This window comes from Rhinopithecus roxellana, chromosome 2 (assembly GCF_007565055.1).
Source record: "Rhinopithecus roxellana isolate Shanxi Qingling chromosome 2, ASM756505v1, whole genome shotgun sequence".
In the NCBI taxonomy this organism is placed as follows: domain Eukaryota; kingdom Metazoa; phylum Chordata; class Mammalia; order Primates; family Cercopithecidae; genus Rhinopithecus; species Rhinopithecus roxellana.
This window is the reverse complement of record NC_044550.1, coordinates 150,279,998-150,424,176: the sequence shown is the minus strand read 5'-3', so window position 1 is coordinate 150,424,176 and position 144,179 is coordinate 150,279,998. Positions and strand designations below refer to the sequence as shown.

General features: G+C 39.5%; 1 protein-coding gene across 2 annotated transcripts; it reads left to right on the top strand.

Moving 5' to 3' along the window:
- The first annotated feature begins 45,138 nt into the window (after positions 1-45,138).
- On the top strand, positions 45,139-127,047 carry CEP135 (centrosomal protein 135). Of its 2 annotated transcripts, none has more exons than XM_010355235.2 (26): positions 45,139-45,371; positions 48,436-48,594; positions 49,441-49,631; positions 50,551-50,718; positions 53,541-53,682; positions 56,044-56,128; positions 59,757-59,885; positions 61,120-61,335; positions 64,533-64,598; positions 66,745-66,883; positions 70,310-70,533; positions 74,554-74,706; positions 75,635-75,787; positions 79,666-79,743; positions 86,632-86,783; positions 94,017-94,132; positions 94,206-94,360; positions 102,660-102,715; positions 103,741-103,909; positions 105,354-105,464; positions 105,754-105,939; positions 111,546-111,755; positions 113,244-113,446; positions 114,611-114,715; positions 118,291-118,404; positions 125,011-127,047. In XM_010355235.2, exons 2-25 carry the CDS (start codon positions 48,482-48,484, stop codon positions 118,391-118,393), a joined length of 3,423 nt encoding a protein of 1,140 aa, XP_010353537.1. In that variant the 5' UTR covers positions 45,139-45,371; positions 48,436-48,481; the 3' UTR covers positions 118,394-118,404; positions 125,011-127,047. The 2 variants fall into 2 exon arrangements, with proteins under 2 accessions (XP_010353537.1, XP_030778104.1); XM_030922244.1 differs by having other exon boundaries at positions 45,181-45,350.
- Positions 127,048-144,179: the final 17,132 nt, after the last annotated feature.

Below are 144,179 nucleotides of genomic sequence, written 5' to 3'. Positions count from 1 at the left end.
GAGATCCTCCCACCTCAGCCTCCCAAAGTGCTGGGATGACAGGCAAAAGCTACAGAACCCAGCCTACTGACAGGCATAAGCTACAGCACCTAGCCTAAATATTAAGCTTAAAAAGACAAAAAGTGAGCTGGGTGCCATGGCTCACGCCTGTAAGCCCAACACTTTGGGAGGCTGAGGCAGGTAGATCGCTTTGAGCTCAGGAGTTTAAGACCAACCCGAACAACATGGCAAAACCCTGTATCTACAAAAAATACAAAAATTATGGCTCACACCTGTAGTCACAACTACTCAGGAGGCTGAGGTGAGAGGATCACTTGAGCTTGGGAGGTGGAGGTTGCAGTGAGCCGAGATGGCACCACTGCACTCCAGCCTGGGCGACAGAGCAGGACCCTGTCTCAGGAAAAAAAAAAAAGACAAAAAGTGAATAGGTCATTGTTAATTCCTGGAAAGATGAAACGGTAACTCCTATTTCTTTATACTGCCTTCAGTGTCTAAAGCACAGCCATATTCTCCAACATCAGTTCCAGTTGTGTGGAGGCTCTGCTCACTTTGTTCCCTGCTTGAGCCCAGTACGTTGCTTCAAGAGCTCAGTAACTAGATGTTGACGACATACTCACGCTAGGGTCTGAGTGAATGAGTTGTTACCAGGAAGTTGGTCCACAAAGTAAAGAAAATTGTGCTCTGCCTCTAATTCTTACTTCATACAGCATTCAATACAGGATCCTGCACACACTGTAGTATCAATTCAACCTATGCCTGTGGATTGAATTAAGTTCATGAAGGGAACTAAGAGAACGTTATCTCCTATATAATTTAGATATGCTCTTTTTGGGAAGAGAATTTTCTAGATCTACCTCTGTAAGGCCCTCTGCTAGACACTGTGGGCTGTGGGGACTGCCTGCTCTTCCTTGCTAATAGAACGCTGTTTTTTTTTCACTCTTGCTCTGTCACCCAGGCTGGAGTGCAGTGGCGCTATCTCGGCTCACTGCAACCTCTGCCTTCTGGAGAACTCTGCTTTTTATAAGGTAGGAACATGCCCAGACTAAGGTGAAGAATCAAAATTGGCACAAAGCATTGGATTCCAATTTGCTGCATATTAAAATCACTGGGGAAATGTTAAAAACTACTGATATCTGCAACCCACTTCAGCCAAATAAGAATCTCTGGCTGAGAGCAGTGGCTCGCCCTGTAATCCCAACACTTTAGGAGGCTAAGGCGGGAAGATATTTGAGCCCAAGAGTTCAAGACCAGCCTAGGCAACATACTGGAAACTTGTCTCTACAAAAAATAAAAAAGGATTAGCCGGGTGTGGTGGTGCACACCTGTAATCCCAGCTACTCAAGAGGCTGAGGTGGAGGACCGCTTGAGCCCAGGACATGGAGGCTGCAGTGAGCTGTGATCACGCCACTGCACTCCAGCCTGGGTGACAGAGTGAGACCCTATCTCAATCCATACATACATATATACATACATACTACCTCAGGATTTTCCTAAGCATAGTAATCATACTTTAAAATCTTGTTATTCAAAAATTACACTTTAGAATCTCCACATACAACTCAAAGTATGAGACCTATAACTGAATAGTGATTTGGTTTTTTGGTTTTTTTTTTTCCCTAGAGGCATTCTATGAAATGCAAAAGAATATTCAACAGTAGCCTGGCTCTAGCCATTTGCAATTAAAATGAGAAGGTGAAATGTGGTATTAGACACTACTGTAGATTAGAACAGCATTTTGTTTCATTAATGGTTTTATAAGCCTGATTTTACTACTCATGAGTAGTAATGAGTTGTTTCTGTGTTGAATGAACCAGCCCATTAGTTTTAAAGTGATGTGCCATTCGTGCTTTAGGGCTAATAGAGAACAGAAGCTATGTCCTTGTTTGGGAAGAAAAGATGAACTAAAAACCTTACTGGATGAATGTACAAATCCTCTGGTGAGCATTTTGAAATGCGAGGTATTAGTTTGGTTTCTTGTGCCCAACATGAGGGGAAAGGTAGGAGGTTTTATACTGAGGGATCAAAGAAAAATGTAGACCGCTGAACGATATGTGTGCATTCACAGCAAATATGTAAAAATAGTGTGTATATAAATAGTAGAGTGTGGTCGCTGTCATTTAAAATTTTACAACACCGGGCTAAAATTTCTTTAAGCGTTATCTAGATGTTGCTTTTAAGCATTAGGGGGTCCTTTGTAAGTTTCACTGAGTAATGGATTATATAGGATAAGTAAATTCTTGCCCAAACTTTTACACTTATTTACTGGGTAACATTAGGCAAGTTATTTAACATCTTTTGGTCTTGAGAAGCACAATCACGATACCTTTGTGTCTCGTACATGACACATCATTATAGGTGCAGAAAAGTTTGAGGGTTATTTGGGAGAGATTTTATGTTGTTTCATTCGAATTTAGCACACCTGGCATTTGCCATATTTTAAGAGAGACATTTAGCCCTTGGATAGTTTGTGTGGGCCAACAGTTCTTTTTAGTTTATCCCCCAGGCTTTGCCAAATGGCAACCAAACCAATATCTATTGCTCTTCAACATCTTCAAGGTCAGCATCGACCAGTCAATATTATAGCACGTAGGCCAGGAGAACTTTCTAAAAGGATTTTAAAGTGCTAGAAGAATACATTTAATCCAAAATACCACATGCTTTCCTAAGAAAGCTTGGAAGCCTATAATTTAATATGAATAAAACTAATCTTAAAATAGTATTAAAATGTACTTATAATAACTTTCCTTGAAATTTATAAACCAAGTTTTCTTTAAATTAATGATAGCTATAAATGTACTACATCTACCCTGTGCTCATACAAATTCATGTCCATATTTATTTATTCAGGAGGAGTAATCTGCTGTAAGATTGATCAAACCATGAAATGTATCACAGTGAACAGGACTCCAAGTAGAAGAGAGGAGGCGGCTCTGACTTTTATTGATGAAGCCTGAATGATGTGCCTCACCCTAGGGCACCTATTCTAAGCATACTGATTTTTCTGCTGCTTCTCAGAATTCCTTGTCTTTTAAATAATTTCTTGATGTCTAGTCTTTGTACGTATACACATAGTTTATTTTTCTGTCTGAAAAATTATATTGATTTTCAAAAGAAAGTAAAAGATCTATCAATTTATTCTATAAATAAGTCAAACTGTCTCTCATTCTATATCACAGTAGAATCATGCTGGATCCAAGGATTGGGCATATGACTAAACTAACTGGACCAGGCGGACACTCTGCTTCTCTGCTAGGAATCGGGATCTTGAGCAGTGTGACACTGGGTGGAATGAAGGTAGTTGGAGTTAAATCCTTCCTGTGGTCATACCAAAAGAGATTGCCCATAAGTTTATTCTATAAAGACCCCCAAGAGTTCTCCTGGTTTCTATCCCACCTCAAGGTCAGGTGGTTCTGTTTTCCTTTATTCTGTGAATTACCCAAAGTTCTTCCATGCTAGGGTGCACGAGTGGTAGGAAGCACTTAAGTTAGCTGAAGCCAATTTCTGTAGCTTGCAACCAAAGATCTCCAACTGATACAAGCATAAAGCATGTATGTACACAAAATAAATAAACTATGTAAGACAATACAGTAAATCACAGATGCCAAACAAACGGCACAGATAGCAGGTATTGCAATAGCTCAAAGGAGCTAGGTATATCTATGGTCTGATAAAGTCAAGGAAGATTTTATAAAGGAAAAGGGTTATGTGTCTTTGAGTTACTGTTGCCCATCCACTGGGCAGCATCTATGAAAGATCAATAGCAGTATAGCATCAAGTTAAGAGCTCAGCTGGCCGGGCGCGGTGGCTCAAGCCTGTAATCCCAGCACTTTGGGAGGCCGAGATGGGCGGATCACGAGGTCAGGAGATCGAGACCACCCTGGCTAATACGGTGAAACCCCGTCTCTACTAAAGAATACAAAAAAAAAAAAGAGCTCAGCTAAGTCAGAGAGAACTTGGGCTTAAATCCTGGCTCTTTCTGGCTATATAATTTTATTCAGGTAAGTTAACCGTTAACCTCTTTGTGCCTCTGTCTCTTTATTTGTAAAACATAAGGATTGATACTCATATGATAGGTTCACTGTAAGCATTACATCAGAAGATGCTTGTAAATGCTTAGCACATACTAATATGTACTCAATTTTAAAAAGAAATGAGCCAGGCACTGTGGCTCATGCCTGTAATCCCAGCACTTTGGGAAGCCAAGGCAGGAGGATTACTTGAGCCCAGGAGTTTGAGATCAGCCTAGGCAACATAGCGAGACCCCTGTCTCTACAAAAAAATTTAAAAATTAGCTGGGCATTGTGGTGCATGCCTGTAGCCCCAGCTACTTGGGAGGCTGAGGTGGGAGGATCACTTGAGCCCAAGAGGCTGAAGCTGCAGTAAGCCATGTCTGTGCCACTGCACTCCAGCCGGGGCAACACAGCAAGACCCTGTCTCAAAAATAAATAAGTAAATAATTTAAATTTTAAAAATGAAAATAAATGAATCAATGGTGTGTTTCTTGGCAATGATTGGGAACTCAAGCTCAAATATCCAGGGTGAATGGATGAAATTGTACAACATCCTTGGTCCAAGAAAAGGACAACACTAGAAAGGAATCCATTTCTCTTGCTGCATCCTATCCAACCCCCAACCCACCCCTACACCGTCACACACGCATACATTTTCTGAGGATAGAGGGAATCTCATCAAGGTCTTTGTGAAGCTTCAATTATTCACAAAGTCTTTAACAGTGTGCCAAAGTTATTTCATTAGCCTTGTAATAACCCATTTGGTAAGCCTTCTTAGCACTTTTACACACAGAGGGTACGATGTCTTCACCCAGGCCACAGTATCACCTGACGATTAAGAAATGGATTTTTATTAGTTTGCTGCCTTTCTGAATAAAGCCTTTGTTCCTTTTATATTTAGCCAAACATGACTAAGAAGGCAACTATTTTAACAACTCTTTTTGTTTTTGTTTTTTGGAGACAGAGTTTTGCTCTTATTGCCCAGGCTGGACTGCAATGGCGTGACCTTGGCTCACTGCAACCGCCGCCTCCTGGGTTCAAGCAATTCTCCTGCTTCAGCCTCCGGAGTAGCTGGGATTACAGTTGCCCGCCACCAAGCCCAGCTAATTTTTTTTATTTTTAGTAGAGACAGGGTTTCACCATGTTGGTCATCTGGTCTCGAACTCCTGACCTCAAGTGATCCGCCCCTGCCTCAGCCTCCCAAAATGCTGGGATTACAGGCATGAGCCACCATGCCCAGCCGATTTCTTTTCATAAGGAAGCCTTTCAGGATTTTTCAAACAAGATCTACTTTAGCTTTCCTAGAGAGAAAAAATTATCCTCTAAAGTTTAAGATTCTGAGAGAGATGTAGGCCCATAAGTATAATCAATTTAAAGGTGATATTCTAGAAGTATGCATAATAAGTTGGAGGAATGGATTCTAGCTGGGAGATTTTAGGGAGCCTTGATACTTTTTTTTCTGCTACTCCATATAATCCATTCTTCTCGTAGCAGCCAAAATGGTATTTTAAAATATTAACAGATCATACAAATTTCCTTGTTTATACCCTTTTGTTCCAGTTATTATAGCTATGTAACAAATTACCCCAAACTGCAATGGGGGGAAACAGCCATTTTGTTTTGCTTGTGGATTCTGTGGACGAGGATTCAGGCCCAGCAGAGATGGCTTTGTCTTTGCTCCATGATGTCTGAAAGCTCAGTTGATGCAACTCAGGTTGGGACTGAAATCATCTGAACACTCCTCTTGCAGGACTGGCTGTTGGCTGGAAGCTTCAGGCCCCTCCAGATGGTTTCTCTATGAAGACTTTGTGCATTCTTACAGCATGGTGGCTAGGTTCCAAGGGAAGGTGTTAGAGGAGAGAGAAACACACACACACACTCATACACACACATACGCACACAGAGATTATGACCTACCTGCAAAAGTCACATCGCCTCACTTCTGCCATATTTGATTGGTCAGAGACGTGATATACCACTTGCCTACCCTCGAATTCAGGGAACATAGACTCTACCTCTCAATGGAGAGTGTCAGTCACTTTGTAAAAAGAGCATGTGGATGGGATATACACTGCGGCAGCTAGCTTTGGAAAATTCCACCTACCACACCTTTCAATAGTTTCCTAGAACAATGAGGCCTGGCTCAGAGTAGGTGTGCAGCACATATTTGCTCAGGGAGGAACTGAGTGAACAAGAAGGGATGGTGTTTATTCTGAGCCTTAAAAGACAAGCTACTGAGTTGTTTTTTCTTTTTTTTTTTTTGACAGGGTCTCCCTCTGTTGCCAAAGCTGAGTACAGTGGCACGATCTTGGCTTACTGCAGCTTCAACCTCCAGGGCTTAAGTGATCCTCCTGCCTCAGTCTCCTGAGCAGCTGCGACTACAGATGCACACCACCATGCTTGGCTTTTTTTTTTTTTTTTTTCTAGAGATGGGCTGGTCTCAAACTTCTGGGCTCAAGTGATCGTCTCATTTCGGCTTCCCAAAGTATTGGGATTACAGGCATGAGCTACTGCACCCAGCTGAGATTTTTTAAAAACAGCTTTGCTGAGCTATATAATTCACATATCACACAACTTAAATACAAAATGTAACCTTTACAATCAATGGCTTTTAATGTGTTTGCAGAGTTGTGCAACCATCACTACTAATTCTAGAACATATTTTATCACCCCAGAAAGAAACCCCATATCCACTAGCAGTCACCCTCCATTTCCCTCCAACCCCTAGCAACCACAAACCTACTTTCTTTGTAAATAGATTCACCTATTTTAGATATTTTGTATGAACAACTGGAATCATACAATAGGTAGTCTTTTCTGATTGACTTATTTCACTTAACATTATATTTTCAAGGTTCATCCATGTTGTGGCATGTATCAAGAGCTTCACTCCATTTTATTGCCAAGTAATATTTCATTTTGTGGACATATATTTTATTCATCCCACCAGTTGATAGAAATTTGGATTGTTTTTGCCTTTTAGCTATTGTGAATTATGCTGCTGTAAACATTTGAGTACATTTTTGTGTGGAAGCACTCTTATATTTCTCCTGAGTATATATCTGGGAGAAGAATTGGTGGGTCATATGGTAAGTCTATGTTTAACTTTTTGTGGAACTGTCAAACTGTTTTCCAAAGTGGCTATACTATTTTACATTCCCAGCAGCCATGTGTGAGAGTTTCGATTTCTCCACATCCTTGCCAATACTTGTTATTACCTGTCTTTTGGATTATAGCCATTTTAGTAGGTGTGAAGTAGCTTTTTATTATGATTTATCCATATGGACGATTTATCCATTTCTGATGAACAATGATGATGAGTATCTTTTGATGTGCTTTTTGGCCATTTATATATCTTCTTTAGAGAAATGTGTATTTAAATCATTTGCCCATTTTAAAATTGGATTATTTCTTTATTATCAAGTTGTCAGCATTCTTCTTCAGCATATCCTGAATTTCAGTCCCTCTTCAGATATATAATTTGCAGAAAATTTTTCCTATTCTGCAGAAAAGGTTTTCACTTTTTTGATGTTATTGTTTGTAGCATAAAATATTTTAGTTTTGATGGAGCCCAATTCATCTATTTTTTTCTTTTGTCAGCTTATGCTCTTGGTATTTTATCTAAGAAAACACTGTCTAACAAGCAAGTGTTTTTATAGTTAAGGAAAATTTGGGTGTGGGGGAGAAATAACAAGGGAGAAAGAGCCATGTAAGTTAAGTCATGGGAGAATGAAAGCACCTGGCAAGACGTTTTCAAAATTCAACATATTTGGAGGCAGAGGGGTAGAGAGGAGAGAGTCTACAGTGCCCAGAGCATGAAGGATTTGTATACAGCAGAGGGGTAGAGATTTGAGAGTCATTACCATAGCGACAGTAGCGGAATTCACAGAAGTCTATTGGATTGCTCAGTGTATTATACTCAGAAGAGAAGAGCTCTGAAGCTGGAACTCTGAGGAGTGCCAAAATTTAGAGAGGATAAGGAGCTCACAATGGAGGTTGACCAAGAGTGGCCAAAGATATAAGAGGTAGTCGGGAGAGATTGTGTTACAGGGACCAAGAGAAGAACATGTTCCAGAAAGAAAGGTGTGATCCACAGTGTCTAATAGTGGTTAAATAAGACAAGGATGGAAATAATCCACTAAAATTGGCATTTGGTTGGTCATTGCTGACCTTGGTCAAGACATATCAGTGCTTCAGTAGCAGAGAGAAACCCTGATTGTGGTAGAATTAAGTGCAAAGGTGCATAGGAAGCTTTAGGTATTAAGGAACCGCTCTTCCCAGAAGCTTGATCGTGAAGAAAAGAACAGTTTTGCCAGCACTTTGGGAGGCTGAGGTGGGCGGCTCATGAGGTCAGGAGATGGAGACCATCCTGGCCAACATGGTGAACCCCGTGGCTACTAAAAATACAAAAATTAGCTGGGCGTGGTGACACGTGCCTGTAATCCGAGCTACTCAGGAGGCTGAGGCAGGAGAATCACTAGAACCAGGGAGTCAGAGGTTGCAGTGAGCCAAGATCACACCACTTCTCTCCAGCCTGGTGACATAGTGAGACTCTGTCTCAAAAAAACAAACAAATGAACAAACAAACAAAAAACAAAGAGAAGAACAGTAGTAACCCAGATTGGTACCCAGAGTCAAAGCCAGGATTTTATTTAAATGACCTTGAGCACATGTATCTGTCAGAGTTCAGTGAAGAAAATCAAAAGCATTCTAGGTATTTGAAGAAGAATTTATGCTGCGCAAGGTGGCTCACACCTGTAATCCCAACACTTTGGGAGGCTGATGCAGGCAGATTGCTTAAGCACAGGAGTTTGAGACCAGCCTGGGCAACATGGCAAAACTCCATTTCTACTAAAACTACAAAAAAAAAAAAAAATGACAGGCGTGGTGGTGCCCGTCTGTAATACCAGCTACTCAGGAGGCTGAGATGGGAGGATTGCTTGAGCCCAGGAGGTCAGGGTTGCAGTGAGCTGTGATCATGCTGCTCCACTCCAGCCTGGCTGACAGAGAAAGACTCTGTCTCAATAATAACAATAATAAATAATAATAATAAATTCATGAAATTATGTGCTTACAAAATCAGTGAAAGTGCTAGAGGGCCAGAAGTCAAAGGGCCATCACTGAACTTTTGGCTTCAAGATGACATCACTACTGCTGCAATCCACGGCTTCCACCTCTGCTACCACTGTAGCTGCCACACCATAGCCTCCCTGCTCCACCTCCAAGATAGCGAAGGGGAAAACAACAACAGTTGGTTTAGATTTTTTGAGCTGGTTTAGATGACCGTGGATGTGGAAGCAGGAAGTGAAGATTTGCTCCTTCCCATATGTAGCAACCCAAACATATACTGGTTAGAAACAGAGCCTTGTTTCCAAATGGATAGTCATTTGTGATTATCCCAGAGCACCGTGTACCAAGCACTGCAGTCAGAATGTATTGTCTGGTTTAATTTTCACAACAAGCACACTAAGGGAGGTCAGCTGCCCAAGTAAGCAGTTTTCCAAGTCACATGGCTAACAAGTAATGCAGCCACAATTCCAGCCCTGGCTTCTCTGACTTCAGCTGTGCTTCCCTGGCCCTGTCACCAAGCAAAGACATTTGCTACCTGCCCGCTTGGGACACAGCAGAGAAGAAGGGCTTTTATCTTCAACCAACCCTCCAAGAAACTGGTTTAGAATACTCCAAAACGACCTTGGAAAGAGCCCTGCTCACCAACCCTGGAAACTAGACATAAACTGGATCCTGTTTCTTAAGTCTATGCCAACAATCGGTTCACTGGATTGGCCTGTCTCATCATCATTTTAATCAGCTTGTCAATCAGTTATGTCTTCTTTAATTTAAAAAAGAATCATATTACTACTCTTTAAGACACTGACAAATCCAATTGATCAATCACTACTGCATTCCATGTTACGCTATCACATTAGAGAGCAGAGCTGTATTGGCTATGCTTTATGACACATCAAAAATAAAATAAGACATGAAAGCTTTAAACATTCCTGCTATGGTAGCAGTCACACGAAAACAGGAAACTCATGATAAAATGCCTTGTCATCATCTATCTTCATTCTATTACTCAGTGTAAGGTCACTTATATATGAAGCATTTTTATAGGAAGCAATTAAAAGAAACCTGTAAATAAAGCCTCATAGACCAGGCACAGTGGCTCACACCTGTAATCCCAGCACTTTAGGAGGCTGAGAAGGGAGGATTGCTTCAGCCCAGGAGTCCAAGATCAGCCTGGGCAGCATAATAAGACCTCATTTCTACCAAAAAAAAAAAAATTGTTTAATTAGCCGGGCTTGGCGGCAGGCACCTATGGTCCCAGCTACTCAAGAAGCTGAGGTGGGAGGAACACTTGAGCTGGAGAAATCAAGGCTGCAATGAGCTGTGATTGTGCCACTGCACGCCAGCCTGAGTGACAGAGCAAGACCCTATCCCCAAAAATAAATAAATTAATTAATTAAAAATAAACCCTCACAATTTAATATCAGTTCTATTTAAACAATTTTAATCAGATATAATCCTATCAAGAAAGCTAAAAAAATAACTAGGCATCCCAGCAAGTTTATATAACAGCATATTTTTTAAAAGATACTTAATTTACTCTGTATTACTTGATAATTGTGTCCAGTAACTATTCAATAATTTATTCATTCATCAAATATTTATTGATGGCTTATGGAACTACCTTTTTAGGTTACTTACTTCAAAAACTCATAGTGTAATGGAGGAGACGGATGACTGAAAAAATTCAACCAAAATATTTAGTTTTCATCTTTAAGGAAAAGAGTAAAATGGGGGCCAGAACAGGGAAAATGTTCAAAGTTAAGTGAGGGGCCAAGCATGGTGGCTCACACCTGTAATCCTAGCACTTTGGGAGGCTGAGGTAGGCTGATCACTTGAGGTCAGGAGTTCAAGACCAGCCCGGCCAACATGGCGAAACCCTATCTCTACTAACAATGCAAAAATTAGTGAGGTGTGGTGGTGCATGCCTGTAATCCCAGCTACTCGGGAGGCTGAGGCATGAGAATCGCTTGAGCCTAGGAGGCAGAGGTTGTAGCGAGTTGTGATCCCACCATTGCACTTCAGCCTGGACAACAGAGCGAGACTCTATCTCAAAAAATAAAAAGCACAAAGTTAAGCAAGGACTTTTACTTTGCAATCGCGACACTTGTATATTGTTTGAATTTCTCTCCTAGCATATATGAGTTGATAATTTTGAAATATGGTAAAATGTAAATATTAATGAGGTTGATATCTCAGAAATTATTAATATGATTTTTCTCTTTTGCTTTTGCTGGAACATATTTTTCTTAGTGGGCTCAAGACACTAACCAGCCTCAGAAGGAGATTAACTAATTTGTTATACAATAACAACATTTGTCACTTACTGTGTCCCTGTCACTCTTTTAAGCAATTTACATGCAATGCAAAGAGACAGAATTAATATTCAATTTCTGACCTTCAAAATAAAATTGTGCAACCAAACGGTAGCCTTAAAAACCAGGCTACTATAATATTTTTTTCTTTTTTCTTTTTTTTTAGACAGCGTCTCACTCTGTCACCCAGGCTGGAGTGAAATGGCAGAATAATGGCTCACTGAAACCTCAACCTCCTGAGCTCAATGGATCCTCAGCCTCCTGACTAGTGGGAACTACAGGTATGTGCCACCATCCCCAGCTAATTTTTTTTTTTTTTTTTTTTTGAGGAGGGGTAGATATGAGGTCTCACTAAGTTGCCCAGGTTTGTCTTGAACTTCTGGGCTCAAGTGATCCTTCCACCTTGACCTCCCAAAGTGCTGGAATTACAGGGGTGAGCCACCGCACCTGGCCTCAAGCTATTGTATTAGGAGAGGACTTTTCAAATTATTTTATTAACCTTCATCCCCTATCTATTAGAAACCAAGTGTATTAATCAAGGTTCTCCAGAGAAATGGAACCAACAGGATACACACACACACACACACACACACACATCTCTCATATGTATACTTACATTAATATATTTCCCACATATATTGTACACACTATAGATACATATGAGAATTGGCTTATGTAATTATGGAGGCCCAGAAGTCCCACCATCTGCCATCTGCAAGCTAGAAAACCAGGAAAGCTGGTGGTATGATTCAGTCTGAGTCTGAAGGCCCCAGAACTGGGCACTTCAATGCGAAGAGCAGAAGAAGATGAATGTCCCAGCTCAAGAAGAGAGAGGATTTGCCCTTCCTTAACCTTTTCATTCTATTCAAGCCCTCAATGGATTGGGTGATGACACCCACATTAGTGAGGGTAGATCTTGTCTACCTATTCAAATGTTACTCTCTTCCAGAAACACCCTCACAGACATACCCGGAAATAATATTTTGCCAGCTATCCGGGCATTCTCAGCCCAGTCAAGTCAACACATAAAATTAACCATCGCACTGAGCCTGGAGACTTAGCTCAGAGCATTGTCTCATACTGCAGAGAAGACACCCTCCTGTTATAGGGAGAGCAGCAGGGCCATGGGTTTAACTCCTCTAAGTAGAAGGGTGATGGGTTACAGAGGAAGAGAAGGAAGGAAGTCTTTCCTCTTCTGTCCCAGAATTGGGGGAAGGAAAAGGAGAGACAGACAGAGCCAGGGACAGAGACAAAGAAGCAACGCAGTCAGATGTGTGTCCTGACAATGCAAGAGGTGACTAGGGGAAACACCAAGGACAAAAGGGCATCGTTCTCCCCAGCTCCCCATCTGAGACACTGAGAAGAGACTTTACTGCAGGCTACCTCATCTCAACTCTAGTGGGGCCAGCATGGCCAAGTAGGGGGAGGTTATGAGGTTTAATTTTAGAGTCTCCTAAAGTTTCCACAGGGGGCTCTGTGACCCAGAAGTCTATGAGAATCTGGCTGGGATCCATAGTGCAGGTGAGGCGGGTGAAGGACTACCAGGTGGGCCAGGACTAAATGGGAGTCACAGTCAGAAGTCAGAGGTGTCCTGCAGGGAGGACCCAGGGGAAGCCGAGGGAGTCAGAGAGGATCATCAGAGAGAGCTGATAAGGAATCGCTCCAGCCCCAGACATCAGCTACATTGCCAGCCATGCTGAGAGCTACCAGGGGGATAAGAGTCAACAAGGTGGAGGACACTGTTCCCAAGACCTCCGAGTCAGGCAACCCCATTCCTCCCCACATACAAAATATCTAGTCAACATCTTGGGGCTGAAAAGGTGAGAAATCTGACAGCTGAACTTTTCTTTTCCTGCACAGACTAACTTCACTTAAGGGACTTCTAAGTGAGTAGATCAGATTAAGTTTAAACAAGTAGGGATTTAAAAGTTAATTGTTTTTACTCCTCACCAGCAGGTGGGATTCAAGGAAGAAGGCTGGACTCATTAACAAAGGGACTATACAATGTCTCCATACTCCTGAGATGCGATGTGAATTGAATTCACAATCCTGCTAAATAAATTTAAAAATCAATGACAATACAGATTGTTAAATGCTATGAAAAGAAGCAAAGGGTGCTATGGGACCTCTAGGCTGCAAAAGTAATTGCTGTATTGGATCGGACCCATGGAGCACCCAGCCTGGGATCTGGTCTTCCCAGTGAAACCTCTGCACATTTGCTGAGGGTTGGAGCAAGGGAACGTGGTTGATCCCATTTTGTCAAGTGGAAAATTAAGAGCATTCCTTGAAGTATGACCAGATTCTCTAAAAATCCCATTCTCTATTTGGCATCCATTGATTTATCCAACTCTTCTTGAATATTTTAATACATCTGTACTACCTCTTGGGTGCTTCAGGCATCTGTAGAGAATATTTCTGAAAGTTCTGTTTGTTAGCATCTAATTTTGGAGTGTTAGAAAGAGAGGTGAAACAGGCCCTGTCTGTGTATCAGAATATTCCTCTTCTGATGCATTTTTCCCTTAAAAAGAAAAATAAATATACTCTATTTATGTGCAAGGTTTAGATAGCATGTTACCGGAAAGGGGTCCCAATCCAGACCCAAGAAAGAGTTCTTGGATCTCATGCAAGAAAGAATTTGAGGCAAATCCATAGAGTAAAGCAAAAGCAAGTTTATTAAGAAAGTAAAGGAATAAAGAATGGCTACTCTATAGGCAGAGCCATGCCATGGGCTGCTCAGCTGCTTGTACTTATTGTTAGTTCCTTCTTGATCATATGGTAAACAAGGGGTGGATTATTCATTAGTTTTCCAGGAAAAGGGTAGGCAATTCCTGGAACCAAGGGTTCCTCCCCTTTTCAGACCATATGGGATGACTTCCTAACATTGCCATGGCATTTGTAAACTGTCATGATGCTGGTGAGAATGTCTTTTAGCATGCTAATGTATTCTAATTAGCGTATGATGAGCAGTAAAGATCATCAGAGGTCATTCTCATTGCTATCTTGGTTTTGGTGGGATTCAGCCGGCTTCTTTACTGCAAACTATTGTATCAGCAGGGTCTTTGTGACTTGTATCTTGTGCCAACCTCCCATCTCACCCTGTGACGTAGAATACCCAGCCTCCTGGGAATGCAGCCCAGTAGGTCTCAGCCTTATTTTACTCAATCCCTGTTCAAGATGGGGTTGCTCTGCTTCAAACGCCTTTGACAAGTATTGTTTCACTCAGAATGGCTCAAAACATAAATTTTATATCCTCACATCCAATTCTTCCCCTTGCTCCTGGTTAATAACTCAGGCAAAATCCATGACTTTTCTGGTCTCTCTGTTGTAAAGCAAGTCCTTTATCAGTAATTAAAATATCTAATTCCATTTTATAACCAAATCTTTAAACACAGCTTATAATCAATATTCTCATCCTTCTCCAGATCGGGACTGCTGCCAGCAGAGAAGAAAAGGGAGGTGATCACGTTCTTTACTCTCATCATGTCCACTTCCATTCTTCCCCTCTCTGAATTACTGATGGAGGGAAAGAGAGAAGGAGAGCTCTCACTTGACCAGTATTGCTATGATCCAACCTCTGCCATCTGGCCCTACCAGGTGTTTAAACCTGACTCTGTCTTTTTTGCTGTGGGTTCTTTGGGGATCCCCCTCCCTTGAGAGAGAGAGAGAGGAGAGAGAGAGCCAGAAAAGAAGTGGGCAAGTCACTCTGGACCTAGGAAATAGACCAGTATCAAGCCCAAGTCAACAAGTGAGTATTTTCATGTTTCCGCACAGTTAGGACTTTCTGAGCAAGTTTTTCTGGAGTCCAGATTAAAGAACAAGGCTTAGAAGTTAAATTATGACTATGACTGAATAGTTAATGAGATAACTCTAGAGAGATTTGTCTCCCCAGAGGTCTGTGTTTACACTTCAGAGGAGCAGGGTGGGAGGGGGTAAAACCTGCAACCAAGAAAACATCCCAAGAGTTGTAAACCAGGAGAAACTTCTCTTATCTTCCCACGAGACACTTATTTGCATTCCAAAAGGTAAGAAGCCCAGACCTTTCCCTTTTCTTCTCCAGGAAAATTGGTGTACACTAGAAAGCAAAAGTTTCTCTCCCTTTCTCAGAAGGGGAAAAGAGAAAGCTGACCCTCTCATATATAAGCTCTCAGATTCATAATTTTGAGGGAGGCTTTCTCTCCTGCAGTATAGAACCTAGTACATATAAGATGACATCTGGCTTTCATCATATCACTCTAGGGGTTGGGGCAAGGGAACTGATAGTTTTTGACATGAATTGTAATAACTTTGATCCAGAAACTTTATATTTGCATTCAGGATAACATAAGTAAATACAGGTATTAAAAACCTATCAGCCATTGAAAGAGGACTGTGCATGGTTCTGTCAGAGGTGTGTGAACCAGAGCAACTCCATCTTAAATAGGAACTGGGTAAAATGAGGCTGAAACCTACTGGCCTGCATTCCCAGATGGTTCAGGCATGTAAGTCACAGGATGAGATAGGAGGTCAGCAGAAGATACAGGTCATAAAGACCTTGCTGATAAAACAGGTTGCAGTAAAGAAGCGAGCCAAAAATCACCAAAACCAAGATGACCACAAGAGTGACCTCTGGTCGTCCTCACTGCTATACTCCCACTAGTGTCATGACAGTTTACAAATGCCACAGCAACATCAGGAAGTTACCCTACATGATTTAAAAAGGGGAGGCATGAATAATCCACCCCTTGTTTAGCATATAATCTAGAAATAACCAGAAAAATGGGCAACCTGCAGCCCTTGGGCCTGCTCTGCCTATGGAGTAGCCATTCTTTTATTCCTCTACTTTCTTAATAAACTTGACTTCACTTTACTCTATGGACTCACCCTGAATTCTTTCTTGCATGAGACCCAAGAACCCTCTCTTGGGGTTTTGATCAGGACCCCTTTCCAGTAACAGTTCTTCACCAGAACATATGTGATTCTTATGCTAAAAAGTTAATGTAATACTGAAACTGCCCTTACAATGACTATGACAGCAAGAGAAATTTAGCATGGCTGACTCTGTCTTGCTTCTAGACGCATGGGCTAGCTGTACTCACTCACTCCTGGGCATAGGCGAGGCTAACCATGCGATGAATTTAGTTTACAGCTTAACTATGAAACAAGGATGATAATAGTCCCCTCTAAAACTGATTCCCTCCTTGTTGGGGGGCTGAAACTGCCTTTATAAGACTAATGAAAGGCCACAAGATTAGGATTTTGTGAAGAGGCCTACATTCTGCTAAAATATAGACATAGTTTCTATAATCCCTTACTGTTCAGGAGTCATGTGGCCAGAGGTCAGAAGATTTGTCACTTCCCCATTTGCTCCTATAGATAACATCACTATTATAGAACCTAAGATTGGTCTTTTGAGATATTTCTCAGACTTTTGCATTCTGCAAACCAAATGACCCCACTCAGACCCATGAATTATTACTCAGCTGGTCTTGTGGCCCCCACTCAGAGGCAGAATCAGCACATGAGGACTGTTTCCACACCCCTATGACTTTGTCCCCAACCAATCAGCAGCACCAATTCCCTAGGCCCTTGCCCGTGAAATTTTCCATAAAAATCCTAGCCTCTGAGTTCTCTCAGAGAGAGACTGATTTGAGTGATAACTGCAGTCCTTCACTCAGCTGCCTTGCATTATGTGAACTCTTTCTTTACTGCAACACCCTGGTCTCAGTGAATTGGTTTTGCCTGTGCAGTGAACAGGACAAACCCATTGGGCGATTACAGTAATAGACTGATATACACTGAGTGTGCTGTGCAGGCATATTAAAAGAAATAAGTATATCTCAATACTCCACCATAATCTAACACAATCATTTCTGAGAATACATTTTAATAAGAAAACTGAGAAACTAGAGTGTTTCTGCTCCAGAGGAGTTAGCCAGATAAGGGATGGGCTTGGAGACCATGTCAAGTGAGCAAAAATGGAAGGATCTGGGTTTATTCTGAAGAATTATCACATGCATAAGAGAAAAAATTCATTTTCTTTTGATTGCTTGGAACAAATTGCTCATACTTATGGAGAGACAGATTTTGGCTTCATATAGAGAAGAATTTTTCCAACAAAGATGTTCAGCAATGCAATGAGCTGCTTTAACAAGTAGAGAGCTCTCTTTTGTCATTGGATGTGTTTAGGTGGCAGCTGGGATGGCCATCTGTTGGAGAGGTTGCAGAGGAGGTCTGTGTTCTATGTTGGAGGTTGGTCTAATTGAACTTTTAGGACTCTGGCAACTCTATGTCTCCACAACGTTTAATTGATCTTTGAACATTTTCATTTTTGGTCATTGTCCTATGGAGCTCCCTTTCTTGGCAGTCTGCTATATTCTCAGAGTTGTTTTAACTTCCAGAGTTCAAGTCAAGGCTCTATGATTTACTTTGTGATTTTTGGTAAATTACTTAATCCCATCTGTAACCTCATGAAACCAATACTTCCTACTTTTAGGCTTATTATGGAGATTAAATGAAATAGTACTTGTAAAACATGAATTGTGTAAAGCAGCACTCACTAGAACCCAGTAATACACAATGGCTATGATTAGTTTATTAGTCTCTTAGCTTCTTGTCTGTCTCCATCCTTCTTTCAATTGGCTACCTACTCACCCTTCACATCTCACTTAGTTTTCATTTATATGCCTCTTATTTCCAGTGAGTTTGAGTCTCTTCCTGTGGTAAAGAACCATTTGGCAAATTATATTTTCATACTTGTGCCTACTGTTAAATTATTTTTCTAATTTGTTCTACTATTTGTTAGTCATTTTACTGTCAATTTGTAGGATCTCTTTCTATATTAGGTTTATGATATTAGTTGTAAATATTTTCTGGTTTATTCTTTGTCTTTTGATCATAGACCTTTTGACGTGAAGAAGATTTGTTGTTCTAATTTTATTATTGATTTTATTTTTTTACATAGGGTCACACTCTATTGCCCAGGCTGAAGCGCAGTGGCACAATTCTGGCTCACTGTAGCCTCAACCTCCCCAGCGTCAGGTGATCCTCCCACCTCAGCCTCCCAAGAAGCTGCACACAGCTATTAGATCGGTGCAAAAGTAACTGCGATTTTTGCCATTAAAATAGCAAAACAGCAATTACTTTTGCACCAACCTAATTGATTTTTGTATTTAATGTAGGGATGGAATCTCTCTATGTTGCCCAGGCTTGTCTCGGGGCTCAAGCAATCTACCTGTCTCGGCCTCCCAAAATGCTGATATTACATGCCTCTGACACCATGCCCAGTCTGTTGTTTTTAATATAGCAGTGTTTATCAAGTCTTTCATTCATACAGAGGCTGTGAATCTCTGTCTCTATTTCTTACTGACACCAAAAAGTGATTAAAAGGTATAATTCCTTGTGCTATCATTATGAAATGAAAATGTCTGATGTCATTGTAGACACACAAACTGCTACATCATCAAGATGCTTCAGCACTCTGCTCTTAAAAGGGACGCTTTCTTGATACAATTTTCCAGTGTCTCTGCTACTAAAGAATAGCTTCTCATAACATCTGATCATTTACACAGCTTGAGTTTCTTTTGTAGCCAAGGTACTACAGAGGCTCCACTACAAGGCTCCAGACAGGCTGGAACTATTGTAACCATTATGTTTACCTGACAAGTAATCAAGTTGCCAGTCAAATCATACACCTGTGGAATAGGGAAATTGAGTCCCTGCTGCTTAAATAAAAGACCCTGAATTAGCTGGCAGTAACAGTGACATTTTAGATCCATCTCTGGCCTAGTCACTACAGGGAAGCAACTGTGTTATACTGGAGAGAATACTGGGCTTGGTGTCAGAAGGCTTGATTCATTCACTTCAGTGCAGCATGATTCAATTCAATTCACATTTCCTGATCTCCTATTAAGAACAAGATAGTCTGCTTGGGTTATGGGTACAAAGAAGCTGTTTCACCCCTTAAAGAGCTCACAGTCTAATGGGAGAAGCAGGATCATCAGTGACTACAGTAAACAACATCCAAATACACAGACTCTGTCTTAAAAATACAAAGAAGAAACCTAAAAAAAAGGAACTTCAATTTCTCTCTGTTAAGTTTCTCTTACATATTATGTGTACACACCCAACTATATCCCAGACATTGCTGTTATATTCCTTTCAGCCCCTTATATCACAAACCAAACTTACTATTGGTCCCCTGTTCCTATCCAGTCCCTCTGCCACACCAAGATGGCTTCCTGATTATGCCATCTCAGGGTCTTCAGTCTCTGAAATGCAAAACCTTGATGTTTATCTGGATTCCTTCCCCTCCACTCACAGAGACCCTTCCCTCACTAAGCCCTGTCCATTCTTCCTTCATAATATTTCACACATTTCCTTCAGACCTTTATCATGTTATTAAAACAATCTTCTGAATCTTGTCCCTATAGATCACATTGTTTTCTGCACCAGTCACCATTCACCATTCCATCCTTCTACTACCCAGATCTATTTCCCGCAAACTAATTTCATCATGTGATTTTCCAGCTTTAAAAGGTCAATAATTCTCCATTACATATTGGATAAAATTCAAGCTCTGAAATCTAATATTTGGTGGGTCCTTTAGTCATCTGACTTCACTTTTTATTTACAGTCTTGTCATTATCTATGCCATTCTTCTTGTCCCTGGCCCCATCAGATGGCTGTATTTATTATTGAGAAAAACATTCTTCCCCGTCAATTTTCCCATCCTGTTATCTCCTCTCCTCCCTTTCTTCCACCCCACATATCTTGCTTCTTCTTTATGCATCCAAGTTCTAGTCATTTCAAGGTCCAACTCCAAGTCTTATCTACTCCATAAAACTGAGAAGTAGCTCAGTTTTATGCTGAGGTCTTCATATCAGACCTTTCTCTGAAGGTCTTCAGAGCGTTTTTTCTTTTCTGAATTCCTAAGATATTTATTCTGTGGCCTTAACTGGTACTTAAACACATATGTGTCAGATTGCCAGGGCGGCTTAACCAACAGAAATGTATTGTTTCACAATACATTTGTTTCACAATACATTTCTGGAGGCTTGAGGTTGGAAATCAATGTGTTATCAGGGTTGATTCTTTCTGAGGGCTGTGAGGGAGAATCTGTTCCATGCCTTTCTCCTGGCTTCTGGTGGTTTGCTGGCAATGTTGGCATTCCTAGTAGATGACATTCTCCCTGTGTTTGCATGATCTTCTCTCTATCTCTTCACATGGTGTTCTTTTTGTAAGGATACCAGTCATATTGGATTAGGAGCCCACTCTACTCCAGTATGACCTCATCTTAACAAATAAATCTGCAATGACCTTATTTCCAAATGAGGTGATATTCTGAGGTATTTAGAGATAGAACTTTAACCTATTAATTTTGGAGCAGACACAAGTCAATCCATCACAATATATAATGGAGTTCTATCACATAAGCATTTACTTACACAAGTTCAACAAAATGCTCCCAGCTGAGAAACATAAAAATGAGAAGACAGGAAAAACATAATTTGAATAATTTGGGAAGCTTTGTCTTCTTTTTTTTTTTTTTTTTTTTTTTTTTTTGTCAGTGTCTCACTCTGTTGCCCAGGTTGAAGGGCAGTGGCGCAATCTCAGTTCACTGTAGCTTTCACCTTTTGGGTTCCAACGATCCTCCCACCTCAGCTTCCCTTCCCAGGTAGCTGGGTTTACAGGCATGCACCACCATGCCCAGCTAATTATTTTGTATTTTTAGTAGAGATGGGGTTTCACCATGTTAGCCAGGCTGGTCTCGAACTCCTGACCTCAAGTGATCTGCCTGCCTCGGCTTCCCAAAGTACTGGGATTACAGGTATGAGCCACTGAACCAAGCCCTTTGCCTACTTTTTAACTTTATGCCCACCAGTGAAATTGTGGCAGAAGATGTTATTCTGCTATTTAATCAGTTGCAATTTCTTTGTGCCTCTTGGAAGTGGGCATCTAGTCACTCAGAATGTGACTTGTGTATAAAAATATGTATTTGATAATATGTGATATTTGTCTTACTGGCCAGTCTTGTAATTTCACTTCGAATAAGACAATATTTCATATTTTGCCACAGTACTCTATTTCATTGTACGGCGATAGCAAAGTAATGCTTTTACACCTCATTGAATTCTTTCCCTTTTACTTGGACAGCCTGTCCATCCTTTCTCCAATCCTAGCCACAAACTAAACAGATAAACAAAGATGGGAAATTCTTAGCTTTTTTTTTTTTTTTTTTTTGAGACGGAGTCTCGCTCTGTCGCCCGGGCTGGAGTGCAGTGGCCGGATCTCAGCTCACTGCAAGCTCCGCCTCCCAGGTTTACGCCATTCTCCTGCCTCAGCCTCCAGAGTAGCTTGGGACTACAGGCACCCGCCACCTCGCCCGGCTAGTTTTTTAGTATTTTTTAGTAGAGATGGGGTTTCACCGTGTTAGCCAGGATGGTCTTGATCTCCTGACCTCGTGATCCACCTGTCTCGGCCTCCCAAAGTGCTGGGATTACTTAGCTTTTAAGTGAAATGAAAAAGCAAGAGAGGAAGGAGGGAAAAATGAAGAACAGGAAGGAAGGAAGGAAGGAAGGAAGGAAGGAAGGAAGGAAGGAAGGAAGGAGGGAGGGAGGGAGGGAGGGAGGGAGGGAGGGAGGGAGGGAGGGAGGGAAAGGAGAGAAGAAGAGAGGTGGAGAAAGAAGGGAAGGAGAGAAGAAAACAAAAGATGAAAAACCTTTATGCAAGTGTAAGGGTTTTGTCTTCCTGCTCCCCCTGACTAAATAAGAATATCAACACCTAGGCGAGTGTGCTGAGTTGAACAATGGTCCCCCAAGAGACATGTCCATGTCCTAATCTCTGGAACCTACAAATGTTACTTTACCTGGAAAAAGGATCTCTGCAGATACAATTAAGGGTCTTGTTACAAGGATAATCCAGATGATCTGGATTATCCCTGTGGGCCCTAAATCCACTGACGAGTGCCCTTATCAGAGACATATAGAGGAGATTTGGCATACAGACAAGAAGGCAACATGGAGACTGATTTGCTTTCCAGGAAACTGATTTGCTTTCCAGGAAACTGATTTGCTTTCCAGGCACACCAGGGCGAGTATTAAAGGACCAGCGCGTAGGCAAGGCTAGGAGCAAAACTACAAATTTATTTTTTGGTCAGCCAGCTTTGTGGGGGAGGGGTGAGGTACATCGGTCTCTGGCAGGGGAGGCCAAGGGAGTCGCCGGTGGAGCTCTCAGTCCGGCGAGGTTCCTAATGCAGTCCCGAAAGGAGTGGGGGCTGAGGAAGTTGGCACAGCGCGCCTGCCGGGAGTGGCTTTTATGTCCTGGGCCTGGGAGTGAGAGGGCAGTGGGCGGGACATAGGCTGGTCAGGTACCAGGCGGTAGGCATGGCTAGGCGGGTTCCGGTTTTTCTCCCTCGGAGGTCGGGTTGCGCCTGCGCAGTGGACCTGTGTCTTTCCCAGCCCGGGAAAGTTGATGGTGAAGAACCCGGAACTGCGCCATCTTGCCTCCGTTCGTCCAAACAGAGACAAAGGCACAGATCAGAGTGATGGGGTCACATGCCAAGCAAGCTGAGGATTGCTAATAGCCGCCAGAAGCTGGAAGAGGCAAGGAAGTCTCCTCCCCCAGAGCCCGGAGAGGGAGTGCAGCCCTGATGACACCTCGATTATGGAATCTGGCCTCCAGAACTGTGACAAGATGCGTTTCTGTTGCATTAAGATGCCTAGTTTGTGATTTTTTTTTCTTTTTTCTGAGACAAGTCTTACGCTGTCACTCAGGGTGGGGTGCAGTGGCTTGATCACAGCTCACTGCAGCCTCAACCTCCTGAGCTCAAGCTTTCCTCCTGCCTAAGCCTCCTGAGTAGCTGGGACTACAGGCATGTGCCACCATACCTGGCTAATTCTTTTTTACTTTGTAGAGACAGGTTCCTATTTTATTGCCCAGGCTGGTCTCGAACTCTTGGGCTTAAGCAGTACTCCCACCTCAGCCTCCCAAACTGCTGGGATTCCAGGCGTGAACCATTGTGCTTAACCATTGTGCTCGGCCCACTTGTGATCATTGTTAACAGCAGCTTGAGGAAACTAATACAAGGAGGAAAAGTAGGGAAGGGACCAGATACACTGATGGAATCAGTGTAAGTCAGGATGGGCCATGCACTGATGGAATCAGCTCTGGCCCAGGAAATTCCTGCCTTTCACACCCCACACCCTGAACAAGCAAATGCCAAGGAGCTGCTGGAAGACAGGTTAGTCTGGGGAGACAAGTTAGCCTGTGCATTTCTATCACAGTGTCTAGGGGCGTTGTCATCTGTCTTTCTTATTGCTCCCTAGAGAAGACCACAATGATAGCGGCCAGAAGAGAGCTTGTTGATGTCCGGCATGAATAATGCCTGTCTGTGCCCAGAGAGTTTGCTCAGCCTGCTGTGGATCCTTCCTGCTGGGGGCACCTGCAGAAGTCATGAAGGTGGGGAAGGAAAGCATCCTCCCCTGCCTAAGGTGAAACTACATGGAACCAGCTCATGATTCTCTACAGCAAAAGACGGTGGGAAACACTCCACTGAAGACAATCCTGCTGCTTTTAGCCCCACTTCATTTCCACTTCCAGAGTTACCTGGTGTTGCCTAGGCCTTTTGAGGTTTCTACAGAGTAGTGAGGTTGCTCCTGAGCTTTTCCCTCTGCTGGATGAGATTCAAAATTTTCAGAGCTAAGTCAATGTCCAGCTGTCCTTCTGCTATTCAATCCTCACATTGTATTGACATTGTCTCCTCTACCACCCTAATGGTTTTTAAAAAGCACCTTAAAAATTCCTTTATTGGCTGGGTGTGGTGTCTCATGCCTGTAACCCCAGCACTTTCGGAGGCTGAGGCAGGAGAATCAGTGGAGCCCAGGAGTTGGAGACTAGCTTGGGCAACATAGTGAAACCCCATCTCTACAAAAAATACAAAAATGAGCCAGGCATGGTGGCACATGCCTGTGGTCCCAGCTACTTGGGAGGCTGAGGTAGGGGAGTCACTTGAGCCCAGGAGCAGGCAGGTTGCAAAGATTGTGCCACTGCACTGCAGACTGAGCGACAGAGCAAGACTCTGTCAAATAAATAAATAAGCCCTTTATTGTAATTTTAGGGAAGCGAAAGAGGGAGAGAGCTGCAATAACTGTGTATGTTTAACCTGCTTTCCTTAGTTAGATGGTGCAAACTTTTTATCTGAATATTTGTGCCTTGATTCAGTTCTGGATAATTCTTAGCTGTTATCTCTTCAAGCCTGACTTCTCAGCTATATCTGCTTTTCTGTTGCTACAAAAAAAAAAATAAAATAAAAATAAATCACCCCAACCTTAGCAGTTTAGAACAACTCACAGGTATTATCTCATAGTTCTGCAGGTCAGAACTCTCTAGGTGGGTTCCGCTCCCTAAATCAAAGTGCCTGGGCTCTTATCTAGAGATAAGAGAATCTGGGGTAGGGTCCACTCATTCATATTGGTGTAAGGAATTCCATTTCCTACAGCTGTAGGGCTAAGGTTCAGTTAACAGTTGTGAACAGGCTCTCTCTCAGCCCTACTAGGATGCTTGCATTCCTCTCAGCCTGCCCCTTCCATTTTTGAGCCAGTAAGTCAGCTTGTTATGTCCTTTTTTTTCCCCATGAAATCCTTCTTATACTTCACTGCTTTTTATTTTTTCTTTCTTTTTTTTGAAGACGGAGTCTTGCTCTGTCGCCCAGGCTGGAGTGCAGTGGCATGATCTCAGCTCACAGCAGCCTCCACCTCCTGGGCTCAAGTGATCCTCTGGCCTCAGCCTCCCGAGTAGCTGGGATTACAGGTGTGTGACACCACGCCCCGGTAATTTTCTTATTTTTAGTAGAGACAGAGTTTTGCCATATTGGCCAGGCTGGTCTCCAACTCCTGGCTTCAAGTGATCCACCCGCCTCAGCCTCCCAAAAGTGCTGAGATTACAGGCTTGAGCCACCACGCCCGGCCCACGTCACTGTTTTTAAGGCCTCGTGTGAGTATATTGGGCCCACATGTAGAATTGAAGACAATGTCCCCTATTTTAAGGCCTTTAATCGTAATTACATCTGCCAACTCCCTCCTGCCGTGTAGTACAGTAGTCCCAGGTTCCACAGATGAGAGTGTAGACACCGTTAGGAGGCCATTCAGCCTATGATAGCTGCTATCCCTCTAGGGCCTTCTTGGAGTCTCTCAAGTTATTATTTATATTTCTTAATTACTTTTTCATATGGTTGATTGTTTTGTCTGCACAGGGGTCCAGGTAAATATGTCTAATTCTTTTAACTGTGTGTTTTCTACAGTTTATGCCATTTAATAAATATTTTAAAATTTTGATGACTATATTTTTAATTTCAAAGTTTTCTGATTAGTTCTCATTCATACTCACCTGTTCTTTTTGAAAGTTTTTATTTTCATGGGTACATGGTAGGTGTATGTATTTGTGGAGTACATGAGATTTTGATACAGGCATAGAATATGTAATAATCACATCTGGTAAATGAGGCATGCATCTCCTCAAGCATTTATCCTTTATGTTACAAACAATCTAATTATACCCTTTCACTTTTAAAAAATGTACAGTTAAATTATTTTTGACTATAGTCACCACGTTATGCTAGCAAATACTAGATCTTATTCATTCTAATTATTTTTTTAGTATCCATTAACCATCCTCACTTCACCCCCCACAACACACTATTTGTTTCAGCTTCTGGTAACCATCTTTCTACTCTCTGTCTCCATGAGTTCAGTGGTTTTAAGTTTTAGCTCCCACAAATAAGTGAGAACATACAAAGTTTGTCTTTCTCTGTCTGACTTAACACAGTGACCTCCAGTTCCATCCATGTTGTTGCAAATGACAGACTCTCATTCTTTTTTATGGCTGAATAGTATTCCATTGTGTATATGTACCACATTTTCTTTATCCATTCATCTGCTGATGAACATTTAGGTTACTTTCAAATCTTGGCTACTATGAATAGTGCTGCAATAAGCATAGGAGTGCAGATATCTCTTTGATACACCGATTTCCTTTTTTTAGGAATATACCTGACAGTGGGGTTGCTAGATCATATGGTCGCTCTATTTTTAGTTTTTGGAGGCATCTCCAAACTTTTCTCCATAGTGGTTGTACTGATTTAACATTCCCGACAATTGTGTACAAGGGTCCCTTTTGTCCATATCCTCTCCAGCATTTATTATTGTCTCATTTTTGGATATAAACCATTTTAATTGGAGTGAAATGATATCTCATTGTAGCTTTGATTTGCATTTCTCTGATGATCAATGATGTTGAGCACCTTTTCATATACCTGTCTGCTATTCATATGTCATCTTTGGAGAAGTGTCTATTCAGATCTTTTGCTCATTTTTTAAATTGGATTTTTTTTAAATTGGATTATTATATTTTTTCCTTTAGAGTTGTTTGAGCTCCTTATAGTTTCTGTTATTAATCCCTTAATAGAATAGAAATAGAAATAGAAATAGAAATCCCTTAAACTACAGATGGTAGTTTGCAAATATTTTCTCCCATTCTGCAGGTTGCCTCTTTGTCAATTGTTTCTTTTGCTATGCAGAAGTTTTTTAACTTGATGTGAACCTATTTTACATTTTTGCTTTGGTTGCCTGTGTTTTTGGAGTATTACTCAAGAAATCTTTGCCTAGTTCAATGTCCTGGAGAGTTTCCCCAATGTTTTCTTACAGTAGTTTCATAGTTTGAGGAGTTAGATATGTCTTTAATCCATTTTGATTTGATTTTTGTGTATGAGGAGAGATAGTGGTCTAGTTTCATTCTGCATATGGATATCCAGTTTTCCCAGCACCATTTACTGAAGAGACTGTCGTTTCCCCAATGCATGTTATGGGCACCTTTGTCAAAAATGAGTTCACTCTGGATGTATAGATTTGTTTCTGCATTCTCTATTCTGTTCCATTGGTCTATTTTTATGCCAGGTCTATGCCATTTTGGTTACTATACCTCTGTAGTATTATCTGAAATAAAGTGGTTCCTCCAGTTTTGTTCTTTTTGCTCAGGATAGCTTTGGCTACTCTGGGTCTTTTGTGGTTCCATATCAATTTTAGGATTTTTTAAAATTTCTGTGCAGAATGTTGTTGATATTTTGACAGGTATTGCATTGAATCTGTAGATTACTTTAAGTATTATTGACATTTTAACAATATTTATTCTTCCAATTCATGAACATGGAATATCTTTCCATTTTTGTGTGTCCTCTTCAATGTCTTTCATAATTGTTTCATAGTTTTAATTGTAGAGATCTTTCACTTCTTTGGTTAAGGTAATTCCTAGGTATCTAATTTTATTTGTAGCTGTTGTAAGTGGGATAACTTTTAAAATTCTTTTTTAGATTGTTCACTGTTGGCATATGGAAATGCTACTGGTTTTCATAAGTTGATTTTTATTGCACAACTTTACTGAATTTATCAGTTCTAATAATGTTTTGGTGGAGTCTTTAGGTTTTTCCAAATATAAGATCATATTATCTGCAAACAAGGATAATTTGACCTCTTCATTTCCAATTTGAATGCTCTTTATTTTGTTCTCTTCTCTGAAATTCTCTAACGAAGACTTCCAGCACTATGTTGAACAACAGTGGTGAAAGTTGGCATCCCTGTTATGTTCTAGATCTTACAGGAAAGGCTTTCGGTTTTCTCTCTTTTAGTATGATACAAGCTGTGGCTTTTATTACATAGAGGTAGTTCCTTCTATACCCAGTTTTTTGCAATTCTTTTTTGAGAAAGGGTCTTATTTCATTGCCCAGGCTGGAATGCAGTGGCGTGATCTCCTCACTGAAGCCTCAACCTCCCAAGCTGAAGCAATCCTCCAACCTCAGCTTCCTAAGTAGCTGGGACTACAGGTGTGTACCACCACGCCTGGCTAATTTTGTATTTTTTTGTAGAGACGGGATTTCACCTTGTTGTCCAGGCTGGTCTCCAACTCTTGGGCCCAAGCAATCTGCCCATCTCAGCCTCCCAAAATGCTGGGATTACAGGTGTGAGCTACTGTGCCTGGCCCTTTGAGGGTTATCATGAAAGGATATTGAATTTTATCAAATGCTTTTTCAGCATCAGTTGAAATAATCATATGGTTTTTGTCCTTCATTCTGTTAATGTGATGTATCACATTGATTTGCATATGTTGAACCATCCTTGCATCCCTGGGGTAAATGCCATTTTGTCATAATCATCTTTTAAAAGTATTGTTGAATTTGGTTTGCTAATAAGTCAATTAAACCTCTTTTCTTTATAAATTACCCAGTCTCAGGTATTTCTTTATAGCAATGTGAGAACTGCCTAAAACATCCAGGGACCCTGACCTCAGGCCTTTAAGTTCAGCAGTGACCCTGACTCTGGTCTTCCATGTCACTTGGAGCAAAGCTCACTAATGACTTTTGTCCTACTCACCTTTTTGCATTTCTTTTTTGGGTTTTATTTTTACATTTTCTAATTGGTATGTGTTTGGGGCAAAGGGAAGCTAAAGAGTAATCTTGACTGGATGGCTGTTGCACAGCCATTTTGCTATGATATTAATCTATTTATGACTACCTCTTTTCCTTATTTATTTATTTATTATACTTTAAGTTCTAGGGTACATGTGCACAATGTGCAGATTTGTTACATACATATACATGTGCCACGTTGGTGTGTTGCACCCATTAACTCGTCATTTACATTAGGCATATCTCCTAATGCTATCCTTCCCCCCTCCCCCTCCCCATAATAGGCCCTGGTGTGTGATGTTCCCCTTCCTGTGTCCAACTGATCTCATTGTTCAATTCCCACCTATGAGTGAGAACATGCGGTGTTTTGTTTTCTGTTCTTGTGATAGTTTGCTGAGAATGATGGTTTCCAGCTGCATCCATGTCCCTACAAAGGACCCGAACTCATCCTTTTTTATGGCTGCATAGTATTCCATGGTGTATATGTGCCACATTTTCTTAATCCAGTCTGTCACTGATGGACATTTGGGTTGATTCCAAGTCTTTGCCATTGTGAATAGCGTCGCAACAAACATACGTGTGCATGTCTTTATAGCAGCATGATTTATAATCCTTTGGGTATATCTCCAGTAATGGGATGGCTGGGTCAAATGGTATTTCTAGTTCTAGATCCTTGAGGAATCGCCACGCTGTTTTCCACAATGGTTGAACTAGTTTACAGTCCCACCAACAGTGTAAAAGTGTTCCTATTTCTCCACATCCTCTCCAGCACCTGTTGTTTCCTGACTTTTTAATGATTGCCGTTCTAACTGGTATGAGATGGTATCTCATTGTGGTTTTGATTTGCATTTCTCTGATGGTGAGTGATGATGAGCATTTTTTCATGTGTCTGTTGGCTGTATAAATGTCTTCTTTTGAGAAATGTCTGTTCATATCCTTTCCCCACTTTTTGATGGGTTTTTTTTTTTTCTTGTAAATTTGTTTGAGTTCTTTGTAGGTTCTGGATATTAGCCCTTTGTCAGATGAATAGATTGCAAAAATTTTCTCCCATTCTGTAGGTTGCCTGTTCACTCTGATGGTAGTTTCTTTTGCTGTGCAGAAGCTCTTTAGTTTAATTAGATCCCATTTGTCAATTTTGGCTTTTGTTGCCATTGCTTTTGGTGTTTTAGACATGAAGTCCTTGCCCATGCCTATGCCCTGAATGGTATTACCTAGGTTTTCTTCTAGGGTTTTTATGGTTTTAGGTCTAACATTTAAGTCTCTAATCCATCTTGAATTAATTTTCGTATAAGGAGTAAGAAAAGGATCCAGTTTCAGCTTTCTGCTTATGGCTAGCCAATTTTTCCAGCACCATTTATTAAATAGGGAATCCTTTCCCCATTTCTTGTTTCTCTCAGGTTTGTCAAAGATCAGATGGCTGTAGATGTGTGGTATTATTTCTGAGGGCTCTGTTCTGTTCCATTGGTCTATATCTCTGTTTTGGTACCAGTACCATGCTGTTTTGGTTACTGTGGCCTTGTAGCATAGTTTGAATGATGCCTCCAGCTTTGTTCTTTTGGCTTAGGATTGTCTTTGCAAGGCTACCTCTTTTTAAAAAAGATATCTGTTGTTCACAAAAAGGTGTTAAATTGTACATGTGCAAGATGTACAAAAGTCATCTATCGAACTCAACTCATTGCCTCCTAGAAATTCCATAGAACAACTCATTAAGGCATGAGAAAAATAGGGGAGGCATAAAAAGTGGAAACATTAATATATGCATGGGTACAACCAATAGAGCAGTTACATGATATACAAAGAGTAAGCACATTTTTAGAGTGAAAGCGTTACCAGATTGGAAGTTGGAGTTCCAGATTCTTCGTGTTGCAAACAAAGAATTGGAGGAGACACACAAATAATGACACCACAAGATTTATTCAGCAAAAAATGTTCCAGAGAGAGGAACAGGCTGATCTGCGAGTGGTATCAGCCCTGGGTTAACACAGCCTTTGTTCTTTTATACCCCCTTACTACTCTTGCTTAACTTTTAGGGAGGAGGTTGCCTATAATTGACATATCAGTTTTCTTGTTTTTCTCTCTCAGTGTGCCTGTGTGTGTGCTTGCCATTCCATAATTTTAAGCATATGTATGGTATGCATTCCATATGTATGGGCTTTAAGTAACTTATTATAATAAAAGGTTATCCTGAGGACACATTTTGCCCCTAATGCGCATGCTCTTCTTTCAGTGACTTTCCTGTTTCAGTTTATACCAGATTTGTTTACTGCAGAAAGCACTGGTTCATTGCTTCAGCTTCCTTATCAGATGGTGCCTTATGCTTGTTTTGCTGAGAATGGACTGCTGGTTGATTTTCTGACTTCCTTCCCTATTCTCCTGTCTCAGTTCCCTCTGAGAGATGTGATCCCCATAAATCTCTATAGCTTGCTGAGGATTGAAGTTCTTTCTTCTATAGCTGCTTCCGGCTGAGTGGGACTGTTGACCCTACCTAACGGGGGACCACAGAACTCTCACCCTGCTCTATCCAGGGGGAAATTATGAAGTATAGACTTATTTCTTGTATGATGATGTCTGGGGCTTCAGGCAATACAGCCATTTGTAGCTTGATAGATTCTAAACAGGAAGAAATAAATCTGGTTAGCAAATTTACAGTGTAAGGGCCAAAAATGAACAACAGAAGAATTACAGTTAAGGGTCCTATAAAAGGGGCTATCCAACTTTTTGCAGTTATTTAAACAGAATTTAGGGTGTTTTGTGCAGGTCTTAAATTGGTTACATTAATTGCCTTAGTCAGATGTCCCAGTATCTTCCCTGAGGAGTTAATATAGAAACAACATTCTTCTTTTCGAAAAACGCATAATCCCTTCCGATTAGCTGCGAGGAGATCTAGCCCCCTCCTGTTTTGTAAGACAATGTCTGCCAGGGAATCTATATGTCGTTGTTCTTGGATAGCTGCTGTAATTTCTGCCAAAGCCTGTGTTTGTTGTGAAGACAACTGAAGAGAAATGGGCCCAAGTGTGGTTCCTAAAAGTCCTGTTATTGCAGTTGCTAAAGGATGTAATACCACTGGAGCTGCCCTTTTTACAAATGCATGGCTGTGTCTTATATGTACTAGCATTTGCATAAAACAGTCTTGGAAGTAAAGCAGCGATGCTGCAAGTCCCTTTCCATTGACTCGGAAGACTCATGTACCCTGAATTTCCACATACGAAATAGAACCCTTGCCCAGGGTCCAAAGATACTTCATATCCCCATGATGCTAGTTCCAAAGGTGTGTCTGAGCCACTAGAGGAAGTTCCAGTGAGTTGTTCCCATAAAAGTGTTCCAGCCACAGCAAGTTGTTCATTAAGCCTAGAGTGGAAAGATAAGCTGGGGTGGAATTTTACGAATGATCTTTGGATCCCCCAAGCCAAAGCTTGAGCTAGAGGCAAAGATGAATTGTTGATTAACACTGTGGTCCAACCAGTGGAAATACTGGAAGTATTGGTATTACTTGTATATTGAGGTCACCTTGGATCAGGATACTTAAGGAGGAGGAATTGATTTTGTTTTCCTAGTTTGCAATATGAATTGATTTTTGTTTCTGAGGAATTGTAATGTTTCTCTTGATTTGTCCAACTGAGGACAACCTCATATAAACAATTGTTTAGGGATCCCAGAAAGGTCCCATTCGTTTGGTGGGAAGTGAAACAAATTGGGAATCGGCTCTCTGAGGTCAGGTTGTGAAAAACCCTTACAGGATTTGGGGCATTTGTAAAATTTAAATTTGGGTTGTTTCTTATGATCTGAGATAAGACTGTTAGGAATAAGCTTTCCACAGCTGGACTGGGATATGTAGCTTCTGACTGGGTAGCAACAGTGACTCTTGCATTGACCTTGACTATATCTTCTAATGGTAATGGTAAAACTTCAGCTGATAGTGAGCCTGAGGTACAAATGTAACAGGAAGTTAAGTTAGTGCGACTAACCGTTGCATCTGTTTAAACACTTGGTATTGAGGTTGGACCCCCAATATTGGTGAAAATAGGATTATGGACATAAAAAATGGTTCCCTTGTGGGGGAAGCAAGCAGTTAAATGACAAATATACATAAATAACTAGAATTACTTATCCCACAGTAACTATGCAACACAGACACCAGCAAAGTCAGTAGGAATTTACTTATCTTTTGGATGCCCTTTAAACAGGTACTTTGGATCCTCCACAGGTTCACAGGGTAGCGATTGATGGGAGCTTCACGTTCCAGGTCTGGAGCTTTAGGTATTGCAGGTTTGAAAGCCTGGAAAGATGTATCCAACTATTTAATCCTAACACATTAATTGCAGAGGGTGTGGTTATTATAACTGAAAAAGATCCCTTTCATTGGGTTGTAGCTGTTGAGTGGGTGACCCCTCTTTAAGTATTCTATCTCTTGACCTAATCTTGGGTTGCTGGTTAGTTCCTGGTATGGGAAGCCTTTCAGTCTAGAACCTCTGTAATGCTTGTTGAAATTATCCCAGATTAATTAGGTATTTTATTTTATTTTATTTTATTTTATTTTATTTTATTTTATTTTATTTTTATTATACTTTAAGTTCTAGGGTACATGTGCATAACGTGCAGGTTTGTTACATATGTATATTTGTGCCATGTTGGTGTGCTGCACCCATCAACTCGTCAGCACCCATCAATTCATCATTTATATCATGTATAACTCCCCAATGCAATCCCTCCCTCCTCCCCCCTCCCCATGATAGGCCCCAGTGTGTGATGTTCCCCTTCCCGAATCCAAGTGATCTCATTGTTCAGTTCCCACCTATGAGTGAGAACATGCGGTGTTTGGTTTTCTCTTCTTGTGATAGTTTGCTAAGAATGATGGTTTCCAGCTGCATCCATGTCCCTACAAAGGACGCAAACTCATCCTTTTTTATGGCTGCATAGTATTCCATGGTGTATATGTGCCACATTTTCTTAATCCAGTCTGTCACAGATGGACATTTGGGTTGATTCCAAGTCTTTGCTATTGTGAATAGTGCTGCAATAAACATACGTGTGCATGTGTCTTTGTAGTAGAATAATTTATAATCCTTTGGGTATATACCCAGTATTGGGATGGCTGGGTCATATGGTACATCTAGTTCTAGATCCTTGAGGAATTGCCATACTGTTTTCCATAATGGTTGAACTAGTTTACATTCCCACCAACAGTGTAAAAGTGTTCCTCTTTCTCCACATCCTCTCCAACAACTGTTGTTTCCTGATTTTTTAATGATTGCCATTCTAACTGGTGTGAGATGGTATCTCATTGTGGTTTTGATTTGCATTTCTCTGATGGCAAGTGATGATGAGCATTTTTTCATGTGTCTGTTGGCTGTATGAATGTCTTCTTCTGAGAAATGTCTGTTCATATCCTTTCCCCACTTTTTGATGGGGTTGTTTTTTTCTTGTATATTTGTTTGAGTTCTTTGTAGATTCTGGATATTAGCCCTTTGTCAGATGAGTAGATTGCAAAAATTTTCTCCCATTCTGTAGGTTGCCTGTTCACTCTGATGGTAGTTTCTTTTGCTGTGCAGAAGCTCTTTAGTTTAATTAGATCCCATTTGTCAATTTTGGCTTTTGCTGCCATTGCTTTTGGTGTTTTAGACATGAAGTCCTTGCCCATGCCTATGTCCTGAATGGTACTACCTAGATTTTCTTCTAGGGTTTTTATGGTATTAGGTCTATCATTTAAGTCTCTAATCCATCTTGAATTAATCTTCGTATAAGGAGTAAGGAAAGGATCCAGTTTCAGCTTTCTACTTATGGCTAGCCAATTTTCCCAGCACCATTTATTAAATAGGGAATCCTTTCCCCATTTCTTGTTTCTCTCAGGTTTGTCAAAGATCAGATGGCTGTAGATGTGTGGTATTATTTCTGAGGACTCTGTTCTGTTCCATTGGTCTATAGCTCTGTTTTGGTACCAGTACCATGCTATTTTGGTTACTGTAGCCTTGTAGTATAGTTTGAAGTCAGGTAGCGTGACGCCTCCAGCTTTGTCCTTTTGACTTAGGATTGTCTTGGCAATGCGGGCTCTTTTTTGGTTCCATATGAACTTTAAAGCAGTTTTTTCCAATTCTGTGAAGAAACTCATTGGTAGCTTGATGGGGATGGCATTGAATCTATAAATAACCTTGGGCAGTATGGCTATTTTCACGATATTGATTCTTCCTATCCATGAGCATGGTATGTTCTTCCATTTGTTTGTGTCCTCTTTGATTTCACTGAGCAGTGGTTTGTAGTTCTCCTTGAAGAGGTCCTTTACATCCCTTGTAAGTTGGATTCCTAGGTATTTTATTCTCTTTGAAGCAATTGTGAATGGAAGTTCATTCCTGATTTGGCTCTCTGCTTGTCTGTTACTGGTGTATAAGAATGCTTGTGATTTTTGCACATTAATTTTGTATCCTGAGACTTTGCTGAAGTTGCTTATCAGCTTAAGGAGCTTTTGGGCTGAGACGATGGGGTTTTCTAAATATACAATCATGTCATCTGCAAACAGGGACAATTTGACTTCTTCTTTTCCTAACTGAATACCCTTGATTTCTTTCTCTTGCCTGATTGCCCTAGCCAGAACTTCCAACACTATGTTGAATAGGAGTGGTGAGAGAGGGCATCCCTGTCTTGTGCCAGTTTTCAAAGGGAATTTTTCCAGTTTTTGCCCATTCAGAATGATATTAGCTGTGGGTTTGTCATAAATAGCTCTTATTATTTTGAGGTACGTTCCATCAATACCGAATTTATTGAGCGCTTTTAGCATGAAGGGCTGTTGAATTTTGTCAAAAGCCTTTTCTGCATCTATTGAGATAATCATGTGGTTCTTGACTTTGGTTCTGTTTATATGCTGGATTATGTTTATTGATTTGCGAATGTTGAACCAGCCTTGCATCCCAGGGACGAAGCCCACTTGATCATGGTGGATAAGCTTTTTGATGTGCTGCTGAATCCGGTTTGCCAGTATTTTATTGAGGATTTTTGCATCGATGTTCATCAGGGATATTGGTCTAAAATTCTCTTTTTTTGTTGTGTCTCTGCCAGGCTTTGGTATCAGGATGATGTTGGCCTCATCAAATGAGTTAGGGAGGATTCCCTCTTTTTCTATTGATTGGAATAGTTTCAGAAGGAATGGTACCAGCTCCTCCTTGTACCTCTGGTAGAATTCAGCTGTGAATCCATCTGGTCCTGGACTTTTTTTAGTTGGTAGGCTATTAATTGTTGCCTCAATTTCAGAGCCTGCTATTGGTCTATTCAGGGATTCAACTTCTTCCTGGTTTAGTCTTGGGAGAGTGTAAGTGTCCAGGAAATTATCCATTTCTTCTAGATTTTCTAGTTGATTTGCGTAGAGGTGTTTATAGTATTCTCTGATGGTAGTTTGTATTTCTGTGGGGTCGGTGGTGATATCCCCTTTATCATTTTTTATTGCATCTATTTGATTCCTCTCTCTTTTCTTCTTTATTAGTCTTGCTAGTGGTCTGTCAATTTTGTTGATGTTTTCAAAAAACCAACTCCCGGATTCATTGATTTTTTGGAGGGTTTTTTGTGTCTCTATCTCCTTCAGTTCTGCTCCGATCTTAGTTATTTCTTGCCTTCTGCTAGCTTTTGAATGTGTTTGCTCTTGCCTCTCCAGTTCTTTTAATTGTGATGTTAGAGTGTCCATTTTAGATCTTTCCAGCTTTCTCTTGTGGGCATTTAGTGCTATAAATTTCCCTCTACACACTGCTTTAAATGTGTCCCAGAGATTCTGGTATGTTGTATCTTTGTTCTCATTGGTTTCAAAGAACATCTTTATTTCTGCCTTCATTTCATTATGTACCCAGTAGTCATTCAGGAGCAGGTTATTCAGTTTCCATGTAGTTGAGCGGTTTTGATTGAGTTTCTTAGTCCTGAGTTCTAGTTTGATTGCACTGTGGTCTGAGAGACAGTTTGTTATAATTTCTGTTCTTTTACATTTGCTGAGGAGTGCTTTACTTCCAATTATGTGGTCAATTTTGGAATAAGTGCGATGTGGTGCTGAGAAGAATGTATATTCTGTTGATTTGGGGTGGAGAGTTCTATAGATGTCTATTAGGTCCGCTTGGTGCAGAGATAAGTTCAATTCCTGGATATCCTTGTTAACTTTCTGTCTCGTTGATCTGTCTAATGTTGACAGTGGAGTGTTGAAGTCTCCCATTATTATTGTATGGGAGTCTAAGTCTCTTTGTAAGTCTCTAAGGACTTGCTTTATGAATCTGGGTGCTCCTGTATTGGGTGCATATATATTTAGGATAGTTAGCTCTTCCTGTTGAATTGATCCCTTTACCATTATGTAATGGCCTTCTTTGTCTCTTTTGATCTTTGATGGTTTAAAGTCTGTTTTATCAGAGACTAGGATTGCAACCCCTGCTTTTTTTTGTTCTCCATTTGCTTGGTAGATCTTCCTCCATCCCTTTATTTTGAGCCTATGTATGTCTCTGCATGTGAGATGGGTCTCCTGAATACATCAGACTGATGGGTCTTGACTCTTTATCCAGTTTGCCAGCCTGTGTCTTTTAATTGGACCATTTAGTCCATTTACATTTAAGGTTAATATTGTTATGTGTGAACTTGATCCTGCCATTATGATATTAACTGGTTATTTTGCTTGTTAGTTGATGCAGTTTCTTCCTAGACTCGATGGTCTTTACATTTTGGCATGTTTTTGCAATGGCTGGTACCGGTTGTTCCTTTCCATGTTTAGGGCTTCCTTCAGGGTCTCTTGTAAGGCAGGCCTGGTGGTGACAAAATCTCTAAGCATTTGCTTATCTGTAAAGGATTTTATTTCTCCTTCACTTATAAAACTTAGTTTGGCTGGATATGAAATTCTGGGTTTAAAAATCTTTTCTTTAAGAACGTTGAATATTGGCCCCCACTCTCTTCTGGCTTGGAGAGTTTCTGCTGAGAGATCTGCTGTTAGTCTGATGGGCTTCCCTTTGTGGGTAACCCGACCTTTCTCTCTGGCTGCCCTTAAGATTTTTTCCTTCATTTCAACTTTGGTGAATCTGGCAATTATGTGTCTTGGAGTTGCTCTTCTCGAGGAGTATCTTTGTGGCGTTCTCTGTATTTCCTGAATTTGAATGTTGGCCTGCCCTACTAGGTTGGGGAAGTTCTCCTGGATGATATCCTGAAGAGTATTTTCCAACTTGGTTCCATTTTCCCCCTCACTTTCAGGCACCCCAATCAGACGTAGATTTGGTCTTTTTACATAATCCCATACTTCTTACAGGCTTTGTTCATTTCTTTTTCTTCTTTTTTCTTTTGGTTTCTCTTCTCGCATCATTTCATTCATTTGATCCTCAATCGCTGATACTCTTTCTTCCAGTTGATCGAGTCAGTTACTGAAGCTTGTGCATTTGTCACGTATTTCTCGTGTCATGGTTTTCATCTCTGTCATTTCGTTTATGACCTTCTCTGCATTAATTAGTCTAGCTGTCAATTCTTCCACTCTTTTTTCAAGATTTTTAGTTTCTTTGCGCTGGGTACGTAATTCCTCCTTTAGCTCTGAGAAGTTTGATGGACTGAAGCCTTCTTCTCTCATCTCGTCAAAGTCATTCTCTGACCAGCTTCGATCCATTGCTGGCGATGGGCTGCGCTCCTTTGCAGGGGGAGATGCGCTCTTATTTTTTGAATTTCCAGCTTTTCTGCCCTGCTTTTTCCCCATCTTTGTGGTTTTATCTGTCTCTGTTCTTTGATGATGGTGACGTACTGATGGGGTTTTGGTATAGGTGTCCTTCCTGTTTGATAGTTTTCCTTCTGACAGTCAGGACCCTCAGCTATAGGTCTGTTGGAGATTGCTTGAGGTCCACTCCAGACCCTGTTTGCCTGGGTATCAGCAGCAGAGGTTGCAGAAGATAGAATATTGCTGAACAGCGAGTGTACCTGTCTGATTCTTACTTTGGAAGCTTCCTCTCAGGGGTGTACTCCACCCTGTGAGGTGTGGGGTGTCAGACTGCCCCTAGTGGGGGATGTCTCCCAGTTAGGCTACTCAGGGGTCAGTGACCCACTTGAGCAGGCAGTCTGTCCGTTCTCAGATCTCAACCTCCGTGTTGGGAGATCCACTGCTCTCTTCAAAGCTGTCAGACAGAGTCGTTCGCGTCTGCTCTAATTAGGTATTTTATTAGCCCAGCTCTTTCTGGATTAGTTATTAGATCATTACTTAAGAAGGGTCTCCCATACAGCATTTCCTATTGGCTCATCTTTACTTTTGCCCTTGGGGAGTTACGGAATCTCAAAAGGGGTATGGGTAGTAAACCGACCAAAGTTTCTGACGTTTCCTGGCATAGCTTAGCTAGTGCCCATTTTAAAGTTTGATGGGCACTATCAAACTCCAGGAAACCTCCAGGAAAGTAGAAACCTCCAAGAAAACTTTCTACTTTCTTAGAGGATTGAGGTCTCCATGCTGAACACAAATAGTATTTAATTCTGAACACCTTAGCCACCCCTTGAGTTATTTGGGAGGCAAAGGATGGGCCGTTATCACTCTGGAGGCTTCGGAATAACTCAAACTGTGGAATTATTTATTGTAAGAGGACTTTTACAATTTCATGAGCCTTTTCTGTTCTAGTAGGGTAAGCTTCAACCTAGCCTGTAAAGGTATCTATCAGTATTAGCAAAACACTTGTATCATCTGCAAGCAGGTTCATGGGTAAAGTCCAGATGCCAGTCTTCCCCAGGGTAAGTTCCCCTTCTTTGGACTGGTTCCATTAGCAGAGGCATTTTGTTTCCTGGGTTGTTAAATGCACACAGTAAGCAGGCTTGACAGACCTGCTTAACTACTGAGGCTAAGTTAGACCCAATAAAGACCCTGTTTGCCATGGCCAGCGTGGCATCTCTCCCCATCTGGAAAGAGTTGTGCAGGGTTTCTAATAACCTTCCACTGGGCTGTTTGAGGGATATGTATTTTTGATCCCATATACCACCAAGGTCCTTGTTTCTGTCCTCCTTGCTCCCTTATAACCCGTTCCTCCTGTGATGTGTATTCAGGTTATACTGGGGAATCACAGAAGGGAAGCAGTGTTAAGATTTTTTGAGATTGCACCTTGAGGTCCGCTGCTTTTGCTTGCCTGTCCACCTTTTGTTCCCCTGTACTATAGGAGCTAAGGCCTTTTGATACCCTCTACAAGGGATTATAGCCATGGCTTCTGGCAAATGTATTGCCTCCAACAACTGGAGAATTCCAGGCCCATGCTCTATGGTTGAGTGGCTCCTAGTTAGTAGTCCTTTTTCTGTCCAAATCGCACCATGAGCCTTAACCACAAGAAATGCATATTTGGAGTCTGTATAGATATTCTGCTTTTTTCCTTTCCCCAATATCCAGACTCAGATAAGAGCAATTATTTCAGCTTTTTGTGCTGACATGCCCTGGGGACAGCAGTTGGACTTCAGTGATGGTGTTGTCATTTACTATTGTATATCCAGCCTGGCATTTCCCATTTGACACAAAACTGCTGCCATCTGTGAACCAGTCATCCTCTGAGTCTGGGAGTGGCCAATCTTTTAAATCAGGTCGGCTTAAGTATGTATGTGTGATGACCTGCTCACATGAATGACCAATTATTGGGCCTGTGGGCAGCAATGGAGCTGGATTCAGAGCATTACAGGTTTTAAGAATTACCTCTGGATTGTCTAGGAGTATAGCCTGGTACTTGGTTAACCTTTTCCTCATTATCCAACTATACCCTTTTATTTCCAAGACTGACTTCACCTGATGTGATGTTAAAACTTCCAGTGATTTTAGTGTCTTCTTCCACTAAAATAGCAGTAACTGTTATTGCTTACAGGCAGCTTGGCCACCCAAAGGTCACATGTCCAATTTCTTGGAAAAATAGGCAGTTGGTCTGGTTCTGAACCCAATTTTTGGGTTAGCACACCCATAGCTGTGCCCTTCTTTTCTGCCCTTCTTTTCTGCTACATACAAGGAAAAGAGCTTAGTGAGGTTTGGGATGCCAAGAATGGGGGCTTGACCAAAGGCCTGTTTTAACTTGACAAAGGCTTTCCTCACTTCTGAAGTCCATCCATTCTACTAACTCATTTTATGGCCCCCTTGTTGCTTCATAAAGGGGTTTTGCTATGAGCCCAAAAACTGATATCCATATCCTGCAGAATCCCACCATTCCTAAAAAGGAACAGAGCTGTTGTTTGGTATAAGGGGGTCCAGACTGCATATGACTTATAGCTGTTCTGGGGATATCTGCTGGGCCCAAGGGTTTAGCATATAACCCATATATTGGACTTGTTGGAGGGTGATTTCAACTTTTTTCTTTGACATTTTGTATCCCCTGTCTGCCAGGAAATTCAAGACTTTTACAGTATTTTAGTCAGATGCTTCCTGGGTTCGTCTACACACAAGAAGGTCATCTATATATTGAAGTATGCTTCCATTTTCCAATAATAAATCTCTTAGATCCCTTTACAGGATTTGAGCAAAGAAATGGGTGCTATCCCAAAAGCCCTGAGGGAGCACTGTCCAAGTGTATTGTTTTTCTTTGGTATCTGGATTTTGCCATTCAAAGGCAAAAAGATGTTGAGACTCTGGGGCCAGAGGAATGGAAAAGAAAGCATCTTTCAGTTTTAGGACCAAGAACCATTTTGCATCCTGTGGCACCTAAGCCAAGACAGTGTATGGATCTGCCACCAATGGATGGATAGGGATAACAGCTTCATTGATTATTCTGAGATCCTGTACTAGCTGATATTCCCCTGAAGTTTTTAAGATGCATAAAATGGGAGTATTACAAGGTGAATTTGCAAGGCTTTAAAAGTTCATGAGTTAGCAATTCCCGAATTATGGGCCTCCAGCTTGATTGGATATGACTTTTGATTGGGAAAATAGCTGGAGTCTTTTGAAGCTGTATTTTGACTGGCTTTGCCATTTTGGTGTTCCCTGGTTTCCCAGTATACCAAGCTAGTAGGTTGATCTGTTTGTTAATGGGCTCTAGGACACTGTTTATTTCCCCAACTGTCATCAATCCTGCTGGGCAGTGTTTATATTGTAGTAATTCACCTATTTGAACCATGGTATCTGCCCCCAACAAGAGGTCTGGGCAGCTTGATATTACTAGAAACTCCTATTGGAAAATTTGCTTCTCAAATTGACAAGTTAAAGGAGGAGCAAAGCATCTCATTTTTGGCTTCCCCTCTATTCCCATAACATTCATGGACTGGGAGGAAAGTTTTCCTGCATAAGCAGTAAGGACAGAGTAATTTGCCTCTGGGGGCTTTGAAAATGGTAGGCTTTTAGTATAGGGCCATGAAGGCTTGAACATATGGTATTTCTGACCATTTGCCTTGTCTCTTACAAAATAGATCTAATTGGAGGATGGTGTCATAATTGAGACTCCATTGGCCATTGCTCTTGACTCCCTAGCTGAAATTGAGGCCAAAAGGTGTTACAATAAAATATTAGGCATTTCTTTCACAGGTTTTCAGGGTCAAACTGATTGCAATGATTGAAGATGCAGCCAAGAGGGGAGTCAGACAGGACTGAGGGAGTGTTTCCCATGACTACTCTGTGGAAAAGAAGAAGGGAGTCTCATAGGTTCATGAGTTTACATCTAGAGTCTCCCTTAAGGGTGTCCCCTACTGAAGGATCTGGACTGTAATTTTGGTCCATTGGAGCATCCCCCAAATGGTCCTATCCTCTGAGTTCCAAATGTTTCTAGCCATAGTGGGCACCAGTGCCATTTGAAGAAGGATCCTGCCATAATTGGTCACCTATGATAAGTTTCCCTTTAGTTCCTGGGTGTAACCTTTGGCTTCTAGTATACCAGTAGCGGGCCAAAAGTGTTTCTTCCCAAATGGTTTCCTTAACTATTTAGTAGTAACTCTACACTGAAGGGCAAGGAATTGCAGACTGCCTAGTTTAAATTTGTTATTAGAGACTGGCCTCTCAATAAGGTAGTAGAGTGCCCTCTAGCTATATGAGATAAACCAGGCACAGCAATTTCCCCATGGATCCACTGCACAAGTTATGCAATGATCCAAGAGTCTCCACCAGGAGTTTTCTTTTAGCACCAGATGTACTAAATTAAAACAATCTAGATCTGATCCCTCACAGAAGAAGCAGGGTACTCTCATTATCCAGGTGGTTGGCCCTCATCTTCGGGCTGATGCTAACCCTTGGGCTCCCCACAGACAGTTACCTATTGCCCTGGCCCTTTGGGTTTGGGGGATATCTCTAATTGGTCTAACATGATATCCCAACACAAAGGAAGAAAAAAAATTAAAACAGACAGCAAGGCCGGGCATGGTGGCTGGCTGGGCATGGTAGCTCACACCTGTAAATACCAGCACTTTGGGAGGCCAAGGTGGGCAGATCACCTGAGGCCAGGAGTTCGAGACTAGCCTGGCCAACATGGTGAAACCCTGTCTCTACTAAAAATACAAAAATTAGCCAGGCGTGGTGGCGGGTGCCTGTAATCCCAGCTACTCAGGAGGCTAAGGCAGGAGAATTGCTTGATCCCAGGAGGCAAAGTTTGCAGTGAGCCGAGATCACACCACTGCACTCCAGCCTGGGCGACAGAGTGAGACTCCATCTCAAAAACAAACAAAAAAAACAAAAAAAAAAAAACAAGCAGCAAATAATGTAATAATTATAGCCGCACAAACATGCATCTCACTGTTGCAGGGATTGATCTTGTACCCGGTGGGACTTATCTGTTCCATTCCCCAATCAGGTTATCCTGTCACGTTGAGGCAGGAATTTAAAGAAAGAAATAAGTTTTGTACTGCATTTACTCATTCTAAGAATAGTAACAAGCAAGGCTATAGGAAAGTCATGGTGACCTAGTCTAAGAAGCCAGGAATGAGCTCCAAACACCCCCGAGCAATGGTTAAGAAAAACAAATTCCTTTACTGTTTCTCTTTCTTTAGACCATTAATTATGACTATTTTTGCCTGTGTTTAGCAAGATTTGTAGGTTCCTGTTTTTCTTTTGATACAGCTGCAAGGCCACAAGCTAAGCAAAGCCACAAGTTATGCGAAGTCAGCAGTTATGCTATAGATTACGAAACCTGTCACTGTATGATTTACTGCCTTGGTTCTGCTTCTGTAGTTTAGCCTATATAAGTCAAGCTCTGTCTTTGTTCAGGGCTCAGCTTTTTGGATGCAAATCCACTGAGCCGGTGCACACCTTAATATTAAGTCTTCCTGCTCTACCCATTGGTCTCTCTGATCCTCTGCTTTCCCACAACAATGGGAGTCTTCAAGTGGCCGGTGCCTTTTTGGCTCTTAACTGCCCAATCCGTGCCAGCAAAAGGCAGCTTTAAACCAAAGTGAAAGAGCTGAAGCAAAAAAGAAAGAAAATAAAAAGTCCCAGTTCTTTTGGGCTTACCTCCTGGCTGGCTCACCAAAATATGTTACCATATATTCCAGGTTCTTGGTGTTGTGAACAAAGAATTGGATGAGACTCACAAATAACCACTCCACAAAATTTATTAAGCAAAGAATGTTCCAGAGAGAGGAACGGGCTGATTTTCAAGTGGTGTCAGCCCTGGATTAAAATAGCCTTTGTTCTTTTATGCCCACTTTCTACTCTTCCTTAACTCTAGGGAGGGGATTTCCTATAATTGTCATATCCGTTTTCTTGTTTTTCTCTCTTAGTGCGCCTGCGTGAGTTTGCCATGCTTTTAAGTGTATGTACGATATGCATTCCATATGTATGAGCTGGTCAGTCTTCTGACTTCCTTCCCTATTCTGCTGCCTCAGAAGGCCTATTTGGGAGAAAAGTAAACAGTAAAGAATGAAACTCCCTCTGATCGTCTGGGAAATTTTCAGGGGAGAAATGGAATTCTAGGATTTTACTATGTGTTTTCCATCTATGAGTGGACTATAACAGTTTATTTCAATTTAATTCCACTCACAAATGTTTTGCTGAGTAAAATAGTCTCTGACTCAAGGAATTCACAGTTGGGGGCGGCAGGGAGAGGCAGGTCAACAAATGATTGTATTTTGATGGATGAATTCCATGGATCTACACAGAGCCTCAGGGAGATACTATTGTGGAACAATTAATTGCATTGGGTGGTTGTCAGGAAAAGTTGCAGAGACAACCTGGTATCTGCGTTTGGGGATTACGTGGTGAGCAGGTGTTGACCTTGCAAGTGAAAACTACTCCGCTGCAGGGTCTGGTACTGGGGCGGCGTTTTCGCCGCATACGCAGTAGGAGATCCACACCTCCTGCCGACAGGAGGAAGAGGATGCCAGCTCAGGCACTAGCTGAGGTTTGGCATTTGACGGCCGCGGGCGCCGACCTCCAGGGGGCGCCGTGGCCTCGCGCTGTCCGGGCCGTTGCATTTCCGGGCACTGGAGCGCCGCCATCGTCGCCAAGCGCGTCCCCGCCGCGAGCCGCGAGCCGCGCACCGTCCGCCGCTCCCGTCACCAGGGTAACCGCGGCGCCTCCTCAGTGCCGGCCCCGATCGTCCCTCCGCGCCATTTTCAAACTGCCCTAGCACCGGAGCCCGTGCCTGGGCGGAAGGAGCTAGTGGGGGAAATCGAGGCCCGAAGGCAATGCGGCTGAAGCTGCCGGTGAGTCCGGCCGTGGGAGCGAGGGGACCAGCTGCGGCGGTGGTGGCGCCGCCTTCGCCTTCTGGGCGGTACCCGGGGGCCGGGCTCGGGCGCTGCCGGGAGGCCGCGCGGCCGCGGGAGGAAGTGAGGCCGGGCCGGGTCGGACCGGGTGGGGAGGGGCGCGGGGACTCTTCCCACCCACCCCGCCCCCACACGTCCTTCGTGTCAACACCCGACGGTAAAGTTGCAAACCGGAGATTGGCGGGAGGGGAGCTTGGGCCAGCTTGTCACGGAGCGTCAGTGTAGGCCGTGCAGACAGGCTTGTTGTTGACCAGTGGTCCGATTTAAACATTAAAATGCCGTCTCAGTGTCACAATCATCCATGCTCTTTGTAACAAAAATGTCCCAAAGCGTAGGACGACAGCCTTTAATTAACCTTCACCCAGCTCCTTTGAAGCCTCTCCACTGCTTTCCCGCCTTTACTACTTTGAGTTCAATACGAAAGGACTCCGAGATAACCACAGCTAACGGGTTTCTTTGTTGTTTGCGGTTTTGTTTTGTTTTTTTAACCCCGTGCACATGTACATACAACATTAAATGTACTGGTTTTCAGACGCCAAACCCCAGATACTTCTACACATATATGTATGGGTGACTCCCAAACCGAACCTTTTATGTTGCTTTGCTAGAAACTTAGAGTATAGCCACCATATTTGGATGGCAAATACGGGGGAAGGCAACAGTTCATGGTGGGGACGGCCTAACATGTTTCTGTCTGGGAGGATTTTAATCTGTCCTGTGTATTGAGGCCCTGCCCATGATTTATTGATTCCTATTCATTCTCATTCCCTCCCCTCCAAAGCGGGATGTGAGGAGGTATTATCTCCGGGTAACTGGAGTTGGTAGCAAAGAGGGGAAATGTTTTGAGTGGTGCACCCCTTTAAGTTTACACCCTGCTAGCAATACACCTGGATTTGTCAGGTGTATTTCTGATGTTTGCAGGAATTTCGCTAAAAACCCTGCATCACTTAGGTGTCTCTTGTGGAAGGAACCTAGGAAATCCATTAGGAAGCGATTCAAGAAAAGTTAACAAGAGCAAAGAGAAAGATATACAGAAAGGAGTCACCAAGGAGAGTGACTGATTTAGAAATGATTTGGTAAGTTGAGGAAGCATGGTACAGAAACCAGAGTGCTGGACCGGGACTCAGGAGACCTGGTCTCTGATGACTGCCCACCTACTTTGTGGCCCCGTGGTTTTGGAAGAGTTACTTTCTTGAGGCAGCCTTTCCTCATGTTTAAGTGGGGATGTTATCGTTGGTCTTTCTCCCTCACAGGGTAGTTGTGAGGATCGGCTTTTACATGTATGCTCGTGCATGTAATGCGTTTTTAATATATTGTGAAGAACAACAGATGTAAAACAAAATTTTTATTTGGCTTAGAAATATGAGTACCATGACTGCAGTTAGTTAGCAAAGGTTAGAAAAGAGCAAAGTTTCTAAAGAAATGATCTTTGGGCCGAGCGTATTGGCTCACACCAGTAAACCTAGCACTTTGGGAGGTAGAGGTGGGAGAATACCTTGAGCTCAGGAGTTGGAGACCAGCCTGGGCAACATAGCAAGACCCTCTCTCTAAAAAAGGTAAAAATAAAAATTGAAAAAAAGAAATGATCTTTGGATAACTGCATTTTAGGGCAGATTGATAGGAATATATTTATAAATATTTAAAAAGACAAAGATAAGAACTTGAACAGAGGTACTTATGTGTGTCTTTTTTTTTAATTGAAGTGAAATCTACATGGTGAAATGCATAGAGCTTAAGTGTACTATTTGAAAAGTACATTGTCTAAATGTATACACTTGTGTAACCACTATCCCAATCAATGTAATATTTTCATTACCCTAAAAAGTTGTCTCTTAACTAACAGGCAATCTGCAGCTGCCTCACCTCCCCAGACATCTGTTTTAATTTCTGACCCCATAGTTTAATTTTACTTGTTCATCAACTTAATATAAATGGAGTCGTACAGTATATGTCTGGTTTCTTTTGCTCAAATAATGTTTTTGAGATTCATCCATGCTGTTGATGTATATCAGTAGTTTCTTTTATCCCTTAATATTGCATTGTATAAATATATCATAGTTTATGCCTTCTGCTGTTGATGGGGTTTAGGTTGTTTCCAATTTGGGGCTACTATGAGTAAAGCTCCTGTGAACGTTCTTGTAGAGTCTTTTTGTGGATATTTTTTATTTCTATAAATACCTGGGAATAGAATCACAGGGTTATAGTCTAGAAGTATGTTTAACTTTATAAAAAACTGCCAGACTTTTTCCAAAGTGATTTTACACTCCTGTCAGCAGTGTGTGAAGATTCTAGTTGCTCCAGATCTTTGTCGACATTTGCTATTGTCGGTCCTTGTAATTTTAGTCATTCTAGTTTGGGATAAATTGTACCTTGTTGTTTTAATTTGTATTTCCATATTGACTACTGTTGAGCACCATTTCACATCGTTATTCCCATTCAGACACCTGTGCGAGGTGTCTGTTTGAGTCTTTAGCGCAACTAAATTTTAGTTTTAGCCCAAATCAATGTTCTTATTGGGATGTTTGTCTTACTATTGTGCTGTAAGCGTTCCTTTTATATTCCCTATACAAATCCTTTGTCAGATATTGTGAATATTTTCTCCCACTCTTTGGTTTGCCTTCTCTGTTTTCTTGAGTATTTTGATGAGGAGACATTTTAAATTTTGATGAAGTCCAGTTTATCAAATTTATCTTTTATGTTTAGTGCTTTTAAAAGAGACCTCTCTAAGAAGTCTCTACCTACTTCAGGCTTGGGAAAAATCTTTGTTTTCTCTTAGAAGCTTTAGTATTTTAACTTTTACATTTAGTTGTATGAAGAAGTATTTATTTTAATGCAGCAACAGGAATATCATAAGCATTGGCTTTAAATCTGAATTTTCCAGAAGGCTACCTACCTGAAGAAAAACAAAAAATAATTGCTTCATATTAAAATAATTTTTTCTTCTTATTGTGAAACAACGATCATAGCTATAAGAAGATAACGATGTTTCATTCTTTTCTCTCAGGACTTTAATTTTTGGAAGTGAATAAAACTTGTTTTGGAAGTACAAGATGACTACAGCTGTAGAAAGAAAGTATATTAATATTAGGAAAAGACTGGATCAGCTGGGATACCGCCAGACTCTGACAGTAGAGTGTTTACCTTTGGTAGAAAAACTTTTCAGGTAAAGACAAAAATACAGTTTTAAACCTGTATGATCCCTAATCCATTTAACTCATTTCTGATTGAACTTCATGCTTCGGTAAAGAAAAGGGTAGCTTTTCGGAAGGTCTTTCAGTCATGAAGCTCATCTGTTTTTTCCCTGCCATCAATCCAGGCCTTACACATTGCAGAACTGTAAAGGTCACCGCTCATGCTGTACTGTTCAAAGTCAACATTTCTGAGGGTTTTCTCTGTGAACAGAATTACTGTTTTTTGGGTATCTGATATAATTGAGAGACACTTCTCCCTTAAGTTCCTTTTTTTTTTTTCCCCTGAAGTTCTTTGTCTGCTTCACTGGTCTTCAAATACAGTCGTGGATAGTTTCATGACAGTGACACGTTCTGAGAAACATGTCATTCATTAGGTGATTTTGTCGTTGTACCGACATCATAGGGTGTGCTTACACGAATCTAGATGGTATAGCCTACCACAAACCTAGGCTATATGATCTATATCCTATGTCTCTTAGGCTACAAACCTGGACAGCATGTTACTATACTGAATACTATAGAGGCAATTGTAACACAGTGGTGCCTATTTGTATATCTGAACATATGTAAACATAGAAAAGGTATTGTATTGTGCTACAGTGTTACAATGAACAGGATCTCATGAGGCAATAGGAATTTTTCAGCTCCCCCCATTATAAATCTTACAGAACTACTTTCCTTCCTATATGTGGTCTGTCATTGACCAAAATGTCATTATGTGGTACATGACTGTATTTTAAGCCTCTTTAGAAATATGTTTTTAGTTATTAGAAAGTTAATGAAATATTTCCTGGTATTTAAATTTTCTGTTCTTTTAGCGACTTAGTTCATACAACAGAGAGCCTTCGGCAATCAAAATTATCTGCTGTGAAAGCTGAAAAAGAAAGTGCCAATTTTGATTTTGTTTTGGAACCCTATAAACTTGAAAATGCAAGATTGAGTAGAGAAAATAATGAATTATACCTAGAGTTAATGAAACTGAGAGAACATTCGGACCAACACGTTAAAGGTAAGTGAAAATTTGATAATTTTTAAAATGCAATGTCTTTGTCCTTTTTGTTTTAGAAGGAAAGGCTAATGTCTAATTTTAAAACTATCGATTAGAAAATATAGTAGTCCTACAGCTGGATGGTGTGTGCCTATACTCCCAGCTACTCGGGAGTCTAAGGTGGGAGGATTGTTTGAGTCCAGAAGTTTGAGACCAGCCTAGGCAACATAGTGAGAACTTGTTTCAAAAAAAGAAAAGAAAATATGGTAGTCCTTCTGCTAATAGCCCCTGAAATATACTATAGGGTATGTTGAAGAGTTCCTGAGAAGGAAAATAAATGTGCATTATATAGCTATGGTAATCACTATATGTGGATTACATTTTTAGAATTAAAATTTTAGAATTAAAATTGCCATAGGGAATATTAAATGCTGGATTTGAAGAAATGTTCTTGAAACAACTTTTGTTTTTCCCTTACTGAAAATAAAAGTAGTAAATAAAGTGAAAGCCATGTATCATGCTGACTGTTTTATAGTCAGTCTTTGAGCTGTCAAGTAGAATAGGATGATTTCAAAGGTACTAGGGAAAAGATAATTATATGGTTATCTTAGTATGAATTATTCTTATATTAAGTAGAAAACTTTAATCCATGGTATGAATTGGTAATCCTTTAGCTTCAGACCCAATTTACTGGATCAAAAGCTATGATGTACATTAGGCTCATACAATAGCTGCAAAATGAAGATTCCCTTTTGTGCTTAGTGAGTTATTTGCAGTTTTGTTAATAATAGTAGAAGAAGGAATACGTTTCTACTAAAGCATGCGTAAGAAGCAGGTGGAGACTTTTAAATTGATACGACTTTTTGTATTTTGTGAAATGGAAAACCTTCATTGGATTTCTTGATCTTTAAAATAGTCTTTGAATCTTTTTCATTTTAAGAGTTGAAAACTTCATTGAAGAAGTGTGCACGTGAAACAGATGATCTGAAATTTCTAAATAACCAATATGTTCATAAACTCAAACTGTTGGAGAAAGAGAGCAAAGCTAAGAATGAAAGAATTCAACAACTTCAAGAAAAGAATTTGCATGCTGTAGTACAAACTCCAGGTAAATCGATTCCTTCTCAAGACAAATTGTACACATTTAATCTTTTAACAATGTTAACGTCATAACTAAAATAGGACTTTGGATTGTATTTTCATGCTTAGACTTTAGTGTTTGAAAATATATATTGAATAGACCATAAACTTCTTATTTATTTCTAATCTGGGTAGTAATTTATATGTGTGCTTAGAAATGTATGTAGTGTTAGTTACTCAGATACAAGTAGTCTAACTTTAATGCCCAGAGCTTTCTCTAATCAATATTTTAAATTCTTTTTTCTATTATTATTATCATTATTATTTTAGTTGTAAAAGTAATTCATACTCATTAAAGAATTTGGAAATTATGTACTTTCTTAGTTTATTTTACTATTTTTAGCATTATGCTCAGTAGTTATAGAGCAAGAAAAAGAAATGATGGGTCCAGGTGTGGTGGCTCACACCTGTAATCCCAACACTTTGGGAGGCTGAAGTGGGCAGATCATTTGAGCCCAGTTTGAGACCAGTGTGGGAAACCCCATCTCTACCAAAAATACAAAAATTAGCTGGGCATGGTGGCGCAAGCCTATAGTTCCAGCTACTTGGGAGGCTGAGGTGGGAGGATTGCTTGAGCCTGGGAGGCAGAGGTTGCAGTGAGATGAGAGTGTACCACTGCACTCCAGCTTGGGTGATAGAGTGAGACCCTGTCTCAAAAAAATGAAACGATGGGCCACATCCAGAGTTGGTGATTGTTCAGCAGGTATGGGTTGGTGGAAGAATCTACAATATTAGTGACAAAATCATTAAGATAGCTGAACCATGGGATCAAGATTATGAAATTAAGTGAGTAACAGGTGGCTGCTGGTTTATGGGACTAGGTCAAGACAGATTAAAGAGCATGGTGAGTACCAAAAGTAATTTGTTTGCTATGAAGATTACAGTCAGAATGGAATTTTGGAGTTGAAGAACTAGAAGCCAGCAGAGTTCTGAGTGATGACAAAGGCCAAAGTGTAGTCATTTTATTGTGTGCCTGAGGTTGAGGGGAGAGGAAACTCCTGAGAATGGACAGATTAGAACTGTGAAGGCAGGGTGGGGGAAGACTCAGTGGACCGTGAGATAGTTTAGTAAATGAGATAGATGGACACGGGGACTGTGAGCCAAAGGCAGAAGAGATGGAGAAAAGTGGGAGTCAACCTTGAAAGTAACTAGAAGATTAAGCCTAAAAAGAGGATAATCAGGTTTCCTGAGGAAAGAATGGGATAGACTCCAGAGAGATTCAAGATGTGTAATCAATATAGTGACTAAGTGTAGATTTGGGAAGCAGAGGAATTCTCAGACTTCTCTTTCGAGTGAATGGGTAGGTGGAGGGTGATACTATTTCTTAAGTTAGAGAATGTGGGAAGCAGAGCAGGAGTCCACTTTCGGATGTGTGGAATATGCTATACCCAGAAAACATGCATGTCTAAATTTTTGGCAAACAGTGGGATATGTAGATCTGTTCTCAAAAGTGTGGGCCCTGGTGGAAATGCAAATTTGAGAGTCATTGGAGTCTCATGGTAATTGAAGCTATGGGTATAGTAAGAATTATCTACTGAGATTATGTAGACTGGAAAGAGAGGAGACCCAGAGTCAGATGCTAGGGAAGTTGGTATTTAAGGGACAGGTGGAAGAAGACGGTTTCTGAAAGAAACTGAGGAGCCACCAAGCAGGAAAACCAGGAGGTAAAGAAAGAAGGAATGGTTAGCTGTGTTCAGGTGTGTCAACAAGCAGGTCATTTAAATACTTTTGGCCCAGTTTTCTTACCCTTAAAACTCCTTTTGTATACTCCTACTTCTGTAGGAGTATACAAAATTTGTTAGAATTCTAATGAGACAAAATTGTGAATTATGTTTGTTCTTCACGAGGATCTTCTAGTTTTTCAAATATACTTCTAATCTTGGCAAAATCCTTAAAAAGATACATTGTCTATGTATTTTTGACCAAGACAAGATATATCTAGCTGTAAGAAAATTTAGTCCTACTACTTGTAAAGATTAAGAAAACATTCCCTCCTAATTCAGGTTATAGCTTGGCTTTATTTTACAGATGACATTCCGTTCATTCTAAGTTTGCTACTTACGATTTCAGTTATCTGCTATGTTGATATTACTTAATAAGCATGCGTATTTTAGTTCTCACTGCCAGTTTTCTGCTAGTGATAATTTCTTGAGCTCATAATAGTCAACACCACAGGCACATTCAGCTTTTTTTTTTGAGATGGAGTTTCACTCTTGTTGCCCAGGTTGGAGTGCAGTGGCACGATCTCGGCTTACCGCAACCTCTGCCTCCCGGGTTCAAGCGATTCTCCTGCCTCAGCCTCCCAAGTAGCTGGGATTATAGGTGCCCGCCACCACGCCCAGCTAATTTTTTTGTATTTTTAGTAGAGAGGGGGTTTCACCATGTTGGCCAGGCTTGGTCTCGAACTCCCAACCTCAGGTGATCCACCAGCCTCGGCCTTCCAAAGTGTTGGGATTACAGGCGTGAGCCACCGTACCCGGCCATATTCAGCTTTTAAACTTGCCAAAGTCTTATCCCCATCTAGTGGACAGACATATTAAGCCTGGGCATATATGCCAAGCATGCAGGCATATAAAACTTGTTTGATAACCATGTCTTGTTGAGGTTTTTAGGACTGCATTGTTTAGTTAAAGATCAGGGTGGATATTTACATATTGATGGAGAAAATATTTTATCAATATGTATTATGAACTGCAACACACTTTATAACCAAAAGGCTAACCTGGAATATTTAATTCTAAGACATGGTTTTGTTTCTTCTTAATTTTTTAAAACACTCATTCTTTTTAGGTGGCAAGAAAAGAAGTATTGCTTTCAGGCGCCAGCGTATGCAAATTGATGAACCGGTTCCTCCCTCTGAAGTCAGTTCATATCCGGTTCCTCAACCAGATGACCCTTACATTGCAGACCTCCTACAAGTGGCTGATAACAGGTGCATTAAATAATTCTTTCTTGGCTTGAGTTAATTGAGCACTCAGTTAGCTCTAAGTTTCTTGATAGGAGGGCTTATTGTCTTGTTAACTGTTGTCTCTCCAGTGTCTAGCACAGAACTTTGCACAGGCACTCAGTAAATACTTTCAGATTGATATAAAATGTTTTTACTTGTTTTGAAACTTTGATCAAGTAGATCGTATATCTAAGGTTTCTGTTCACACTGGTTTAAAAATACTTTAGTGCCATCAAGAACCTGTTTAAGTAGAGCTGCTTTGACATTTTGTGTCATCTCCAAGTAAGAGGTATCTTTTGCAGGAATCTTTATTACTTCAGATTTATGTCAACTGCCAGTTAAATATGAAGAGATTTGTAACTGGATTTGAAATTCCTTTTTTAATGCTTTCTCTAGCTCTGTGTTTATATTTCCTTACATTTGAATCATATATAAATTCCATTTGATTGAAACGTTATTAAACCTCCTGGGCAAGGCACTGTGTAAGTGTTCTGAGGATATAAAGATGAAGAAGATGGTGTTTCTGCTTTTGAGAAGTTTGTAGTCCAGTACTAGAGATGAGATGAGAAATTCACAAAACATCATTAAGAAAATTCTAAGAGGCTCAAATTATAAATTCACAAAACACCATTAAGAAAATTGTAAGAGACTCAAAGGATGAGCACTAGTCTCCATGATAATAGCTGGAGAAGCATTTCAAAGTATAGAATACACTAATGGAAATAGTTCATGCAGGTAACTTTTTATTTTGTAGATTATGCAGAGAATGTGGGGGATTTTATTAATCTCAGTTGATCAATCTAAAAGAGATCACTGGGACCAGGTGCAGTGGCTCACACCTGTTAATCCCAGCATTTTGGGAGGCTGAGGCAGGAGGATTGCTTGAACCTATGAATTCGAGACCAGCCTGGGCAATAATTTAGTGAGACCTTGTATCTAAAAAAAAAATTAAAAATTAGCTGAGCATGGTGGCATGCACCTGTAGTCCCAGCTACTTAGGAGGCTGAGGTAGGCAGATCGCTTGAACCTAGGAGGCAGAGGTTGCAATGAGCTGAGATTGAACCACTTTACTCGAGCCTGGGACACAGGGCAAGACCCTTTGAGCTACTGATTAGGATCTCTTCACTCAGTTGTCACACAATATTTTTACATAGTTATTTGACCTTAACTGGAAAGTGTTTTGTTTTTATAATCTAGGACTTTTCAGACAATGTGTTAGTATTATTTAGGGAATTATTTGGGCTGCATAAGTGACATTCGTCTCTTTTAATTGTCCTGTTTAATTTATATATGCACATTTTGTTTGTATTCAGAGTCATTCAGTGCATTTATATGAGTGCAGCTGCATGCATACTCTTCTCCTAAACCTAGATTAGTAGAAAATGCTGGTTCCAGTTAACCTCAAGTACAAGCCGTATGCAGCCTCATTTACTCCACCCCATGGAAAATCTCTTTTAAAAACAGACCTGGGGCTGAAAGCACTGTGGCTCACGCCTGTAATCCCAGCATTTTGGTAGGCCGAGGCAGGAGGATTGCTTAAGCCCAGGAGTTCAAGATCGGCTTCGGCAATGTGGAAAAACTCTCTACAAAAAATTTAAAAATTACCCAAGTGTGGTGGCATGTGTCTATGGTCCCAGGTACTTGGGAGGCTGAGGTGGGAGGCTTGATGGAGCTGGGGAGGTTGAGGCTACAGTCAGCTGTGATCAGGCCACTGGATTCTAGCCTGGGTAACAAAGGAAGGCCCTGACTCAAAAAAGAAAAAAAAGCAGACCTGGCTTCCGGCTTTGTCTTTCCAATATGAAAATAGATTATGTCATAATGTACCTGAACAATTCAGGTAATTTGGACAAAACCTTGATTCTGTTAGAATTAACAAGTTCCAGAAGGAATAGGTTTTTTGCTGTAGTTACATATGATCTTTCTCTCCAGAGTTTCAAAGTAGTATTAGGCAATACAGGGTTAGGGGCAGTAAACACATTTTAGTTTCTTATTTCACTTACTAAGCCTGTGAATTTTGGAGTAAACCTCAGTTTTCTAAACCTAAGAATTGGCAGCAGTACCTCAAAGAATTTTCCTGGGGATCAAAATGCAATAGTGAGGTGTTTCTTGCACAGCGTATCTGAGTTACAAATTATTTTCTACTCAGTTTTAAATCTATTCTTACAAACCAACTCTCCATGATGATGTACTATATTTTATGTTGATTTGGGGACCCTTTGGCACAGTACGTCCTACCTCTTTGAGAAGCTGAAAGTATAGAATTTATGAAATAACACATCTAGCTTCGTTTCTTGTTTTGTTTTTCCTAACAAAAGTATATTGGCATTAATTTAAAGTGCTTTTCAGGATTCAAGAACTTCAACAGGAAGTCCGCCAGCTACAAGAAAAGTTAGCAGTGATGGAAAGTGGGGTGAGCGATTATAGCAAGCAGGTAGGATTTTTATTTACTTGCATAGTAGGGATTGAGATAGGTATGCTGTGATTGTAAATAGAATTGGTTATATTTGAAATTACTGATACTGAGTTTTTATATAGCTTTTATCTTTTTCATCAGATTTGTTAATAGAGTTAATAGCTGGAATAGCTTAGGTGGCTTTACTTACTTAGTCTGTCTCTTCAAAAAATTTAAAAATTAGCCAAGTGTGGTGGCATGTGCCTATGGTCCCAGGTACTTGGGAGGCTGAGGTGGGAGGATTGATGGATTGAAGAGCACTTATTTACTCCATTCCCTTCACTATTCATTGAGGTGAATAGTAGTTTTTGTTTGGTTTTTCTTTTAGCTGAATCATTTATCTCCCCAAATATAATTTTATAACCATATTACTGTTTTCATTGAAGTGTGCTATGTTTTACAATTGTACTTTTGCAATTTTTCTACTTTTTATAGATTTTGTCATATTGAACATCAGTCTCTTAGAAAGTTACTCTTTTGTGTTGCCATGTTTTTTTTGTTTTCTCTACAAGCACTAGTCCTCGTACAACAGTTTTCTGAAGAATCAGGAGAACTAGTAGATGCAGAGTTGTATTATAACCATAGAAAGCTTTGTCTTTTCGTAATTTCTATTGATGTCTTGGCTAAACTCTGATTTGGGTAATTACAGGCTTGTTTTCTTAATATGCGTCCTGAAGGTTAAATTGGGTAACACGTTTTTCATTTTCTGCATTGACTGCATTTTTTTTTTGAGTGATCTGCACACACAAATATAGATGTAACTTAGGTGTTGGTATGACTAGATCTTTAAAGTGTTTTGAAGATTAGTTGGATAAAAATGGAGTTAAAGAAAATCGACCAGGCGTGGTGGCTCATGCCTGTAATCCTAACACTTTGAGAGGCCGAGGTGAGTGGATCACTTGAGGTCGGGAGTTGGCGGCCAGCCTGACCAACATGGAGAAACCCCATCTCTACTAAAAATACAAAATTAGCTGGGCATGGTGGTGCATGCCTGTAATCCCAACTACTCGGGAGGCTGAGGAAGGAGAATCGCTTGAACCTGGGAGACAGAGGTTGTGGTGAGCCGAGATCATGCCATTGCACTCCAGCCTGGGCAACAAGAGCGAAAACTCCATCTAAGAAAAAAAAAAGAAAAAAAGAAAAATTCCATCTTCTGAGAAAGTCACCTTGTCTCAACTTTCTATCTCTACCATTAAAATTAGCCATATTTGCACTCAGGCTGTCTTAAGACTTAGTGGGCGGGGTATTGTTCATCCTATTTAAGGCTGAGTTGCCTGTGCTCTTGACCCCATTTCCTCTTTTTTCCTTAGGACCTTGCTTTAATCAATTATTCTTTTTTTCTTTAATAAGTACTTGTATAACCACTTTACAATGATTAATTTAATCTTCATAACAATCCTGTGAAGATGTACTTCTATTGTCATAGCTAACATCCCTTTTCAAAAACTCTTTTTTTTGAAATGGAGTCTCGCTCTGTCGCCCAGTCTGGAGTGCAGTGGCATGATCTCGGCTCACTGCAAGCTCCGCCTCCTGGGTTCATGCCATTCTCCTGCCTCAGCCTCCTGAGTAGCTGGGACTACAGGCACCCACCACCATGCCTGGCTAATTTTTTGTTATTTTTTAGTAGAGACGGGGTTTCATCATGTTAGCCAGAATGGTATCGATCTCCTGACCTCATGATCCTCCCACCTTGGCCTCCCAAAGTGCTGGGATTACAGGTGTGAGCCACCACGCCCGGCCAAAAAACTCTTTTAACTACCTCTTCCTCTTGAGGATTCCTTCTCCCTCTCTATGCATACTTCTCCAAAGACTGTCTTACTTGATAGCTCCATTTCTGTCTCTGCTTCTCCACCTCCTGCTCACTCCTTAACCTATTGTAGTCTGTCTTCTGCACTCACTAGTCTAGTTAATTACATCAGTAACATTAATTGTTAGAGCCAAAAGGATACTTAAGGGTCTGTTTTCTTGACCTACTCTGTGGTAGTTGGTAGTATTGATAATTGCTCTTTGAAACTTTTCCATGACTTCATTTTTTTCCAGTTTTCTTTTTTTTAAGCCTATTGTAATGGGTTTTTTTGGTTTGTTTCACCTGTCCACTCCCTGAAATATTACTATTTTCCTGAATTCTGTCTTTGACCCCTTCTTCTCTTCTGTATCTTTTCTCAAGTGTCCTCATCGCTCTCTTGGTTTAAAATATTGCCTGTGTATTGATGACTCCTCCATCTCTCTCTGGCTCAGACTTCTCTGCTGAACTCCAGACCCATATACCCACCTTCACACTGGACATTTCCACTTGATTGTAGTCTTTTTGTACTCATATGCCTTGTACTGGACTTGTTCTCTTCTGGTTTCAACTCCCGTATTCTCTACTTTGGTTGGTAGCATTAACGTTTGCCCAGCTGCACATTCTATAGTCTTTCTAGATCTCTTTCTTTTGCCTTCACATACCACTCACCAAGTTCTGTCATTTCTACTGGCTAAGTGCTTCTTAAACTTATTTCTTCTGTTCTATCCTCTACCACTGTTTTATTTTAGTCATTAATTGTTTCTTATGCATTCTTGCATTAGGTTTCCCTGCCTCTGTTTTTATTCCTATCAATTTCATCCTTTAGTCCAGGATAATCATAATTAGTTTCATCCTAATTCTTCAGACATCCCCAACTACTAGATCCCATGCACATTACATCCAGTCATACCAAGCTATTTCTGCTGTCTCAGACATTCCATGTTGTTGTTACTTTTTGGTATGTTTGGAGTACTTGGTTATTTATTTATTTTAAGAAAACCAAAGCTTGGGCCAGGAGCAATGGCTCACACCTATAATCCCAGAACTTTAGGAGGCTGATTTGGGCAGATCACCTGAGGTCAGGAGTTCAAGACCAGCCTGGCCAACATGGTAAAACCCCATCTCTACTAAAAATACAAAAATTAGCTAGGCGTGGTGGCACATGCCTGTAGTCCCAGCTACTCAGTAGGCTGAGGCAGGAGAATCGCTCGAACCCGGGAGGCAGAGGTTGCAGTGACCCAAGATCATGCCACTGCACTCCAGACTGGGTGACAGAGTGAAACTCCGTCTCAAAAAGAGAAAAAAAAGAAAGCCAAAGCTTGAAAGTGTGAGCTTTTCCAAATTCATACATAAATAACAGATAATTAAATTCACCCCAGTTTCCTATTCTTTCTAATATTGAGGTTCAGTAGCAACTTACTTTTCTTAGTGTGTTACACTCATTTATTTATTCTACCAGGGACTGAAGTAGTTTTGATTCAGTTCTAGTACTTGAGCATGTGTGTAATCTGCTAACAAGTTTGTTTTTATATAAACATTGTTAAATCTTAAAAGAGGGGAAAAAATACAAAAATTAAATAAGGAAGAATCTGTAGTAAAAATACATATGAAAGATATATTGACAGTATGTCTGTTGACATTTTCTATATAATTTATTTTTGTTCTGCATTTATGCATATAATATATGACACAAATATAAATGTTAATCTCTTGTATGCATTGTGACATAAGAAAATATGTCCAAATAAATGTTTGTTCAGTGTTAATCATTTGGCTGAAAACCAGATTTTTTAAAATGACAGCATGACTTTATATCTTCAGATCGAGCTAAGAGAACGAGAGATAGAACGACTGTCAGTTGCTTTGGATGGTGGTCGGTCTCCTGATGTCCTCTCTCTGGAGTCTAGAAATAAAACCAATGAAAAGCTTATTGCTCATTTAAATATTCAGGTAATGGCTTTTATAATTATTTCACTGAGTGTATATAATGGTGTTTATAATAAACACTATATGTTTATAATGGTCTATGGGTTTGTAAAAGTGGCGGGAGTTGTTCACTGAGGTATTATTTGCAATGGGAAAAATTTGATAGAATCATAGTATCCAGAAATAGGGTGGAGTTATTGAAAAATCATGTTTCTAAAGACTGTTGAATGAGGAGTAATTAACATACACCATAACATTAACAATTTAAAGGAAGAGAATAAACTCTGGGCACATGATTGTCAATTTGCTTTTAAGAAAATGTATATATGGACTTGGAAAGAGAAAACAAAGAGAATGTACCAAAGTATACTAACAAAGCTTACCTTTGTGTGGTGGGATATTCTCCTTTATGGTTTTCTCTTTTTTTAAAAAAATTTGTGAGTATATCTTTTATAACCTAAAAAATTAAAAATGTATATAAAATTTAAATATCTAGCTTTTAGCTACTTATGTAGTGGATTCCTTTGCCATGCATTTGACCTAAGGCTGAAAGAGCAGGAGAGTTCCATATAGCATGACACATGAACTTTAGAAATTTTGGTATGACAGAGCTGCTTGGGCTACAAACAGAATATAGTAGGTAAAAATTATCAACAGTAGCTCTAGAGGAGTGCTGTCCCATACAAGTATGATATGAGCCATAAATGTAATTTAAATTTTTCTAGCAGCAGCTCGATTTAAAAAAATAAAAAGTGGTGAAATTAATTGTAATAATGTATTTACCCCAATATGTCCAAAATATTGTCATTTCAACCAGTAATGTTTTTACATACCTATTTTTTTCTTTGTATTATCTTTGAAATCCTGTGTATATTTTATAGTTACAGCACATCTCAGTTTACACTAGCCACATTTCAGATGTTCAGTAGCCACATGTGGTTGCTAGTGGCTACTATATTGAACAACACAATCTATTATCATCATGATATTCTTGTCATATAGAACTCTGTACTGAGAAAAAGTTCACACAAATTTCTTGTCCTTTCTATGCTTGAAAATCAAAGCCAATGGATGTACTTTCATTACACTTCACATGGTCAGTTTTGTAAATAACAATATAAATTTGCAAATATAGAATAGCTGTAGTTTTAATCTTCAATAAGTTTTAAAATACAGTTTTTTGAAATATTATTTGGAAAGTCAGTGTTTAGGATAATTTTCCAATTCATATACCTCATAAATTACAACTCCAATTCAGGTTGACTTTCTTCAGCAAGCTAATAAAGACCTGGAGAAGCGTATACGAGAGCTTATGGAAACCAAGGAAACGGTGACATCTGAAGTTGTTAATTTAAGTAACAAAAATGAAAAACTCTGCCAAGAATTAACTGAAATAGATCAGTTAGCACAGCAATTGGAAAGACATAAAGAAGAAGTGCTTGAGACTGCTGATAAAGAACTTGGGGAAGCAAAGGTAATGAATGATATGTGTGGGTTGTGAGAGTGTTCATTAATTCTCCTAGCACACAGTGAGCTTGAGCCCTTTTGATATCTGCATTCAGGTTTTTGGTTTGTGTGTCTGTTTTTGTTTTTTTGCTTTGGTAATGCAGGGTTTTCTGAAGTGTTGTTTACACCTGTAAATGATTATATTTGTTTTAGTTGTTTGAATGTCTCTCTGAAGCACACCTATTCTTAGGATGGATCTCCAAGGACTTGTTTTCCTTCAAGATTTTTATCTCTGCCCCTTTGTGCATTGTGAGAGAGCTTTCGAAGTGTCCCCTCTGTGTCATTTTTGCTCAATAATCCTTTTTTTTTTTTTTTTTTTTGAGACAGAATCTCTCTGTCTCCCAGACTGGAGTACAGTGGTGTGATCTCGGCTCACTGCAACCTCTGTCTCCCAGGTTTGAGCAGTTCTCCTGCCTCAACCTCCAAATAGCTGGAATTACAGGTGCTCGCCATGCCCAGCTAATTTTTGTACTTTTTTTTGTACTTTTAGTAGAGATGGGGTTTCACCATGTGGGCCAGCCTGGTTGAACTCCTGACCTCAGGTGATCCATCCACCTCTGCCTCCCAAAATTCTGGAATTACAGGCATGAGCCACTGCACTCAGCTTGTGGTTTTTGAGACATGATCTTGCTCTGTTGCCCAGGCTGGAGTGTGGTGGGACAATCATAGCTTGCTGCAGCCTAAACCTCCTCAGTCTCAAGCAATCCTCCCATCTCAGCCTCCTGAGTAGCTGGGACTGCAGATGCATGCCACAAGGCCCAGCTTATTTTTTAATTTTTTGCAGAGACGGGATCTCACTATGTTGCCCAGGTTCTTCTCAAACTCCTAGGTTAAGCAATCCTCCTGCTTCAACCTCCCTAAGTGCTCAGATTACAGGCATGAGCAGCCATGCTTGGCCACCAAGAATTCTTTAGAAGTATTTTTAAAACTATATATGTCCTTGCACATTTTTAAGTTGGTAATTATAATAACGTTTTTCATCTTTTAAGTTTAAATGGAAAGGGTGATATTTCCAGCCTATTTTAAATACAATGTCTTAAGATAAAACTATTTCATTATTCTTTTAATTATAGCCAGTAAAATCTAAATGATCCTTTCTCCTTGAAATTTCCACAAAATTTTATCCTATTTCAACCAGTTTTATGCTTGAAAACCTTTTCGTGATCACACTATCATACATCTGTACAATAAAAAGAACAAATTTAAAAAGAATGAATTTTTTTTGTTTAAAAAATTTCTGACAGCCTATCTGTTGGGAAAACAAAAGTTTTTTATTTTTAAAAATTTCCTGTAACTGTTAAGGTTCAAGGTGTTAACATTTTTATCTGAAATAGTGTTATCGTTACAATTATTAATTATCAGTGGGTTAAAGTGACAGATACACCACAAATGTTGATATTTATGAAGTAAAAACGTAAAATTGTATTGGAAATACATCTCTTAATGGGAGATAATAGGAGAAAATAGCGTCTTATTTAAAGCCTTTGGCCAGCCCCAACATTTCAGATTATCTTTTGATCTGGTACTCCAGAAGTTTTTTATATCTTGAGACAGTGCACTATTGGGGTATGAATGAGATACATGCCCTTCTTTGAACATTGAGAGAAAGGCAGCTATAAAAGGGAGGGTAGGAATGCAGAACTCACATGGTAGCCGGGCCACAAACAAGTTATTAGGTAGGTCATTTTTAAGAAGCACTGAATATGCAAATTAAGGATTCAGATGCTGATTCCTTAGAACTATGTGCATACCATAGTTTTATATAATACTTGGAAAGTGCTCATTTTATCCCAGGAGTAAGTATAATCCAGTTTGAAGACCACTGCTCTACATCACCGAATTGATTTTATACAGTGCCACCTCTACTAATTAGTGGAATAAAAGGAAATTACCTCAGTTAAAAACCATGTATGAAAGGCCCACAGCAAACAATCATACTCAGTGGTAAAAAACTGGAAGCTTTTCCTCTAAGATGAAGAACAGGAAAGGATTCCCACTCTTGTCACTGCTACTCAACATAGTACTGGAAGTCCTAGCCAGAGCAGTTAGGCAAGGAAAGACATACAAATTGCAAAGAAAGAGTAAAATTATCTCTGTTTACAGATAACATAATTTTACATGTAGAAAGCCTTCAACATTCCACAAAAACCAGAACTAATAAACTAATTCAGCAGAATTGCAGAGTAGAAAATCAGCACACAAAAATCAGATGTTTTTCTATACACTAAGAATAAACTATCCAAAAAGGAAATTAAGAAAGTAATCCCATCTGCAATAGCATCAAAAGGAAATAAACTTAACCAATGAGATGAAAAACCATTACACTTGAAAAACTATACAGCATTGCTAAAGAAGTTAAAGAAGACACAAATAAATGGAAAGACATTCCATGTCCATGGATTGGAAGACTCAGTATTGTTAAAGTGTCCATGCAACTCAAATTCAGTGCAATCCCTATCAAAATCCCAGTGGTGTTTTTTTTTTTTTTTTTTTTGCAAAAATAGAAAAAGCTTCTTTCTAAAATGCATATGGAATCTCAAAGGACCCCAGGCCACCAACACAATCTTGAAAAAGGATATAATGAGTGCAGTTTTAATTCTGTTTTTGTGGTTTTAGTTTCACTGCCACACTCCTATATCTCATCCCTGTCTTTTTCCACCACCTTTTGCATCTTCTATCCTTGTGCGCACAGCATGCTAAACACAGCTTCCCATGTCCCATTGCAAATGCTCAGAAATGACAAGTTGGCTCAACAAAATATTCCTATTGGATCATAATATTTTGATCTTGGCATTTGGCTCTCTAGAGAGAGGATCCAGGTTGGTAAAAGCAGGTGTGGAGAAAGCCAATAGGATAGGAAGATCAGGAAATGACAGTACCATAGGATTGCCCCCAAATTTAAGGCCCAAGGAAGATCCTACAAGACGTTCAAGTTGCCTTCTTCAGATGTTACAAGTAGGCTCCTGTAAACATTCTGGATACCAAAAGATTAAAGAGAAGCTCAATTTTGCCTCTTCATTGAAATTTATGGAGATGAAGCCTCAGATCTCAGTGGTAAGAGGGAATGTGAAGTACTTGCAAAATTACTTGATCTATTTGCATGTGACTTAGTGATAAATATTCTTAGACTTTTAAGTATATACCTAATAGGCTTTTTATTCCTAGAAAGAGATTAAAAGAAAGCTGTCTGAAATGCGGGATCTTGAAGAAACAATGGCAAAACTTCAACTGGTAAGTTGACATCATATTGAATTGCCAGCATTTTCAGTAAGAAAATTTTTATGGGAGGCTGAGATGTGTGGATCACCCAAGGTCAGGAGTTCGAGGCCATCCAGCCTGATCAACATGGTGAACCCCGTCTCTACTAAAAATGTAAAACTTAGCTGGGTGTGGGGGCGCATGCTGTAATCTCAGCTACTTGGGAGGCTGAGGCAGGAGAATTGCTTGAACCTGGGAGGCAGAAGTTGCAGTGAGTCAAGGTTGCGCCATTGCACTCCAGCCTGGGCAACAAGAGCGAAACTCTCTCTTAAAAAAAAAAAGAAAGGAAAAGAAAATATGTATGCTTTATTTTATTGCTCAGCTCCTGACAACCACTGATCTACTTTCTGTTTCTGTAGATTTGTCTATTCTGGCCATTCCACATAAAGGGAATCATATATTTTGTGTCTGGATTCTTTTCCTAAGCAAAGTGTTTACAAGGTTCATGCATGTGGTAGCATTTATGAGTACTTCATTCCTTCTTATGTCTGAGTAATATTCCACTGCATGGACATGCAAGTTTACATTTTTGTAATTCCTTAATCTTATGTATAGTAGGTAGCTGTTAGAAATTTTACCTTCTTTTAACTACTTTATGACTTGTGAGTTGACTAATATTAAAATCAGAAGTCAATTACTTGAAATATTTGTTGATTAATTTAAAATATTTGTTGATTATTACAAAAAGTACCCCATCCTCTTTTATTTATTTATTTATTAGAGACAGGGTCTTTCCTTGTCACCTAGGCTGGAGTGCAATGGCATGATCATAGCTCACTGCAGCCTTGACGCCCTGTGCTCAAGTGATCCTGCCACCTCAGCCTTTTGTGTAGTTTAAGACTACAGGCATGTGCCACCGTGCCTAGCATTTTTTTTTTTTTTTTTTGTAGTAGAAATGAGGTCTTGCTATGTTGCCCAGGATGGTCTCCAACTCCTGAACTCAAGTGATTCTCCTGCACCAGTCTCCTAAAGTGCTAGGACTATAGGCATGAGCCACTGCACCCAGCCCAGTCCTCTTTTAATAGCTTTGTTTGGTAATACAAACCATTTTCCTGGTCACATTTCTTGTTCTGGTAGTCTTCAAATAACAAAGGAAGTAATCATCCCAACAGAAGCCTAAATATAGCATACAGAAAAAGCATTTGGTCCTATAGTCTGGAACTAGCAGAAAGAGTGTCTTGCTTATAAGGTAGAAACCGGGTAGTCACCCAAATGATTGAGGATTTTTAAAAATAACCTGTTGAATTAGAAGAGTTTTCTCTAAGATTGGAAACAAAGGAAAATACTAATTTCCAAGTTTTTTCATTATGTATATTTTTTATACAGTCTAGCTGCAGTGTCCTGGTGGCATAAGTCAATTAAAAAGGAAGCATGAGAGCAAGGGATTTTTGCCATTTGTTCACTGCTAGTTGTATGTGCACTAAATGTTGGATGTGATTAATAATACTTGTCTCAGAACTGTGACCAAGTTTTAGTAGTGTTGGCTGACAGTAAGATGTTGCTGTAGTTACTTTCTTACCATTCTTATTTTTTCCAGTAATGCAAGATTCTATGTATTTTTAAGATAAGAATGATAATATTGATAGCTAACATTTTTTAAGTACTCACCGTGGTGGACCTGCTGGATACCATGTAAAGTACTTCGTAACCATAGATTCATCCTCGCCAGTGAATCCTTAGTGTCCTGGTCTTGTTATCCTTGTTGTGCATATGAGGCTGAGAGAATAACCAGTATAGTTATAGATACACTGTATGTGGCGGTCTTAGAAGACTTTATCTTACTACTGCTTTCTTAAACATGAAAAAGTTTTATAGTTTTTAATTATATAAATACATATTCATTTAGAAAAAAATAAGACAATATGCTAAACTAAGTAGAAGAAAATAATTCTCCCACCCACAAAGAAACATTGTTGATATGTGTTTTATGGTACTTTCAGCCACAAATGATAATTAAGTTTAATTGAAACCTTATATTTGACTAATTAAGTGTATGTACACACACATATATGTCAATTGCTGTTATATAAATATGCTTATAAAAATCTATTTTCCTTTTAAGTGTGATAGTATTTTATAAAGTTGTTAGAAATCTTAATTATAGTATTAAAATTTGCAGGAATTGAACTTATGCCATAAAGAAAAGGAGAGACTGAGTGATGAACTCCTTGTAAAATCAGACCTTGAAACTGTTGTTCATCAGCTTGAAGAAGAAAAGCAAAGACTTAGCAAAAAAGTTGAAAGTTTTGTAGTTACAGGTAAGATGTCAAATTTTGATAGCTTAAAAAATGATTGTGATTTCCTCTTGATGTATTGTTTTTCTTAGTAGATAATCATTCATTCCTTCATTCAATAAATATTTGTTGAGTGCTTGCCATTAGTCAGAAACCACAGTAGGTACTGTAGATACAGTAGAAATCTCTCCCTCAAGGACCTTAGAATTTTTATGTTTGACTAGTTTATACAGGGAACCCTGCTTGAATATTTTGCAATAGAAATGTGTCCTTCTTTGAGACACACTAATAACAGAATTAAGTAAGACTAAAGGGAAGGCTATTTTAATAGTGGAAAATTGAAGTACAGAATCTTTTCAAGGAAATGCAGTTATATTATCTTAAAATACATACACATACACACATACACAAATAGAAATAGGCTAACTTTCTGCAGGTACCAGTTCTAAATGTTCACTGCTAGTTGTATGTGCACTAAATGTTAGATGTGATTAATAATACTTGTCTCAAAACTGTGACCAAGTTTTAGTAGTGTTGGCATAAAGAACATATAAGAATTCATTTGGCCGGGCGCGGTGGCTCACACCTGTAATGCCAGCACTTTGGGAGGCTGAGGCAGGTGGATCACCTGAGGTCGGGAGTTCAAGATCAGCCTGGCTAACATGGTGAAACCCCATCTACTAAAAATACAAAATTAACTGGGCATGGTGGCACGTGCCTGTAATCCCAGGTACTCAAGAGGCTGAGGCAAGAGAATTGTTTTAACCCGGGAAGCGGAGGTTGCAGTGAGACTGTATTGTGCCACTGCACTCCAGCCTGGGTGACAGAATGAGACTCCATCTCCAAAAAAAATAAAGAATTTATTCATTCATTAATTTGACCAATGTTTATGAATCACCTGCTGTGTGGGTGTGTGCCAGGCCCTGTTTTTGAGTGCTGGGGTATATAGTGGCAAACAAAATACATAAGGGCCCTGCTCTTGCAGAGCCTTTTTTCTTGTTAGGGAAACAAACTAGTGGCAGATAAGTGAAGAAGTTAATTTTAGTTGATAAGAGATACTAAATTAGAGTGGGAGGATGTGCTAGAGATTGAAGTGCTCAATGACAAGACACCAGCAGTATGAAGATCTGGGGTCTAGTTTTCTATGCAGAGGAAATGGCAAGTGCAGAAGCTTGGTGCCATCAAACTCTGTGTGTCTTAGGAAGTGAAAGGAAGCCAGTGTACTGTGTTAAGAAGAGTCTCTACCCTAGGCCCATGTGGATAATCTATTTAACCTCCTCTCTACTTATTAGCTGTGTAACTTGAGCATGTTATTTAAGCTCTCTGTGTCTCAGTTTCCCTATCTATGGGGCTAATGATGACACCTACCCTGAAAGGTTGTTGTGATAATTAAATGAGTTAATATGTTAAAGTGCTTAGAACCATGTATAAAAATTTAAAATAGGCTGGGTGCGGTGGCTCATGCCTGTAATCTCAGCACTTTGGGAGGCTGAGGCGGGCGGATCACCTGAGGTCAGGAGTTCAAGACCAGCCTGACCCACGTGGAGAAACCCCATCTCTACTAAAAATAAAAAAATTAGCTGGGTCTGGTGGTGGGTGCCTGTAATCCCAGCTACTCAGGAGGCTGAGGCAGGAGAATCGCTTGAACTCAGGAGGTTGCAGTGAGCCAGGATGGCACCATTGTACTCCAGCCTGGGGAAAAATAGTGAAACTCCATCTCAAAAAATAAAAAAAAAAAAAGTTTATATTTCTTTTGATAGCTATGTGTGGCCTATCATTTCAGCGTAATCTTTCAGCTGTCTGAAACTCTCTTGTTTCCCTGTGTTTCGGGTGCATCCTCCTGCCAGATACCCAGCCATGGATGAGCCAAACAATTTGCCTTCTGCACTTTTACACATGGTCAGCTGTTTGAGTGTGCACCAGGCACATTGAGAGCGCTGCAAATTAGATGGTCCTGAACCTCAGCAGGCTGCTCAGCTCTGTATGGAAATCTTACAGTTTCTCTTAGAGTTTGATCTTCCATTCTCCACAGGGGATATTTAAAATGTTTTGCACTGTCAATAAACCTGTGAGTCCCATTTCCCACCTTCATCCTGAGTGGATGATCCTACCTCCAGTTTTCCTAGAGAAGGGAAGCCATGGCAGGGATTCACTCAGTTTTCTGGCCTCAGATTAAAAACTTGTGCATCTTGTTCCTTCCTGTTCAATGCAAGAATGTCCCTCTTATGAAGGACCAGTGGCTCCATCTATTCTCTGGGCCCTAACTTCTCTAATTTTAAAAACCTTGCAAATTAATGATCTCCTCTCCATAATTTTAATCTTTGTACTATTTTTTCCCATTGGCATTCAAACATGCTTACTCTTCACCCATTCCAATACAAAAACTTTGACCCATTCCTATGCAGCCACTCATTTCTTCTCTTCATAGCATCAGCATCTTGAAAGGTCATCCATACTTGCTGTTCTGCTTGATCACCCACTACCCCTTAGCTCCTCAGTCCACTCCAGTTGGCTTCTGTTGCCACCCCTTCAACAAAACTGCTCTTGTTAAAGTCATTCACCTCTGTTGTGCTAAATGCAGTGGCTGCTTTTCATTCATTTGCTTATTTGACTGCATTTAACCCAGTTGCCCATTCTTTCCCACTCTCCTACTTTATTCTTACCTCTCTGGTCATTCCTTCTTGGGGCAAATTTGCCAATTCATCCTCTAGTTTGCATTGCACACTATCCTTTTGTAACTTTTATCCTGCTACAATTAGAATAATTGTTCAGCCTTGGCTATGTTTTTTTATACTGTATCCTTAGCTGGTGCTGGGCATACAGTAAATGCTTAATACATATCTGTTGAACGAATGAAAGAAGAGATGAGAGTAAACCAGAATACATCAGGAAAATCATTGCATGCCTCAAGAGTTGTAATGAACATAAATTAAATTAGGTTCAACTATATGAAATTGCCAGTATTTGGTTACTTTTGACTCATGAAGAGGCAATTTCTATGGCAACAGCTAATAATTATATTTATTTGAGTTATTTTGCTCTCTTTGTATATGTGTATAGTGTATTAAATTCAAGCTTAATGTTAAGTTTGTGCATGTTATGGTTGTTTATAGATATATTTTCTTTTAGTGCATTTTCAGGTCCTGGGAAAGTACTATGTGGTAATTTATCGCTTTATTTTGTAGTACTGAATAGTACCCATCTTATAATAAGACAAAAGCGGGGGACTTGGACCTATTGGACTTTATTTAAACTTTTAATTTTTGCTTTTTTTTTCCTTTTTTCCTCTCAATATTTACCTCTTCAATAGATTTGGTACTTACAGGTGTTATTTAGAACAGTTCATGATTTCTAGTAGCTTTCTTTCTAAAAGTTATTAATATAATTTACTTGACTAATCAACATTATGTATGCAACATTATTTTAAGAGTTAACCACTTTAATTTGCAGAAAGAGAACTTACTCTGGAAGTTGAGAGGATGAGACTAGAACATGGAATAAAACGTCGAGACAGGTCACCTTCTCGTTTAGATACATTTCTGAAAGGTATAGAAGAAGAACGAGATTATTATAAGAAAGAGCTAGAGAGACTCCAACATATTATACAGCGAAGATCTTGCTCTACAAATTATGGCGCACGTGAAAAAAATTCAATATTTAGAACACCAGAAAAGGTAATGTCCGTTTATAAGAGTAAGTGATGAGGCCAGAAAAGTATCTTTATGAATAAATTGTTTTGGTTTATTATTATATTAAATGTAACTTTATTCATACGTGCTTTGAAAAAATCCTGATTTTGATTTTTGTTTTCTTTTATGGCCTGTACTATAGGAACACTGCATTAATTAGGAAAATTACTTAAGAACAAACTATAACATATAGATGACTGGAAATTAGAGGGAAGGTTGAATAGCTGAGTTATAGAAGTGTAATGGCACCTGGGCTTCCAGGACTCCTATTGTTGGACATTCCCTCTCTTTTTAGAATTTACTTTCTGTATCAGCTGCATTTTCTCTTTCATGGCAGAGTAGCTTTGTATGCATGGCAGGCAACATGGTTTCATGTCATTTCCAGCCTTGGACCAGTTAGGAAAGTCTGTCACATTCTACTGACCAAGCGTCTTCTCTATTAACCATGCTATGGGAGATAGATAGAAATGGCAAGTGAGTGCTGAGCAAGTTGTTTTGTTTGTCCACCACAACCATATTTGTAAGCTGATGATCCAAAGATGTTCACTTTATGTCATTTTCTAATTGCATCTCCCATTGTATGTATTTAAAGTTGACCATGATTCATGAGAGATTAAAATCATGTGTCTCTATTTTAGGTCTTAATTATTTTTAGTGTTTTATGAGTATCATTTGAGTTTTTCAGATTTTTCTTCTTTTAAGCTTTGGAGTTCAGGAGTCTTGAAGGCTTATGTGACTTTACACTAGGTAAAATTAGGGGAAGTCTGGGAGTGGGAAGTACTCATTAAAACTCAAAACATTTGATTTCAGACTTGACCAAATTTACTAATTTTGTCATGTTTTTCCTGAAGATCTTGTGTCCATTGTCAAACAGTTTTGTCTTCTGATTAGACTTCATTTTTTAACCTCATAGGCTAATGGCTGAATTTTGATTTACAGTTGTCAGTATAAACACTATACTATGTTATCTATTATAAGAATAAGGCCAGGTGGGGTGGCTCACACCTGTAATTCCAGCACTTTGGGAAGCCAAGGTGGGAGGATCACTTGAGGCCAGGAGTTCGAGACCAGTCTGGTCAACACAACGAGACTACAATTTCTTGTGAAGATTAAATGAGCTAATTTGTTGGTTTTATTTTTAATTGACAAATAATATGTATATTTATAGAGTATAGTTGGATGTTTTGATCTATGTATACATTATAGAAAGATTCAGTCAAACCAATTAACATGTCTGTTTCCTCACCAATTTATTACTTTTTTGTGGTGATTATGTTAATCTATTCTTTTAGCAATTTTGAAGTATACAATACATTATTATTAACTGGTCACCATTCAACACAATAGCTCATTAATTGATCATGAAATAATTTGTATAAGGACCCAGCATAACACCTAGTTACCGGTGAATGGTTTATTTCCTTATTGTTTGCTGGTTCAAAGCAAATGAGTTCTGGTAGAAAGTTAGGATCACTTCAGAAGATAAATACTGAGTGCCTGCTCTGAATGAGGCATAGAATACAGAGATGAAGAAGACAGTTCTTGCCCTTACAGCCTTCAGCATTGCGCATGTGTGTGCATGTGCATGTGTGTGTTTAGGGGACAATGGAGTAGTGAAAGGGCGTTATTCACAATTATACATTAACACTAACAAATATGTACACCAGATATATTTAAAGAAGAGGAGAGTTTCTGCTTAGGGAAGTCAGTCAGTAAATGTTCAGGGAACTCATGTTTTACTGGGTACCATACTAGACACTGAAGACATAATGAAAAAGACCAGGTTCCTACTGTGGCCCTCATAGAGCTTACATTTTAGTAGTACAGATAGATACACATTAAACACATAATCGTGTAAATAACCTTATAACCTCATTTATAATGTGTTTATGAAGAAAGTACAGAAAAAGTTCAAAATACTTTAAGAGTATATAGAGGAGATCCAAATTAGATTGAAGAATCTGAAAGAATTCCTTGGAGAAAGTGACATTTAAGCTGATACCTAAATAGTAATAAAAATAGATTGTCAAATCATTATTTATTGAGCTCTCCTTTTCTAGACTCTGTGCAGACTGCCTCTTTCTGGAAGATTATTTTGTTTTTCTTTGAGAGAAAGTCTCACTCTGTCCCTCAGGCTGGAGTGCAGTAGTGCAATCATAGCTCACTGTAACCTTGAACTCCTGGGCTGAAGTAATCCTCTTCCCTCAGCCTCCCAAGTAGCTAGGACTACAAGTGTGCGCCACTATGCCTGGCTAATTTTTTAATGTTTTGCAGAGGCAGGGTCTTGCTCTTTTGTCCGGGCTGGTCATGAACTCCTGGCCTCAAGCAGTCCTCCTGCCTTGGCCTCCCAGAGTGCTAGGATTACAAATGTGAACCACCACACCTGGCCCAGACTTCTTAAATTTAGATATGGTTAGGTTACATAGCTTCTTTTATAGTTACATTGGTTAAGTCCCAAAACACTAATCTGCTTTTGTACTATAAAACGTCTTATCCTTTAAAGTGTTCAGATAACTAATCCCATCCATCATGCCTTGGTTTTGCTTATTTAACCAAGAGATTAATTATTTCCAAGTGCAGGTGAGAGGTACCTCACAAATATCTATCATTTACCAAAGCTACATTGTATGTGGTATTGGCACAACAGATGTTGAATAATATAGGCCAGGACTCTTTTCAGTGTATCATACTATCAAATTATCCCTTCTTGACACTTCTGCATTTAGTACTGGTAACATTAAGATACCATAGATCCCAAGTCTACATTTATTATGTTTCTTTTTTTTTTTTAATAGGAAAAGGGCATACAAATTCATTTACATGTGCATGGGGAGAATCAGAGTGCTCTCATCTTTATTTTCTACCATAGTGATGAAGACAGTGAATCTTTTGAATTGTACTGAATTGTAGGCATCTTTTAAATTGTACTAAATTGTAGAAATGTTGGTAGCAGTTGCTTATTCAGTGAATATTCTTAATATATACTGCCTGGTAGAAATATTTGCATTCATTTGACTGTATAAAAAGACCTCCTGTAGGTCTGAAGCTGAGACAGTTGGGGGTTTGTATGCCTGGCGTATTGATCTTAGATTCAATCATAGAAAACACTGAGGAACGTGTTAGGCTGTTACAGTTACCTGTACTGGGTGAGCAGGCACACAAATACCCTGCTGGCCCCTTCTCTGGAGAAGATAAACTAACTAGTGGCTCTAAAAAATGACCAGGCATCAGAATCACTTAGAGGGCTTGATAAAATACAGTTACTTGGCCCTACCCCAAAGTTTCTTGACTGAGTAGGTCTGGGTTGGGCTTCAAACTCCAAAATTTGCATATCCAACAAGCTTTTAGATACTGCTAATGCTTCTGGTCTGGAGATTACACTTTAGGTACCACTAATATAAACAACTTCAGGAGAATAAAAGTTGAAGCATCTCATGGGATCCGATCAAGTACCATCATTGGCAGCTAAGTCTCTTCTGGGAACTTGAAGGCCAGGAAATTTGCCCGATACTGCCAGTGCTCTCATCTGCTCTCATCATAGATTTTTAAAACTGTGTTCCTGGGCCGGGCACGGTGGCTCAAGCCTGTAATCCCAGCACTTTGGGAGGCCAAGACGGGCGGATCACGAGGTCAGGAGATCGAGACCATCCTGGCTAACACGGTGAAACCCCGTCTCTACTAAAAAATACAAAAAACTAGCCGGGCGAGGTGGCAGGTGCCTGTAGTCCCAGCTACTCGGGAGGCTGAGGCAGGAGAATGGCGTAAACCCGGGAGGCGGAGCTTGCGGTGAGCCGAGATCGGGCCACTGCACTCCAGCCTGGGCCACAGAGCCAGACTCCGTCTCAAAAAAAAAAAACAAAAACTGTGTTCCTTAATTACATTAAAGGCACTTGTGTTCTTTTTGTCTGGTAGCATCTTTCAGTCAATCTCATCATCAGTATTCTTGTGACAACCATGTGGTGATGATTATAACATGATAACTTTTGTTTTTTAATTATGTTTCAGGGTGATTACAATTCAGAAATTCATCAGATCACAAGAGAAAGAGATGAACTTCAGCGTATGCTGGAAAGATTTGAAAAATATATGGAGGATATACAGTCAAATGTTAAATTACTGACAGCAGAAAGAGATAAACTAAGTGTCTTATATAAAGAAGTAAGAAATTTATTATAATTAAGCCAACAGATTGTATAGAACCAGTTAACTATAATGGAGCCCGTATATATCCTTCACATTACTATAATATATGGACCTGTGATATTTCTTCATAATTAAAATTAGCAGTAGTAGTTTCTACGATCATTCTATTTCTAAAACACAGATTTCTCTTATTTTTTCATATTTATCCTTTCCCTTTTCTAGCCTATCAATGTGTCAGATCAGTTAGAGATAGTCTCCTTTTTCTAAAACTACCTGGAACAGGTCTCAGCCTGACTCTGAGCCAAATTTATGCTTGGAATTCAGACATGTGGGGAAATGTCTGTCAAAACAGTAGGTAGCACCCACTATTTGGATATATTGGCTATTTAGGACTTAGTCTCTAAATACTGTACTCTAGGAAGAGGGAATTGGTATTCAGCTTGGCCCCATTAACAAAGCCTCAGTTGTTAGAAGGCAGGGTAAGTCTGAGCAAAGCATGGTGTCTGTTACCTAAATTTGTTCACATACCCATCTCCCATGAAATCCTACTGCTATTTTGAGAAGGGGAGGAGGCATACAAGTTAAAGGTCAGGTTGAAAGAGTCACTTACTGAGTTTTTTGGGGGGGATTCTGCAGTGTAAATTGATCCACTTCTGGGTTTTCCCCATTGCTAGCAGCTTCCTTGGGTCTGCCTAGTTAATTCCTGCTTGTCTGCTGTGTAGCTTCCATATTTTGTGGCTGGTACCTCCCTCAATCCCCTTGTCTTTTTCTTTCTATTATTCTTACTATTATCCTTCTACTCTCATTTTATTGGGATTTGGGAAGAGAGTGAAGGTAGCATGTGTTCAGTATGCCTTTTTTAACTGAAAACATATCCAAAGTATTTTTTATTTATATCTTTTACCAAAGTGCCTTTTTAATTTATATCTTTTCATTCTTTAAGTCTCAAGAAGAATTATCTGCCCTAAGAAAGGAATCCACCCAAACCACAGCACCCCATAATATTGTTAGTCTTATGGAAAAGGAAAAAGAACTTGCGTTATCTGACTTAAGAAGAATTATGGCAGAAAAGGAAGCTTTAAGAGAAAAATTAGAGGTAAGAAGATTGATGTGTTTTTGAAAAGTAATTTGTTGAGAAAAAGAGGTCTTTGTATGGATTTTCCTGTGAAGTTACTATTGGCCAAATCCAGACCACTTTGTTTATGTATGGCCTGTGAGCTAAGAATGAATTAAGAAGAAGATTTTCTTGTTGAGAAAATGTTATTGGATTACCTTGCTCATTTGTTTCTGTATTATCTGTAGCTTCTTTTGTAGTATGACCCATGAAACCTAACATATTTACTGTTTTTTACAGAGAAAGTTCACCAATCCCTGAACTTAATCTGAAGTTTCTCATATGGGAAGACATTATCTTTGTTTGTTTGTTTTTGTAACAGCTTTACGGAGATATTCACACACTATATAATTCACCCACTTAACGTATACCAATTCATTCGTTTTAGCATAGATGCTCTTTGACTTACAATGGGATTACATTCCAATAAACCCATCGTAAGTAAAAAATGTAACTTGGAAAAAATGCATTTAATAGCCCAGTAAACACATTGTAAAGTCTTACATTGAAAAATCTTAAGCCATTGTTAAGTCCACATGCTCCTCAACTTATACTGGGGTTACGTCCTGATAAACCCACAGCAAAGTCAAAAATGTAAACCAGGGACTGTCTGTGTATTCATAGACTTGTGTAACCATCACAGTCAATTTTAGAGCATTTTCATCACCACAAAAAGAAACTCTGAAGAACATTAGCGTCACTCCCGATTTCTCCCATCCCCTCTTAGCCACAGGCAGCCACCTGTGTCTCTATGGATCTGCCTACTCTGGATATTTCATATAAATTGAATCATTTGATACGTGATTTTAAAATGTCTTACTTCTCTCATTAGCGTAATGTTTTCAAGATTTATCCATAGTATTGCTAGGAACTTGTATACAACTTTTTGTCTGGATATATATTTTCATTTCTCTTGGGTATACTCCTGGTCATATGGTAAGTCTGTCTTTAACCATTGAAGCCAAACTGTTTTTATATCCACCAGTAGTGAATAAAAGTTCTAATTTCTCCACACTGTCACCATTACTATCTGCCTTTTGTATTATAGTCATTCTGGTGGGTGTGAAGTAGTCTCCATTGTGACTTTGATTTGCATTGCCTTGGAGCTAATGAGGTTGAGCAACTTTTCATATTCTTATTGGCCATTTTTAAATCGTTTTTTAGAGAAATGTCTGTTCAGATTCTTTGCCAATTTTTAAATTGGGTTATCTCATTATTATTGAGTTGTAAGAGTTCTTTATATATTCTAAATACAGTCCCTTATTAGATATGTGATTTGCAAATACTTTCCCCCATTCCGTGGGTCATTTTTTCACTTTCTCAGTGATGTCTTTGAAAAACAAAATTTTTAAATTTGGATGAAGTCCAATTTATTTTTTTCTTTGTTGCTTGTACATTTGGTGCCATATCTAGGGTCAGTACTTTATAGTTTCTTTTATAATCTCCAAAAATATAAGTTTATTAATACATATAAAGCACTTAACAATGATTAGCACATAAGTACTAAATCCTAATATTATGGAGTCCATAGTTTAATTGCAATCAATATTATTAAATTAATGCTTTGAAAGTAGCACCTAAAATTAGAAATAAAAACATTTAAGCATTATGAGCAAGTCTTTATGTCACAATGTTCAGTTAAAGTTTCAGCCTAAATATAACAGTTTAAGAATACTTTTAATTGGAATCTTTTGGAATACTGCCTTCCGGAAAGTGTTTTCTTATAAAAATAAGTGTTAAAATTGCCAAATGGGAAACTTCTGTGCAGTATGGCAGCTTTTAGCGCAAGCTAAAAGCTACTTACCCTTTTCCATATCTTTTGAAATCACCAAAGAATGTAAAAATAGGATTTTTTAAATACAGTAGTACTGAAAACTTGGAAAAAGCAACATTCGTATTACCAGAATCCTTCTGGGTTGTAGGAGGCAGGATTTTGTGAGTTTACAACAGATCTTTTACTTAAATAAGTAACTTATCTCAATCCTTAAACCTTTTCCAGTGTTTCCCATTATTCCACTATCTAACCAGTTGTCGAATCCAAGCATCATCCATCACTAAGATCTCCCTGAAAGCTCTTATCTCTCAATCACCAAGTCCTATCAGTGCTATCTCTTGAAAAATATTTAACATGTATTAAGCCCTTCCCATGTGAGAGGTCCTGTTCTATTAAGTGCTTTTTACATGGGTTTTCTCAGTAAATCTTCACAATAGCCTCTTTTTTTTTTTTTTTTTTTTTTTTTGAGGGGGAGTCTCGCTCACTGCAACCTCTGCCTCCCAGGTTCAAGCGATTTAGTAGAGACAGGGTTTCATCATATTGGCTAGCTGGTCTCAAACCCCTGACCTCAGGTGGGGTCCACCTTGGCCAAAGTGCTGGAATTATAGGAATGAGCCACCACGCCTGACCTGTAATAATAGCCTTTTTAAATAGGTACTGCTTACAGATGAGGTCTCTGAGTTACAGTGAGTTTAAATAACTTGCCCAAGGTCATCCAGCTATGAGTTACAAGGAATCTGGTTTCTGAGCTCATGTTACTTTTTCTTGAATTTGTTTACTTCGTTCTTTCCCCTGCTACCATCCTGTTCTGGTCATTGTTCTCCCTCACCTGCATTATTGTATTATTGGCCCCTGTACTAGTCTTTCCTCTTTTAAATCGATATTTCACACTGAAGTCAGAGTTACCTTTCAAAGATATAAATCTGATCATATCACTTCCTATTTAAAATCCATTAACTGTTTGAGGAACTTCAGTGATTGGCCTTTGCCTACCTCAAGGTCTAGCCTTTTCCCCCTAAACTCATCTCCCCTGTTCACAAGACTCCATGCTTAATGGACTTTTTCTTGCCACCAGCCTTCTACATAGACTATTGAAAGATTCTGTCACATCTTCCACTCTTCTTGTCTAGCTAATTCCTATTTATCCTTTAAGTCCAGGTCAAACATCATGTCATTTAATGGGAAATGAACCCTAGAATCTAGATTCCCTTTTGATATTTTGGCATAAAGTTCCTTTTCCTAGCAGAATATTCATGGATTTGATTTTGAGCTCTTATTTAGGTTTTATCTTTTCTACTAAGCTACAGTATCTATGATGTCGAGACTTTATCTGCTTTACTCACTACTATATTCCTGATACCTTGCTTGGTGCTTGGTATAGAGTATGTATTCAATACTAGTTGAGTGATTCAATAAATACATACAATACAGTGACTAACCAAATATATAATCCGAACATCAGATGTGTCTCTTTTTTAATGAATAACATGGATGGAAATATGAATCCGTGCTAGAAAAACTCTCAGTGAACATTAAGTTATATTTCTTATCCTAGACTTAGCAGCAGTAAATTGGATAAAGTAATGTAACCAGAAAAATAGTCCCTGTGTTTATACTGTTGACCAGCCCCTTATTGAAACTTGCATCTCTTGTATGGCCTTGTAGTGTTCTGTTTCCTGTGTCTTCCTGATCTTGTCTTCCTTTGCATTTTGTTTCTCTTACATCACCTCTTGTGAGGGCATACTACTGAGCTTTTTATTTAACCTGCTAGTTTTGTCCTTTTATAGTTGTGCTATTATGGATTAATCTATATAAATCTTTATAAATGAATAGTTACTAATCTGTGTCTTCCACTACAATCACATACGGAGGTAGAGAGTGTAAAGGATGAGAACCTATTGTGCCTTTTTTAAACCACAAACCATCATTTTTGTAAAATGTCTGGTGATTTTCTTTCTAAAATATTTCTGTGTTTTATGAAAGCACAAATACAATATAATAGAACTGTAGACTGACATTGCTTACTGTTGTGATTTTGTTTTGTTATCTGATATAAATGAACATTTTCTTTAACATTCTTTTTCAGCATATTGAAGAAATGAGTCTTTTTGGAAAATCAGAATTAGAGAAAACTATTGAACATTTGACATGTGTTAATCATCAGGTAATGTATCAAACTGGATTTGGGGGTATCTTGTGTTGTATGAATAACTATGTCAATTGTAGTTTTAATACACTATTTTTTAAATTTAATTTTAATTTTTATTTATTTTTTGAGATGGAGTCTCTCTCTGTTGTCCCAGTTGGAGTGCAGTGGCGCAATCCAGCTCACTGCAACCTCCACCTCCTGGCTTCAAGCAATTTTCCTCCTCAGCCTCCTGAGTAGCTGGGACTACAGTTGCGTGCTACCATGCCCAGCTAATTTTTTTTGTATTTTTAGTAGAGATGGGGTTTCACCATGTTGGCCAGGCTGGTCTCGAACTCCTGACCTGACATTGTGATCTGCCCATCTTGGCCTCCCAAAGTGCTGGGATTACAGCGTGAGCCACCACGCCCGGCCTAATACACTGTTTTATACAATACAATAGCTGGACATGGTGGTGTGCACCTGTAGTCCCAGTTACTTGGGTGGCTGAGGTGGGAGGATCACTGGACCCCAAGAGTTAGAGGCTGCAGTGAGCCATGATGACGACACTGCACTCCAGCCTGGGCGACAGAGCAAGACTACAACTCCTTAAAAAAAATCACACAATAGTATACTAGAAAAGCTGTATAACAGCAGTTATGAGTGTGTACTCTGAAGGCTGATTACTTGGGTTCAGATCCATCTTTGCCTCCTATTACCTGCAGGCAAGTTGCTTGACCTTTCTGTTCCCTGATTTCTTTATTTGTAAAATAAGAATAGTACTAGTACTTACTCATTAGGGTTTTTGTGAAAATTAAATGAGTTAATGCATATAAAGAACTTAGAAGCATGCCCAGCATATTGTAAGCTCTTAGTAGGTATTAGCTATGAGTATTGCTATTTTGCTGTTATAAAAAAAATCATATAGGCCAGGCATAGTGGCTCATGCCTATAATCCCAGCACTTTGGGAGGCCAAGGTGAGGCAGGTGGATCAGTTGAGCCCAGGATTTTGAGACCAGCCTGGGTAAGATAGTGATACCCCAACTCTACAAAAAATTTACAAATTGGCCAGGCATGGTGGCAGACATCTGTGGTCCCAGCTACTTGGGAGGCTGAAGTAAGAAGATCACTGGAACCTAGGAGTTCAAGGCTGCAGTGAGCTGTGATCACACCACCGCACTCCAGTCTGGGTGACAGAGCAAGACCCTGTCTCCAAAATAAGAAAAAAAAAATTATATAATACCAACATAGAGTAAAAAGAGAAATTCACTTCCATCCCTTATTACTCTCTCTAGAGATAGGATTTTTAACAATTTGGTATGTTTTTGTTTTTATAATTTCAACTTTTATTTTAGATTCAGGGGTACATGTATAGTTTGTTATATGGGTATACTGTGTGATGCTGAGATTTGGGGTACAGTTGATCCCATCACCCAGGTAGTGAGCATAGTACCCAATAGTTTGTCAACCTTTGATGTGTTTTGTTTTGGCTAGCTTCTATTACTAATATGCCTTCACTGTCTTAATTTATTTGCCTTTCTAATTCTGTCATCTGAGTTGGTTGAAGTGTCACCTCATCATGGTTTATATTTTCCTGTATCTTTGTGTGCCTGGTAATTTAATTTTAGATTGGATGCCAGACATTGTGATATGTGTTGCTAGATAGTTTGTATTACTATGAAATACTCTTGAGGTTTGTTCTGGGATGCAGTTAAATTACATGGGAGTAGCCTGATCTTTTTCAGTCTTGCCTTTAAGCTTTGTTAGGTGGGATCAAAGTAGCGTTTAGTCTTGGAATAATTTTGTTTCACTACTGAGATAAAACCCTTTTGAGTACACTACCTGTTGTCCTATGAATTATGAGGTTTCCAAATGACTGATGGGCACAGGAACTTTTCTTGGCCCTGCATGAGCTCTGAGTATTGTTCTCTCTAGTTTGTTCGTGGTTCTTTCCCTGGCCTTGGGTAGTCTTCTCTATGCTGAGCTCTACTCAGCCGAAAACTTAAAGGGTACCCTTTATAGATCTGTGTAGCTCTCACTCTTTGCACCTCTCCTCTAATACTTGTCCTGCAAACTTTAGCTGCTTTGGCCTTCTTTGACACTCATGCCTGTCTTCTGAACTTAGGGCAGACCACTGGGTTCCATGTTGGTTCCTTTCCCTGTGTCACAGTCTGGAAATTTTTCAGGCAATAAGCTGGAGCAAATGTAAAGATCATCACATTTGTTTCCTGTCTCTCAGGGGTCACTGGTCATCATTACCTGATGCCTAGTGCTCTGAAAACCATTGTTTCGTATATCTCATCCAACTTTTTAGTTATTTCAGGCAGAAGAGTAAATCTGGTCCCTATCACTCCAGCTTGACCAGAAGCTAAAAACAGTAATATTAATTACTGGAAAATGTATCTGAAGAAATTACTAGAAGTCATTGGAAAGAAACAAATAAGAAAATATTTTAAAAGTTAAAATGTTGGAGAATAGCCTGAGATGATCTAATATTCAGGCTAATATTTAGTTAGAACTTAAGGAGGATATAATAGAATGTAGGAGAGACAGTATTTGAAGAGATAATGATTGATGATTTTCTAGATATGAAAACACAGGAACCCTCTGATTCAAAATGAATTCCAAAAGCATGACACATCCCAAGCAAGATAAATAAAAGGAAAATGCATACAATTTTAGTAGTCATGAATAATACAATTTATCTATGGATAAATTTATAGAATCTTTATAGGAAACATTATGCAACCATATTGAAAGTCATTGAAGAAAACCTAAGTGGAGGATTATATCAGGTTTATTAAAAAGGTTATAAAAATAACATAAATTTTCCCCAACTTGATCTATAGAGTTGAGGTAGCTCTAGTTGAAATCCCAGTAAGATTGTGTGGGGGGTGAGGGGGAAGAATTGACAATAGATCTTAAAATTTACTTGGAAGCAAAAAGCCAAGAATCACAGAAATTTTAAAGAAGAACATGGTGCTAGACTTGCCTCCCAGATGTGATGCCTTTAGAGTCATAGTAATATATAATAGGCTGGACACGATGGCTCACACTTGTAATCCTAGCTCTTTGGGAGCCTGAGGCGGGAGGATCACTTGAGGTTAGGAGTTCAAGATCAGCCTGACCAACATGGTGAAACTCCATCTCTACTAAAAATATGAAAATTAGCCAGGTGAGGTGGCACACGTCTGTAGTCCCAGCTACTTGGGAGGCAGAGGCAGGAGAATCACTTGAACCCAGGAGGTAGAGGTTGCAGTGAGCTGAGATGATGCCACTTCACTTCAGCCTGGGTGACAGAGCAAGACCGTGTCTCAGGAAAAAAAAAAAAAAAAAAAAAAGGCCGGGCGCGGTGGCTCACGCCTGCAATCCCAGCACTTTGGGAGGCTGAGGCTGGCGGATCACGAGGTCAGGAGATCAAGACCATTCTGGCTAACACGGTGAAACCCCGTCTCTACTAAAAATAATACAAAAATTAGCCAGGCATGATGGCGAGCGCCTGTAGTCCCAGCTACTCGGGAGGCTGAGGCAGGAGAATGGCGTGAACCCGGGAGGGGGAGCGTGCAGTGAGCCAAGATGGCGCCACTGCACTCCAGCTTACACAGCGAGACTGCGTCTCAAAAAAAAAAAAAAAAAGAAAGAAGAAATAATAGAACAACGGGAATTGAGAGAAACTGATCAAACCCAGTAGAGAGCAAATCCACAAATTTAAGAATTTGATCTGTGAAGTAACTCACATCAATGGGAAAAGGAATGATTATTCACCGATTCTCAGACTATTGGCTATTCGTATTTTAGAAGGAAAAAATTGGATCCTAAGTCAAATGTGCCATACCCAAAAATCAGTTAAAGTTACTTGCAGCCTTGGATGTTCAAGATATTACTACATTTTTAAAAGAAGTACAGGAGAAGATCTTTTTGACCTTGGAGAAATAATAATATCAATCATTTATATAGCATTCACTATGTTTCAGATACTTTTCTCAACATTTTATACCCAATTATTTTAATTTTCACAACAGTCATATAAAGTAAATGCTAATATTGTCCTCATTTCACAAATAAGGAAACTGAGGCAGAGGGGAACCTTGCCTAAGATCACACAGCTAGCAGGTGTCTGGTGCCAGCATGTGTGCCCGTAAACAAGACACAAACACGAATAAGTTTATTCCTTAAAGGAAAACACTGGTAAGTGGGACCACATTGACAAAAACATCTGTTTCTCTACTTAAGTATAAATCGAAAAGACAAGCCACTGATAGAACAATTTGTTACACATTTAATCCCCCTCCCCTGAAAAAGCCTCAACAGAAGATGTGAATGAATAAACTCTTCACGGAGGAAGAAAAACAAATGGCTAATAAACATAAAAGATAATTCTACCTCAATAATGGGGGAAATGTAAATTAAAACAGTAAAATCATTTTACATCAAGGCATTAGAAATTAACAAGTTGTAACATGTATTAGCAAATATGTGTAGCTCCTGGGAGTGCAAACTTCCTATCTGTTCCAAAAAAATTGGTATTATCTAGCAAAGGCATACCCTATGAGCCAGCAATTCCCTTTCTAGATATGTACTGGATATGATGGAGCTCAGCAAAATATGATCCCCAGGGCAAATGCAACCTCAAGTCTCTTTTTGCAGCACGGTTTTGCTTATTTATTTGTATATTGTCTGTGGCTGCTTTTGTGCTAAGATGGTGTAGTGGGGACTCATCGTAAGGCTGGCAAAACTGACTTTTTTCTTGTAAATTTTTTTCCTTTAGTTAGTAATTGACTTTGTTTTGGTTTGCTTTGCTTTGTGTTACCGGTTTTCTTTGACCCTATTGCTAATTTTTGTCAAGAGCTCTAATGTCTCTGACTTATGCCTTTAAATATGTTTTGAATATACAAACATCAGTTTCAGTTTTTTTCTTCTAAAAACCTCGCTTCTAGAGCTGTGTATTCTTATTCCTTTACTGTCATTTTAGCAGTGGTATTAGAGGGAGGTGAGATAAAATATGTGTGATCAGTCCACAGTTCTAACTGGAAGACTTACATTTATTACTAATATTTACTGATTTTAAAATTTAAATATAGATCATTTTCCCATCTAGAATTTATTTTTGTATGTAAAATAAAGAAGAAATCCAGCTGAGTTTTTTTTCCAATGAGTAAATTTCCCCACACTTATTTATTTTAAGGAGACAGAGTCTTGCTCTGTTGCCCAGGCTGGAGTGCTGTTGTATGATCACAGCTCACTGCCTCCTCCAACTCCTGGGCTCAAGCGATCCTCCCACCTCAGCCTCCCTAGTAGCTAGGACTACAGGTATACCATCATGCCTGGCTAATTTTAAAAAAAATTTTATTGTAGAGACAGGGTCTCACTATGTTTCCCAGGCTGGTCTCGAGCTCCTGGCCTCAAGCAGTCTTCCTGGCCTCAAGTGATCCTCTTGCATTGGCCTCCCAAAGTACTAGGATTAAAGGTGTGAGCCACCATGCCCAGCCCACTACTCTTATTTTCGAAGTTTATCCTTTTCCTACTTCCCAAAAATGCTATCTTTTCTAAATTTACATCTGTACATTTTTTTTTTACTGTTTTCACTTTCATAAATTTGCTTGTGCATTTGTATGTGAAATCATCACTGTTCTAATTATAATAATTAGAATAATTATATATATAGAAAATAAATAATTATATATATAGAAAAATAAATAATTATTTTATTTTATTTTATTTTATTTTTTGGGAGAAAGAGTCTTGCTCTGTCGCCCAGGCAGGAGTGCAGTGGCGCAATCTCGGCTCATTGCAACCTCTGCCACCCGGGTTCTAGTGATTCTCCTGCCTCGGCCTCTCAAGTAGCTAGGACTACAGGCATGTGCCACCACGCCCAGCTAATTTTTTGTATTTTTTCGTAGAGATGGGGTTTCACCGTGCTATCCAGGATGGCCTCCATCTCCTGACCTCGTGATTCCCCACCTCAGCCTCCCATATAGTAACTTTATAGTTTGTTTTGATATCTCAAAAAGCAAGTATACTTGTATTTTTTCCAAAAATTTTTCTGGTTTTTTTCTTTCTTTTTTTTTTTTTTTTGGTAAATAAATTTAGAATCAAATCTAAGCCATCCCTGTTTTTAAAAAGGATGTGTTAGAATTAGTATTGGAATTCCATTGAATTTACTATTATTTGAGGACATTTTATTATATTTACAATATTGTGCTCCCATCAAGAAACATTGTGTGCCTTTACATTATGTCAGGTTATGTTCTGTGCTCTTCAGGATATTTATACTGTTTCTTCACATAAATCTTGCCCACTTTGTATTTGGGTTACAATGTTTCGTGCTGTGTTTTTTTCCTCTCAATTCAGTCCTATTTATTTATTGTGTTTTAGAAATTCCCCAAAATTTTCACACTGCCAGTGGTTTCCCTTCCTGTTTCATTGCTGTTACAGATACATTCTTTCCTCTTCATCCTTTTTATATTTTGTTTGTATCTTTAATGATAGTGAGGAGAGAGAAAGTTTACACCCATTCTGACTCCTAGAACCTAAACTGTACACGTGACTTCTAAAATTTTTTTTTTTTTTTTTTTTTTTTTTTTTTTGAGACGGAGTCTCGCTCTGTCACCCAAGCTGGAGTGCAGTGGCCAGATCTCAGCTCACTGCAAGCTCCGCCTCCCGGGTTCACGCCATTCTCCTGCCTCAGCCTCCCGAGTAGCTGCGACTACAGGCGCCGCCACCTCGCCCGGCTAGTTTTTTGTATTTTTAGTAGAGACGGGGTTTCACCGTGTTAGCCAGGGTGGTCTACGATCTCCTGACCTCGTGATCCGCCAAAATAAATCTGTTCTTAGTTTTCTTCCAGAAATATTATTAAAGAGTGCCTAAGAAAAATATAATTAACATATTAAGATGTATACCTATTATTTTTTTAATTTAAATTATAGCTTGAAAGCGAAAAATATGAATTAAAGTCTAAAGTATTAATAATGAAAGAAACAATAGAGTCGTTAGAGAACAAATTAAAAGTCCAAGCTCAAAAATTTAGCCATGTGGCTGGTGACTCATCTCATCAGAAAACAGAGGTGAACTCACTTAGGTAAGTTTATTCAAAATTTTCTAATTTCATTTCTGGGAACGTGTTTGTGGTTATGTAAGGTTTATAACCATAGCATTTTGCACTGGGCCTTTGAGCAGTAGTTTTAGAAGTTGGCTTTGCAGCAGACTCACCTGGGAGCTTTTGAAAAGTATGAATTTAAGGGGCTGATTTTGGGAGGTTCTAATTCACTGAGAATCTACTCGGGTAGGTTTTGGGTATCTGTGTTTTTTAAAAGAAATTTCACAGATTATTATGATTGCAGGCAAAGTTTTTCAACCTCCTTCCTTTTGAAATCCTATTAAATACTTCGGATCATTTGTATTCCATAGTGTAAGATCACTGAAGATTACAGAATTGTTTACTACCCAAGCCATTTTCTTTCTCTTTCTTGCCTGTTTCAGTGAAATGTAAAGTCGGAAAATTTATCTCCTATTTTTAGCCTTTTCTGACTTAGAAACAGAAATTTTTAAGTAGGAAGGTAAGACATATGAATAATAATCCTTTTAGAAAGCTAACTCTGGTGGAAATATGGGAACATGGATTTCAAGTCTTAGAGATTGATGGCAAAAAAAGGAGACCAAGGATCTGGACTGAAGCAGTGGTAATGAACTCAGAGAACAGAGACCAAATTTAAGAAACACTTTTTACATAAAATCAAAAGGTTTAGATGACTAATATGGGGCTGAGAAATACAATAAGTAGAACATTTACCTTAGCATACTGGGTTGTTTGTTAGTCATTAATTAATTTAGAATACAGAAGACTCAAGGAAACAAAAGGCAAACAAAGCTTTTTTTCTGGTCAGAGTAGCTGCAATAACTAAAAAGATACGGAAGGTCGGAAAAAGGGGAACACTCTGGAGAATCTGAGGAAACACCTCTCTCTAAATTACATTTGCAGTCAGAATCAGGAAAAGATTTTCACATGTCAACAAGACATTACATCTGTGAAACAGTCATGAAACAGTGACAACTTGAGATCAGAAAGGATATAGTAATGACACTTTTAAAAAAAGATTTAACAAATTAAAACTGAGAAGTTAGTGAATGGCATTGGATATTGCAGAAAACTGAGTTGGTGAAATAGAAAAAACAAACTCATGAAAGTCACCCAGAACTCTAAAGAACAAAAATAAATGATGAGAAAAAAGACACAGATCCAATATACAAAAAACTAGGAATCACAGAAGTATATAGTAAACAGAGCAAATATGAGAATCAAAAGAATTAGGAAAAGTCTGAGACTATAGTTCATAAGGGTTCTCTGATTATCTAATGACTTAATGAAATAAGACCAAGAACTGAGTGCGTCTAGTTAATTAAGGAATACTATATTAGTGACTCATAAAGAGCATCTCCAGTTTTGCTCTTTTGCTTCTCTGATGATAGTTTTGATAGGTCAGACCTCAGGAAGAACTAAAGTAGATACTGCTTTTTTCTTTGCTTTTTTCTGTAAGAGGAGAGCTGAATGGATCAGTATGTCCTCTGGCTCATGTCTGGATTCAGCTCCGAAGTACAGATAACATGGTATATTCTTGTCATCCAGAATTTTACTTTTCACTTTTGTGTCCAGCTGACTGGATCTAGCATTTCATCCATTTTGTTTTTCCTTGAGGTTGTAGCTGAAACACCTCTTTTCCTCACAGGAGGCTTTTTCCAGTCTTAGAAGGCAGAGCTCTCAGTGCCCTCTCTTGGATAACCTAGCCTATAGCTCCTTTGGAGTTTTACTTCTTGTACTAATACTAATATCCTTTTCTCTCATGAGCTCAATCTGCCTCTTCCCTCACCTAGGAGTAATTCAGTCCCTGGGCCATAGTGAGAATTTTTGTCTACCTTTCTACCAGGTTGCCTTGTATAACCTGGGGATATGACATTATTTCATAACTTTGTTTTGCTGTAACAGAAAAATATAACTTGTCTTGTCTCTTAGGAAAGTGTATCAATCGTATTCTCCATATCAGTGAGTATTGGTAGAACCATGAGTTGAAATGATTGAATCCAAGTTCAAAGCAAAACCAAATACAAACCATCATACCCAGCACTCTTGGAAAGTAAAACCACATTATCCAAACCTTTTGCCACTTTCAATATGATTAATAGAGCTCTTGCTACCCCTCTGATCACATTATGTTCTCTTTTCCTTGACATGAAGACATTGTAGAAGCTGAGAGTCAGGGCCAGGCATGGTGGCTCATGCCTATAATTTCAACACTTTGGGATTATAGTTTCAACACTTGGGAGGCCAAGATGGGAGGATCACTTGAGCCCAGGAATTCAAGAGCAGCCTGGGCAATGTGGTAAAACCTTATCTCTGTAAAAAATACAAAAGTCAGCCAGGCGTGGTAGCATGTGCCTATATTCCCAGGTACCTGAGAGGCTGAGGTAGGAGGATTGCTTGAGCCTAGGAGTTCAAGGCTACAGTGAGCTGTGCTCATGCCACTGTATTCCATCCTGGGTGACAGAGTGAGACTGTCTCAGATAAATAAGGCATATGTTCCTTTCCATCCCCCTGAGATACCCATCTTCTTTCTCCCTTCCTGTGTCAGGCCTTTTCCACCAAATTTTATTACCAACAAACAGGCTTTTCTATATCAAGCATAATCATCTTTTTTTTTTTTTTTTTTTTTTTTTTTTTGAGACAAAGTCTTGCTCTGTCACCCAGGCTGGAGTGCAGTGGCACGATCTTGGCTCACTGCAACCTCCACCTCCCGGGTTCAAGCAATTCTCCTGCCTCAGCCTTCCGAGTAGCTGGGATTACAGGTGCCTGCCACCATGCCTGGCTAATCTTTGTGTTTTTAGTAGAGACAAGGTTTCACTATGTTGGCCAGGCTGGTCTCAAACACCTGACCTCAGGTGATCCACCCGCCTCAGCCTCCCGAAGTGCTGGGATTACAGGCGTGAGCCACCACGTCCGGCCTAAGCATAGTTTAATTGTCCAAATAGAGAATCTTTTGTCTAGTTTCTTTGTCTGTTTTCAGAGCGCATAATATAAAATCTCACTTTTTAACCACATTTTAAAGTTAAATTACTGTCATCTCCCTTTAATTGCACCATTTAATGAGATCTGGCATTTTATACCCTAGATCAAAGCTACAGAATGCTGTAAAGGAACTTTTGTCTACCCAGGAAGGATAGTCTCCCGGAGCATGCTAGCCAGTCTTTAGAGCTGAGGTCAACAGTCTTTTTTTTTTTTTTTTTTTTGTAAATAGACAAGAGTCAGTATTTTAGACCAAGCTTATCCAACCCACCGTATTTTGTTGTTGTCTCTTTTGTTTTGTTTTAGGCTTTCAGCAGCCTGAAGCCATGGTTTTTAGTCTGTCTCTAGTGATAAGCAAAACAGGGATGAGGAAGAGACTTTACTGGCCCAACCAGAAACAGAACCTAAGAACCCGTGACTGTTATTATCTCGCTTGGACACCCTGTTAGACTGTGTGGGCTATATAGTTTATGTCACACCTGCTTAACACTGTCCTTGTAGCTTGAAAGTAGCCCTAGACAATATATAAAACAAAGTAGTGTGGTTGTATTCTGATACTTTATTATGGACACTGAAATTTGGATTTCATATAATTTTCATATGTCGCTAAATAATAATTTTCTGTTGAAAATTTTTTTTAGTCATTTAAACATGTAAAAATCATTAATACCACTCAGGTCTTGCGGAAATTGGCATCCGGCTGTAGTTTGTCAACCCCTGCTCAAGGAAAAATTGTTTCCAGCCCAGTTAGACAACTCACTTTTCTCAGTCAACCCCCTAGTAAACATCCTTAAGCCTCACAACTGCCAGCTATGAGGCTCTACACAATGAGAATCCTGCAGCTGAAAATACTGTCAGACTGTTCTCAGTTCACCTTAGTCTTTATCTGCGTTTGTTCAAAACCAGAGGGTATACTCTTATCTAGGATCAAATAGATGCTGTAGCAGATTTTCCTGGAAATGACCCATAAACTCTAGCCCATATATATTAGTTGTTTTACGAGGATTTCTTTAGCTGTATTCAGAAAACCAAATGTAACTAGTCTCCCATGAGCAGTATTTATTTGTTAAGGTAATTTATAACCATTTTATTTTATTTTACTTATTTTGAGACAGGGTCTCATTCTGGCAGGCTGGAGTGTAGTGGCACAATCATGGTTCACTGAAACCTTGACCTCCTGGCTCAAGCAGTCCTCCCATCTCAGCCTCCTGAGTAGCTGGGACTATAGGCATGCACCACTACACTCAGCTAAGTTTTAAAAATTTCTGTGGAGACAGGATCTCACAATGTTGCCCAGGCTGTTCTTGAACTCCTGGGCTCAAGAGAACCATTTTAGATAAGGGAAAGAAGACTCATAAGTTACCTGGGATTCTTAAGAACTGTCTTCTGGGCATTCCTAACATTTTTTTTCTACCAGGAAAGAAAGAGGAACCAGAGCCCTGAGTGAGGATAGCTGAGTTTGTGGATCTAGAATTGAAAGGGTCAAGGGATCTAGGGCCACCAGTTACAACCATCATCCCCATGAAGAAATCTAAAAGAAAATCCATGCCTAATTTCTTTTCCCTCTCTGACTGATCAAGAGATGGTACTTACTCATCTTTCTTAGTGGTGGGCTATAACCATAGACTACTGGGAGAAATCTAAAATAAAAACAGGGGTACCACATCAGTCTCTCTCTCTCTTTTTTTTTTCTAATAGGTCGTTAAAATTCCAAACCTACCTTAGATGGTGCTTTAGCTCCATTTTAGAACTTGAACACTTCTTAGGAACAGAGGATCCTTTAAGATGCTGTCTTTGTTTAAAATTTACTGCATCATGATGGAAATAATTACTTTTGTCCCCTAAAATGAGATCATGCATAGCTCCATGTAATATAATGTAACTGAGGAATTTGAAGCTCAAAGAGATGGACCTCTACCCAGTCACATCTGCTAAGTGGAGAGCCAGAACTTAAGTTCATTTTTATTGCTTCACTCTCTGGTAAGAAGTTGTTACTTCCCTTTGCTATGTTTATAGCATTTTCGAAGCTGAGAAACTGGTTCATTTTTCCTAACTTGATTCTCAAAATTTCCTTTCCAAACACCATTATGAACAGCTAATAACGGCAGTCACTCAACTCTTCTTTGCTGTGACTTTTACACCTCAACTGTTTCGTTAAGAGAACCTTTATCTTAGCAAAACTTTGGTCAGAAAAGTTAAATTCAAGGTCTGGTATCGAGTCTCGTCTTCTTTTCTTTCTACACTAGAATATAAAAAAACAAAGCTATTTTTAGGACTCACCCAAGGGCTTCCTTTATATGTATGTATATCAAGATGTGATCCTGCCTTTGTCAACCCCACTTTCATTAGAAAGTCACCCCGCTTTATGAAGTTAGATATAAAGCAGTCTTTACATTTCTACCTGGAATTTCAAGCACTGCCAACTGCTCAGTGTCCTTCATTAGGGATTCTGCGGGCCATTCTGTTTTTGAAAGGACTCCATATAGCTTCCTGGCAGGCATTTTCTCTTTCACATAGAGGATGTTGGCCTTCCTATATTCTGCAAATAAGGCATTACGATGTAGTAGAAGAACATCATTATAGTGTTAGAGTAGCCTTAATTTGCATCTTTTCTTTGCCATTACTTGCTTGGTGACCTTGGACAAGTTTTTCGTTGTTTGTATTAAATTGGGATAATAGTTCTAATTATGGAACCGTCCTAATTATGGTACTGTTCTAGGAATAAATGAGCTAATATGTACAAATTACCACTCTCTGTTGTTATATCCCATGGAACAGCAGTTCTAGCTTTTAGGAATAGCTTGAATACAGTGCAGTCACCTGAACCTGAACCTCACACATAATTTTAGGAAGATTGCTTGAACCTAGTGTCTTTCTAATTTGGTTTGGTTTAGTTTTGCAAGTCTAAATAAATCAATCCCAACTTGACTCTCCTCCCTACCTCTTGATCATCATTCACTTGCTGTTAGAATAGTCAGGGTCGTGTGTTTTGTCTTTCAGAATACCTCAATACTGCCAAGTAAAACTTCTTCATTTCTATAAAGATGTCCCATCTTATTAGTGGTTTTGGAATTCAGACCTTTCCTTTAGGCGATTCTAAGCTAAGCTCTCCTCAGTATCTTTTTCCATGTCTTATTCCTCAAAGGAAACCTAAAAGGAATCCATGGAAATTCCTGATAAATACTCTGAGATGAGAGCCATGTCTTTTCAGCAAGGCAGGATTGTGAAGTCCCAGATCAGGGCTAAAAGTGTTCTGAAGACTGCATGACATGAAAGCGATTTTTTACTGTTAAACCTTCCAGGAACAGTACTTCTGAAAAATAATCCTACTGATCAGTAACAGATTTCTCTGAAACCATCTTTATTGTTAACCATGTAGGCCTCTGTGCATCCTTTCTTTTGCTCCCTGAACGAAGTCTTTAATCTTAAATCCCCATTGTACTGCGGGAAATGCCTACTTTCCCTGCTTTCTGTGACTCCATTTGACTACCCGGCCAAAAAGTCAGAATATGAAGCAATATTAAAAGCTTACAGTTCAGGGCTGGGAATGGTGGCTTATGCCTGTAATCCCAGCACTTTGGGAGACCGAGGCAGATGGATTGCTTGAGCTTAGGAGTTTGAGACCAGCTTGGGCAACACGGTAAAACCCCATCTCTACTAAAAATAGAAAAATTAGATAGGTCTGGTGGTCCACATCTATAGCCCCAGCCTCTAGGGATGCTGAGGTAGGAGGATCACCTGAGCCCAGGAGGCGGAGGTTGCAGTGAGCTGAGATCTTACCACTGCACTCCAGCCTGTGTGTCAGAGGGGAGACCCTGTCTCAAACAAACAAAAAAAAAAGAACTCACTTGTTGGGATGGTTAGAATTTATGGATAGTGCTTTGAAATGCCAGGTCATACTGTAAGAACAGGATTTTTCCTTTGCCTCCATTATTAGAAAAAGATTTAAAGGAAAAGGGGTTAACATTAGGAAACTAAGAAGAGCTTTAAAACTACCAAGAAGCTTCTAGAAAAGAACACACAATTAATTTGATTTTTATATTATATTATTTTTAGGAAGATGGAACCATTTTAGAGAATAGTGCACAGCTAGAAATAATATATAATGCCATAGATTATACTGGAAGAGCTTTAAAATAAAAAATAACAAAAACTTTGAAAATAAGACATCAAAATATTTTTAAGAAATCTCATTTTTTAAAAGTGTTTCTATGAGAGAGAAAGAATACCATTTGTTTTTGTCTGTTGATTCTTTAGGATAGTAAATGAGCAGCTACAGCGGTCAGTTGATGACTATCAGCACCGACTTTCCATTAAAAGAGGTGAACTTGAATCAGCCCAAGCACAAATTAAAATACTGGAGGAAAAAATAGGTAAATGTTTTAAAATTTTGTTTCTGCTAATCCTAATATACTTTATCTAACAAACATTTCTTTTCATTTGTAGATGAATTAAACCTTAAGATGACTTCACAGGATGAGGAGGCTCATGTAATGAAAAAGACCATTGGTGTTATTGATAAAGAAAAAGACTTTCTCCAGGAGACTGTAGATGAGAAGACAGAAAAGATTGCAAATTTGCAAGAAAACCTAGCTAATAAAGTATGAGATCATTTAATATAATTTTCCAGCATCCAAACAGAAGAGATTTTTTTTTGTTTTTGAGATGGGATCTCACTCTGTTGCCCAGGCTGGAGTGCAGTGGCATGATCACAGCTCACTGCAGCCTCTACCTCTTGGACTCAAGGAATCCTCCCACCTCAGCAATTGGAATTACAGGCATGGGCCACTACCCCTAGCCCAAAAAGATTATTGTATTTTCATATATGCATTTCTTTTTTTAAAGGTTTATTTACTTTTGGCAGGATATAGTGGCTCACACCTGTAATCTCAGCACTTTGGGAGGCTGAGGCGGGAGGACTGCTTGAGCTCAGGAGTTCAAGACAAACCTGGGCCACATGGTGAGACCCCATCTTTGCCAAAAATAAAAAAAAAAATAGCTAGGCGTGATAGTGTGCACCTGTGGTCCCGGTTGCTCAGGAAGCTGAGGTGGGAGGATCACTTGGGCCCAAGGGCGGAGATTGCACTGAGCTGAGATCATGCCACTGCACTCCAGCCTGAGTGACAGAGCAAGACTCTGCCTCTAAATGAATGAATGAATGAATAAATAAATAAATAGTTTATATACTTTTATTGGTACATATGAGATGTACATATTTTTGGGTTACATGTGATAATTTGAGACATTCATATAATCAAGTCAGGGTAATTGGGATATTTATCACTTTATTTTTTTCTTTATGCTAGGAATGTGTGAATTATTCTCTTTTAGCTGTTTTGGAATGTGCACTGGATTAGTGTTAACTAGAGTCACCCTACTGATATATCTCGAACACCAGGTCTTACTTCTAAGTGTATATTTGTGCCCATTAATCAACCTCTCTTCACGCCTCCTCCCTCATCCTTTTACTGGTCTTTGGTAACCACCAGTCTACTCTCTGCCTTCATGAGATCCACTTTTTATCACCCACATATGGGTGAGAACAAACAATATTTGTGTTTCTGTGCTTGACATGGTTCACTTAACATCATGACCTCCAGGTCCTTCCATGTTGCTGCAAATGACAGCATTTCATTCATTTTCATGGCTGAATAGTATTTCCTGTGTATATATTCCGGGGGGGCAGATATTTCTTCGATATATTGATTTCCTCTCTTTCAGATATTTACTCAGTAATGGAATTGCAGGATCATATGGTAGTTCTATTTTTAGTTTTTTGAGGAACCTTCGTACACTGTTTTCCATAGTGGCTGTACTAATTTGCATTCCCACCAACAGTGTACAAGAGTTCCTGTTTCTCCACATCCTTGCCAGCATCTGTTATTCCCCATCTTTTTTGATAAAAGGCATTCTAACTGGGGTGAGATGATATCTCATTGTGGTTTTAATTTGCATTTCTCTGATAATTAGTCATGTTGAGCATTTTTTCACATGCTTTTTGGCCATCTGTATATTTTCTTTTGAGAACTGTCTATGAAAATCTTTGTTGCCCATTTTAAAATTGGATTATTTGGGTTTTTTTGCTGTGGAGTTGTTTGAGCTCCTTGTATATTCTGGTTATTAATCCCTTGTCAGATGGATAGTTTGCAGATATTTTCTCCCATTCTGTAGGTTGTCTCTTCACTTTGTTAATTGTTTCCATTGCTATGCAGAAGCTTTTTGCCTTAATGTAATCCCATTTGTCTATTTTTACTTTTGTTGCCTGTGCTTTTAAAGTCTTACACAAACAGTATTTGTCCACACCAATGTCCTGGAGCATTTCCCCAACATTTTCTTCTAGTAGTTCCATAGTTTCAGGTCATAGATTCGAGTCTTTAATCCACTTTGATTTGAGTGTTGTATGTGATGAGAGATAGGGGTCCAGTTTCATTATCCTGTATGTGGTTATCCAGTTTTCCCAGCACCACTTATTGAAAAGACTGCCCTTTCCCCATTGTATGTTCTTGGCATCTTGTTGAAAATGAGTTGGCTTTAAATGTGTGCATTTATATCTGGGTCCCCTATTATGTTCTGTTGGTCTGTGTGTCTTGTTTTTATGCCAGTACCATGCTGATTGGATAGCTGTATAGTATATTTTGAAGTCAGTTAGTGTGATCTCCAGCTTTATTTTTTTGCTCGGGATTGCTTTGGCTATTTGGGGTCTTTCATGGTTCCAATTTATTTGAGGATTTTTTTTTTTTTTCTGTATCTGTGAGGAATATTGATTGTGTTCTAATAGGGATTACATTGAATCTGTAAATTGTTTTGGGTGTTGTTATCATTTTAACAACATTAATTCCGTCAATCCGTGAGTATGGAATATCCTTCCATTTTTTTATGGCCTCTTCTATTTCTTTCATCAGTGTTTTGTAGTTTTCCTTGTATAGCTCTTTCATATATTTTGTTAAATTGATTTCTAGGTGTTTTCTATTCTTTGCAGCTATTGTAAATGGAATTGTTTTCTTGATTTCTTTTTCAGATTGCTGTTGGAGTATAAAAATGCTATTGATTTTTGTAATCTTGATTTTGTGTTGTGCAACTTTACTGAATTTTCTTATCAGTTCCAATAGTTTTTTAGTGGAGTGTTAAGGTTTTTCTAAATACAAGATCATGTAGTCTACATACAAGGCTAATTTGACTTCTTTTCAATTTGGTTGCCCTTTTTTTCTTCCTCTTGACTATTTGCCCTGGCCAGGATTTCTAGGATTATGTTGAATAAAAATGTGGAAGTGGGCATCCTTGGCTTGTTCCAGATCTTATAGGAGAGGCTTTCAAGTTTTCCCCATTCAATATTATGTTGACTCTAGGGTTTGTCATATATGGCCTTTGTTATTTTGAGGTATTTTTTTTTGTACCCTTTGTTGAGGGTTTTTACAATAAAGGGATGTTGCAACTTATTGGATGCTTTTTCAGCATCTGTTGAAATGATTTATATGGCTTCTGTTCTTCTGTTAATGTATCACATTTATTGATTGTGCATGTTGAACCATCCTTGCATCCTTGGGATGAATCCCACTTGATTATGGTGAATGATCTTTTTGATTTATTTAAAAAGTATTGTTGAATTTAGTTTGCTAGTATTTTGTTGAGGATTTTTGCACCTATGTGCATCAGTGATATTGGCCTGTAGTTTTCTTTTTTTGTTGTGTCTTTGTCTGGTTTTGGTATCAGGATAACGCTGGCCTTGTAGAATGAATTTGGAAGTATTCCACCCTCTTCAATTTTCTTGAAGAGTTTGAGCAGGAGTTGGTATTAGTTCTTCTTTAGATGTTCGGTAGAGTTCAGCAGTAAAGCCATTAGGTCCTGGACTTTTCTTTTGTGGAAGACTTCTTATTACAGCTTCTATCTTACTACTTGTTATTGGTTTGTTGAAGTTTTCTGTTTCTTCATGGTTCAAACTTGGTAGCTTGTAAGTGTCCAAGAATTTATCCATTTCTTCTAGGTTTTCCAGTTTGTTCGCATGTGATTGTAATTGTCTTTCATGATTCCTTGTATTTCTATGGTCACAGTTATGTCCCCTTTTTTGTTTCTGATTTTATGTATTGGGTCTTGTCTCTTTTTTTCTTAGTCAGCCTTAAAGGTTTGTTGATTTTTGTTTATCTTTTTAAAAAACCAACTTTTCATTTCATTGATCTTTTGTATTTTCTTTTTCTTTTTTTCTGAGATGGAGTCTCGCTCCGTCACCCGGGCTGGAGTGCAGTGGCGCAATCTCTGCTCACTGCACTCTCCGCCTCCCGGGTTCATGCCATTCTCCTGCCTCAGCCTCCCGAGTAACTGGAACTACAGGAGCCCACGACCACGCCTGTCTAATTTCTTTTTGTATTTTTAGTAGAGATGGAGTTTCACCATGTTAGCCAGGATGGTCACGATCTCCTGACCTCGTGATCCGTCCACCTCGGCCTCCCAAAGTGCCGGGATTACAGGCATGAGCCACTGTGCCCAGCAGATCTTTTATATTTGCATCTCAATTTCCTTCATTTTTGCTCTGATCTTTATTCTTTCTGACCTTCTACTAATTTGGAGTTTGGTTTGTTCCCTGCTTTTCTAGTTCCTTTCTAGTTTTTGGTTGACATATATCACCACTAGTTTGTTTGGTTTGTTCCTGCTTTTCTAGTTCCTTTCTAGTTTCTGGTTGATGTATATCATCACTAGTTTGTTTATTTGAAGTCTTTCTAGTTGAGGTACATCATCACTAGGTTGTTTATTTGAAGTCTTGGTTTTTTTTGTTGGATTTTTTTTGTTGTTGTTGTTGTTTTGAGACAGGGTCTCACTATTGCCCAGGCGAGTGCAGTAGCAAGTTCATGGCTCAGTGCAGCCTTGACCTTTCAGACACAAGCAATCCTCCTACCTCAGCCTCCCAATTAGCTTGTGATACAGCTGTGTGCCACCATGCCCAGCTAATTTTTAATTTTTTTGTAGAGATGGTGTCTTACCATGTTTCCGAGGCTGGTCTCCAACTCCTAGGCTCAAGCAGTCCTCTGGCTAAGCCTCCCCAAGTGCTGGGATTACAGGCATGAGCCACCATGCTCAGCCTCAACTTTTTTGATACAGACATTTATTGCTATAAACTTCCCTCTTAGCTCGTTTTTGCGGTATTTCATAGATTTTGGTACATTATATTTCCCTTTTCATTTGTTTCAATAATTTTTTAATTTCCTTTTTCATTTCTTCATTGACCCATTGGTCATTCGAGAGCAACTGTTGTTTAATTTTGATGTGTTTGTGTAGTTTCCAGTGTTTCTCTTATTGATTTCTAGTTTTATTTGTTTTGTTCAGAAAAGAGACTTGATATGCTTTCTACTTTCTTGAATTTGTTGAAACTTGTTTTGTGGCATGAACTATGGTCTATTCTGTGGAACGTTCCATGTGCTGATAAAAAGAATTTATTCTGTAGCAGTTGGGTGAAATGTTCTGCAAATGTCAGTTGGGCATATTTGTCTAGTGTACAGATTAACTCCATTGTTTCTTTGTTGATTTTATGTCAACATGATCAACAAGAGTTTTATAACTCTTTCTTCACTTATTGTCATCCTTTGTGGTTAAGTGATTTTCTCTGGTAGTATGTTTTAATTAATTGCTTTTTATAGCTTTTTACACTGTGGTTACCATGAAGCTTACAAAACATATCTTATAACAAGTTATTTTAAAGAACTGACAACTTATCTTAGATTACACACACACAATTAAAACAAAGAAGGCCAGGCATGTTGGCTCACACCTTAATCCGGACACTTTGGGAGACCAAGATGGGAAGATTGCTTGAGGCCACAAGTTTAACACTAGCATGGGCAACATAATGAGACCCCATCTCTACCAAAATAAAAACATTGGCTGGGCATGGTGGCACCTGTAGTCCTAGATATTCAGGAGCCTGAGGCAGGAGGATCACTTGAGCCCAGGAGTTTAAGACTGTAGTGATCTATGATCACACCATTGCACTTCAAGTCTGGGTGACAGAACAAGACCCAGTCTCTAAAAAACAAACAACGAACAAAAACACAAAACAAAAAACCCACAAAGAAATAACTAAAAAAAATTCTACACTTTATCTCCCTCGCATTTTGACCTGTGGTTGTCTTAATTTACAGATTTGTGTATTGCCTGTCTCTTAACAGCTTGCTGTAGCTATTTTTTTGATAGATTAGTTTTTTAGGCTTCAGACTAGAATTATAAGTGGATTGTATACCACAACTACAGTATTAGAGTATTCTGGGATTGTCTCTGTATTTAATTTTACCAGTGGGTTTTATACCTTTAAATGTTTTCTTTTTGCACATTAGTTTTTTTCTTTCAAATTGAAGAACTCCCTTAGCATTTCTTTTAAGATGTGCCTGTTCGTGGTGAATTCTCTTAGCCTGTGTTTATCTGGTCAGGACTTTATTGAAGGGCACTTTTGCTGGATAACATATTCTTGTATGGCAGGTTTTTTCTTTTAGCGCTTTGAAAATGATAGTCTGCTTCCTCTTGGCTGTATGGTTTCTTTCGAGAAGTCTGTTTCTAGATGAATTGGAGTTCCTTTATGTATTATTTGCTTTTCTCTTCCTCTTTTAGGATCCTGTCTTTGTCCTTGACCTTGGAGAGTTTATTATATGTTTGGGGCAGTCTTTTTTGGGTTGATTCTCTTTCGTGTTCTCTGACCTTCCTACACCAGGAAATTTGTCTTTCTCAAGTTTTGGAAAGTGTTCTGTTATTTCTTTGAGTAAGCTTTCTACCCCTTGATCTTGCTAAACTCCCTCTTGAACACCAGTCATCCTTTGGTTTTGTATTTTTCTCTGTCTTGTAGGCAATTTTTGTTCCTTTTTATTCTTTTGTTGTTGTTGTTCTCCTTTCACTGCGTAATTTCAATAGCTTGCCTTCAAGCTCACTGATTCTTGCCTTTGCTTGATCCATTCTCCTGTTGAGATCCTCCAGTGAATTTTTCACTTCAGGAAATGTATTTCTCAATTCTAAGTTTTGTTTGCCATTTTTTATTATTTCAATCTCTTGGTTAAATTTCTCTGATAAGAGCCAAGTATAGTGGTGTGGACCTGTGGTTCCAACTACCTGGGAGGCTGAGGCAGAAGGATCCCTTGAGCCTAGGTGGTTGAGTCTGCAGTGAGCCGTGATTACACCACTGCACTCCAAACACTCCAGCCTGGTCAACAGAATGAGACCTGTCTCAAAAAAATATATATTAAAAATTTTTTTCTGAAAAATTTCTGAATTTTCTGTGTTATCCTAGAGATCACTGAATTTCCTTGATACCTCAATTTTTAATTTTTGGCCAGAGAGCTCAGGTGTCATTGTCTTGTCAGTATCAATCACTGGTTCCTTGCTTTGTCCATTTGAAGAGTTCATGGTTCCCTGTTGCTGTTGTTTCTTGTGGATGTATGTCTGTGTCTTTGAAGGATTATTTACTCCAGTCTTCTCTGTCTGGCTTGTTTTTTTGTTGTTGTTTTTGTTTGTGTTTTTTGAGACAGAGTCTTGCTCTGTCAGCTAGAGTGCAGTGGCATGATCTCAACTCACTGTCACCTCTGTCTCCCAAGTTCAAGCTATTCTCCTGCCTCAGCCTCCCAAGTAGCTGGAATTACAGGCATGTAACACCACACCTGGCTAATTTTTGTATTTTTAGTAGAGATGGCATTTCACCATGTTGGCCAGGCTGGTCTCAAACACCTGATCTCAGGTGATCCACCTGCCTCAGCCTCCCAAAGTACTGGGATTACAGGCCCAAACCACCACACCCAGCCTGGCTTGTTTTGGTTTTCATTGGTTATGTTTGCTTAGAGATTCTTCAAACTTTATTGAGTTTCTTATACTTTCTTTCATAGGTTGCTGCCTCCTTTTTGTCACTAGATGGTGGCTAAAGCCCAAGTTTGCCTTGGCTTTAGTGAATGCTCAGACTCCTGCCTATCTGGGATGGGGGAGGTCCCAAAGGGGATGTCCCAGCAGTGTCAAAGGGCTGGCTAAGGGTTTGTGCCCAGGGGACCTGTGGAATGTACCTCCTATAGCATGGTGTTACTGAACTACCACTCTGATTTGCTGTCTTTGGCCGAGTAACAGAGAAGAGTTTCCAGGGATGAGGAGGTAGTCCTACCTCCCCGCTTTGTCTCTGGGTGTCTTCAGGGACAGGTCTCCCTTCAGGTGTCCATGATGTTTCCTGTGTGTTGAGGCATGGAACAGGTCTCCTGCCAAATTACGCAAGATAGTAGAAAAGCTGGTTGTCCACCTCAATCTCACTTTTTCCAGCGTAGAAACCATGAATTAGAGGAGATTTTCCATGTACTTGGTGCCAGGCAGATTGAGGGAAGGGACATCACAGATGTGCAAATTTGATTCTGTCACTGTGTGCTCAGAGGTTTTTTACGTCTCTGTGGCCCAGGAACTGACTTGTCCTTGTATTTGAGTCCTGGGATAGTGCTGATGATAATGTTAACATTGTATATTTATTTTTGGTTTTCTTTGTGAGGAATGAAGTCAGCTTGTGACTACACCACCATCTTAGAACCAGAAGTTTCCCAAATATGCAATTATTATTGGCCATGTAGAAGTTTCTAAGACCCAGGACCATGTTTTCTAATGTTTAAATATCATTTTTTTCAAATAATGTTAATCTTCAAAATGTAATTTTATCTATTTGTAGAATGTGATTTTATCAGATCTCATTAAAGCAAACTCAAGAAAACTGTTCAAGGGTAGGTCAAAACACGCCAGTATGTGAAGTACGATTGGGACATGGAGATACGTTCACTTGGAGCTTTGTTTTAGGCATACTTTATATAATTGAGCTGCATATTTGAACTATGTGAATATGACAAGTTATATAAATTTAGCTAAAGACATTTTGGTTTAAAATCTTACACATTTTTGTAATTTCTATAGGAGAAAACTGTTGCTCAAATGAAGCTAATGGTCTCAGAGTGTGAATCAGCTGTGAAGTAAGTCATTAATGAAATTACATCCAGCTTTTTAGGAGATTTTAAGTGAATACAGCTTTATCTATTCAGTAGCAATGTAGCAATAGAAGAATTTCCCTTTCAATTTCCCCATTTTTGTCAATGGTAGCATCATTTTCTCAGTCTCCAGCTTGAAAATATGTTATCCTCTTTAACCTCTCCTTTTCTGTCATCCACATATAAACACTTACGTCTTATTAACTATTCTCCTATATACCTACTTGTTCCTTATTTTTGCTGTAATTATGCCACTTGGAGCCTAATCATTAAAACTTAAATTACTTAGTAGCCAATCTTGAATTTATTCTCCATCTAAACCTATCTTGAGCGCTGTCACAAAATTTTACGTTTTATGTCTAGTCTCTCCAGACAGATTGTAAGCCACTTCAAGAAAAAAATTGCTTATTATATTTATTTTACATACCCTTAACATTTTATATAATAGTGGGGATATAGACATTTAATAAATATTTGCCAATTCAATCTATGCTTTACTTTTTGTTTGTTTTTGAGACAAGGTCTCACTCTGTTGCCCAGGCTGGAGTGTAGTGGCATGATCTCCACTCATGGCAACCTCGGCCTCCCCAGGCTCAGGTGATCCTCCCACCTCAGCCTTCTGAGTAGTTGAGACTACAGGCATGTGCCCCCACGCTCAGCTAATTTAAAAAACTTTTTTTGTAGAAACGGGGTCTCCCTATATTGCCCAGGCTGGTCTCGAACTCTTGGGCTCAAGCTATTCAACTTTTAACACTTGAAAGTTTTCTGTGTTTACTTGACTGTTGGATTAATACCTTTATTTTTTTTTTTACTTCATTTGCATGTAATTATTGGTAGAGCTCTAAAAGGTCTGTTCTACCTAATTAATAGGTATCTTAATGCAGCAGTTATAATTTCTTATAATCACAGTATATTTGTATTCTGAGTATACTTGGACTATAAGTTTTCTTTTAAATGAACTACAGTTTTTAAAAGTTTTCTTTATTATTTTCACATCACTCATTTAACAGCCAGCTAAAAGAAACATTAGTTAATCGAGATCGTGAGATAAACAGCCTCCGGCGCCAGCTTGATGCAGCTCACAAAGAACTCGATGAAGTAGGAAGATCTAGAGAAATTGCTTTTAAGGAAAACAGAAGATTGCAAGATGACCTGGCTACGATGGCAAGAGAAAACCAAGTATGAACACAATGCATAAATTTTGATAGTTTTATAGTATCCATTGTTTGCTAAATATTAAAGCTCTAAATTTTTTTTCTAAAATTTAATGACATAAAAATAAGTGACATAAATAATTCATTAAGGACAATGGTGTTTATCAGGGTGTGAAAAAATGTAGCTTAGGCTAGGCACAGTGACTCACACCTGTAATCTTAGCACTTTTGGAGGCTAAGGTGGGTGGATCACTTGAGATCAGGAGTTTGAGACCAGCCTGGTCAACATGGTGAAACCCCATCTCTACTAAAAATACAAAAATTAGCCGGGCGTGGTGGTATGCACCTGTAATCCCAGCTGCTCAGAAGGCTGAGGCAGGAGAATCACCTGAACCTGGAGGTGGAGGCTGTAGTGACCCGAGATCGTGCCACTGCACTCCAGCCTGAGCAACAGAGTGAGACTCCGTCTAAAAAAATAAAGTTGCTTAGAATGCTGCTATATATCACAGGGTGTCTAATGGGTGCAACTGATCTTCTCACCATTTTGGTCTTTGTTGCAAGAAAACCTAAGGTGAGAGCATGAAATTCTGTATGTCAGAAATCATTGTCACCCTACTGGGTGAGGACATCAGCATCACTCCCAGAGCAAAGTTTCTGTGTTTTAAAGACTCAGGATAGGTTATAATTATTTGTGCTTACTTATGTCTGCTCTGAAATATACTTGTAGTTAAATGAGTGAGTGTTTTAGAATGGCAAATACTGAAAGGTATTAGTTCTGTTTGTGCTTGTTTCCTAACAGATTATACTGAGAAAACCAGTGATTTTCCTGTTTTAAATATTTTATGTTTTTAAAAAATTGTTTTCAGTATTATTCAGCATAAAGCATATTGATGAAATATGAATTTTTTTAATGTCAGCCCCTGATCATAGCTAGCCCTTAGTGTAAATACCAGATACATGATCAGGACTATTATGGGAAATGTGTGATAAAGTTTGGTTAAAAAGTCAAGATCAGACCAGGCATGGTAGCTCACGCCTATAATCCCAGCACTTTCGGAGACCAAAGTAGGAGGATTGTTTGAGCCCAGGAGTTTGAGACCAGGCTGGACATCATAGTGAGATCTCATCTCAGAAAATTAAAAAAAAATTAGCTGGCATGGTGACATTTGCCTGTGGTCTCAGCTACTCGGAGGGCTGAAGTGGAAGGATTGCTTGAGCCCAGAAGGTCAAGGCTGCAGTGAGCTGTAATCACACCATTGCACTCCAGCCTGAGTGACAGAATGAGACTCTGTCTGAAAAATTTTAAAAAGATGAGATCTGCCAGGAAAAATATGTGAAAATAACAGGAACAGTTTTCCTTTTGTCCTACTCTATCTTATTCTCCAATTCCAAAGGAATTATTTGAATATAAATAAAATTTATTTGGTGTTGTGTTCATTTTAGATTGTCTTTAATTTTTTTATTTGTAGGAAATCTCATTGGAATTGGAAGCAGCAGTGCAAGAAAAAGAAGAAATGAAGAGCAGAGTTCATAAATACATAACAGAGGTGTCACGATGGGAGAGCTTAATGGCTGCCAAGGTGAAAAATGCTATTTAGGTTGGATTTAAGACTGAGGGTTTTTCTTTTTTTAACTTTTTCATGTTGGTTTTATTCTGCCTCTACAATTAGATATTAAACATTCTAAAGTAGAGATCCTGCCTACTGCCTTTTTCTATTTTTCCCATAGATTTTAGTGTGGTACCTGCACAGATAACTAATGCTTCCTAAATTAGAACAGAATGCTCTGTGTGTGTATGTGTTTATGACATGGGTGTTCCAGTAAGTGACAGTTACTAATTTAGAAACAATTTTATTATGATTAAACCAGGAAAAAGAAAATCAAGATTTGTTAGATAGATTTCAGATGCTTCATAACCGTGCTGAAGACTGGGAGGTCAAAGCCCATCAAGCGGAGGGAGAAAGCAGCTCAGTTCGACTGGAACTTCTTTCTATTGACACTGAGAGGAGACATCTTCGAGAAAGAGTGGAGCTATTAGAAAAAGAAATTCAAGAGGTAATATATTTATTTGTTTTGTAAAGATGTTATTTAGTGAAACAGAAAACATTCAAAGATACTTTATTTTTATTTTTATTTTTTTTTTTGAGACAGAGTCCCACTCTGTCACCCAGGCTGGAGTGCAATGGCACAATCTCGGCTCACTGCAACCTCCACCTCCTGGTTCAAGCGATTCTTCTGTCTCAGCCTCCTGAGTAGCTGGGATTACAGGCACACGCCACCACGTCTGGCCAATTTTTTGTATTTTTAGTAGAGACGGGGGTTTCACCATGTTGGCCAGGCTGGTCTCGAACTCCTGACCTTGAATGATCCACCCACCTCAGCCTCCCAAAGTGCTGGGATTACAGGCATGAGCCACCGTGCCTGGCCTCAAAGATACTTTATTGACCTGAGGTCATAAACATTGATAAAATCAAGTTCAGTGGTAAATTTCTGTCATTCTCTTAATTTTCATGCAAGCCCCATTACTTTTTTTTGTGGTAAAAGATACATACATCAGATTTCCCATTTTAACCATTTTTAAGTAGACAGTTCTATGGCATTAGTACATTCACAATGTTGTGTAACTGTCACCATTATTTGTCACCCTGCTTTCTGTCTCTGTGAATTTGATTACTCTAGGTACCTCATATAGTGAAATCACACAATATTTGTCCTTTTGTGACTGATTTCACTTAGCCTTATGGTTTACTTTACCTCAGGGTTCATCCGTATTATGTAGCATGTGTCAGAATTTCATCCTTTTTTAAGGCTGAGTAACATTTCATTGTATGTATGTACCACATTTTTGTTTAGCCATTCATCTGTCAATAGACATTTGATTTGGTTCCACCTTTTGGCTGTTGTGAATAATGCTGCTGTGAACATGGGTATACAAATATATCTGTTCAGGTGCTTGCTTTCAGTTCTTTTGGGTATATACCCAGAAGTGGAATTACTGAATCATATGATAATTCTGTATTTAATTTTTTGAAGAATAGCCATGTGGTTTTTCCATAGGTGCTACACCATTTTACATTTCTACCAGCAATGCATGAGGGTTCCAATTGCTCCACATCCTCACCAATACTTGTAATTTTTTAATTTTTTGTTTTATAAGAGCCATCATAATGGGAGTGGAGCGGTATCTCGTGCTTCTGGTTTGCATTTCCGTAATGGTTAGTGATGTTGAGCATCTTTTCATTTGTTTATTAACGATTTGTGTATCTTCTTTGGAGAAATGCGTATTCAAATCCTTTGTTCATTTTTTATAATCAGATTGTTTTAAATTGTTGTAGAAGTTCTTTATATATTCTGGAGATTAATACCTTAGTGTATATGTGGTTTGCAAATACTTTCTCCCATTGTGTGGGTTGCGTTTTCAATAGTTTTTGATGTACAGAAGTTTTCAATTTAAATGAAGTCCAATTTATTTTTTTTCTTTTGATGCCTATACTTGTGGTGTCATATCCAAGAAATCATTGCTAACTCCAGTGTCATAAAGCTTTTCCCCTATGGTTTCTAATAAGAGTTTTATACTTTCAGCTCATATACTCAGGTCTTTGATCCATTTTAAGTTAATTTTTACAAATGATATAAGGTAAGATTCCACCATTATTTTTTTGCATGTAGATTTAAGTAAGATTTTGTCATAAAGACAGTCTATAAAAATCTCATAATAAAAAATGTGAGTTCAGTTAAAATATAGGGACCCAGGGTTAGATTGATATACAATAGTTGGCCATTATTATCATTTTTGTTTTGTGTAGTCTTATAATTTTTATCTTTCAGGAGAAAGTATTGACTATCTCTAGCAGATAGAATTATAGTCTCTAAAAAGATATATTGAGGTACCAACCCCCAGTCTCTTATTTGGAAAAAGTGTCTTTGCAGATGGAATCAAGTTAAAATGAGGTCATGGTGGATAGGACAATGGATATTTGGACACAGGAGAGAACACCACATGAAGATGGAGGCAAAGATTAGAGTGATATGTGTAAAAGCCAAGGAATGTCAAGGACTGCCAGTAGCCATCAGAAACTAGGAGGGAGGCAAAGAACAGATTCTGCCTCAGAATCTCCAGAAGGAACCATACCTGCCAACACCTGAATTTTGGACTTCTAGCTTCCAGAATTATGAGAGAATAATTTCTATTTTTTTAGGCCACACAATTTGTGGCAGTTTGTTACAGCTGCCCTAAGAAACTAATACAGATTATGGCACCAGAAAGTGGGTTGCTGCTGCAACAAACACCTGAAAATATTAAAGTGGCTTTAGAACTGGGTAATGAGTAGAGACTGAAAGGGTTTTGAAGTGCTTGACAGAAAAAGCCCAGATTGCCTTGAAGAGATCATTGGTAGAAATATGGACATTAAAGGCAATTGTGATGAAGACTCAGAAGAAGTGAGAGCTGTAAAGAAAACTTCTGTTATTTACAGAATACATATGTTGTCATGGATGGATTTTGCCAGAAATATGAATGTTTCCTCTGGTGATGTCTCAGACAGAGTTGAGAAAAGATGTTACTTGTTATAAAGTGACAGAGAACTTGGCTAAGTTATGGTCTACTGTTGGGAGAAAAGTAGAATTTGTAAGGGATGAACTCGGATATTTAGCTGAGAAGATTTCCAAGCAAAGTGCGGAAGAGACAGCCTGGTTTCTCCTTGTTACTTGTAGCAAAATGTGAGAGGAAAGAGAGAAATGGAGGAAGGAACTAAAAAACAAAAAAGAAACCAAGACATGAAGCTGGGCGTGGTAGCTGACACCTGTAATCCTAGTACTTTAGAAGGTCAGGGCAGGCAGATCGCTCAAGCAATCCACCTGTATCCACCAAAAAACTACACTCAGGAGTTCGAGACCAGCCTGGACAGAACCCCGTCTCTACAAAAAATACAAAAAAATTAGCTGAACGTGGTGGCACGTGACTGTAGTCCCAGCTACTTGGGGGGCTGAGCCCAGGAGGTCAAGGCTACAGTGAGCCGAGATCGTGGCACTGCACTCCAGCCTGGGTGACAAAGTGAGACCCTGTCTCAAAAAAACAAAAAGGAAAGAAACCAGAACTTGATGATTTTGGAAAATTCTTAGCCTATCCAGACAGTATGTTGTAGAGTGTGACTAGAAAACCTCTTGGTGAAGAGATTAGATATGTGACTGATGAATCCAATCAGTCATCTCAGCAGAATCACTGCCAGCTTTGACTGAAAGGAGCAGAAATGGGATGAAATGAAGGAAGGCTATTGGACTTCTGGGATCCTACTAGCAGAAAACAGACCAACAGAGCTAGTTGGCTGCAAGTTCACCTTCAAAAAAAGAACAGAATGACTCTAAGGGTAGCTCAGAGACCAGCAAGGCCACCAAGGGCAGCTCAGAGGCTGGTGGGGCTGTGGCTACCACCACAAGCCCAGACATCACAGGTTCAGATGATGGAGCTACTGTCTGTCTCCTTGGTTTCAGAGGGCAAGGCCACTGCCCCTGTGGGACACAGGGTGGGGCCACCCTGGCTGGCTCAGAGGACAGAGCACCAGATAAACAAGGCACAAATGATTATTACTAGGTTTTGAAATCTAATGGATTTGGCCTGCTTGGTTGCAGACTTACTTTGGACTAGTAACTCCTTTATTCCATTTTCTCCCTTTTACAGCGGGACTGTCTATTGTATGCCTATCCTGCCATTTTATTTTGGAAGCAGTTTACTTGTTTTCCAGTGTCATAGGTCTGTACATGGTGAATTTTGTCCCAATGTGGTCCATATTCAGAGTCTCACCCATATGTGATTCAAATGGTGCTTAGATGAGATTTTGGGTTTAGAGTTGATGCTAGAATGTTGGGATGGAGTGAATGTATTTTGTATATGGAAAGGGCATGAATTTTGGGGGACCAGAGGGTAGGAGAATTGTGTCCACCAGAAAGATACGTTGAAATCCTAACCCCTAGTATCTGTCAACATGACCTTATTTGGAAACTGGGTTTTTGCAAATATGAACAAGTTAAGATGAGGTTGTGCTGGATTAAGGCAGGCCTTAACCCAGAGAATGATGGGTGTCCTTCAAAAGTGAGGGAAATTTAGATACAGTGTGTACAGAGAAGGCTGTATGAAGATTGAGGCAGAGATTGGAGTGATATGTCTACAAGTCAGTGAACACCAGGCACTGGCAGCATCCACCAGATGCTAGGAGAGAGGCATGGGACAGATGCCCCCACAGAAGCTCTGGAAGGAGGCAGCACTGCCAACACCCACATTTTGGACTTCCAGCCTCCAGAACTGTGAAAGGATAAATTTCTGTTTTTTTTTTTTAAACACCTCATTTGTGGTAGTTTGTTACAGCAGCCCTAGGGAACTAATACACTGTCTGTAAAAGTTTTTCTGTTAAGAAGAGTATAATAACTAGTTAAAGGAATGCCTTTCAACCTTCAGAAGAGTTTTTCAGCAACTATTCTCAAATAATCTTCAATTATTTTGTTCTTTATTGTTCGTGTTCTTATGTGGTATACGAAATTAGCTTTTATTAAAGTATAAGCCAATTTTACAATACAATACTACAGTATTATATTTGTTTAGGTTAGCTTTTAGTAATGCACTAAAAAATCTAAATACTTTTCTGCAATTGTTGAAGTTGATTGAATCTTCACAGCACAATATTAGATTTTCAATGTAGATTTGTGGAGTTTTTTTTTAAGAGACAGAGTCTGCACCATCGGCCAGGCTGGAGTGGAATGGCTTGACCATAGCTCACTGTAGCCTTGAACTCCTGGGCTCAGGTGATCTCCCGCCTCAGACTCCCACATAGCAAGGACTGTAGGCATGTGCCACCACACAGCTAATTTTTGTATTTTTTTGTAGACAGGTTCTCACTATGTTGCCTGGGCTGTTTTCAGATTCCTGGGTTCAAGTGATCCTCCCACCTCAACCTCCCAGAGTGTTGGGGTTGCAGACGTGAGCCACTGTACCTGGCCATTTTAATAGCCTGTTGCAATAATTTTATTTTTCAAATGCAGAATTCTTCCCAAAACCCAGAAGTAGAGTTTATATCAGTTTGTATTACTCATAATTCAAATTGTGAGAAATTTCAAATGTGGATTCTTCTTAAAAAAATGTATCAGTATTTGAAATTTTTTTCATTATTTCAGTTATTAAAATATTAAAAAGTTATTTACTATTACTTAGGTTAAATTTAAATTTCTTCAGGTATTTAGTTTTGAAGTAAACCCCATTTTTGGAATTTAGAATTTAACTGAAGACAGTTGAGGAGTGATATGTATATATGTTACTTTTTCTTGAAATGGCATTATTATAACAGAGATAATTTATAAAGGAAAAATTTAATGCAATTTCAAAAATTCCTCATATCCACAACCCCGTGACTCAATAACTTTCTTTTTTACATCTTCCAAATATATAAATATACACATGAGGTACACAGTTACCATGATTAATAATTATACACAATTCCTTTTGTTAAGCATTAAATAGGTCATCTTTAAATAGTAGGCAGCTTCCTGAGAGTATTTTAAAATAAGCAAAAATTGACTGTCGTATTTTTCTAAAGTGAGATTGTTGGCTGTACACATTCAGGTTCTTAAAATGTTTGAGTTATTTTTTTACTTGTTTCTTTTTATTTTTTCAGCACATAAATGCCCATCATGCTTATGAATCTCAGATCTCATCAATGGCAAAAGCCATGTCTCGATTAGAAGAAGAGCTGAGACATCAAGAAGATGAGAAAGCAACAGTATTAAATGACTTGTCATCTCTTAGAGAACTTTGCATTAAACTTGATTCAGGCAAAGATATTATGACCCAGCAATTGAATTCCAAAAACCTTGAGTTTGAGAGGGTAAGAAAGAGAAATTGTCTTGGCAAATTGTTTTATTGAGCCCTACTCTAATTGTTTTACTTTAGCATTCACCACACCATGCATATATTTGTTTCCTTTTAGAGTAGTTACTTTTTTTTTTTTTTGAGATGGAGTTTTGCTCTGTCGTTCAGGGTGGAGTGCAGTGGTGCGATCTCGACTCACCACAACCTCCGCCTCCTGGGTTCAACCAATTCTTCTGCCTCAGCATCCCGAGTAGCAGGGATTACAGGTATCTGCTGACACACCTGGCTAATTTTTGTATTTTTAGTAGAGATGGGGTTTCACTATGTTGGCCAGGCTGGTCTCAAACTCCCAACCTTAGGTGATCTGCCGGCCTCGGCCTCCCAAAGTTCTGGGATTATAGGCGTGAGCCACTGTGCCCGGGCCTACAGTAGTTACTTTTGACTACAGGATTTTGACAACCAGATTTGACTGCTTGATTCTTTGCAAGATTTCTCAGGCAAACATAGTGATGAAAGTGGGTGCTGTTTTGGAATAGATGGCTATTTAGGAAATTATGAATTTTCTGATTATAAATTAGGAGCATATCCTACTACATTCTTTCTCTGTTTAAAAGTAAGACTTGAGGCCAGGTACGATGGCTTATACCTGTAATCCCAACACTTTGGGAAGCCAAGTCAGGCAGATTGCTTGAGCTCCGGAGTTTGAAACCAGCCTGGGTAGCATGGCAAAATCTCGTCTCTACAAAAAATACAAAGAATTAGTCAGGCATATGGCATGTGCCTGTAGTCCCAGCTACTTGGGAGGCTGAGGCTGGGAAGGTTCACCTGAGCCCAGGATGTTGAGGCTGCAGTAAGCAGAGATTGTGCCACTGCACTCTAGCTTGGGCAACAGAATGAGACCCTGTCTCAAAAAAAAAAAAAAAAGTAAGACTTGAATGAAGGATTGAACGGTTCAGTGCTTCCAAAATAGAATATTTTTCCCGATAAAAATCTCAAGTGTTTAAATCTTAATTAAACAAGTCTATTTAGCTAGAATTTGCCATTCCCAAACAGAGGCATTACTTTAAATAACCTTGTGTTTGTTTTCAAACATGGTTGTTTTCAATTTTCACTCATCTAGTAGTATCCTTATTTTCAAGTACTGAGAAGCTACAATACTGACTTGATTATGTAGTCAGAGTAAGCATATTCAACCAGAAGGATCTCATTGCCCTTATGATTTTGTCTTAATGACCCTCTCTTGACAAGGTACCATGACTGAAAACTATTTGAGGATTGGAGTAGATCCTATAGCCAAATAAGCCCATGGTAAAAATAACGAAGATTATTTTGAAAATAAAGTGTCTTTCTTATACTTAAAGAAATGGTTCATAATCTTTAACCAATACCCAAAATGAAACAAGTGATGGATGACTAGTTCCACAGAGCTATATTGTCATATACATAATTTTTTCAGAGTAAGTTTAAATTGTACTGAAGTAATCTTACTTTGTTTTTCATGTAGGTTGTAGTGGAATTAGAAAATGTAAAGTCAGAGTCAGACCTATTGAAAAAACAACTGTCAAATGAGAGACATACAGTTAAAAACCTTGAATCATTGTTGGCTACAAACAGAGATAAAGAATTTCATTCTCACTTAACCTCCCATGAAAAGGATACAGAAATCCAGCTACTTAAGGAGAAGTTAACCCTTTCTGAAAGCAAATTGTAAGTGTCTTAAGTCAATTTATGCAAAGACAATTGCTTGTGAAGGATAATTTTTTAATTTTTTTGAAGTGGAGGAAAGGATAAGAGTATAAAGGATAGGCAAAGTGCAGTGGCTCACACCTGTAATCCCAGCACTTTGGGAGGCCAAGGCGGATGGATTGCTTGGACTCAGGAGTTTGAGACCAGCCTGGGCAACATGGTGAAACCCCATCTCTACTAAAAATACAAAAAAAAAAAAAAAAAAAAAATTAGCCAGGTGTGGTGGTGCACACCTGTAGTCCCAGCTACTCAGAAGGCTGAGGTGCGAGAATCACTTGAACCCAGGAGGTAGAGGTTGCAGTGAGCCGAGATTGCACTACTGCACTCCAGCCTGGGCGACAGAGCGAGACTCTGTCTCAAACAAACAAACAAAAAGCATATGAAGGGTGTACAAAACCAAAATATTTGGCTTATATGTCTGCTGCTTTTGGAAATTTAGGAGACTTGCTCAGGAGAAACATCATGTTGGGAAGTGCAGACCTGTATATCTTCACTACAGAGGTGGTACTGTGGCAGAGTAATGAGAAGAGAAAACGTTAGGAAAGTACCTACATTTGAGGAATGGATAGAGGAGTCAGTGAAGAGAGAGTGTTCTCAGGAGAAGAAGAGGTGGCTGTGTTTTATGCTGTAGATTAGGAAAAAGGACTCTAAAAAGGCTATGAGATTTGACCCACATTACGTGTATTGATTACTTTGGGAGAGATTGATGATGTCATACTTTTACAATAGAAGGATTTAGACATATTTGTAGGAAGAGGGAAGGAAACCCAGAGTAGAGTAGGCATGGAAGAATGAGCTTTTGAAAGGTATTAAAAATATTAACATTTCTCTTTCCAAGGCAAGCGTCAAGAAAGAGCCAATGACGACACTTTACATCTTGATATTACAGTTTATGTCCCATTCAAATTTGTATCCCTATCATTGCTTTAGTGCTTAGTATGTAATAGATGTTCAGTAAATGTTTCATAAATAAATGAATGAAAAAGAAAATGTGATAAAAGCCCTACAAGTTTAGAGAATTCTTGTTGAAAGGTCTTGATCTTCTCTTTATTAATTTAAAAAACCACAGCACTTGACTTTACAAAACAGAACATTTATTTCTGGATTTTTAAATTTGTTTTTAAGAACTAGTCAAAGCCGGGAAAACACCATGCTTCGAGCTAAAGTGGCACAGTTACAAACAGATTATGATGCCCTGAAAAGGCAGATCTCAACTGAAAGATATGAACGGTAAGACAAATTTTTTAAACATTTGACAGTGTTTTTATGTGTTCTCTATTGTACTTCAGAAAGTATTTAATATGGTTTACAAATAGCAAACTTTTAAAAAAGCTAATACATAAAGTACATTTCTTTGGCAATTCTTCCTTTTAAAAAAGGCAACAAGTACTGGGGATGATAACAGCTCTACGGTAACTAAAATAGCAAGTATTACATAGCGGATGCTTTATAAATGTTTATTGAATAAAATTGTTTAATCTGAAAAATAAGGTAAAATAGCAAGTGTTGTATAAATATTTCCTATAGCATTCTGTAGGGCAAAATTAGAGCCCACAGTTATTTCAAAGAGTATAGAGAAGGAACAACAATCCCTACAAGAGCTCCGAAATGTGTGGTTCAAGTAGGTTGTTCCACATACAAATCATAATAAAGGTAATGATATTGAAGATAGTAACAGCAGTTAACAGATGTGGGCCAGACACTATATAAGTGTCTGATTAATCCCACCAACAATCTATTATTATGCCTACATAAAGGAAACTGAGATCACATAAATAGTAAATGGTAGGACCAAGAGTAAAACCAAACAGGTTTTAATTCTAAAGCCTGTACCCTTAACCTCTCCAATGTATTCCCTACAGCTTAGTAATTTTCATATTCACTCATATTTTGGTTCATTTGCTTTATGTTGAAAAATTTAATCCCCAAGTGTTACAAACCCAGAAAGAGACCTGCTTTAAATCAAAGTCTAACTTGCAAATCAATTGCCAAGTTACTTTTCTTCCATTACTCTTTCCTACTATGTTAACACCATAGACGTCTGCATTCCTGAGATTTCATTCTCAAATAGTGGCCAAATTGCTTGTTAGATCAGTTTTTGAGTTACTCTTACCTATTTACATCAAAACTTTATGGTGATTTGCTATTTGAAATATGGAGACAATGTGCTATGAAATCAATATTTATGATTTCATAAAGGACTTGTGCAATCCCAGCACTTCGGGAGGCCAAAGCAGGTGGATTTACTTGAGCCCACGAATTTGAAATCAGCATGAGCAACATGGCAAAACACCATCTCTACAAAAAAATTTTTGAAAATTAGCTGGGGCATGATGATGGGTGCCTGTAGTCCCAGCTACTCAGGAAGCTGAAGTGGAAGGATTGATTGAGCTCAGGAGGTTGAGGCTGTAATGAGCTGTGATCGTGCCACTGCCCTCCAGCTTGGGTAACAGTGAGACCCTGTCTCAAAAAACAAACAAACCAACAAAAAATTAAGCCTTAGATAGCAGCAGAGACATGAAAGCAGGATTGATAATTTCTTGTAATTTAGAAGATCTAGTTTCTGAATGTACTAAACTGTACATATATAATGATTTCCATTTCTTAGTGATAACTTAAATTCTCTGCAAATCAGAAGTCCTAAACCAAGCTCACTATCGCCCAGGATTATAGACCTCCCCACAGTTCCTCCCCTTTTTCTTTGCCTCTAGGCCTCAATGAAACCTTGAGCCTCATGACCATGTCTTTCGTGCTCTTTACTATCCACCTACATCATACATTCTCATGGGTGCAATATTACCGCCCATCCTCCAAGTGAAGAAATTGTTTCTTGGGGGTAGGGGATAGAGGTAGCAAAAAATTTGTAGGTAGTATAAGTTAGTAGAATGGTTTATGTCCCTCCAAAGGGCCACAGGACATAAGCAGTGTATTAAAATTTGATGGGGTGGAGGGATAATCTGGGGAGGAAAAAGTCTAGAAAAGTTCCTTTGGGAGAGTAGTAATGAAGAAATCTTGAGAAGCACCGAACTAATTAGAAATCTCAGACACTGAAGAGCTCAAGGCAGAAAAAGTCTAGTCCAGAGACTATAAATAGCCCACAAAGGAGATGGCAGCATAATCCCCATTCTTGGTGGGGACAGACCCAGACACAGGGAAGGCAAGCATAATAGAGAAAATAGATTCTTTCCAATCTGACTTTGGGAATTTTGAGGCAGGAAGATGGGAGAGGGCTAGCTATATGTGCAAGATGATATGGTAGGCCTGGCATGGTGGTTCATGCCTGTAATCCCAGCACTTTGGGAGGCTGAGGCAGGAGGATCACTTGAGGCCAGGAGTTCAAGACCAGCCTGAGCAACATAGTGTGACCCATATCTCTAAAAACATTTTAAAAATTAGCTGGACATGAAGGTGCACACCTATAGTCCCAGCTCCTCAGGAGGCTGAGGCAGGAGGATCGCTTGAGGCCAGGAGTTCAAGCCCAGCCTGGGCAACATAGTGTGACCCCTATCTCTATAAACATTTTTTAAATTAGCTGGGCATGAAGGTGTGCACCTGTAGTCCCAGCTCCTCAGGAGGATGAGGTGGGAGGATCACTTGAGCTTAGGAGTTTGAGGTATAATTGTACCACTGTGCTTGAGTCTGGGCAACAGAGCAAATGCTTGTCACAAAAAAAAAAAAAAAAAAAAAAAAAAGAGAAGAATGAGTAAACCTAGTTATGGGGAACATCAAAGTATAGGCAGGAGAAAAGGATCCAGTAACACAGCTAAGGAAAGATCATCTAGGTGGAAAGAGAACCAGGAAATGTAGTGTAGCCAAGGGTGGTTACCAGAACCAAATCCCACAGAAGGGCCTAGCATGTAGGCATTTAATTTTTAAGAACACTTTAAACAGGTTTGTTATAATTTTTTAAGTATAAAGAAGAAAATTTAATTTATCTGTAAGTTCTGCCCTCCATAGTCACCATTAGCCTTTTTGAGTTTAACATCTCGTCATCTGGTGTTTGTGTGTGTCTGTGTGTTCAGTTGGTATCCTATTTATTTTCACTATATATAATATGTATTATAATTAATATATAATATAATATGCTGATCTATATTATATATATTATACATATACATAATAACATATATAATATACTAATATATTATATAATACATAAATATATAGAATATATCTCATATAATATATAAGTAGTAGATAAAAGATTTCAATCAAAATATGTACTATGAGATTGTGCAAAGCAATTATATATTATAAAATATATAGTATATATTTTATATTGTATTATATATTTTATAATGTATTTACATATATGTATTATATATTATATATGATCTTATATATTATATGTAATTAGTATATTAGTGTTATACTATATGGTATAGTATATAGTATATTAGTATATATATAATTAGTGTAACTAGTATATTAGTATTACTATTAAATTTAAATCCTATGTCTTTGTATGATTTTTAAGTAGTGGATAAAAGATTTCAATTTAAAGAATATGTACTATAAGAGATTGTTCAAAGCCATTATGTTATAACCATGTCAGAATAGCAGGCTGTCTTTAAAATAATACCTTAGAAGCAAAATGCTCCTCACTATACATATAATATTTAATTTTTTAATTGAAATCTTTTATCCACTACTTAAAAATTGTACAAAAACATAGGATTTAAATTTAATAGTAATACTAATTAAATAATTTATTACAAATTTGCTAATAACTATTATATTTGTATACTATTTTATTTTTCCTGGTGCTTGCATGTATCTCTCTCTTGTTTGATCTTTACTAATAGAGAACGAGCAATCCAAGAGATGCGTCGACATGGTCTTCCTACACCACCCCTTAGTTCCACTCTGAGGTCTCCTTCACATTCTCCTGAACATATAAATGCGTAATTATCAGAAAGGTATGTATGTAACACCAAGGACAGGCAAAACTAATCTGTGGTTGTGAAAATTCAGAAAGTTGTTTTCTTAATCAGGAGAGGGGAGATTGCCTGGGAAGGCGTCCAGGAGAACTTCCTGGAGTAATGGAAAAGTTCTGTATCTAGGTTATAGTAGTTATGTGGGTATATACAATTGTAAAAATTCATAAAACTGACCATTTACAGTGTGTGCTTTTTTTTTTTTTTTTTTTTTTTTGAAGAGATGGGGTCTCAGCCAGACACAGTGGCCCACACCTGTTATCCCAGCACTTTGGGGAGGCTGAGGCTGGAGGATCACCTGAGGCTAGGAGTTTGAGACAAGCCTGGGTAACATAGTGAGATCCCCATCTCTACAAAAAATACGAAACTTAGCCAGGCATGGTGACACACGCCTATAGTCCCAGCTACCAGCTGCTGGGGGGTGGGGGAGGATACTGAGGCAGGAGGATGGCTTGAGCTACAGAAGGCTGAGACTGCAGTGAACTGTGATTGCACCATTACAGTCCAGTCTGCATGACAAAGCAAGCCGCTATCTCCAAAAAAAAAAAAAAAAAGGAAAAAGACAGGGTTCGCAGTATCTTGCCTGGGCTGGCCTCAAACTCCCAGGCTCAAGCAGCCCTCGCACCTCAGCCTCTTGAGTAGCTGGGACTGCAGGCTGGCCCATGCATTTTATCGTATGTAAATTATACCCGAATTTAAAAAGAGAAGACATCTACAGCATAACGTTAAATGACACAGGGTATTCTTTGATGAAGGGCTAAATTCAAGCTACAAATAATAGGTAGTAAAAATGTAGACAAAGCATAGAAACAGGAGTACACATGGCACAGTAGTCCCAACCTGGCAGGAAGGGCAGGCTGTGGGGGAATAATGAGGGAGAAAGGTTTGGAAGTTAGAGTAGAATATATAGAGTATTATATTGAATGTGAAGCTAAATTAGAGATTGTAGACTTTATTCTATAAGTCAAGGGAAACCATGAAGGTCAGTCCTTCTATGTATAGGATGGGTACAAGGGAAGGGTCAAGATGAAAGAACTGTTTCTGGTAGATTAATTTCACACCTGTCTTTCAACCATATTGGAAAGGATAGGAACTAGAGGTAGAGAGTCCAGTAAGTGGTATGAAATGGGTAGTATAATAGTTCAGGATTAGTATAATAATATTGAAAACTAGGACTGAATTTTTAAAGTAAACTATGATACATATACAGAAAGGTACCATATCATAGATACATAGTTCGATGAAGTTTTTCAATGAACAAATTGAACACATCCAGGTAACCTGCATGAAAATCGAAAAAACAACAGGCCAGGCACGGTGGTTCACACCTCTGTAATCCCAGCATTTTGAGAGGCTGAGGTGGGTGGATCACTTGAGGTCAGGAGTTCAAGACCAGCCTGGTCAACATGGTGAAACCCTGTCTCTACTAAAAATAGAAAAATTAGCTGGGCATGGTGGCACATGCCTGTTGTCCCAGCTACTCGGGATGCTGAGGCAGGAAAATTGCTTGAACCCAGGAGGCAGAGGTGGCAGTGAGCCCAGATCACGCCACTGCACTCCAGCTTGGGTGACAAAGTGAGACTCCATTCAAAAAAATAAAATACAATATAAAGCCTGGCACAGGAGACTGAGGTCGGAAGACTACTTGAGCCCAGTTCAAATCCAGCCTGGACAACAAAGCAAAACCTCATATCTTGATATCTTGATAATCATTTGGTAGTTTCCAGTTTGGACTATTACAGATAGTGCTATGGTTATACTTAGAAGTGAAATGGATGGATCACTGGATATATGTATGTTCAAGCTCTAGTAGATATGGCAAAACTGTTTTCCAAAGTAGTTGTAACGTGCTAGGACGCATTTGACTGAGGAAGGATCAAAGGGATGTGCTGATTCACTGGAAATGGGAATGAATGGGAAAGAAACGTGAGTCAGACCTAGGCTTTGACAGGTAGTGACTGTGAAAATGCATACTCATTGACAGAAATAGTTACGCCAGTCTTGTTTAAATTGATACATTTCTTTGCCTCTTTTGATAGAAATATATAGAAGATAATTAAACATTTCCTCTGACTCAGAATCCTCATTGTGAACATTAGTTATGTGCTGTTCTTTAACATACTGATGCCCTCATGTTTGTAGAGCCTAGGTTTAAATGATTCCTGATTGCTCTGCTTTTGCTTTTGTGTTTGATTAAGGCATTTATTTTTCTCTTTCACTTTGAGGACCACTTCTCAGTGTTCACTGTAGTCACTGTGTCCTTCTTGAATTGCTGTGTTATTTTCATGTGACCAGATGGTTCACCTTTTTGTTACAAAGCCTTGTAAAAGTGTGACACAGACATTTTCTCATGTTTGATTCACAGCTGCAGTTTAGATCAGGGGTTGGTTGGTAAACTAGGATCTGCAAGCCAAATCCATACCACTGCCTATTTGTGTAAATTAAGCTTTATTGGAGCACAGCCACACCCATTTGTTAACAGATTGTCTAAGACTGCTTTACTGCAGTGGCTGAGTTGAGTAGTTTTGACAGACCCCATGGCCCACAAATCTAAAATATTTACTTCTGTCTCTTCACATCATGTAGCTCTAGAAAAACTCAACTGTAGACCTGTAAGAAAATAAGAGTGAAAGGCAAATAATTCCTTGGTTTTTTGAAAATAAGCTTGACTTTGTAGAGTCCCTGAAAGAGTACTGGGGACTCTCAGGGATCCCCAGACTGCACTTTAAGAACTACTGATGTGGAACGTAGATTCCTGCATTCCTTAAAACTGTGATGAATTAACATTGCATTTTTGTTTTGTTTTGTTTTTTGAGCCAGGGTCTCACTCTGCCACTGGAAGAATGTGGCATGATCATAGCTCACTGAAACCTCAAACTTCTGGGCTCAAGTAATCCTGCTGCCTCAGCCTCGGGAGTAGCTGGGACTACAGGCACCACACCCATCACCACTATCTAATTCTAAGATTTTTTTTATCTCCCCAAACAGAAATTCTGTACCCATTAAACAATCACTCTCCAATCCCCAGACCTCACCTTCCCAGCTCCTAGTAACTTCAAATCTACTTTTCTGGTCTCTATGAATTTGCCTATTTTACATTTTCATATAAGTGAAATCATACATTTGTTCTTTTGTGTCTGGCTTATTTCACTTAGAATAGTATTTTCCAGGTTCATCCGTATGTAAGATATACCACATTTTAAAAATCCTTTCGTCAGTTAAAGACACCTGGGTTGTTTCTACCATATGGTTATTGTGAATAATGCTGCTATGAGCATTGGTGTATAAGTATCTGTTTTAGTCCTTGTTTTCAAATCTTTTGGTATATACCTAAGACTAGAATTGTTGGGTCAGATGGCAATTCTGTTAAAACTTTTTGAGGGACTGCCAAACTGTTTTCCACATGCTGCACCCTTTTATATTTCCACCAACAATGCATGAGGGTTCCTGTTCTCCACATCATCACCAACACTTGTTATTTTCTATTTTTAAAAATTTCAATGATTCTAGTACATGTGGATTAGAAAACTTTTATAACCATTAACAAACTCATAATTTATAACTTTGTAATAATTTGCAATTAATTTTTGAGGTATATTGAGATTGTTATTTACTAATCCATTTCCACTCATATTTTCTAAATATTGTCACCAAAACTAATTTTAAGAGATTTCCCCAAGCACTCAGAAATGAATTGCTCAAGGAAAAAAAAATGAATTGCTCAACTATAAAATGGCATCTCAGATTAGTGTCTCTCTAATAGTTAAAATACATAATCCAACTTTTATTCTTTCTTTTTCGACTATCATATCTAATGCATGCTATTTGAGTAGGAAAAACCAACAAAAGTGTTTTTCCGATTCTCGTACACCACTCAGCACACCACTTCAGACATCGTATTCTCCAGCAGACACCAACTGATCTCAGTTTCAACATTTAACTCAATTCTGACATTATCTGCCTGGAGACAGTGTCAGATCCCACAGATTAAGAGCTCAGTCCCACAAATCCCTTCCCCTTGACTTCAGATGCCAATCGCAAGTCCCAGGTTGTGATCTGTGCTTCTGACTGATGAGGTTTCCACAACCCCCTCATCACATTCTATTAATTTGCTAGAGCAGCTCACAGAACTCAGGGAAATATTTTACATTTACCTGCTTATTGAAAAGGCTATTACAAAGGATACAGATTAACAGGCAAATGGAAGGGATGCATAGGGCGAATTATTAGGAAAGCAGCTCAAAGCTTCTGTGCCTTCTCATAGAGCACCACCCTCTAAGCATCACCAAGTGTTCAGCTATCTGAAAGGTTCCTGAACCCAGTTTTTGGAGGTTTTATGCAAGTATCACTAAGTAGGCATGATCGATTAAATCATTAGCCATTGGTGATAAACTCAACCTTCAGCCCTTCTCCTCTTTTTGGAGGTTGAGGTGTGGGGTCAGTGGCCCAATTCTCTAATCATGCTTTGGGCTTTGTGTTGATCAGCTCCTGTCCTGAAGCTGTCTAGGGGCCCCTAGCCACCAGTCATCTCATTTGCTTGCAAAAGACACAGTTATCACTGTGGAGATTACAAGGAACTATGGACCAAGAACTAGGGGCAGAGACCCAGTATATACAGTCATGCATTGCTTAACAACAAGGGATATGTTCTGAGAAATTTGTTTTAGGTGTTTTCATTGTGCAAATGTCATAGAATGTATGTACTTACACAAACCTAGACGGTATATAGCCAACTGCATACCCAGGCTATATCGTATAGCCTCTTGCTCCTAGGCGATAAATCTGTACAGCATGTTACTGTACTGAATACTGTAGGCAGTTGTAACACGGTGGTATTTGTGCATCTAAACATAGAAAACGTACGGTAAAAATACAGTTTAAAAGATAACCAGTGGTACACCTATATAGGGGACTTACCACAGATGGAGCTTGCAGGACTGGAAGTTGCTCTGGGCTAGTCAGTGAGTAAGTGGTGAGTGAATGTGAAGGCCTAGGACATTCCTGTTCACTGCTATAGACTTTATAAACACTGTATACTTAGCTATACTAAATTTATTGTTTTAATTTTCTCCAATAATAAATTAAACTTAGCTTACTATAACTTTTTTCCTTTATAAACTTTTTAATTTTTTTTTAACTTTTTGACCCTTTTATAGTGACACTTAGCTTAAAACACAAACAGATTTCATAGCTGTACAGAAATGTTTTTTCTTTATTTTCTTATTATATAAGTTTCTTTCTATTTCTGAAATTAATCTTTTGTTTTACTTTTTAAAGTTTTTTGCTAAAAGCAATGACACAAACACACACATTATCTTAGGCCCACATAGAGTCAGGATCATCAGTATCACTGTCTCCTTCCTGTACATGGTGCCACACTGAAAGGTGTTCAAGGAAAATAATGTTTACAGAGCTGCCCTCCCCTGTGATAACAGTGCCTTCTTCTGGAATACTTCCTGAAGGACCTGCCTGAGGCTGTTTTATAGTTCACTTTTATTTTTTAATGAGTAAGAGTACACTCTAAAATAATGATTAAAAGCATAACATACTAAATACTAAGCAATAGGAAATTTTCAGTTCTGTTATAATCTTTTGGGACCACAGTCTTTTATGCAGTCTGTCATTGACCAAAATATCATTATGGAACATATGACCATATTTCTGTGTGTTTTTTTTTTTTGTTTTAAGAGACAAGGTCTCAGCGGTCTCGCTCTGTTGCCCAGACTGGAGTGGTGCAGTGTGCCATCAGAGATCACTGTAGCCTTGAACTCCTGGGCTCAAGCAGTTTCCCACCTTGGCCTCCTGAGTAGCTGGGACTACAGGTGTGTGCCACCACACCCAGCTAATTTTTGTATTTGTTTTAATAGATATTGGGTCTCACTGTGTTGTCCAGACTTGTCCTGAACTCCTGGGTTCAAGCGATCCTCCTGCCTCAGCCTCCCAAAGTGCTGGGATTACAGGCATGAGCCACTGCACCCAGTTTGTATTTCTTATTATAATGCAGTATCACACAGACTCACGGAGGAAACATAAAATACAGAGACATATAAATAAAGAAACAAAAATCACTTTTTTAAACAAAAGTATAAGCCAGGCAGGGTAGCTCACACCTGTAATCCCAGCATTTTGGTAGGCCAAAGTGAGCGGATCACTTGAGCTCAGGAGTTTGAGACTAGCCTAAACAACATAGTAAGACCTTGTCTCTACTAAATACCAAAAAAAGAAGCCAAGTATGGTGATGTGCACCTGTTGTTCCTGCTACTCTGGAGGCTGAGGCAGAAGGATCACTTGAGCACGGAAGATCAAGACTGCAGTGAGCTATGATCATGCCAGTGCACTCCAGCCTGGGCAACACAGCAAGACCCTGTCTCTAAATAAATAAATAAATAAAATAAAGTACAATGAATAAAACAGTACTTGAATTTTAAGAAGTAGAACAGTACTTCTTAAATATAACTGGATTTGGGTCACAGAGTTTTATTAGATTCTATAATTTCATTTAAAACACTGAATTTCAGTTTTTTATGAATATGTTGAATAACTTCATGATTTTTCTCTTAACCCACTTTTCAATTTCCCGCCTTTCAGAATAATGGTTTTCAATGAGTTCCTATGTGGATTTTTAGAAGAACAGAACAGTAATGAAATATTTGAAGTACTTGTTGCTGAAAATCATGAACATGGACACAAATTCTACCTCTGTCAACTTTTATTTAAATCAGTGAATATGTTAAAAAGTTTGGTTTAAAAGAACTATATCTATATGTATATTTTCATATATATGACAGAACAAGAATATGTATTAATAGTGCCTAATGTTATATCTATGTTTTTATTATTCATGAATTAAATTACTAAAAGTATGTTTATACTGTGAATTAATATAATGTATTCACATTATTCTTTAATAATCTGTTTCTTGATAACCCATGATACATGTATGTAAATATTCTTACAGTACTTGTTTTAGTTTTAGTTTTCATGCCTATGTTTAGCCCATATCTTAATGTATTCACAAAGAATGATCAACTTTGATGCTATGCTGTCATGCTTAACTTTTTCTTAAAATTATTTCATAGATTTACTGTCTGTTGTCAAGGGGAATATATTCAGGTCTGGTCTTCTTATAATAGCAGAGGTCTTGGTAAAATAATGATTACCATATATAATGTGTTATTGCCATCTAGAAGAACTATGATGAGAAAGAAACATTTATATATTATGTAAAATATTTTAACTATCATCACATGGCCTCTCTGTGTAACACAGATTCTATCAAAAGCAAACTAAAAGCTATATACAGAGTTTTGTGTAAAACAATAGAACGGAAATTTGGGGCATTTTTCTAGGAAATAAAATTCCTCAGTGTATTAATCTAAGGTTTCAAAGTATAAAAGTATATGGGTAGGCCGGGTGCGGTGGCTCACACCTGTAATCCCAGCACTTTGGGAGGCCAAGGTGGGTAGATTACCTGAGGTCAGCAGTTTGAGACCAGCCTGGGCAACATGGTGAAACCTGTCTCTACTAAAAATACAAAAATTAGCCAGGCTTTATGGCGGGCGCCTGTGATCCCAGCTTCTTGGGAGACTGAGGCAGGAGAGTTGCTTGAACCCGGGAGGTGGAGGTTGCAGTGAGCCAAGATTGCACCATTGCACTCCAGCCTGGGGGACGGAGTAAGACTCTGTCTCAGAAAGAAAAAAAAAAAAAAAAAAAAAAGTACATGGGGCAAATACAGTAAAACATTTTGTTAAATTCTAATATACATTCAGTGATACCACTCTTTTTCTTCTAAACCTGTGTGTTATAATTTATCAGTTCCCCAAAATGGCATTTTAACGCCAAACTGTGGCATATACGTGGAAAATAGCTTTTTATAATTAATTTTCAAAGTTGTAATTTTAAAGAATTTGGGTGTATACCTATGTTAATGAAACAACAGAAGTACAAAAAAGAATGTCAGATACAAAAATCAGTCGTGAAGAAAATCTGTTCTTAATATATTTCATTATGATCGAAAAACATAAAAACTAACATAGGAAAGTGAAAGATCAGTTACTTATGATATATTTTGTTTCCTCTTGTGGTTTAATAAAGTGGAGTGTGTGTGTGTGTGTGTGTGTGTGTGTGTGTGTGTACCTGGGGGTGGGCAGTGCTCTTTTTCTAAAACTAATATGCCGTATATATCTGAATTATGACCTTTTTAGTGTGTATTAGGATGTGGGCTGGTTTGCTTTTCTACCGCCTTTGTAATTTTATGTATCCCATCTCCTTTGTGTGAATTCATATATTATAGCAAAATACAAGAGATGTGGGACTGTTTGCAATACCATATGGAAATCTTTTAATAAATATATGTAAATAAAATAAAAAATATTTGTCCCCACCTTTTCCCCAAAAACAACAGTAAGACATTTTTGTTAGATATTTTATTTTTAATGTTTTCTATAATTTAAAAATGTATAGTCTGCCAAATTGTTGTTTTCATAACCATGATTTTTTTTGAAAAACAGTTTTATCTTAAAATACTGAATGTTCTGACTTTTTGTAGATGTTTTTAATTTTGTTTTAAATAATTTTAAATTATGGAGCTTGACCTAGATTTGCCAATAAACTTTCTAGTCAATTTATTTTCTCTTTCTTACAAATAAGGTTTTTATAATTTTATATTAGCGATATTCTTAATTCTAAAATTAAATAAAATTTATTCAAATCAAACTTTTATCATGGTGGGATATGGGCAAATCCCTGAACGTAGGTGCCAGGCACCTTTCTTCACTGACTTTTATTTCCATTTAGTTCAAGATAATAAGAAATGAAGTCAAAGTTTATTTTCGTTATCCGTCCACAAAATGGTTAAACGTGTGTGTGTATGAATATACTCTCTTCTCACTTGCAAATGCTCTTTGTTGAGCACACTGACTCCCATTACACTATGACACCTGTTACCCTACCTTATTGTAATTCATCATACAAGTGATCTCATACTTCTCTCCCTAATTCTTAGAAGATTTTAGCAAGTGGCTTACTATCTTTCTACCATTAGTTCTGTCATCAACCTTTTTATGTCATTATCATCTTGGGCCAATGGTTATTGACCATACCTGCACATTGTAGTTATCTGGAGAATTTTAACAAAAAACTGATGTCTGAACCCCTACATCAGACCAAATACATCAGAAAATCTGCAATTGAAGTGCGGTCTTTTAAAAATTTTTTAACTTAAAAAATTGACATACAAAGTACATATTTATGAGGTACATAGTGATGTTTCAATACATATAATGTATTGTGATCTGATCATTGTAATGAGCATATCCATCATCTTAAACATTTATCATTTTGTGTTGAGAGCATTCAGTATCCTCTTCCTAGACGTTTGAAGCCATACATTAACTATAGTCACCCTGCAGTGGTAGAGAATACTAAACTTCTTCCTCCTATCTAGCTATAATTTTATATCCTTTAGCAAAGCTCTCCCTATCGCTCCCTTCCCCCTACACTTCCTAGCCTCTACTATCCTCTATTCTACTTTTTACTTTTTTTTTTAGCTTGTACATATGAGGGAGAACATGTAGTGTTTTAACTTTCTGTTTCTCACTTATTTCACTTAATTAACAATGTCCTCCACCTTCCATGTGACTGAGAATGACAGGATGGTGGTTTTGTTTGTGTGTGTGTTTTTAAGGTCCTCTAGAAGACTGTAATGTTCAGCAGGGTTAATAATTTAAGAGACTGATGATCCATCAAATTGATTTCATGACCCACTAATGGTACTTAACATGTAGTTTTGAAGAACACTGCTTTAGATCTTGTCATCACCTCCAAAGTCTCAATTTCTAGCATCTTACTCACCCCTCTTTCTAGGTTACTGTTTTGATTGTGCCTATACCAACAATTCTTTGACTCCACTCGGTTCTTTAAACAATTGATTCTATCATCTGTCCCTTATCTATAATTTCATCACCCTCACTTTCTTTTTTAATGTTTGTCTATTTATTTATTTAGAGACGGGGTCTCGCTCTGTTGCCAGGCTGGAGTGCAGTGGCATGATCTTGGCTCACTGCAACCTCCACCTCCTGAGTTCAAGCCATTCTCCTGCCTCACCCTCCCGAGGAGCTGGGACTACAGGTGCCCACCACCACAACCAGCTAATTTTTGTATTTTTAGTAGAGATGGGGTTTCACCATGTTGGCCAGGATGGTCTCAATCTCTTGACCTCATGATCCACCCGCCTCAGCCTCCCAAAGTGCTAGGATTACAAGCATGAACCACCACTCCTGGCCCATCACCCTCACTTTCTACTTTAGCATAGACATCATTGTCCTTGCACATCCCCTAAATTCTTGTCCTTCTGATCTGAAAAACACTGTTTATCTCCAGTTACTCCAGCTGCTTGTGTCTATACTCACTGACTCTTTTATGGCCCAGAAAATCAAAGGCCCACAGCACTGTCTGGCAATCCTTATACATTGTCCTGGTCAATTCACACTTAACCTCTCCCCAACGAGTATTCTCCTCTTTATTCAGATCTTCTCTTCTTCTCTCACTTTGTTTCTCTTTTTACTATGAGAAAATGGAAACAATAGAAAACAACTTTCTCATTCTCCAAATCTATCAATGCGTTCTCTATCCAACTAATTTTCTTTCTTCTTATTAAGACATGAACCATCTCTACCCTTTAGCCATTCTGTCTAGCTGTGATCAGTAGCCATCTCTTCTACTAAAAAGACTTCTGCCAGGTATGGTGGCTCAGCCTGTAATTCCAGCACTTTGGGAGGCTGAGGCAGGAGGATCAGGTGAGCTCAGGAGCTCGAGACAGGGCAATATAGGAAGACCTAATCCAGAAAATTTTTTGAAAATTAGCTGGGCATGGTGGTGTGTCCCTGTAGTCCCAGCTATTTGGGAGGCTGACGTGGGAGGACCACTTGAGCCTAGGAAGTTGAGGCTGCAGTGAGCCGCGATTGTTCCATTGCACTTTAGCCTGAACACAGAGTGAGATACCGTCTCAAATTAAAAAAAAAAAAAAAAAAAAAACACACATTCCTGAGTCATTTTTGCTCTATTTGCTCTATTTTGCTCTATTGTTCTCACTTGCATATATACCTCCCATTTTTAATCTCCCATTTTAAAACCTTCCCAGGCCCTACCATTCCATTTTTGTACCCTTTATAGCAAAAATTCCCAGAAAAGAGTTATCTAACTCATGTCGTCTCCCCCTTAACACCCACCTTTCTTTCTTGAACTACTCCAATCATGCTTACATTCCCATTACTCCAGTGAAACAGTTCTTATCAAGACACCAACCCCATGTTGTCAAATCCGATGGATCATCATCAGTCTTCTATTTACTCCATTTCTCAGCAGCATTTGACACACTGATTTTTCCATTTTAAAAAAAAAAAAATTTCTTTAGCCAGGCATGGTGGCTCACACCTGTAATACCAACACTTTGGGAGGCCAAGGCAGGTGGATCACTTGAAGTCAGACATTCTAGACCAGCATAGCCAACATAGTGAAACCCATCTCTACTAAAAATACAAAAAGTAGCCAGGTGTGGTGGCAGGTGTCTGTAATCCCAGCTACTCGGGAGGCTGAGGCAGGAGAATTGCTTGAACCCGGGAGGTGGAGGTTGCAGTGAGCCGAGATCGCACCATTGCACTCCAGCCTGCACGCCAAGAGCAAAACCCTGTCTCAAAAAAACAAAAACAGAAATAATGACCAGATGCGGTGGCTCACACCTGTAATCTCAGCACTTTGGGAGTCCGAGGCAGGTGGATCACTTGAGGTCAGGAGTTTGAGACCAGCCTGGCCAACATGGTGAAACCCCATCTCTACTAAAAATACAAAATTAGCTGGGTACGGTGGTACACGCTTGTAGTCCCAGCTATTCGGGAGGCTAAGACAGAAGAATTGCTTGAACCCGGGAGGCAGAGGCCGCAGTGAGCCGAGATGGTGCCACTGCACTCCAGCCTGGGCAAGACAGAGCAAGATTCCATCTCAAAACAACAAAACAAAACAAACCATATTCTTCATTTTGCCTCCCCAATACCAAACCATCCTGGTTCTTACTGGTTTTTCAGTTTCTTTTATTATATTCACGAACATTTCCTGACTTTTTTTTCTTTTTCATTTGATGAGGGGTTTTTTTGTGGTAAATACCATACAGAGTATCATTTTACCCATTTTTAAGTCTACAGTTCAGTAGTGTTAGGTTTATTCACATGGTTGTGAAATATCTTCTCAACTTTTAAATGTAGGAGTATCCTAGGGTCTTAGTTCATCTCTACTTACTCTCTTGTTAACTTCAGAATTTATCTCTTTGGTTTCTGCCTTTTTTTCTGAATTCTAGACACATATATCTAAGTATTTGCATTAGCTCTTTCTCACATTGCTCTAAAGATACTACCTGAGACTGGGAAGTTTATAAAGAAAAGAGATTTAATTGATTCACAGTTCCACATGGCTGGGGAGGCCTCAGGAAACTTACCATCATGGCGGAAGGCGAAGGGGAAGCAAGGCACATCTCACATGGTGGCAGCAGAGACAGACAGTGAGTGAGAGCATGAGCACAAAGAGGGCAGTACCACACACTCTTAAACCATCAGCTTGTGAGAACTCACTATCATGAGAACAGCATAGGGGAAATCTGTCCCCATGAACCAATCACCTCCACCAGGTCCCTCCCTCCATACATGGGGATTACAATTCGAGATGAGATTTGGGTGGGGGACACAGCAAAATCATATCAGTACCTATTCAATATCTCCACTTAAATAACCCAAAGTCACACTAAACAGCTAAGTGAATTGTACCACCATTGTATTAGTCTGTTCTCGCACTGCTATAAAGAAATACCTGAGACGGGGTAATTTATAAACAAAAGAGGTTTGATTAGCCACAGTTCTGCCAGATGCAGGAAGCATGGCACTGGCATCTGCTTCTGAGGAGGCTTCAGGGAGCTTGTACTCATGGTGGAAGGCAAAGCGAGAGCAGGCCTCTTACATGGCAGGAGCAGGACTGAGAGAGAGCAGAGAGGTGATACACACTTTTAAACAGCCAGACCTCATGAGAACTCATTCACTATACAGAACCAAGGGGTAAATAGTGCTAGACCATTCATGAGAACTTTGCCCCCATGAACCAATCACCTCCCACCCAGCCGCACCTCCAGCATCAAGGATAAGACTTCAACACCTGCTTAATCCAAACAACAGGCTAGAACCAAACCTGTTCAATCAGTCTCATACAGCATTTAATTAAGGTGAATATCAATAGGATTCCAAGCAGCAAGAAGAGGCCAGCTAGCAAGATTAGCCTCATTCATGCCTCCCAGGAGCTTAGACATAGCCAACTGTGAACACCCACCATTGCGAGAGCAGAAACTGTTATTTTATTCATCCAGAATGTAGTCTAAAGCCAATCTGTTACCCATCATAATGCATGCAGTTTAGGCTGACCTGAGAATCTTGGATGCCATTGACAAGCAGACAATAGATGAACTAGAAAGCAGCACTCATCCACAGTTGAGAGAGTCCATGGCTCTGTATCCCCCACGTACAAACATATAACCCAAAAGGTCACCAGTCACTCCAGTTTGGGTTTTGTGGATCATGGACTGGTTAAGACCCATGGACTTTCTGGGTGTGGTGGCTCACACCTGTAATCCCAGCACTTTGGGAGGCCAAGGTGGGTGGATCACCTGCGGTCAGGGGTTCGAGACCAGCCTGACCAATGTGGTGAAACCCCGACTCTACTAAAAATAGAAATATTAGCCAGGAATGATGGTGCACACCTGTCGTTCCAGCTACTCAGGAGTCTGAGGCAGGAGAATTGCTTGAACCGGGAGGCAGAGGTTGCAGTGAGCCAAGATTACACCACTGCACTCCAGCTTGGATGACAAGAATGAAGCTCCATCTCAAAAATAAAAATAAAAAAGACAAAGACACATGGACTATGTCACTGAGTAGTTGCAGCCTTGATAGTCACACATGGCACCACCCAAAGCTGCTCCGCAGAGAGGAGATGCATATGAATTTGTATCCATCAGATTGAAAAAACACTGTGCTAGTCTGTGTGTCTGCATGTGCACAAGGTGGAGTCCATGTTTGGGGGCTGCCATTAACAGCAATAGGTACTGCAAAATGGTTCAAGAGCAGCCACACCCACATGAGTTTGTTTTCATAGCACGTGGACAGGGATGACAGATACGGCAGCAGGTCAGATTGCCTGCCACTGCAGTTTCTCGCCTCAGGCAGACCATATGATTTGTCGCCCGACTGCAATGTAGGATCTAGGGGACAAAGAGAGCATTCATCGCTACTGGTTTGTGCCCTGCTCAAAAAATGCTGATTTGTGGGTTAGCTGATATAAAGGACCAAATAGAATGCCCAAGTGAGACATATACTGTCTCCAAAAACATCCAATAGAGAGATGAGCCTCCTTTTTGATGTTGGGGCCCCAGAGATAAGGGTCTCCCCAATACTGTTCCCTGGGTGTCAGAGGCATCATGAATCTGCCTACATTATCCCAGGAAACTTGACTAGGCAAGCAACCCTCTGAATATTGTTGGGGTTTACCAGCCACCTCTACTGGTGTAGGTATGGCAACACCCCAGCCAGGGGCACTGAGACAGGCTTATTTTATTTTATTTTATTTGTTAAGAGACAGGGTCTTAGCTGGGCACAGTGGCTCACACCTGTAATCCCAGCACTTTGGGAGGCCAGGGTGGGCAGATCACTTGAGGTCAAGAGTTCAAGACCAGCCTGACCAAAATGGTGAAACCCTGCCTCTATTAAAAATGCAAAAATTAGCCAGGCATTGTGGTGTGCGCCTGTGGTCCCAGTTGTTGGGGAGACTGAGGCACAAGAATTGCTTGAACCTAGGAGGTGGAGGTTGCAGTGAGCTGAGATTGTACCATTGCATTCCAGCCTGGGCAACAGAGCAAGACTCTGTCAAAAAACAAAAGAGGGTCTCACTCTGTTGTCCACTCTGGAGCCCAATCATAGCTCAGTGCAGCCTTGTACTCCTGGGCTTAAGCAATCCTCCCGCCTCAACCTCCTGAGTAGCTAAGACTACAGGCTCATACCACCATGCCTGGCAAATTATTTTATTTTTTTTATTGAGATGAGGTCTTGTTATGTTACCCAGGCTGGTCTCAAACTCCTGGCCTCAAGTGATTCTCCTGCCTCAGGCTCCCAAAGTATTAGGATTACAGGTGTGAGCTGTGCCTGGCCTGAGACTGAGGCTTCTGACTTACCAACCAACAGGACATCAACTATATGGTAAAAACTTTTAAATCAGAGGGTAGAGGCACTCATGATCACGTGCTGGCGACAAATGTCAGGGAGTTTGTCTCAGTAGCACATCTCTGCTTTATCTCTTCCCTGCTTGGGATAACCCTCTTGGGCACTTATGGGATGTGAAGTATAAATATATAACACATCAATTCCTATTATATGTTCAGATGTACAAGCAACAAAAGTAGAATGAATGAATTCGAGAGGTCCTCCCCATAAGGTCACATTAGCTCCCTTACCTCACCTCAAACCCTACCCACGTCCCATGAGTTAAATCTGAGTACCACTGGACCTGGTAGGATGGCGATTTGGTTGCCTGAATCCAGAAGAGCCAGAGAAATGTGAGTCTCCCCCCTCCTTGAAGTACCTCAGTATATTCATACAGTGTGTATGTCCTCTTTGGGGAGAGGGAGACCTAGACCCAATCATTTGGTTCCTTAAAGTAGCAGGACTTTCCTAAACTCAGGAAAGAGAAGGAGGGAGAGATTTTCTGGTGCAGTGGGAGAAGGTAGCTCCTCCCTGGTAAGCAAAGTTTTTTGTTTACTTTTTTTTTTGAGACAAGGTCTCACACTGTCCCCCAGGCTGGAATGCAGTGAGTGGTGCCATCTCGGCTCATTACAACCCCAATCTCCCAGGTTCAAGTGATCTTCCCATCCCAGGTTCCCAAGTAGTTGGGACTACAGGTATGTGCTACAATGCCTGGCTAATTTGTGTGTGTGTGTGTGTGTGTGTGTGTGTGTGTGTGTGTGTGTTTTGTAGAGATAGGGTTTTGCCATGTTGCCCAGGATGGTCTCGAACTCCTGGGCTCAAGGGATCCACTCACCTCTGCCTCCCAAAGTGTTTGTATTACAGTTGTGAGCCACCATATCCAGCCTGTGTTTACTTTTAATTTCAAGTGGCTGGCAATGGTTAACGGTCCAGACTCAACCAAAGAAACCCAAAATTTCATATCCTTACTGTTGGCACCATTTATTTCCACTTTGGAAACCCCTTGACACAGCCATACTGTCTTTTGACTGGAGCCACAGGGCTTGCTGCCCATTGTCATGATAAAATCCCCTCCTTACCCTGTCTGAGGAGGAGAGCACCATGAGGCAGCTTGTTTCAATGCTTCCTCTCATTGCTCATTCTCTAAACATTCATCAACAGGTAGGACAGTCGGGAATTCCTATTTCTTCCCCCTCACCCAACACTTGCGTAACAGCACTCACCACCAGATCCTGCGCAATCTTCCCACATCCTCTGACCTTATCCTTTCTCTTCTCAGTAGCAAGTACTCTGTCAGCAGCCTATCCTTGTTGCCAAAATGGTAAAGAACTATCTGAGATTCTACCCTGCTTGCAAACTAGCAAGGTAGCCTGCCACAGTTTTCTGAATGCTAGCAGAAGACCCAAGATTTCTGGGTCAGAGACAAAGTTCCTTGCTACTGCACAGTAGGTAGCATGAGTTTTGCACCAGTTCCTCATGTCACCAAATCCCACAGGGACAATGCAAGTCAGCCTAGATGGATGCTGCCCATGTAGTGGGTAAACATCACAGGCTAAAGAACTGGAACCCAGGAAAACTCAGCCTTCTTTCTATAAGGGGCTGCAGGCAAACCTGCCCCAACTTTACCCTGGGAGGAGACAGCAAACAAATCTCCCTGTTTGGGGATGACATTATCTCTTTCTCCTAAAACTGTTTGCTATACAAATATTCTGGAAAAGACAGTCTAGGAAAAACTGCCAGAGCCTTTGCTCAAAAGATATGCAGAAACAAGAGGATTAGTAGAAAAATTTCCCCAAAAAATGTTACATTTTTTATTTTGGTAAAATATACATGAAATTTACCATTTTAACAATTTTTAAGTGTACTATTCTGTGGCATTGACTACATTCACAATGTTGTACAACTATCACCACTATCCATTGCCTGAACTATAATATTATTTTTAATGCACCACTGGTTTTTATTTTCTAGTACTTTACTGAGATTTAAAAATCTATGCTCAGAAGTGGGGCTGACCTACAGTTTCCTGTTGAGTGCAAGCAGCACGGTCTGGCTTTGATGTCATAGTAGCCTAGCTTCCAAGAACAAATGGTAAAATCTCTCTCTTCCCATGTTCTGGAATTCTTTGCATTACATGGGACTGACTCATAAAATCACCTGGGTGGGTGTCTTTTTTTAAAGGAAACTATCTGACCACCTTTTCAATTTCTTCTACAAATTAGATTTTCTCCCCCTCCTTAAGTCAGCTTGGTAATTAAATTTTTTCTGGAAAATTTTCTAATGTACATTTTAAAAGGTCATCCATACTTTAGTTATCTTTTTCTTGTGAGATGTTTATTTCTTGTATCTCTTGACTGATAGATCAGAAATAAGTCAATCTTCTTTCTTTTCTTTCTTTCTTTTCCTTCCTCCTTCCCTCCCCCCTTCCTTCCTCTTTTTCTTTTTTCTCTTTCCCTCCCTCCCTCCCTTCCTCCCTCCCTTCCTTCTTCCTCCCTCCCTTCCTCCTCCTCCTCCCCTCCCTCCCTCCCTTCCTTCCCTTTCTCTCTCTCTCTCTCTCTCTCTCTCTCTCCACCCCCCTCCTCCTCTTCCTTCCCTCCCTTCCTCCCCCTTTCCCTCTTCTTCCTTTTTTGGTCTTGCTGTTGCCCAGACCGGAGTGCAGTGGCGTGGTTACGGCTCCTGCAGCCTTGAACTTCGGGATTCAAGTGATCCTCCCACCTCAGCCTCCCCAGTAGCTGGGACTACAGGTATGTGCCACCACACCTGGTTTTTTAAAAAAAATTTTGGTAGAGACAGGGTCTCTCTATGTTGCCCAGACTGGCCTCAAACTCCTGGGCTCAAGCAATCCTCCTGCCTCAATCTCCCAAAGTGTTGGGATTACAGGCCTGAGCCACTGCACCCGGCTGTGTTTTTTGTTTTGTTTTGTTTTCCTAAGAATCAACTTTTAGTTTTGTTGGTAAAATCTACTGTTTGATTTGTTTCCTATTTCATTAACTCCTGCTTTCATTCATTCCTTCCTTCTGCTTTCTTTTTCTTTTGTTTACATTCTTGAGTTATATGTTCAGTTTATTTTTAATCTCCATTATTTCCTAATTAATGCATTAAAGGCTAAAAAAATTTCCTCTGAGAACCTCTTGGACTGTACCCCCACAGGATTTTTTTGGTCATTAGCTTTTGGCATTACTTTCTAAGTAGATTCCAACTTCAGTTCTGGATTATTCTTTATTGGGGTCACCATGTAACTTATCATCCAAATTGGGACACTTTGAAGAGCAAAATACAGTTATGCATCACTTAACTACAGGAAATTTGTTGTTCTGAGAAATTTGCCATTAGGAGATTTCATCATGTGTGAACAACATGGAGTGTACTTACACAAACCTAGGTGGTGCCTACTACACACCTAGGGTAGCTACGTTATAGCCTATTGCTCCTAAGTTACAAACCTGTACAGCATATTACTGTACAGAATACTGTAGGCAATTATAATATAATGGTATTTGTGTATCTAAACATAGAAAAGGCACAGTAAAAATACAGTATTGTAATCTTATGGGACCACTGTTGTATATACAGTTCTTCATTGGCTAAAATACCATTTTGCAGTGCATGACAGTATATGTGTTATGCGAGGAAAATAAGTGTTAACTGAGGCTGTCCTGGGTGAATTGGAAAGTATGTTCACCCTATTTTTAATAAAAAAGTTATCTATTTAAAAGGAAGTTTTAAAGTTTTTAAGTAGATAGGATTTTGTCACAACTTTCTAACTTATTGAATTTTGATTAAGGAATGTGGTCTGTATGGATTTTGCTTTTTGAAATTTGTTATGTTTTGGCTTAACACTTGCTTAACTTTTGTGATCATCCCAAAAATTTTTGTGCAAAATGCATATTTTTCGTTTGTTGGGTATGCACTTCTTATCTTTTTGTTGTTGTTGTTGTTGTTGTTGTTTGAGACAGGGTCCTGCTTGGTTGCCCAGGCTGAAGTGTGATTAGAGTTCACTGCAGCCTCAAACTTCTGGGCTCATGGGATCCTCCCTGCTCAGTGTCTGGAGCAGCTGGGACTAAAGAGCTAAAAGATATCAAGTTTGTGAATTCTCTATATAATTATCTTTGTCTACTTGATAAGTTAATTCCAAGAAACAATATCTCTCACTGTGAGAGTAGTTTCCTTTTCCTTTTATTTCAGCTTTTGCCTTAAATATAGTATGTTCCTTGACTTATGATGGGATTATGTCCTGATACACCCATTGTAAGTTGAAAATATCCCTAAGTTGAAAGTGCATTTAATACCTCTAGCCTACTAAACATTATAACTTAGTGTAGCCTACCTTAAATGTCCTCAGAACACTCACATTAGTTGGACAAAATCATCTAACACAAATCCATTTTATAATAAAGTGTTGGCTATCTCATGAAGTTTATTGAATACTGTAGTGAAAGTGAAAAACAGAATGGTTTCATAGCATCATAAAGCTGAAACAACATAAGTCAAAGCATCCTAAGTTGGGAACTATCTGTAGTTTATTAAAGCAATAATTTTATTAACTTTTTTTTACTATTTAAGGAATTTTAATTAAAACAAGAATTTTATTTTACTGTTCACTGTTTAAGGAATTTTAATTAAAGCAAGAATTTTATTTTTATTCATTTATTTTTCACTCTGCCAGTAATTTAAAAGCTCCGTTGTTAGATACATACATTTTAGGACTGCTACATATTTTTTGTTGGCTTGCAACTTTTAGCACTTACACTTTTTACCCTAAAATCTCTTTTATCAGATACTAATATTGCAACTTATGCTGTCTTCTATTTTGTAACAACTTTATTGAGATATAAGTTACATGCCATAAAATTCACCCACTTAAATTACATGATTTGATGACTTTTAGTATATTTACAGAATTGTGCAGCTGTTATTGCAATTTTAGAACATTTTCATCATCACCAAAAGAAATCCCACACCGGCAGGGCACAGTGGCTCATGCCTGTAGTCCCAGCACTTTGGGAGGCTGAGGCAGGTGGATCACTTGAGCCCAGGATTTCAAGACAAGCTTGGGCAACACAGAGAAACCCCATGTCTACAAAAAAATTAAAAAATTAGCTGGGTGGGCCGGGCGCGGTGGCTCAAGCCTGTAATCCCAGCACTTTGGGAGGCCGAGACGGGCGGATCACGAGGTCAGGAGATCAAGACCATCCTGGCTAACATGGTGAAACCCCGTCTCTACTAAAAATACAAAAAAACTAGCCGGGTGACCTGGCGGGCGCCTGTAGTCCCAGCTACTCGGGAGGCTGAGGCAGGAGAATGGCGTGAACCCGGGAGGCGGAGCTTGCAGTGAGCTGAGATCCGGCCACTGCACTCCAGCCTGGGCGACAGAGCGAGACTCCATCTCAAAAAAAAAAAAAAAAAAAAAAAAAAAAAAATTAGCTGGGTGTGATGGCATGTGCCTATAGTCCCAGCTACTTGGAGGCGGAGGTGGGAGCATCACTTGAGCCCAGGAGGCAGAGGTTGTAATGAGCCAAGATCACACCACTGCACTCCAGCCTGGATGACAGAGCAAGACTGTGTCTCAAAAAAAAAAAAAAAAAAAGAAAAAGAAAAAGAAAAGAAAAGAAAAGAAAAGAAAAGAAAAGAAAAGAAAAGAAAAGAAACCCCATACCCACCATACCCATTAACAGTCACTCTCCATTTACCCCAACTCCTCCTCCCCACAATCATAATCTACTACTATCTCTATAAATTCGACTGTCTGGACATTGATGCAAATGAAGTCATATCACATGTGGTCTTTAGAGTCTGGTTTCTTTCACTTAGCATAATGTTTTCAAGGTTCACCCATGTTGCATGCAAGGTTCATGCATGTAGCGTGTATCTATCAGTCAGTACTTCTTTCCTTTCTATTGCCAAATAATATTCCACTGCATGGATATCCACATTTTGTTTAATACAGTCATCAGTTCATGGACATTTGAGTTGTTTCCACTTTTTGGCCATTCTAAATAATGCTGTTATAAACACTCACGTATACATTTTTGTGTGGATATGTTTTCATTTCTCTTGGGTATGTATCTAGGAGTAGAATTGCTGGGTCATTGGTTATTCTACCATCAGAATATATGAAGTTTCCAGTTGCTCTATGTCCTCACCGACACTTGTGATTATTTGTCTTTTTTATTATGACCACCCTAGGTGTGAAGTGGTGTTTCATCGTGATTTGGATTTGCAGTTCCCCAACGGTTAACATCAGTTAAGCATCTTTTCATTTGCTTATTGGTCATTTCTGTATTTTCACTGGAGAAATGTCCATTCAAATCCTTTGACCATCATAATATTGGGTTATTTGTGTTTTTATTATTGAGTGTTATGAGTTCTTTATGTATTCTGTATACAAGTCCCTTTTAGATACAATATATGATTTGTAAATGTATCGTCCATTTCTAAGCATCATAGTTTCACTCACTTGATGATACCATGTGCAACATAAAAGTTATAAATTTTGATATTGTTTATTTTTCTCTTGCATTGCTTGTGTTTTTGATGTCACATCTTAGAAACCATTGTCTAACTTAAGGACATGATTTATGCCTTTGTTTTCTTCTAGGAGTTTTATAGTTTTAGCTCTTACCTTTAGATCTATGATCCATTTGAGTTAATTTTTTATATAGTGAGATAGGGGTCCAAATTGATTATTTTGCATAAAGATTTGCAGTTGTCTCCATGTTTTCTTCTGTTAGTATTTGCCTATTATATTTTTCCATTACTTAATTTTCAGACACAATAATAATGATAATTTAAAATATATGTGAAATTGAACTGTTATTTCCATTTTACTAATTTGAGGAAATATCTGAAGTTAATTGAATTATCCAGCGGACTCATGCTGAGGGACAGAAAGTCATGGAAAGGGATGATACACAGACATGGTGGATTACAGAAAGGAGAGGCTTTTGAAGTCCTTGGTCTAGCTCAGCATTTCTTAACCTTAGCACTATTGTCAATTGGGGCTGGATAATTCTTGGTTGTGGGGGCTGTTCTGGGCACTGTAAGATTCTTAGCAGCATCTCTGGCTTCTACCCAGTAGAAGCCCAGTAGTAGCACCTGCCATCCCCAGTGCAGACCACCAAAAATGTGTCCAAGACACTGCCAAATGTCTCCTACAGTGCAAGTATCCCTAGAGCTGAAACTACTGGTCTAACTATGAAATTTATTTCCCACGTATTTTCTATAACCTGTCACACAGCAGTTAAATGGTTAAGTGTTAAAAAAAAATTCTAGATGTTCTGCATCTTTGTGTGTGTGTGTTTGTGTGTGTGTGTGTGTGTGTGCGTGTGTTACGGCCTCTGAAAAATGTTTCCACTGGTGGGCAGTTAGCTATGGAAAAAGTGGACTGATACTTGCAGTTAGGGTGCCACCTAATCTTGTTATAGCCCTGGATATAGTTGCTATGAACCAATGTATTTGAAAAGTGAGGGAAAAAAGCACCTGTCAAAAGTGGTGCCTGATTGATTCCAATTTCTGAGGCCCATGAGACACTAAGTCTAGTTGTTAGAATGCTCTAATATGAGCATCATTTCTCCAGAACTCCGGCAATATTTTTTGGGTGTATATGAATCGGGGTGCCTTGTCCTACAAAATGAAAAGATAGTAGACCTACATTTGACTTATGAACATTTGAATTTTTATATGGACATTTGTGTGTGTTTTCATGTAGATAGCAAGACCATAATATATATCAAGAACATGATCCAAGCTATATGTTCTGCGTAGATTTGATTTTTGGCTTCTGGGAACTTCTTTTTTTTTTTCTTCTTTTTATTTTGAGATGGAGTTTCTCTCTTGTCCAGGCTAGTGTGCAGTGGCACCATCTCAGTTCACTGCAACCTCTGTGGCCCGGGTTCAAGCGATTCTCCTGCCTCAGATTCCTGAGTAACTGGGATTACAGGGATGCGCCACTATACCCAGCTAAGTTTTGTATTTTCAGTAGAGACGGGGTTTCACCAGGTTGGCCAGGCTGGTCTTGAACTCCCGACCTCAGGTGATCCGCCCGCCTTGGCCTCCCAAAGTGCTGGGATTACAGGTATGAGCCACCGCGCCCGGCTAGCTTCTGGGAACTTCTATCGCTACTAAAATCAAATCAAAAGAAATCTGTTCAACCCTTTCTAAAACTCTACATTATTCTAATTGGGAATAAAGCAGATATAGTTTAGGATATGTACGCACTGAACTAAATAGCTATATTCACCAAAATACAACTTCATATATTATACTGATACTTAATTTAAATGTTTATCTAGAATAAGCCAGTGGGATAAGGTAACATGCCCTAGATTCTCCCAGTCTGAACGTTGCTCCTTTAAGTCATGCAGTAAAATTACTAGTGCTTGGCCAACAAGGTGAAACCCCGTCTCTACTAAAAATACAAAAATTAGCTGGGTGTGGTGGCGGGCGCCTGTAATCCCAGCTACTCAGGAGGCTGTGTCAAGAAAATCGCTTGAACCCAAGAGTCAGAAGTTGCAGTGAGCCGAGATCGTGCCATTGCACTCCAGCCTGCGCAATAAGAGAGAAACTCCATCTCAAAAAAGAAAAGAAAAAAGAAATCACTAGTGCTGTTTTTGGCATTTGGGACATCTGGCTCAATACTGGGTATATTTTAGGGCTATATTTCGTATTTTGCATCTTTAGTCGTTTTGCTTTAAAATTTCCTGTTTAATAATGATACTCAATTATTTTTAGCATCCTTGCATACATAGTAAACTAAAGAGATCTCCAGAAACTGATTTCCAGTAGTTGCATTGGCATAGTGATAGCAAAAAGAATGAAGGAAAAGTATTGGTGTTTTCTTCGTTAGCCCACAAAAGGAGAAGATAAGTAATTATTTTGCTTAAAGCATAAATAATCAATATTTAATTTCATTATGGCTGGGGACAATAATGCCCAATGTCAATGTCACTCCGTTCAGATGTACAGCGACTCAGCAATGCAATTTCTAGCCTTTCTATTTCTAGGTGGCATTTTCCAACTTACTCAACTCTCAGGAGTCCCAGTGCCATTTATTATGGTTGGGATTCTGCAGGGTGAAACTTCCCCTGGGCTCCTGGTATCTCCTATTAGTGTGGCTACTGCGGGTAACAGGGGCCGAATTCGCATCCCGTGGGGTGGTGACTGATGGTCCAATGTTCTTGCCCCACGCAGGATGAGCCTCGCTGTGAACCCACCACTGTAACCTCAGACCCCACGCCTTCAGCCCTCCCTCGAGTCAGGCTTTGCAGAAGCCGGGGTCCACTGGTCAACCCCACGCCCCTCCTTCGGGCCCGCTCCGAGTTTCTGGGCACCCCTAGGGAGGGGAGCCATCCGGTGCGCGCCACTCCCGGAGGGCGCGAGAAGGAAGCCGGCGCCTCGCGCTCAGCGGTCCTTGGGATAAGCCGGGCGGGGCGGCGGCGCGGCGGCGCGGGTCCGAGCGCCCGAGGCGCCGGCGGAGCATGTGACCACGCCGCGCGGGGCCGGGCCCGCAGTGCCGCGCGGTGGCGGCAGTGGGGAGAGCAATGGAGGCCACGGCCGACTGAGAGGCGGGTGCGCTGCTGGTGCTGCTGCCGCGGCGGCTGCTGATGCGGAGGCTGCCGAGCGCAGTGCAGCCGAGTCCGCCGCCAGCCCGGGACCGCCGGTCGCCGGCCAGCCGCTCTGCCAGCCGGAGCGCCAGGCAGGGACCTCAGGTGAGCGCCTGCTCGGCCCGCGGCCGGAGCCAGACAATGGGGACAGGGGCGGGCTTTTCCCCTCCACTCGCGCCCCTCTGGGCCGGGCCCCCGCGGCTCCCCGGGACTCCAGGGGACCTGGCCCCGGGGGCGTGGGCTCGGCGCGGCGGGCGGTGGACTTCAGGGCTGCGTCCCAGCGTGGGAGGTGCAGACCCTCCCCGAGGAACCTGCGCGTGGCTTGCGCGCTTTGGAACCTGCCGCCAGGCTGCGCCCCGGGAACTTGCGGAGAACATGGGACGTCGCCTGCCTTCTCCCCTTACCGCGCCTCGGCATCCTGTCCCCGGGTCCCTGGCTCGGTCCCGACCGCGGCGGGGGCCAGAGCCAGACCTCGCCGTCCGGGATCGCGGACGTTGTCCGGGCTTAGCCCTCTCCTCACCGCCCCCAGAGCTGCATTGCTTTGTTTAACCTCTGCCAGACCGTTTCGCACAAACTCTTGTTGCCCCAATTCTGATGAGCCGCCAGTTTGATGGCTGAGGCAAGACAAAGGTTTCCCCTGTTTACCAAGAGCTGGGGCCAGGAGACTGCGCGCTGCCCGTGGTGTAAAATGTGTTTTCCTTATCTTCGCCCAGGGCTTGTTGCGATGGTTTTCCTGGCACTATAACCGTCCTTTCTTGCAGAGCTCTGTAGTGGCGAGATTGGACCTCCTAACCCTACGGATACGGTGGGTGGGGTATGGCTTTTTTTTTTTTTTTTCCATGATTGTCAGTAACAGAAGCCGATTTTGAAT

Excerpts from the sequence above, each read along its gene's own strand:
- CEP135 (XM_010355235.2), top strand. The coding sequence starts at position 48,482 with ATGACTACAGCTGTAGAAAGAAAGTATATTAATATTAGGAAAAGACTG. Across the intron at positions 61,336-64,532 it reads AAGAACTTGGGGAAGCAAAG|AAAGAGATTAAAAGAAAGCT; the intron begins GTAATGAATGAT and ends TTTTATTCCTAG. Across the intron at positions 66,884-70,309 it reads TGAAAGTTTTGTAGTTACAG|AAAGAGAACTTACTCTGGAA; the intron begins GTAAGATGTCAA and ends TTTAATTTGCAG.